The sequence below is a fragment of the Bos indicus genome, chromosome 16, assembly GCF_029378745.1.
Source record: "Bos indicus isolate NIAB-ARS_2022 breed Sahiwal x Tharparkar chromosome 16, NIAB-ARS_B.indTharparkar_mat_pri_1.0, whole genome shotgun sequence".
In the NCBI taxonomy this organism is placed as follows: domain Eukaryota; kingdom Metazoa; phylum Chordata; class Mammalia; order Artiodactyla; family Bovidae; genus Bos; species Bos indicus.
Genome location: NC_091775.1, coordinates 3,621,491 through 3,745,710, shown reverse-complemented (window position 1 = coordinate 3,745,710; position 124,220 = coordinate 3,621,491). Strand labels below are relative to the sequence as shown.

At 48.1% G+C, this 124,220-nt stretch overlaps 2 protein-coding genes and 1 long non-coding RNA gene across 4 annotated transcripts; 2 read left to right on the top strand and 1 right to left on the bottom strand.

Annotated features, from left to right (window-relative positions):
* Positions 1-19,216: 19,216 nt before the first annotated feature.
* LOC109570667 (uncharacterized) lies at positions 19,217-70,766 on the bottom strand. 2 transcript variants are annotated; one of them, XR_002182516.2, is made up of 6 exons: positions 70,583-70,766; positions 41,244-41,833; positions 37,990-38,093; positions 36,636-37,888; positions 36,380-36,451; positions 19,217-24,008 (listed from the first exon to the last, which is right to left on the bottom strand). It is a non-coding gene; the product is annotated as an uncharacterized lncRNA (long non-coding RNA). The 2 variants fall into 2 exon arrangements; XR_011560703.1 differs by having other exon boundaries at positions 19,221-24,008; positions 37,990-41,833.
* On the top strand, positions 35,776-57,432 carry SLC26A9 (solute carrier family 26 member 9). Its single transcript, XM_019976779.2, has 20 exons — positions 35,776-35,900; positions 38,486-38,625; positions 38,731-38,841; positions 39,489-39,664; positions 41,202-41,366; positions 42,157-42,309; positions 42,638-42,720; positions 43,697-43,844; positions 44,088-44,201; positions 44,397-44,474; positions 45,018-45,113; positions 47,102-47,208; positions 47,954-48,023; positions 48,142-48,234; positions 48,334-48,447; positions 49,099-49,368; positions 50,392-50,446; positions 52,441-52,586; positions 53,972-54,043; positions 55,205-57,432. The coding sequence occupies exons 1-20, from the start codon at positions 35,776-35,778 to the stop codon at positions 55,250-55,252; spliced, it is 2,364 nt and encodes a 787-aa protein (XP_019832338.2). The 3' UTR covers positions 55,253-57,432.
* PM20D1 (peptidase M20 domain containing 1) lies at positions 56,967-95,958 on the top strand. The gene is made up of 14 exons (XM_070767825.1): positions 56,967-57,116; positions 70,901-71,114; positions 73,797-73,883; positions 75,399-75,631; positions 76,300-76,386; positions 77,505-77,638; positions 78,032-78,151; positions 78,941-79,016; positions 79,374-79,435; positions 79,646-79,724; positions 81,666-81,737; positions 90,844-91,012; positions 93,934-94,033; positions 95,241-95,958. Exons 2-14 carry the CDS (start codon positions 70,946-70,948, stop codon positions 95,362-95,364), a joined length of 1,512 nt encoding a protein of 503 aa, XP_070623926.1. The 5' UTR covers positions 56,967-57,116; positions 70,901-70,945; the 3' UTR covers positions 95,365-95,958.
* The last annotated feature ends 28,262 nt before the right edge of the window (positions 95,959-124,220 follow it).

The window sequence follows — 124,220 nt, the reverse complement described above, 5'->3', positions numbered from 1 at the left end:
AGTAATGCTAAAAATTCTGCAAGCTAGGCTTCAATAGTACGTGAACTGTGAACTTCCAGATGTTCAAGCTGGATTTAGAAAAGGCAGAGAAACCAGAGATCAAATTGCCAACATCCACTGGATCATGGAAAATGCAAGAAAGTTTCAGAAAATCATCTACTTCTGCTTTATTGACTGTGTGGATCACCACAAACTGTGGAAAATTCTGAAAGAGATGGGAATACCAGACCACCTTACCTGCCTCCTGAGAAATGTGCATGCAGTTCAAGAAGCAACATTTAGAACTGGACATGAAACAATGGACTGATTCCAAATTAGGAAAGGAGTACGTCAAGGCTGTATATTGTCACCCTGCTTATTTAGCTTATATGCAGAGTACATCATGAGAAATGCCATACCGGATGAAGCACAGGCTGGAATCAAGATTGCCAGAAGAAATATCAATAACCTCAGATATGCAGATGACACCACCCTTTTGGTAGAAAGTGAAGTAAAGAGCCTCTTGATGAAAGTGAAAGAGGAGAATGAAAAAGCTGGCTTAAAACTCAACATTACAAAAACTAAGATCATGGCATCCGGTCCCATCACTTCATGGCAAATAGATGGGGAAACAATGGAAACAGTGACAGACTTTATTTTCTTGGTCTTCAAAATCACTGAAAATGGTGACTGCAGCCATGTAATTCAAAGACGTTTGCTTCTTGGAAGAAAAGCTATGACCAACCTAGACAGCATATTAAAAAGCAGAGATGTTACTTTGCTGACAAAAGTCCATCTAGTCAAAGCTATGGTTTTTTCAGTAGTCATGTATGGATGTGAGAGTTGAACTATAAAGAAAGCTGAGTGCTGAAGAATTGATGTTTTTGAACTGTGGTGTTGGAGAAGACATTTGAGAGTCCCTTAGACTGCAAGGAGATCAAACAAGTCAATCCTAAAGGAAAGCAGTCCTGAATCTTCATTGGAAGGCCTGAGGCTGGAGCTGAAACTCCAATACTTTGGCCACCTGATGTGAAGAACTGACTCCTTGGAAAAGACCCTGATGCTGGGAAAGATTGAAGGTAGAAGAAGTGGATGACAGAGGATGAGATGGTTGGATGGCATCACCAACTCGATGGACATGAGTTTGAGCAAGCTCTGCAAGTTGGTGATGGACAGGTAAGCCTGTTGTTCATGGGGTCACAAAGAGTCGGACATGACTGAGCAACTGAACTGAACTGAGCTTATGGGTCAATAATGTTATCTCTTTGAGCCTCAAAGCTCTTATTGTAAAATGGAGCTACTGAGTCCTTGCCTACTCCAAACGTGTAGGGGTCAGTCCAATAAAGCACAGAAGTGTCCATGGTACACAAACTGTAAAATGCTATTCTAGTGCAGGCATTTTAGACTTTTTTGTTCATACCTGTTCCTGTGGTATTTGGTTCATATCTCTGAATGTTCACCATTGTTTCATGGTTGGCCATGCAGGTCTCTGTTTCTCTCAATAAACTGAATTTTTGATGGCAGCAACAGATTTACGTTCAGAGTAAGTGTGAAATAAAGGTGTAATTATCCACATGAATAATCTCTATTCAGTGAACCCCTACTAGTGCCACACACTTCACCTTCATATTATCTCTATTACCAGAAGAGACTCAGAGAGGTGAGTGCCCTGCCCACAGCCATTCACCAGCGAGTGACCAAACCAGGATGGGAGCTTTCATCTCCCTGCCTCCAAAACCCGGGATCTGTCACCAACCCCAAGCTATCACCTGATTATCCATCACACAACAAAATATTTCACGAGCACCTGCTATGTTCTAAGTGCTTTATTAGGTGCTGGAGGCATGGAGATGGATAAGGCAGGTGTGCGCTTGTCCACAAAGAAGACAGAACCGATACATTAACAAAGAACTAAGAGAGGCCCACTTGGACATGCTGGGGGTCCTACCCAGGTTGAGAGAGGGAAGGCCTACCTGAGGCAGGGGCTGCAGAGCTGAGCCCTGAGAAATGAAAAGAAGCTGACTTTCAGAAGATCTTGGAGGAAGGGCCAACAAAGAAAACAAGCTGAGGTGTGAATGAGCGGGGAACGTTCTCCAAGCAGCAGGGCAATGAGTTGGTCTGAAGAGTCATGAGAAAGTAAGAGGTGAGGTAGGAAAGGAAGTCTGGATCTGCACCGGAGCAGGACCTCAGAGACTGTGGAGAGGAGCGTGGGGACCTTCAGAGGTTTCCCAGTGGAAGAGTGATGTGATCTGATGTATGTTTCAGAAAAGACATTGTTAGTAGTAGTAGTTTAAATGCAATTGGGGTTTGCCGATACTAATTATAACAATATTTAAAAAACATGTTTAGAAGACAAGCGACAAGGGCAAAAAGAGTAGGGAGTAGGGACGATAGTTCAGCAAATGATTTTCGCAAGTGTTTCCCTGCATCTGAACTTCAGCATAATTAAGCCTCATTTATTTTATATATAACAATCATGGGCTGTAAATGGAAAAAACTAAATAGATTTCCAGAGCTCTGCTGTGAGAGGGATCAGATTTCTTCCCCTTTCTCTTCCCACTCCCAAGGAGAGAGGTGGCCCAGCGCCCCAGGGCTGAGGGGATCTGTCTGCTGCTGTCTGGAGCAGGGTTATCTGTTTAGCAGCTTCCCTGGTGGCTCAGATGATAAAGAATCTGCCTGTAAGGCAGGAGACCCAGATCCAGTTTTCTTGCCTGCAGAATCCCATGGACGGAGAAGCCTGGCAGGCTGCAGTCACAGCCTGCAGTCACAAAGTGTCAGACACAACTGAGCAATGGCTTCCCTGGTGGCTCAGACGGTAAAGAATCTGCCTGCCATGCAGGAGACTGCGGGGAGCGAGCTCCGCCCCTGGCAAAGGTCATGAGGAAGGAGGCTTGGCATACGCAAAGGCGGGATCGAGCCTCAGGAGTCTCCCTGGAAATTCTCGAGCAATCTACCCCCAAAACCAGAGTCTGCCTACTTTCTGCTTTGTGCTTTCACCTACACCTCTGACTTTACGGGTGGCTGTCCCCCACTACCTCTCTGAAAAAAGAGTTAGCTTACAGCTCCAGTTAATAATTCCTGGGTGTGACAGTGTTTCAACCTACAAACTCCTTTGGAAGTCCTCTAGCCTGCCTGAATAGGTTTTTCCGGCCACATGTGATTGCTCAGAGCCTCCCAACTGTGAGAGGCATGAGATGTTCTAAACTGTCTAAATACAGATTCCTTTGAGCAGTTAAAAGATTGATTAGAAATTGTATTCGTGAAGGGATTTTCACTTGTTGGGCCAATGTTTGCTGCTAAGTCTCCATATCCCTTACCTGCTGTGTCCCTGGCAGTGTGTTGATTAATATAATTGGTGTAAGTAGTAGCTTTAATGTTTGTAACCTGGGACCCTTGAGTTAATTCTTTTTCTTGTTATAGCCCACCACACCTTTGCTCTGTAGGAATGCAACTTTATCTAATGCTTTTGGAGGGTGGCGCCTGACCAATCACCTTTAGAGAAAAATAAGTTTTCTGAAGAAAGGGTCTTAAAATATTAACAGGCCTCTGGGCCAGAAGATGATGCAAATCACCTAAGCTTTTGCATATGATAAGTTTGCAGGAAGAAAGCCTGGCTTGCTGCATAACTCTACCCCTTCCCCCGTTATCCTCTATGCATAACTTAAGGTATAAAAACTACTTTGGAAAATAAAGTGCGGGCCTTGTTCACCGAAACTTGGTCTCACCATGTCGTTCTTTCTCTTACCTTCTGGCTGAATTATTCAGCCTCTTTTCTCCACTGAATTTCCTCACTGAGCTATCCTCATTCTATTACTCTTTATATCCTTAATTAACATTTAATTAAGCAGTTGTTTCCTGATCTTCGCCTACACTGTCTCTCCTTTGAATACCCTGGATCAGCCGGGGCTGGACCCCAGCAGGAGACCCGGGTAGCAGTCTGGAGAATGCTTCTTAGGACCATTCCCTTCTCCTCAGGAGCAAAACTCTTAAGTTCTAGATACAGTTCAGTCTTGGCCAGATTGTGGTCTGGGAGTCGCGGTTCTTATTGTACAGCCTTGGTTGTCCTCTGGGAAATAGGCAGACAGCCCAGCCTCATCGCTGCTCTATAGCCATGAATTTGTGAGTAGAAAGACAATCCCACAGAGTAGGAACAACAGAAAGGGGAGACAGAAAGCAGAGGCCTCAGATGTCTACACCACCCCTTCTCCAGTTCAGATGTCTACACTGCCTGTCTTCTGCTCCCCATCCCCTTTACCATGTTCCTAGCCAGTCCTCTCCAAGAAGCAAAAGAAAATTCACGCTGAGGTTTGACAGAAAGCAGCAAAGTTCTGTAAAGCAATTATCCTTCTATTAAAACGTAAATAAATTTAAATTAAAAAAGAAAAAAGAAGAAGCAAAAGAAAGAAAACTCCAAGAAAGAAAAACTGTAAGAAGCAAAAAAGATCGAATTTGAACATTTCTGGACAACAGAGTAATCTCACCCATGCAAATTACATCGGATTATGCTAATTGTAGTGTAGCTCAGTACACTGTCACATTTCCTCTTCTATTTCCAACTTCAGCTTTTTGTACCCTAGAGGTGTTTGGGGTGAGGGGATCCTGGCAGAACCCCCTGTGCTGGTGCAAAGCTGGCAGAGCTGAGTTTTCCACTCCCAGAACTGCAGATTTCTTCCTTCAGTTCTGCTTCCCTCCACTCTGGCCACAAGGCATCTCCCAAAGGGACCTGGGGAAAGCCTTTGCCCATGCCTACCTCCCCAAAACACCCTTTGTCCTAGTGCCTGGACAGAATATTTATGTACCATATTTAGAGACGATGGGGCAAGTTTGAAGGAGGGAAGGGCTTAAAATAGATTCATGCAAATAGAACTCCTTTATGCTAATGATATGTAAATACAATTGGTTTTCTTTTCTTGGCCCCCTGGAGCCAAGAAAAGTCTTGTCTATGTGCACTGGACCAAAAAGAGGCACAGAGAGTGAGCTAGAGAGCAGGAAAGTAAGAAAGAGTGGCCTGAGAACCCTGGCTGACACACCACCCACCCATCCAATCACCCACCGCCGCCCCCCCACACACACATATCCTACCCACCACCACCACCTCCCTGCCCAGCCTAGACTCTTCTAAGCCCTGGACAAAGGATGCAGACAAGGCTGCCCAGGCCTCCAGAAGGAAGCAGAGCGCTCAGACGGTGGGGGTGGGGGAGTATCACCTGGGCTCTGAGCTTGCAGGACAGGTGCTTCCCCTTCCTCCCTGCGGGGAGTGCCTCTCACTGCCTCCCTCCACCTGTGGAGAGTCTCTCTCTGCTATTGTCTCCTACATTTGCTCGTAAATGACAACACCCCCCCAGCGGCCGCCCAGCACTTGAACCCCTCCTGGCCAGGCAGCTTGCCTGAGGATTAGCTCCTCTTTGGAGAGTCCACAATAGCCCTCCACATCCTTTGTGCCTCTGTTTGCTGCAAATATTGAAGCTCTCTCCTGAAACTCATTACAGGCCGTCAGGACAAAGGCTTTCCACGGGTCTCCAGGACAGAGCCGACACCAGGATGCTCCTCAATACCGTACCTGCTGCCTCACCTGCCACTTCTTCTCCAGTTACCCCTGAAGGGAAATGACCCACGTTCACACCAGCCGTCTCTGCTCCGAGGCGGTGGGCGGGCGGAGGCCGTGATGCCCACTTCCAGGCTTGCCCATCCGAGGGGAAGAGCAGGGCTGGGCATTCTTGGGGTGAACAGGGGTCCCAGGCAGTTGGGAGATGGGAGGATCTAGGGCAAGGGAAACGGATGGAGCCAAGGACACAGCAGCAGGGGCACTAAGCGCTCACTTGCCATCAGGCCTCCTTCAGCTCGGCCTGGAACGTTCCTCCCTCCCTCTCCTCAGCCTCACTTTCAGGGGCTGGTTTTACTTATTCCTCTGGTCTCACCCTAGACTTTGCTTCATCACCTCCTCCAGGAAGCCTTCCCTGCTTCCCAAATTTAGGTGTCCTTCCTCAGTGCTCACACTGGGTATTATAGATGCCTGCTCACCCTCTGCTTCCCTCGTCCCTCCGACACCCAGGCCTCTGAGGTCCCCAAGGCAGCTCATCATTGCACCTCACGTAACATAGCCCTTAGAGCGTGGCGAGTGAATACGGCTGAGCAAATGAACGACTGAATGAATTCAATCAGGTGTGGGCTATGCCTGGTCCTGAGTCCTCAGAATTCTGCTTTAGCACCACGAAGGGCCCTGAGGAGGAAAGGACCAAGAATCTCTTGCTGCCTTCTATGGAGACTCCTCTGTTTACTGAAGAGCACGGGACTGAGTCTACCTACCAGGAGACGCTGGGTGAGTCTCTGATCTCAGAGCCTCCGTCCCCTCGTCTGGCAAATGGGAAAAATAACATTGGGAAGGTGAAGCAGGCTGCTAAGTCGATTAAGTCGTGTCTGACTCTGTGCGACCTCATAGACAGCAGCCCACCAGGCTCTGCCATCCCTGGGATTCTCCAGGCAAGCACACTGGAGTGGGTTGCCATTTCCTTCTCCATTGCGTGACAGTGAAAAGTGAAAGTGAAGTCGCTCAGTCCTGTCCAACTTGTAGCGACCCCATGGACTGCAGCCTACCAGGCTCCTCCGTCCATGGGATTTTCTAGGCAAGAGTACTGGAGTGGCTTGCCATTGCCTTCTCCGAGGTGAAGCAGGAGAAGGCACCAAACACAGCAACGGAGCTGAGGTGTGAGCATTACGTGGGGGGAGGGAGGGGAATGTGAGACCCTGGCTTGGGGCCGGGGAGGGGCCTGGTGGGGACGCCTCACGAGCGGAAACAAGGGCTCTTCGGGTCGGTGCCCAGAGGTCACTCAGGACTAGGGGCCGGGCTGGAGACGAGGAGCCTGCCCGCAGGTCAGGGGGCAGCACGTGCGTCTCTGGGCCTGGGACTGTCAGGAGGCAACCCTAGAGCCTGAAAGCCAGCCGGCTCTGCGCGTGCGCCAGCCCCTTTGCTCACCCGCTTCCTGTGAGTGAGGGGCCTGGTCAGACAGCAGGGGCTGAGTACCGCCCCTTAGTGGGCAAGTTATTCGTTGCTCTTTGTGAAACAGAGAGGAAACGGTGCCCCCGCACAGGCCTGCTGAGGAGCCTGGATGAGATGACTGTGCAAACACTGAGCCCTGCTCTCAGCACCTCACAAGCACCCCGTAAACACAGTCGCTGTTCCTGCCTGTCCCTGTCTCACCCTCACCTTGTTTCGGGGAGCCCAGAGGTCATCCTCCCGTTTCACAGAAGGCGATCCCAGAGCGGTTCCGGAACTTACGAGAAGTTACCAGTGACTCAGGGAAGGCTGCACGAAGACCTGGGCTGTCCCAGTTTCTACTCCCATTTCCTCATGGTTTGGAACTTGACTCATCTCGCATTACTTCGTGTGTATAAATCCAGCCACCCCGTGGGGCAACAACAGACGTTTCTCCTGTATCTCTTACCCCCTTGGTAGTGCTGAGCTATATAGAAACCTTCGAAAATTAGTGCAATGGCTCACATACTGAGAGATGCACAGCAAAGCAGAAACGATTCCCTAATCCCCTCGGGCTCCTCAGAGAAGCTGACCAAGGGTATCTGGGAGCCCAGACATCCAGAGGTGGACAGCAATGCCCAGGTGACTCTGGCAGCTGCAGGAAGGTTCCTGACAGGCCTGGCAAGCAGGGCCAGGGGCACTGGTTCTGACACAGGACTGCCAGGCGCAGAGGCAGCCTGGGCTGTTCACTTGCCAACAGGCCTTTAGTCATATGGAAGGAGGCTTCTGTGGAATTGTGACGACATGCTGGAGAGCTGGCGGCCAGTCAGCTCTCTGGCTGTTTCCCTACAGGAGCAGGGGGCAGCTGTCAGGAGACAGGGCCTGCCACCCAGGAGTCTGCCCTCGATGCAGTTGCTTCATGAGGAGAAAGGCTTTCCAGACAGAAGGGACTCTCCCCACAGCCTTCAGCTTGGGAGGGCTGCCTGGTTCACGCCTTTTCCCCTCTGTGGAGCAAGGGCCAGGCCCACAGCAAACACCAAAACATACCGGAGGGACGACTGCATGAACTGTCCTCAAAAAACAGCAGGATGGAGCCTTTCACAGCCTCTTCCTGGACCATGTCAGGCCCTCAGGAGTCCGGTCCTCTCATCTCACTCCAGACCTTGAAGCTGCCACTGAATCTCCGATTGTCGGGTCAAGAGTCTAATAAGTAAGCCTCTCCAAGCTCTTGGATGGTGATAAGGTGCCCCCTCAGCCTTTTCTGGAATAAGTAATCCTAAAAATATCTTTCATCACTTCCTTGGCTCTCCGCTTGGCCCATCTCCAAGCCCTTCCTCAGATTTCCTGCTTGGACCCAAAGCCGCGCATTCCTCTGCAGGGGAGAGAGCTCTTGTGTGAAGAAGCCTGAGGCAGGGGGTGGCCACCCGGAGGTGAGAGCAATCTTCCGCTTCAAGGGCCCGCAGCCAGGGCGCTGCCTCCCTGCCTGGTGTCTGAAACTCTGTTCATTCAACCAGTCTTATCTTAGCGCCATCAACCCAGCCTCTTTCCCGGAACCCCGGGAGATGACCCCTTCCTGGCAGGGTACAGTGTGATGAGCTCAGGCCCTGGATCTTTCCCTTTACCATCCCTCAGAACTCCTTGAGGGAGCCTATTCAGAACGCAGATTCCCGAGCCCCGTCCTCAGCAGCTTTGATTCCAAGGATCTGGGGTGAGACCCAACCAGCTTCTTTTTAGCAAGCCCCCCAGATGCTGATGGCCCAGGAATGCTGCCCATGGACCGTCTCTCCAGGGGACCAAAGGGCTGACTGAGAGATGGGTGGCTCCTACAAGGAGCGCAGACCTGGTCTTGGTGCCCATGCCAGGCATGAGGCAAATGGTGAGGTGGGGGCTGGATAGCAACCAGGACCTTGGAGCTGGTCCTGGTGGTGGAAAGGGAAGCCCTCTTCCAGGTTTCCCCCCACCGGGGCCCAGAGCGTCAGGAAGCCAGTGGAGGCAGGAGCAGGAAGGCTGCAAGAGAAGAATGCTGTGCAGCCTCCACACTGACAGAGGCTTTCCTCCACCCAGGGCAACTAGCGGGCAGAGGCTGGGTGCCTAGCTGATGAAGGGTGCTGGGTGCTGGGTGGGGGATATGGAGCAATGGTCTACCTCCCCCCTCCGAGTGAGTGGCCCCTTAGTGACCTGTGAGCTTGTCCGGTTGTCCCTCCAGTCTCTGCCTCCCTGCCCTTTGCAGTCATTCTGGCCCCTGAAACTGACAGTCCAGCTCAAGGTTCCTGAGCTTCCTGACACCACCCGTCAGGTCCCACCCGCAGAGGAGCAGCAAACACCACGCCCCATCACCCCTTGACCCATCAAACTCAGGACCTCCACCGCAGTCCCAATCCACCCTTGATTCTGTGCAGCTCTGTGCAATCCCATTGCACCCCAGGGGAGCTGCCTGCCTCCCGGGCATCCTGGTTGATTTAGAGTCGAGCTAGGGCAGCCTCCAGGCATTTCTGAGCCCCAATTTCTTCATCTGTAAAGTGGGGCTAATGATCCCCACCTCCAGAGTGCCCTTGAGAAGGCTATGAGTGCTTGATCAGTCAAGCGCAGGTACAGTTGACTCAATATCCCTGTCTCAGCTGGCTTGTCCTCTGCACCACGCCCACGTGCTCCCTCTACATACCCAAACCCTGATCATCTCTCTAAGCCCGCAGACTCCAGCCTGCTCCCTGCATCAGGGTCACTTGTCAGTCTTCTCTCATCACCTAGACCCCATGTACCCCAAAAGCAACTCTACAACTTACCTGTTTGATCCTAGCCTTAAATAATCAGGTTCCAAAGAAGCCAATATCAATAGCTTCAGATATGCAGATGACACCACCCTTATGGCAGAAAGTGAAGAGGAACTAAAAAGCCTCTTGATGAAAGTGAAAGAAGAGAGTGAAAAAGTTGGCTTAAAGCTCAACATTCAGAAAACGAAGATCATGGCATCTGGTCCCATCACCTCATGGCAAATAGACGGGGAAACAGTGGAAAGAGTGACTGACTTTATTTTTTTGGGCTCCAGAATCACTGCAGATGGTGACTGCAGCCATGAAATTAGAAGACGCTTACTCCTTGGAAAAAAAGTTATGACCAACCTAGACAGCATATTAAAAAGCACAGACATTACTTTGCTGACAAAGGTCCATCTAGTCAAGGCTATGGTTTTTCCAGTGAGATTTGGACTATAAAGAAAGCAGAGCACCAAAGAATTGATGATTTTGAATTGTGGTATTGGAGAAGACTCTTGAGAGTCCCTTGGACTACAAGGATGTGAGATTTGGACTATAAAGAAAGCAGAGCACCAAAGAATTGATGATTTTGAATTGTGGTATTGGAGAAGACTCTTGAGAGTCCCTTGGACTACAAGGAGATGCAACCAGTCCATTCTAAAGGAGATCAGTCCTGGGTGTTCATTGGAGGGTCTGATGTTGAAGCTGAAACTCCAATACTTTGGCCACCTGATGTGAAGAGCTGACTTATTTGAAAAGACTCTGATGCTGGGAGGGATTGGGGGCAGGCTGAGAAGGGGATGACAGAGGATGAGATAGCTGGATGGCATCACCGACTCAATGGACATGGGTTTAGGTGGACTCCGGGAGTTGGTGTTGGATACGGAGGCCTGGCGTGCTGCGGTTCATGGGGTTGCAAAGAGTCAGACATGACTGAGCAACTGAACTGAACTGAAAGAAGCCAAAAATATCATAAAAGACACATCACACACACCATTCCCAAATCCATCCCTCTCTAGGAACTTGGAAACTAGCTGAGGATTTTCTAGTACCAGCTGGTATGATGGTGGCCCACCATAGAAATTCAGGATTGGGGGCATGCCAGTGATGGCCTGCCAATCAGTGTTCGCCAGATCGAACCGGAGTCTCCTGCATTGCAGGCAGATTGTTTCCCAGCTGAGCTACCAGGGAAGCCCTTCAAAATTCCTATTCAAGGGCTTTGGTGAAAGAAAGAGACCCTCCCTGGTCATGCTGGCCACCAGCAGAGACCTTTGTGCTCACATCCAAATGGTGGTATGAGGATCCAGGGCATTTGACTCTTCAGAGCATATAGAATTCTAGAGTTGGAAGCGGTCTTAGGGACCATGTGTTCCCATGTCCCTTCCCACCTCCACTTCACAGAAAGTCCCAAGGTCACCTCAGGGGACAAGGACAGAGCTAAAGAGTCCCGATTTCCTAGCACTCTGATCTGACTGTGAACTCCACGGGGAGGAATATAGGCTAAAGAGCTACAAAAGGTCAAAGCACTCTCACATTTGTATCTCATTTAGTCTCCTCTAGCCTGTGAGGTCGGAGAAGGCAATGGCACCCACTACAGTGCTCTTGCCTGGCAAATCCCATGGATGGAGGAGCCTGGTGGGCTACAGTCCATGGGGTCGCTAAGAGTCGGGCACGACTCAGCGACTTCACTTTCACTTTTCACTTTCATGCACTGGAGAAGGAAATGGCAACCCATTCCAGTGTTCTTGCTTGGAGAACCCCAGGGACGGGAGAGCCTGGTGGGCTGACGTCTATGGGGTCGCACAGAGTCGGACACGACTGACGTGACTTAGCAGCAGCAGCAGCAGCAGTAGCAACCTTTGAGGTAGAGCTTCCCAGGTGGTGCTAGTGGTAAAGAACCCACCTGCCAGTGCAGGAGACATGAGAGATACCGATTCAATCCCAGAGTGGGGAAGACCCCCTGGAGGAGGGCATGGTAACACACCCCAGTATTCTTGGCCTGGAGAATCCCATGGACAGGGGAGCCTGGTGGGCTACAGTACATGCGGTTCCAAAGAGTCAGACACATCTGAAGTGACTTAGTACGCAGGCATGCAACCTGTGAGGTAGGTATAATTAGTAGCATTCTAATTTTAATATTGGGGAGTGAGGCTCAGAGGGGTTAGGGTACCTGCCTGAGGTCACACAGCTGACACGTCTGGAGCTCTGGCCTCGGAGCCTGTCACACCAAGCTCTGTTAGAGACCCGAGCTCTCTGTGTCTCACTGGGCTTAAGGGAAAAGGGCCCTTGGCCTCCTAAGTGGGAGTGGGAGAGTGGCCACTGTAGGCAGTGGGAGGAAACCTCACTCCTTGAATTTTTAACCTTCACAATATCTCGAGAAGACTGTTCCCAAAGTTATACAACCACTGTAAACCAGTGGTAGCTCTTGGAACCAGGCAACGTGGAGATCTGCTGTTCTTGGCTGGTTTCTGTAGCCTTCCACCTGTGCATAAAAGTCCCACGGTGGGGACAGCTTCTGTGACCCAGAACCACTGACTCACTCACTTACTTACTCAACAAACAACTACTGAGCACCAACCACAGACCAGGCAGGGTGCTAGGCACTGAGGCTGCTCGAGCGACAAGGACAGTCAGCAGAGCCAGAGGGACCGGGCTGCAAGTGGGGCTAGGGTCCTCCCTGGCCTTCACCTCTTAGCCACTAACCTGCATGACCTGTATTCTAGTTGGGGGGTGGGGGCGGGCAGGGAATAGACACATCAACTAGGACTTGAACATTCACCCTGGTAGGTGCTCTGATAAGGCTCACAGGGGCTCAGGCAGCCCAGGGAGGGGCACCTGGTCCAGGCTAGGGGACGACAGGTGGAGCAAGTGGGCTGAGTTCAGAAGTATGTACAGAGGTAAGTCTAGCAAGAGAGAAGAAATGCCGCTCCAGGAAGCAGGTGTAGACAGCATGAGCAAAGGTGTGTACGCTGTTTGTGCATGCTTAGAGAAAGATCTGGAAGGGTGTACCCTCAGGTGCTAGGCTGGCTATCTCAGAAAATTAGATTACGGAAGCTTTTGCTTTCTTATTTGCACATTATTTCACTTGAAATTTTTACAACGAGCTGGAATTATTTTCATTAGCAGAAAAAAGAACACACAAGGCGAGAATGTTTTGTGTATGATAGAAGTGAAAAAGCACAACCTTTGACGAGTGTAAAACTGAAGGAGAAAATGCAAGGAGCTGTCAAAAGTCCCCAGGGCCTGGAGCAGTAGAGGGTTGACTCTAGCCTGCAGGCAGCAGCTGGAGCGCTCAGTCGTTGGGCGAGTCCTTTCCTGGGGAGGCTCAGGGCAGCTGGAGCCAATGTCTTCCAGCTAGAGCTCCTTGTGGCTCCGGTGCCCCCCAGTTAAAGCTCCCACTTTCCTTTAGGCGGGGAACCGTGCTGAGGTCAGGCAGAGAAGTGATTCCACTGGCAGCATCAGGGGGTTCTAGGCTCCTATTGGGTATTTCTCTTGGCCTCTGTCTCTGTTCCACTACCTCACTCCCAGGCCTGCAACTGGGCTAGACCAGTGAAGGACAAAATGCCTGAAGCTCTTTAAACAAGGTCGCTTACAAAAAAAATATTTTGATCTTATTGACCTTTCGAAGAGATTTTCTATAGACGTCATTTTTTTTTTTTTTTAACAACCTCAGTATTAGTAGGCTCTTTCCCTATTTGTCCTTAGCCAGAGAAGGAGGAAGTAACTTGCAAGCTATAACTCAGGTGTATCAAACACACACACGCTTACAGTTTGTTCATCCATTCAGCAGAATCTATACGAAGAGACTGCAATGAGTCCAATCCAATCCAATCTCCTTCACTCGTATTTGGAATTGTACTTTAGAGTTAGACACTGCTCATCCTCTTCCTAAAGCTTCTATCTTCCCCCCACCCCACTACAAATGCCAGGATCAGGTTAGAGCCCAAAAATGTAATGCAGGTTTGTTGGTGGTGCATATTTTTCTCAGCAGAGATTTCAGATCAATTTGGTATTATTGGTTCCACTGTTTAAAAAGCTCAGAAAGTGGAGAGTGCCTGGGAACAAACCAGGGGTATGAGTTTGGTATGCCTTATCCACGCCCTCCTTCCACTGAGAACTGTGAAGAGTCTCCCAAGAAAAGAACGGGAGAAGTCAGCTTTCAGAGGAGGAGCTTGGTTCAGAGCCAATCCCCAGTCTGATCACTTCTCTTTTGGTTAGAACTAGGTGGATCCGCTCTCTCTCCCCTCAGGGAGGTGTGCATTCAGAGCCTCAGCAGATAAGGAACCCTCCAGAAGACAGGGACATGTCTCATTCAGTGATACCGCTGGTGACAGAGATGACAGGTGTCAGTATCAGGGTGGAAACGACACAGGAGACAGAGGGACATTTCAGAGAATTTTTCATTTTAAAAGTGATGATGTGAAAGATCATCAGTTACCAACCAAAATCGCATCGTTTGTGCCAGGAGACAAAACACATATTTGGGAGTCTAGGGAGGGAAGAAGGTGGGGTTAGGGCTATGGTTGGGCCTCCCTTACCTAGCTGAGTATTTAAATAGTCTACAGAATACTCATGACCAGGTCCCCGGAAACACAGTGAGTCGGAATATCTAGGGACAAAGCCTAAGAATTTTTTGAACCCTCCAGGTGTTTAAAGTATAGACCAGTTGGGGAAACCTAACTGTGCTTAAGATGAGGATGGAGGCTGGGGCAAAGAACCACTGTGCTAGGGCGGGAGAGGGCAGGGAGCCCAGCTCTGAGAAGGGAAGACCTGGAGAGAAGGAGTCCTGTGCCCATTCTGAGGTGGCCTCCTGATGCTGAGAGCTTGTCCGGAACTAACCCGGACTCGTTGTTCCAGAAAGAAGCGTCCCCAGCTCATTCGCTCTGCCCAGAAGCAGAGGCTCTGGCGGGGAGAGGTGGGGATGGGAGCGGGGTTTGCAGATCGGGCTCCAGCCCACTCAGCGCCCTCTCCCATAACCAATGTCCTGCTGAAAGAGACAACTTGGTTTCCCTTCGGGGGCCAGCAGAATGCACTCAGAGTGATTTTCCGGGTCCCTCAGATCCCGTTTCCCAGCAGTGCCTAAAATGCCTTTGCACAAGTCTCATCTCCAGGGCCTGCTGGTGGGCTGGGGGAGTCAGAGAACCCCCCAGGTGAGGAGGAAATCTGCCAGATCCTAGAGCCTTGCAGAGACCCCGCAGGGGGTTAGCGGGGGATGGGAAGGGTGGGACCCAGACCCGGTGGGTAGTGGGATGCCTCACGCACATGCACTTGTGAGGAGATGCTCCTTGAGCGACACTTCTGAAACTGTTTGGGTCCTCACAGTCCGCTTGCCTAGTTTGTTTTTTTTTCCTGAGTCTTCCGGCAGCCACCTTTGGATCTCAGTATGTTTCAACCTTTATTTATGATGATTGTTTTTGTGCGTCATCTCTGGATGGTGACCCGTCTCCCCCCAGGGGAGGACGCGGAACTGGCCCCCCAGACAGAGCATTCCGCCCCTCCTCCGTCTCCTGCACAGCATTGCCTGCGTGTCATCACAGAGTTGAGCCTCCTGTGCTGTACCTGTGACTGATTCCAGGAATGACTAAAAATCCATGACGTCAGAGCACAGCAGCTCAGTGGGGGCCGCGGGGCTGCCTGTCCTTAGGGAGCCTCGGTGGGAGTCAGAGAGGCCCAGAACCGGGAGCCTGTCGGCCACGTTGGGAGATAAAAGAGGGGACAAGTCAATATCGGTAGAGGCAGCACCTCGGTGGAAGGTGGTCCAGTTACAGTGTAACCAGACTATCAGCTATCTAGTGTAAATGACTGGTTATCAGATCCTCCTGGTGGGGGTTAGGGAGGAGGGGAGGGTGAGAAGGCAGGATCCTCAGTGCCAGAGTGGGGAAAGGATATAAGGGTTGGGGGACCCCGAAAGGCCAGCTCAGTTCACAGCAGCAGGAGTAGGCTGGGGGTTCAGAAGTCTTGCCAGCCTCCCCGCACCCACTCACAGCTCTCTGGAGCCAGTGGGAGCAGCCCTGTTTACCTTTAGCTGGTCAAGGACACCCAGAATGGGCACTGAGATGTCGCGCATGCCTTCGTAAACACAGTGTCCCGGCTTGTAACGAAGATTAGATTTGGGGACGTGTTTCCTGCTGGTTTAAAAAAAGTCTGACTTTATATAAAACAGACTCTTTTCCAAAGAATGCAGGATCCACTATGTGAAGGGAAAGAAGCCCTCCCAAGAAATCCAATTGTATGGTTTCATTTGTGTGAATAAAGTTACAGAAAGGCCAAACTAATCTACGGGAGAAAGAAATCAGAAGAGGTTTTTTTGGGGGGGGGGGGTGGGACTTCTTAGGAAGGAGTCTGAGGGGACTTTCTGAAGTCATCACCGTGTTCTGTAGCTTGATGGGGGTTGAGTTGCACAGGTGTATGCGCTTGTCAGAACTCATCCCTGGCACACGAGATCTGTGTGTTTCATTGTGTGTAAACCTTATCACACACACACAAAAAATAACTGCAACAAATATTGACCTCTTGTTCATGATATGATGCTGACGTACTGGCCTAAATGGGTACTGATGTCCGCACCTCACTTTTTAAAATTCTGTGTTATATTAACCTATAGTGGATTTCCAATATTGTGTTAGTTTCAAGTGTGCAGCTTCAGATTCTTTTCTGTTATAGGTTATTACAAGATTTATAATATAGCTCCCTGTGCTATACAGGGTGCATCTATTAATCCCAAACTCCTAATTTATCCCTCCCCCTCCCCTTCCCCCTTCACTAATCATATATTTGTTTTCTCTGTTTGTGAGTCTGTTTTGTAATAGAGTTGTATTATGTTTTTTAAGATTCTACATACAGTGTTTGTCTTTCTATGTGTGACTTATTTCTCTTAGTATGTTAATCTCTAGGTCCATCCGTGTTACTGCAAGTGTCAATATTTCATTCTTTTTAATGACTGAGTGATACTTCATTATATATATCATATGTATGATGCATATACATATATCACACCTTCTCTACTCTTTGTCTGTCGATGGACACTTAGGTTGCTTCCATGTCTTGGTTATTATGAACGGTGCTGCTGTGAACATTGGGGTGAATGTATCTTTTCGAATTTGAATTTTTATCTTTTTCAGATATTTGCTCAGGAGTGGGATTGCTGTCTCGTATGGTAACTCTATTTTTCGTTTTTAAAGGAAACTTCAGACTGTTTTCCATAGCTGTTGTACCAATTTCTATTCCTACCCACAGTGTAGGAGTGTTCCCTTTTCTGCACACTATCTCCAGCATCTATTATTTGTAGATTTTTTGATGGTGGTAGCTCTGACCGGTGTGAGCTGATTGTAGTTTCAATTTGCATGTATCTAATAATTAGCATTTTTTTCAGGGCCTGCTCCTCACTTTAAAATGCATCCAGAAATTAGATGGATAGAGGGATGGATAATGGGACATGTGATAAAGCACATACAGCAAATGTTAACGGTAGAATCTAGGTGGTGGGTATAAGGTGTTCAATGGAGAATTGTTTCGGCCTTTCTGTATGTTTAAAATATTTCTTAATAAAATGTGGAAATAAAAATAATTAGAGTATCCAGGAATCATCCTACCTCCTTAGGACTTTCTGAGCCCCTCTCACAGGTCTCGGTCGGTTTGGCTCGGTAGAGCCTGGCTAAGTGAGCGGAGAGCCCAGCACCCCTTCTCTAGCCTGCCTCACCCCTTTCCCACTTGTTCTGCCTGCTGAATTCACATGCCCAGGCCGATCTGATGACGACTCCCAATGTCCCTGGCCTCCTGAATACAGGGAAATGTTCCTTCTCACAGACTCCTCACCATTTCCCTGTTCTAAGGACCAAAGAGTCTTCTTTTTTGAAAACTTTCTGTCCAGCAGTCAAGCAGTGCCCCACTGCAGTATTCCAAGCCCCAGATTTCCTCCCTCTCCCATTTCCAGGTACAGAAATAAGCAAGGGGGAGAGTCCTGTGCACCTCTTTACTTTGTTCCTTTATTGCTTCTCCTTCTGCCTGGGCTCAAGGTGTTCGCCAGTAGGGACTGCACATCTTATTCATCTGGTTGCCTCTGGGCAAGTCCAACTGAAGTGTCTCCCTCGCCCCAACAATCAGAGAGATAAACATTTCTTCCACATTTACAGAGACTCTCAAGCTTCCTTCAGAAGATTCCACACTGCCCAGTCTCTGATCTAATACCCTCACTCCAGGAAGTTCTCCTTTGTGTCTAACTTAAATCCTGTGTGCTGCTTTACTAAAGAAGCCAGCGGGGCCTGAACCTGGGGTCTGTGGTTCTAGACATGTGGGTGTGCTCATGTTGGGTGCTCAGGACTGTTTGTGTAATTGGTGGGGCAGCAAAATCAGGAGCACCTGGGGTCAAGCCAACCTTCCTTCTCCACTGGCCTTTATCCTGCACTCCGCCCAAGTACCTGGTGTGGCTGAGCCACTGGAGGTGAAAGAGCAATCTCTGCCCCCTCCCCCCAAGTCTCCCTAGGCTGAGGACTCTCTCAGTTAACACTTTCCAGGAGCAGCCTAGTGGGGTTCACCCCATTGGGACATCTCTCCCCGCTGCCCAGGCCCTACCTTCCCCATATAAGCCTGCAGACCTGTTTGCCTTGCAGTCTTGGAGTAAGGGCAGGAATTGGATGGCGACAGGATGTGAGGGAAAAACAACAAGCCCTTTATTTGGTCTGGGAACTTCAGGGAAGTCCTGGGGCTTCACAGTGTTCACCAGTAGGGACTGTACATCCCATTCAACTGTTTGTCTCTAGACAAGTCCGGTTTAAGTGTCTCCCTTGCCCCTACCCTCACATCAAGGAAGTCCTTCCCTTTTCAGAAGAAATGCAGGCCTGGTACTTCCTTAGCATAAATCAAAACATACCATTTTTTTCAGCCTGGCAGGGTGGAGACATAAGAGCACAAAGCTAGAAAGTCGGGAACCCTTTCTAGCTGGTCTAGAGGTCTGATGCAAGCTTGGGCATTTCCCAGGCGTGGGTAACTCATCCTTGGTTTCCACATATGCAAAACAGTGATGAATAGCCCCTGTCCCCGCCACAGGGCTGTGGCCAACAATTAGATGAGATGGTGCGTGTGGAAAGCACCCTATAAATTGTAAGCGCTCTATAAATATAAAGCACCATTTTTCCTTAACCTTAGTTAGTAACACAACTCCGTTTTTCATCTACTTGCTAATCCCAGGGAGACCCTAGCAGACTAGAAACTACCAATCCATGGGGTTCTTTCCCAACCCTAAGACCCCCAGCCCTTCCCATATCTTCTCATTCTAAGCAGAAGACAGAGGTGAACTAAGCAGGAGGGTAGAGCCCTCATCCAGGAAGGCTCACCTTAACTGGGGGCATCAACTATAAAGATTCTGCTGTTGGAGATGGAGAACAGACTTCCGGTTGCCAAGGAGTCAGGGTCAGGGAAGGAAGGATTGGGAGTTTGAGATTAGCAAATACAAGCTACTTTATATAAAATTGATAAACAACAAGTTCTTACTGTATAGCACAGAGAATTACATTCAGTATCTTGCAATAAACCATAATGGAAAAAAAAAATGAAAAATGTATATATATATACAGAGAGAGAGAGATAGAACTGAATCACTTTGCTGTACAGCAGAAATTAACACAACATTATAAATCAATAATTCAATAAAATCTTTTTTAAAAAAGAGAGAAAGGGAAAGGAGGAAAAAAATGATTCTGCTGTTGGGAAGCACAGGGCTGGGAGTCCCAGCTGACCAAATTGGGATCCAGAGACTGGGTGTATCCGATAAGCCAGTGAATCAGAGGTCCTCCAGACCTCTATTTACAGGAGAGGAAGAGTTCCTGTGGTCAAGTCTCCGGGGCAGAGGAGGAGAACCCAGGAAATGGGCGTCTACGTTCTCTCTCCTGAGCCAAGCCGTGGTGACTACAAGCAAAAGCTGAAGGGCAGTGTTTTCATCATACTCGGGGCCCACGTGTGGGTTAAAGACCAAACTACAATGAATGGAGAGGACCCCACACAGTGGACTGCAGAATAAAGTCGCTCTTTCTTCCTACAGCAGTCTCAAGACTACTGGAGCCCTCGGCTTCATAAGGTCATTCATGAGCTCAGAGCCTTTCCATCTGTTGTTTCCCGTTTGCCAGGCCACTGTCGTTGTGCACGGTTGATGCTGGGTCACCAGCATGGCTGGAGGAGGAAAGAGCGTGGAGACTTCCCCAGCATCTCAAGGCCCAGACCTGGAAGGAGCTCCTCTGGCTCTGCGTTGCATTAGTGCGCACTCAGTCACACAGTCAGGGAGGGTGGAAAATGGACTCTAGCGTGCCATCACGTGCCCACAGCAATGCTGTTGCTGGTGGTAGAGAGCTAGCAGTCTGTGCCATGGCTTCGCCGGGGTTGGGCCACCACAGTGTCAGACAGCCTGGAGGGAAGCACCCACCGTGCTCCTGTGGGACGCACAGAGTGCTGCTGGTCACAGGGCACAGTGAGACACTGGACCTCGAGGGCGGGAGCCCCAGGAGGCAGCAGAGCAGAACTCTCCAGAGAGGCCCTCTCTCCACGGCCAGTGTGCAATGCAGAGTAAGAATGAGCTAAGAGCAGAAAAACCTACCCAGGGATGCCCAGGGACTCCCAAGCCTGCCCACAGGAACCTCAGCCCTGGAGGGGAAGTGGGTCTTCAGTCAGAGGGATGGGGCACAAGCTGGCAAAATGGGGGTCAGTCGTGACCCTCGACTGGGTCTCGTCAGCTGCTGGGACGTGGCTGCAAATGACACACCTTCTGGAAAGCTTGGACCCTCACAGAGCAAGGCTGAAACCACAATGAACGATGGTCCTCCTATAATCGTCCTGAGGCAGGACCCAGGATGGGCTCTCAGTCCGTAGGTAAGCACTGGTATTAATAAGCTCAGGACATTTTGGTCTGTGAAGGACACAATAGAAGCAAAACACCCAAATCCTATGATCCAGGAAGGGAGTCCCTTGTAAACCATTAAAGCCAAATCCCTAAGAGCACATGATCCAGTGTCTGGTTGCAGTTATCACCTGAGAGAGCTGCAGGAGTCTGAACGCGGTCGGAGCAAACAGGCTGGCTGCACGGGAGACAGGTGGCTTGAGCTGAAGGACGTGGAGAGCTGAGAAGGAAGGAGAGCATTTCAAGGTGGGCGGGGACAGGCGAGAAGAGAAAGGACCAGTGGGTGGGGTGGGCCCTCTGGAAATCGCCAGATCTTGTGATAAATGTTTTTCCTGAATTGTTGCTGTTGTTCAGTTGCTTAGGCATATCTGAGCTGACTCTACAACCTCATAAATGGCAGCACGCCAGGCTTCTCTGTCCTTCACTATCTCCCTGAGTTTGCTCAAACTCACGTCCATTGAGTTGGTGATGCCATCCAACCATCTCATCCTCTGTTGTCCCCTGCTTCTCCCGCCATCAATCTTTCCCAGCATCAGGGTCTTTTTCAATGAGTCGGCTCTTCACATCAGGTGGCCAAAGTATTGGAGTTTCAGCTTCAGCATCAGTCCTTCCAGTGAATATTCAGGGCTGATTTCCTTGAGGATGGACTGGTTGGACCTCCTTGCTGCCCAAGGGCTTCATGAGTTACCTTGTTCAATCTTTCCGGTATCACTCTGCGGTAGGTGCTGCTATCGCTCTCACCTTGGAGATGAGGAAGCCGGGAGATCAGAGAGGCTCAGCAGCTTGCCCCAGTCACACAGCTTGCTCCCCGGGACATGCTGGCAGCAGGGTCTGCTCTCAGCCTCCTGGCAGGGCCAGCAGCGGCATCAGAACTTCCCAGGCAGACTTGCCACTGCCCTTGGCAAACAGCCCCAGGGTCACACTGAAGGCTGGCGAGCGCCCCTTCTCCCAGCTCCCTGCTCGACGGAGCAGTCCGGGGCCTGCCCGCAAGCCTGGCGCCCTGCCTGCCTCTGAAGATGTCCTCAGTGGGAATCACAGCCAACGAATGTACCAGCAGGATGAGACGAGCTAAACGCTCAAGCAGTTCCCAGGGAACAATGCGGCTCTGTGAGCAGCCCGGGCCGGAGCTCAGCCCTGGACAGCTGACAGGAACTAGCCCCAGCGACCAACTTGTCCTGGGGACTCCTCCAAAGCCGTCCGTGCTGTGGCCTGCTCCCTGCACTCTGGAGTTAGGACATGTGCTTCTTGAGCCTTGGACCTCAGAGCCTCATGGCCAGCCTCCGTCATTCCCGCCTCTGCCTGCTGTGCTGGGAGACCCAGAGAAACAGCCCCAGCCGAGGTCCCAGCACACTAGCCTAGGCCCCCTCCTGCACCATCCGTCCCTCTGGGACCACATTCTCCCACATTCTCAGGGAATTCCATGCATATCTTACGCCCCAACCCCCAGACTCCCAGAGGGATGGTGTTCAGGCTGCTCAGGACTGAGGAGCTCTGAGCATGTCCCGGGCTGAAGCCTTGAGCCGGCCCAGCCCCCTACCAAGAGTGGACAACCTCTTCTCTGGGGCTGAAAACCTACCCCAGCATGCTCCCTCCTCTGCCTGAGCCTGTGATGGCTGGTTCTGGGCAAGGAGAGGGCAGAATCAGGATGCTAGGTGACCTGACCTTGGAGGGCTGAGAAAACACAGCAAGGAAGGCTTATTTGGGGAATAACTTTCTGGACTTATCGCCCAAACACAGCCCCTGGGGGAAAACTCGGGGAGACACCTTCCCCTCCACCATCCCTCTCTCCAACATGAACTGAGGGGAGTCCCAGCTGCAAGGCTCTGTTCTTGCAAGGGCTGCCCACACCTTGTGCAGGTTCAGCTCTCGAGAGTCAGGCATATTCCTCAGGTAGGAGGGCACCAGGACCCAGAGGGTGAGGGGACCCACCCTAGCCCACCAGCCCACAGGCTGCAGGGTGAGGCAAAGACCACAGGCAGAAAGTAACTGGGGAGTTTGTGAGGTGGGGGGGCGGGCAAAAGTAGGGGTGTATACATGCCCTGAGCCCCACTCTGTTTTAGAAAAGCAACTTGTTCAGCGCCCACATCGTGCACACGCACACCGACATTCACGCTCACACCCTCTCTGCTTGGCACCTCCCAGAGGTAGGAGGGGAAGGGGGTAGGGGCTCCAAGGCCCAGGTGTGACTAATGCCCTGATGTTTTGTTGCAGCAACTCGGGAGGAGAGCCTTCTTGAACCTAGTCTGCCACTTGGCTGCATCCCTGGGAGGCCAGGAGGGCAAGGCCTGCAAGTGGGAGCCCAACACTCCTGACTCCTGAGACGAGGGAGCAGGGTCATTGAGGTGCAGGGTGGCAAAGGGTGTCACTGGCTGGGGTGGGGCCAAAGGGCTGAGGGTAGCAGGTATTGGAGAGGTAATGGGTATGCGCGAAAGGCGAGGGGTCATGCCCCAAGGGAAGGAACTTGCCTTACAAGAGCATTTCCTTTTTGTCACGTATCCCCTTTTACAGGTGAACAAACTGAGCCTCAAAAATGAACAAACTGGCCCAAGATCACATGACCAGCAAACCCAGAGCCAGAATCTCAGCCTGAAGTCTTTGTTCTTCCCAGTACATCCTGATGCCTCTCATGTACCTGTGACATAGTCACTGACTTCAAAGAGCTACTGGGGAGACAGTAACTAGAAGACCTAGACCACCTCACCTTTGGCCAGTTGGGGTTCAGAGAGCACAGCTGTCAGCACTCAGAGAGAGGCCTGTGTGGTCAGCGGTGATGGGAAGGAAGAGCTGGGAGGACGGGACTGGCTGGTGAGTGATAGGTACCTTCTGGTTTTATTCTTTCCTGGAAAATGTGGGATAAGAAAGGGGAGATGTGGAGACCTCATTTTCAATTTCTTTGCAATGTCAAGCCCCTCTTGTGATCAAATTGTCTCGCTGCCCAAGCTAGACCCTGGAGGTAGGGCGAGACCCTGGAGCCAAGTTTGCCAGTGCCTTGTTTCTCCAGCTATCTCAGTTCTCCTAGAATTGGGAGGGGGTCTGGGTCCTCTTATACCCCAGCCTCTATACTCCTCTTGGAGGCAACCCCTATACCAGGCTAATACACGCTTGGCTTAAGGCCCCAAAGCCAGAATTGTGGTCAATGTGACTAGACTTGGAACTCACCCTCGCCTCACCTCCAGCCTCATTTGCTGGGTTCCCAGGGCAGTGGGAAGTGCCTTGAACACCCTCACCCAGCCCGCCAAGGTCTGGCCCTGAGCAGAATCTTCTCTGTCTGGCAGCTGCAGGACTAGCACACCAGGGCTCCCAGGCCCGACGCTGTGGACCTGCTTGTCCCAAACCTCACGGCCAAGTGTCCAGGCCCCACGAGCAGGGAAGTCCTCTGCAGGCAGCACTCTGGATACCCGGTGTCTCTGGAGAGCCCCTGGGTGACACGGACAAGGGAGAGAGGGTCACAAAGCCACCTCCCACCCCCTTTGTGGAGAGAGGTCAGGCTGGAGGGCCAGGTTGGGGTCCTGGGTCGCGCTCAGCCTGGGCTCTGAAACGGCCTCACTGGGTGACCTTGGGCAGGTCCCTCCCATCTCTCTCTCACCTGTAAACTGAGACTTCTTCTTCCGCTCCTCATCTGAGGGTTCAGCAACATTCCCCTTCCTCTGGTCCCAGATGCTAGGGGGTCTTGGCCAGCGCTGATCTGACTCTCTCCAGACAGATCCTGTCCTCACTCTACAGCCTTCAGAGCCCCCCTTAGCTTCCTTCCGACATACTGCCTGCCAGCCCTGTGGCCGTGTGTGCTCTCGGAAGCCTCCCTCTGCCTGCTCTTCAGGATCGCGGCCTCACGGGGCCTGGCAGTCTTCAGTCTTGGTCGCCAGCACATAGCACAGTGCCAGGCACACGGCAGAAGCTCCGGTTCCCTGAGTTAAGACTGGACACAGCTTGGCGTCCCCGGCTCTCGCCTTGCCTCCCCTGTCCCCTGACCCGTCTCAGATCCTCACCGCTCTGTGCTCTGGCTTCCCTGAGGAGAGAGGTGCAAGCTGGCTTCTCTGTGGGTACCCCTGCAGCCCTGCCAGCTCCCGGGAACTCTGGAAACTGGTACCTGCAGGGCCAGGTCAGATCCTGCCACCGCAGGGCAAGGTGCTGAAGATTTTTCTGACTCCAGCCTTGAGGTGTTTGCTTAAGTTGCTGGGCTGCTCTGCCCAAAACATGATCCTGCCTGCACGCTTGGCCCAGGCCCCACGCAGGGCACAGGTACAAGAAGCCAGCAGGTGCTGATAAGGCTAGAGGTGGCAGGATTCGTCTCCTTCTTGAGGAGTTTACTAGCGTGGAAACTAGCTGCTCCTTAGCTGGACCAGCTCCAAGGTGACATCGTTAGAAGGGTACTTTGTGACTACTTTGGCTTTACCTGCATAACTCAGTAAATCCCCCAAATCTGTTTGGTATGAGCATATGTGTGTCTATACACACACCACTCTAAGATCTGCTGAAGAATAGGGTGGAGCTCTGGTCAGATGGAAACTCAGGGATAGGCTTTAAAGGGAGAACCTGGGATGGAGTCGGGGGTCAGAGGCTTGGAGACACGCTGGGACCCCTCCTCTATAAAAACAGTGCTTCCAGGACAGTCCCTGTCCCCCTTCCTCCTGGGAGTGGCCACCTGGGGTTTAAACCTCAAGTCCCAGGTTCTGGCCACGATAGGCCCTTCTGTGTCCTCTCCTGGGGAAAGCCTTTCCCAACCACCCCCCACCATCGCCACAGCCTCTCCTCCGCATGGCTATGCTCCTGTGATTGCATGTGATGAGGGTCTCTTCACCTCGCTGTCTTCCCCCCAGAGTGAGATCTTCTCAGGGCAGGGGGTGGGCCTCGTGGATCTCCGTACCCCCAGTGCAGCATCCTGGCACTGGGCAATGGTTAAGTTAAGTGAATGAATGGATGGATGGATGGATGAATACAGTTTTCAACTCTAAGGGTAAGGTTGTTACCAAAGGAGAATCTGTATGCTCCAAGAAAGTACAGGGTTGATGCTGAAATGTTTTTACCATAAAAAATGGACAATGATTTAACAACAATCAGGACTGTGAGCTGCTGGGATGTTGATGTGCTTGCTCTTTGCCTCTTGCTCTTGGTTTCTGAGTCTGCCTCTTCTCTGTGTTGTCATTTCTGCCATCTGTCTCTCCCCACCTTTGTTTTCTCCCCACCTACCCTCTGTCTCATAATTTAACTCCATCCAAGATACCCCTAAGATGTCCTTTTGAGCCATCTGCCTCTCCCTCCTGTCCTCTGCTTCTCTAGCCTCTGATCTGGCTTTCCCCAGATTCTGAGGGCTCCGTCTATCTCCCTTGGTGACTTCAGAGAACCCTCTAGGCTCTATGCTTCCTGTCACTATTATAAAAGATCAACCTTCCCAGAATTTTGCTAAGACGGTTGGAGAAGGATTAGGGAGGAGCGTTAACAAGTTGCCAGCCCCATTCTGTAGGCCTCAGCCATGTTTATCCAAGTTATCTTGGAAGATATACCTGATGGGGAGGCTGAAAGTGTATAAAAGGTGGAGTCTTAAAAGGTGAATGTCATCCTTTGCTTTGTAGGTCAAAGTTAAAATGATAAAATGGACTAAGCATAGAATTTGAAGCCATAATATCCAGTTTGGATTTCTGCCTCTTGAATCCAAGCCTTTGTGACTTTGAGCAAGTTATTTCACTTTAGTTTCAACTTCAGTTTACTCCTCCTAAAAATGACAGTAACATGACTACATCACATGGTTGCTATGAGAATTAAACCAGATAACCTGTCTGAAAGCCCAGTGTCACTATCGAAAGTCAATCAGATTCAGGAGAGACTGACTCACATTAACAAAACTCACACTAGATCAATCGATAGACCAAAATGTCCGTGGGTCATTTAAAAGAGAGAAATGTACCTGCAGGCAGGCAGTCCTAGATGCTTCAGACAGTTGGACAGTACATTCTCTGCACTAAAAGAACCAAAGTACAACCGAAAGACTTCCCTCGCAGGCATGGTATCCCAGCAAGGGAACTTACCTGTTTATTCTTGGTACTCATGGTTACCTGGCTATAGGGAGAGTCTGATAAGGTAGCTCAGACTGTAAAGAATCTGCCTGCAGTGCAGGAGACCTGAGTTCAATCTCTGGGCTGGGAAGATCCCAAGGGAATGGCTACCCACTTCAGTATTCTTGCCTGGAGAATCCCATGGACAGAGAAGCCTGGTGGGTTATAGTCCATGGGGTCTCAGTTGCACACAGCTGAGCGACTAACACTGATAACTCATCTGTGCAAAGTTTAGACCAGGTCATGCTACCCATGCCCCTGGGCAATACGAGATGGATGTGCCAGTTCTGGACCTCTGACTCTGCTTTGTTTGAAGATTTCATCACACAGTCATTCACCCACTGCACAAATCTATACTGAACTTTTACTAAGTGGTAGGCACTGCATTACATGATAGGGATGCAGGAGTGAATGGAACAGGCACTGCCCTACCCTCCTCGTGGAGTTCACAGTCCTTGGAGAAAGACAGTAACTGAACACATAATTTCCATCCATTGTGACCAGTGCTTCATTACTATGATGAAGCAGAGGGAACCGTGGAACACAACAGCTAAGCCTGTGCGGGGGCCTGGGGAAGGGCTGCTGGAGGAAGCGTCCACACACATACCCTGCCTTCGGCAAGTGGCAGGGCATTCTCAGGCCAGCTTCGTTCAGGCCCCTGGCTACACCCTGACAACTCTGAGTGACCTTGGGTGTTACCCTCATCCCCAAGAGCAATGCATCTGCAAACTCTCCCTTGGGCTGGGCTTGCAGACAATTCATTCTTTCATTCATTCAACAAATATTTATCGTGGGACTTCCCTGGCGGTCCAGTGGTTAAGACTCTGCTTCCAATGCAGGGGGCATGGGTTCGATCCCCAGTTAAGGAACTAAGATCTCACATGCTATGCAGCAAAAAGAACCCTACATTTTTTATTGAATTCTTTTTATGTGCTGCAGCTAGCTCATTTCATCTTCTCAGTGGGACTTTCTCCTTAGCTTCCAGGGGGACTTACTGAAACCCCCTGTACTGATTCCAACCCATCTCAGAGCCTCTGTTGTCTTCTGGAGAGATGAGAGGACAATTCAGACTAACACAGTACCGCCCCAGATATGAGAAGGAAGGGGCTTCTGGCACCAGCTGGGGACTCCCTCTCTCAGGAAATACGTCAAGAAACTCCCCTAACCCACCTCTCTGCCCTCTCTGAGGTTCTCAACAATGCTCAGTGGGCATGGAGTGGGTGGGCAGCTCTAACCCAGAAGGCACATGGCAACATGAGCCGAGCCACAACCGATGGGCATTAACTCATTGATTGAAGTGACAGAGGCCTGTGACAGAAATGTGCAAGTCTTCAGGCCACCATATAACTGCTGGCACTCCAGTTTCTTGAGGGTCTTTACCATATCCCAAACCCCCATGCACCCCGCACACCCTACCTGGGAAGTTAGGAGGGCATCAATCCAGACACAGAACTTACAAGTGACTTAAGGTTGGGGATGGACCTGCGAGCCAGGTCTCCACAACTGCCCCAAACCTCTCAAAGGCCCTCAGGCCTCCCCAAAAGTGGCCTGCAGCCTTCCTCAGGGGTTTTCAGAGCTCTACTGTCCCCCTGTAACACCCCAAGTCTCCAACCTTCAAAGCAAGAAGCCCCAGGCCCCCTCCCCTTGGGTGGCCTCAATGCGTCCCCTTGTCCAAGAGGCCATGTGGCTTGACCCCAGAAGCAGCAGGACAGCAAGCTCGGAGAGGGGTCTGCTTTGACCCCTCCTCAGCCACGGCTGGCTGGCCCAGGGGAGCCAGTGGGGCCGGGGCCGCTGAATGTGACCTATTGTCTCCAGGGTGGATTTAGGAAGTGCCAAGCTCCCATCAAACAGCCCTGCTCCTTGGGCAAAACAAAAAAAGGGCTGTTCATTTGGGACCTTTCTTCCCTTATCTCCTTTTCCTATCTCCCCAGGCTTAGCTATGGTGTAGTGTTCAAAACCACTTCCCCTCCGAGCCAATCGGAAGCCGGGGCTCACCCCGCGGCCCTGAGGTAAAGTTATTTATAAACGCCTCCCTGGATTATTTGAGCAGAGCCCTTTCGCACACCTCTCACACACCTTTCGGCTGCCCGCTCCCCAGACACGCCTGCAGCCCTGCCCAGACGGCCCTGCTCACCCACCGGTAAGCACCAGCCAGGCGCCCCTTGGACTGGGGTCATCCCTGGAGGGGGGCGGGGGTGAGGGTCCGTGAGGGGAGGGATGACAGGGACCAGCTGGCCACGGCGGCAGCTGTTTGCCAACCTGAGCACCTGTGGGGAGCAGGCTCCGGCCCCCCAGGGTCTGAGAACAGCGCCCAGCCCTTTAGCCCTGAGAAGCCCCTGGGGCCCTCACTTCCATGTGAAGGTCTCAGCTGCAGGGCCAGGGGCCAAGGGAGTGTGCAGGACAGAAGCTCCAGCGGAGAGACCCGCCAGACCCCCAGATGGGGTGAGGAGAAACAGCTGGCTGCTTTGCACGGGCTTCTTCCCTTTGCAGACGAAAGACCAAAAATATTGGACCTTCCCTGGGGCGCTGGCCTTCGAGGCTGCTGGCTGCACCTCTCCTTCTTTGCAAGTCTTGGAAGCAGCAGGTTCTTAATGCTTGGCTCTCCAGTCTCTGTGCGACTGTCTCCCTGTCCTTCTGCCCCAAGGCGTTCTCTCTCACTTGTTTGCTTCTCCACCTGCTCAAGGCACCTGCCCCCTGTCCCCTGTGCCCCCTGAGTCCTGAGAGGTTGGAGGAGGTTGGAGGGCAAAGTGAGGCTTAGAGACAGCAAGCAGGGCTCCATCAGGCAGGCAGGCAGCAGCAGGAAGCGGCAACCTGACTCCCTGGTGAATGCTTCACTCGGGTTGGGCCAGCTCCTAACTCCTCATCCGACAGCTCGGAGGGGGCCCAAATCACCCTCAGGCAGGACCCCCACTCCTTCCAATGAGCTCACAGGGTCCCCAGGCTCGGCCAAGCCAATCTGTCATTTGAGCACAAGCTCCCCCACTTACACTTGACCGCACTGAGCCTGAGGACCAGAGAAAGACCAGCTTTAAGGTCATGCCCCTTGGGGAGGCACAGCATGCCAAGTAGGGCAAGCCAAGAGAGGCCTTCCTCCCAACGGCATCACTCCCACTGACACCCCTCTGGCACGGCCCTCCCGGCCTCTCTCGGCCCTGGCATTCGGGATCCGGCAAGACCCTCCCTGGGCAACACCAAGACTGGCACACGCAGCTCCTTCAGCACCAGGATGGTCTCTGTGGGCGCCTCCCAGAGCCTGGGCGACCAACCTGAAGACTCATTTGTATGAAAGCCTGGGGGACAGAGGAGGATTCATTTTTATCTCCTGGTGTCCAGAGTCTTTCAAGGGATGGTCACAAAGCAGGTATTTAGTGAATGTGTGTTGAGCTAAATCAACCAACCCACATCTGATCCCAGGGAAGTCCCCGAGGGAATGAGTGACCAGGTCAGCACTGAGGAAGCTCCAGATTTCTTAAACCAGAACAGCGGGCCCCTCACTGGAGTCCTTGGACACCCAGCTGCTTCCAAGAGGTGCACAAGACTAACCCTAATCTCCATACAGACCTTCAGGAGCCTGACCTGAAGGGTTTCTTGCACCCATGACCTTGGTCAGGTCTCACTGCTGGGAAGTGCCTTCCTGCTGGAGCTGATTCCTCAGCCCAGCAGCTGTCTGGGGCCGAGAAAGCAGAGAGGGGGTTCGCGAGCTTAGAGATGAACAGTGGGATGGGGTGGGTGGCAGGGATTCCCCCCGGGGGGGATGCCAGGTCCTAGAACAGCCGGAAAGCAAGAAGGCAACACAGGGAGATTTCACGCTCTCCCCTAGCACTACTGGTGAAAGAATTGGCCTAGGGTAAAGAAGGGGTGGGAAATTTGCCTAAGAAACATGGAGGCAGTAGAGATAAAAGGAATGTTGATAAAAGGTCTTGGAAACTCACAGGCCTCTCCACCCACACTCCTTCATGCCAGAGACGCAGTCACCAGCTGAGACCCCAGCCCTCCTCTCCCATCCCCAGCTCCCACCACACACACCCCAGCACCCAGCCTTTCCCTCTGGCTCCCACCCTGGGTGAGACGGGGAGGAACCAGCAGCTAGAGCAAAGGGGAAGCCTGAAAGTGACCTTTCCTCTGCCCAGGACACAGTGATCGCCCAAGTAGGGACCAGTGATAAGACCAAGGTGGGTTGGCCGAGCTGGGGTTGTTCCCGTGCCTGGCACGTGTGCACATCAAAGGACTCCCCTCCAGTCACACACACACACACCCGCAGGGCTGAGGAGGAAGTCAGCCTGGGCCACAATGACGGGATCACCCCCAGGCCACTGACACCCCACAGACGGGCTCTGCAGCTCTCTGCTCCCCAGGTGTCCTGCCCTTCTGAAATGACTTTCATTTCATTTCATTCTGCCTCTCACCAGTCCTGGAAACTTTCGGAGGAATAAGGGCATGGGGAAGGGCGGGTGGGAGGCAAGTAAGAGCAGAGTGGAAAAAGAAGCCCAAGAAAGGCAGAATGACCTGCCTGAGGTTACAGAGGCGTAATGAAGAGACCCCTCCAGGGTAATCGGAGTGATTATAAGCACAGTGCAAATTTGTTGCTCACATACCATGGCCGGGCACCGTTCCAAGCCCACAGTATTCCCATGGGCACTGTAGACAGACCTTGTCAGAAATACAACTGGGAGGAGATTACAGTGGGCTTTCTTTCGAATGAGCTCACTGCAGGGGGATTAAGATTCTGAGGAAGAACCCAAGAGGAGTGTCTGCTCCGTCTGTGCACTCCTGATGGAGTCCAGTTCCCCCTGTCCCCACCCCCAGCTCCTTAGCTCTGCAAAACCCCCAATCCCCCTTGCCCCAGATGTGACCCCAGTCCCCTGCCAAGCCTTGGGGACTGTCCAGACACCCACCTCTCCTGCCCTCTCTCTTCTCTTCTCACCTTCTGCTGCCCTTAAGCCCCACGCCCCCCTCTAGGTCCCTCCGGTGACTCAGGACCTGCCTTCCGTGCCTCCACACTGGGGAGGGGCGGGGCACCCTTTTGTTCCTCCATACTGTCACATGGCACCTGCTGTTTGTCCCTGATCCAGTGGGGGATGGGGGGCTCTGGAGGGGCCCACACCGTTTGATGGGAGGCAGGCTGGGTGATACATGCCTATGGCAATAGAGCACTTGACTTTTTTCAGCCATGCTGACATCATTTGGCAGGGCTGTGTGTTTGTTTAACCAGGGATCAAGTCTTCGGGTTCCCTACACCCCCTCCCTTTCTTGCTCCCTCTTTCACCTTCGTACCCCAACCAGGCATTGTAGGAGCCCTTTCTGGGGGTCCCTGGGAGGCCCTGGACTCTCTGAGAACCCCGGGAGCTATCTAGGAGGGGTGGCTCCCACCACGCTGCCAGCTCACCGTTTTCCGTCTCTCCCTCCCATCCCCCTCTCCTCCAGGCCTGAAGGACTGGCTGGGGATGAAGTAACCTCCCCTCTGAAGCCCCACCCAGCTTCAACCCCTAGTCTTGGAATTAGGAAGTATGACTGGGGCACCTCCTCACCAGGAGCTGGGGCAGCTCAGGGGGTTGCAGGTTTCTGCTCTGTCTGTCCCTGTCCTGGGAAAGTCCAGGCCCGGGGAGGAGCCAGAACCTCCCACAGAGCCCTCAGGAGGAAAAGCAGAACCTGGACATCCTGTATCACTGGCTGGGATGGAAGGTCACGGGGTGTCCGATACCACTCAGGGATGCCACAGAGAAGAATCAGGGTCATCTCTGAAAAGTCTGGGACCTTTTCAACAGGAGCACTTGAGTTGGAGTCAAAGGCCTAGCTCAAAGTCCCACCTCTGAGACTCAGTTTCCTCGTCCACAAAATGAGAGATTTGGACCTGCCTGGTCCTCAGGTCCCCTTCTGAACAAAGCTTTCTGAGGCTGACAGGCTGCTGGGCTCTCATTTTTATACATAGACACTCAGGATTGGGAAAGCTCCCAGGGCCTTCTTCCCTTCAGCACCCATGTCTAGATGAAGACAAGCAACATATGGGGAGAGAGACAGATCTTACATTCCAGTAAAGGGAGGGATCTTTTCTCCTCTGTCAATGGGAACTCCCCTAACATCTAAGCCCCATCTGTATAAAGCCTGCCCACAAGGGCGGAAACAGTCCCATGTCATCCAAATTCATCTGTGCTTTCGAAAGGATTTCCAGCACCAATGCCCCCTTTCCTGCTTCCCTTTGCCAGAAGCCAACAGTGGTGTGCAGGCTGGAGGGGTCCAAAGAAAGGGGTTTTGAGGAGAAAGAGATCCCAGGCCAGGGTGTTCAGGAAGGCATCAGAGAAAAGGAGGAGGAGGGCAGGGAGAAGGAAGAGAGGGAGGAGGAGGAACCTAGCAGGTCTTAAGACTGGGCAGGGCTGAGTGAGGGCAGAATGAGTCAGGGCATCTCAGGTAAGGTGGAAAGTATGGACGGAGCCCCAGAGGGAAAACTGAGGAAGCTTGCTCAGGCGGGGTGAGTGGACAGCCCAGATACAGAGGGCAGATGCAACCTACAGATCTACTGAGTCCACCAAAACAGAGTCAGGCGACGCACAGACAAACATGCCAAAATAAGGAGTCTGGACTCGATCCCCTCCTAGACGCGAGGAAGCTGAGAGTTTCTGAGCTGGGGGTGTGGGCTGGGGAATTGGTCAGAAGGCTAATGCAACAGTCCAGGTGTGAGATAAGACCTGGGAGTGACACCGGAAGGAAATAGCAATGGGATTTGATGGGCTGCTGCCCATCAAATGTGGAGGCTGCAGGAGGGAGAGGGCAGGGACAAGTATGCCGGGTAGCGAAAGGTGCGACTGAGGACATGAGGGAGCCAAGCAGGCAGGGGAGCCGGGTGAGTGGGTTCTGTAGGATCAGATACTGACCATCCTCTCCCCACCCCACAGGCATACCCCTAGAATGCAGAGCCTCTGGTATCGCTGCATGCTGCTTGGCATGGAAACAAGATCTTCCATTGCCTCCTCTTCCCTCTCCTGGTGCAGCCCCCTTGAAAATCCCGGCTATTCCTTTATAAGTGGTACGTTTGGTGGCCAGGCATAGACTCCCCAAGTCTCTGAGTCTTCCTCTGAAGCCAGGCTGGAGCTTGGGGTCCCTCCAGAGGGTCATGATCCCCACTCATTTCTCCCACAGAGCCCACCAGGCAAAGCACTGGGAAGGTTGGACCCTTCCAGACCCAGTGAGAGGGTGGGGTGGGGAGGGGGGAGCGAGGCCACACTGCCTCGTTGGAGGTGAAGGGCTGGAAGCCTCTGAACAGTCTCTCCCAAGAGGAAGGAAGCACCCTCCCATCTTAATCATAGTAATCATCGCCGTTACCATTCACTGGGTGCCCTTGGAAGACCAGACTCTACACTCATGATCTCATTTAGTCCTCATGGCAAATGCCTGGGACTGTTATTATCCCCATTTACAGATGAAGAAACCGACTCTCTGAACCCAGGTCATCCTGGCTCCAAAACCTGTGATGTTTTCCCTATGCCACTCAGTCTCTCTGCTTGTCCCACTGAAATGTCTTACAGGCCTTTACTCTTATTCAATTCAACCCCTGTGTTCTCCAAAAAGAACATTTATTGATCACTCAACAAGCAATTGTTGGCTGCACACTAAGCACCAGGCAAAGGGCTGGGCAGGCTCACGCACAACTGCCCTGCCAGCCGAGTAGCATCTGGGGGGTTCTGCAGGGCACCGTGCTTACAGGCCCTGGTGGAACTGAGGGTCCTGTGACCCAGGGAATGGGACGCACCAGCCTGACCTTCGTCTTCCTGGACACAGTCTTATCCACAATAGCAACTTACGTTTATATCACTCTTACATTTTACACAAGCCTTTCTGGTCCATTTACTCATCTCTTCCTCAAACAACCTTGTGAGGTTATGGCCCCCGGTTTTGCTGATGAGGAATCTGAGGTTCAGAAAGGAATGCTGCCCCTTCCACTTCACCCGTAAAGCCAGCACTAGAACCCGTCTCTGGGCCCTTAGTTAATGCATCTCCCTCCTCTCCCCCAGGGTGGTCTTCCACAAAAAGCATCAACCAGCCTGCTCCCCTCTGACAACCTGTCACTCACCCAGCTTCTCCCCTGGGAAGCGTGCGGAGGAGCATCTTGAGTCCCCCGTGTGGTTTCTCACTTTTAACTCTCTCTCAAATCTTTTGCCAAACTGGCTACAGCTATCCCACACTCTCCCCCTGGGAGACATCATCTCCCTCTAAGCGTATGCTGTCTCTTTCCTCTCCCTCCTTCTTCCTCTGAGGTCGTCCAGGCAGGCTTCTCCCAGCGCTGGGGGGCAGGGGACAGGAGAGGGGACCAGCAATTGGAGGATGGAGGAGGAACGATCTCTACCGGGAGCTCCTCTGGGCCTCGGGGGCCTGGCACTTAGCTCTGCCCTGCTCAGCTCCTGGAACGTCAGCAAGGTTGCGCAAAAAGCAAGGAGAGAGACATCAGTATACAGGGTGGGGGAAAGGTTAGACACAGGAAGCCGTGGGAGGGCCAGCCAGCGCAAACCATCTTGATTTTCCCAAACACCGCTGTCCCCCTGGGAAAACCTGTTGGTGAAGTCCTAGGCGGCTCCTTTAAGAAGGGTCCTCCCAAGGTCACCCTGGCCATCCCCCTGCCTCCAGGCAGCCTGCTTTCTTTCTTCCAAGCTGGCTGACAGGATGGTATGAGCCTTTCCGCCCGGGAAACTGAGGTGGGAGGGCAGGGCGAAGGGGCTTGTGAGGATACCAGGGGCCAGCGTGGGTTGCGGGGAGGATGCAAGGGAAGGAGGGAGAGGATCAACCCGCTGAATCCCAGCCATGACTCCTGCCCTTGCACTCCTGCCTCCTTGTTGCCTGGTGTTCAGTGGGGGTGACAGTGATATCATAGATGTGGAGTGCCAACCACGTGCTGGGTGCCAAGCAAAACAGCCAGGGCAAGTGTATGCATCACCTGTGCCTGGGAAGGAAGGCCACCAGAAGAAGTGAGTCTGGTGGAAAGACTTGAAAGAGGGAAGGGTGGCACCTTGCTGGCTGGGGGCGGGGAAGACAGCATAAAACCCTGCTGAGCTAGGACCAGAGAGAGATGGCCCAGGCCGGCGCTGAGAAGGGATGCCCCTCATCCTCCCTACTCTGTTTCTCCCAAAGCTTGTAAATGCCCCAGACATGAGCCAGCCCAGGCCCCGCTACGTGGTAGACAGAGCCGCATACTCTCTCACCCTCTTTGATGATGAGTTTGAGAAGAAGGACCGGACGTACCCACTGGGAGAGAAACTTTGCAGCACTTTCAGGTAACATGGCTTGAAGCCCAGACTCCTCTCCCTTCTGCTCCCCACCAAACCCTCCCTGCACCAGGGCACGGCTCCTATACCGCTGTCCCTCAGATGGGACTTGGGAACCCTGAATTTGAGATCCTACACCTCATCTTTACTGAGACCCTCAAGGAAATGGGGAACGGGGATGAGGACCATTCACAGGTCCAGAGGGGCTGGCAGGTGTCCCGACCCCTGCATGGGGTCTCACCATGCAGCCCACTCAAGTCCCTCCTGGGTTCTCAAGGGCACTGGGGAATGGTGCGTCACCACAGCAGGTCAGAGCTCCCTCTTCTGCTGTCCCTTCTCCTGTCCTTTCCTCATCAAGGAAAATCTGAAGCCTCTCCCACCCCAAGGACTTTGTCCTCTTTCTCTCCTGGATCCTCTTTCCCTTCCCAGGTCCAGACAATGCTCAAAGGTAGCCCCTAAATTCCTGGGCCCCCCTAAATGATACTTACCAGGATGTGGTCTCACCAGCTTGTTGCACCCTCAGATCCCTGGAACTGTGCTGGTGGGTAGTGAAACCACACCTATAAGGAGGGGACTCCATGACGTGACCTATACCTGCACTCGAGGAACCTGAGGCTATGAACTTTACCTACCCCCCCACCCCCCACCCTTCGCAGACAGCTGGTAGACCTCCCTCAGGCCTCACTGTGGTCCCGGGCAAAAGTCACTTCCCCACTCCCCTGGGGAAACAGCTGATTCAGTTACCTGAATTGAGGTCACTGGCAATGGCTGAAGTGGAGATGCAGGTGGAACTGGTTCAGGCTGGGGGATCACCCACTTGAGTCTTCACTAAAAGCATCAGCCCAGCCCTATCTCTCCTGGGAGGCTCCGTCTCTGCCTGGTTATATAAAGACCTTGTCAGCATTTGTGCCAAGGAGTTTAAGTCTGTGTTGTTTCTGCACTGGAGGGATGAGGGTATCTGCTGCTGTCCTAAAAGATGAGAATGATGGAAACCATAATAAGATGTAGGGAGCTAACAATTCCCATGTGGCGGGAAGGAGAGCCTTGAACGGTACCTGGCACACAGAAGGTACTCCAATAAATTTTCGTTTAATGAATGAATGAATGTTTAGAAAACTAATCCACTTCCCACTATCCTCTTCCCACTTGGCTTCTGGAACCTCTCTATAGGTGTTTAGCATCTGTTTCCAGATCTTCTCTCAGACTTCAGAGAAGTCAGACTGCTTTGCTCAACTATGGCAGGCTTGCAAGTAAGGCTGGACATGTGCAAGCCCTTGAGAGGGTTGTTTTTCTCCCCCAGCCAGCTCTCCATTCATGAGTCCAGTTTTCCCTGCCATGAACAAACCTGAGAGAGTTCCTGGGGGGCTGGTTCTCTCTCAGGACAAGCCTTTAGAAATGCTTTAAGCTATTTACTACCAGTCCAACTCCCAGGGATGGGAGAGGCACTACCCACTGCAGAGGGGACTGGGGAGTTCAAAGGCGATGGCGATGCTGTTCCATGAAGTGCTGGTTGGGACAGAAAATCTACCCAGATTTTAAAGGGTACAAAGCATTGTCTGTGTTGATTTCAGTTTTGGGTGACATCCAGGGGACCCAGTGTCAGGGAAACTATTGTTGGGCAACAGTAAAGAACAGGAATCGGTGCTGGGCAGGAAAGGAGGCCTAATCACAGCAAGCCAGTGAGTCACCAGATGGGCCCTGAATATTTGAATTCCCTTAGCTGGGAGAAGAAAAGCAAAGGCCTCCCCACCTCTTCTGGTCATCAATCCACCAGCTGTCATCCTTGAGATTGAAGTCCCTTGTTTTTACCGCTTCTGAGTTTCTGATGAAAGGACCTCAAGGTGTTCAGCAAACAGTGGAGGGATCAATGCTCCCCACCCTGCGCTGACCGACAAATAGTTTCCCCATTCTTCCCTCTTTTGATGAATTAACAGGGGAAAGAACTCCAGCATTGGAATCATCACACACAAAGGATGGTGGGTCAGCAGAGGCGAACCCTGTGGGGAAAAAGGAGCCTTCCTTTAGGGAGAGTTCCAAAAAATACAGCAGCCGCCCCCATTCAGACTGAGTTCTGATTCAGGCCCATTCTTTCACTTACTCATTCACTCATTTTTCCAACAGATATTCACTAAGCATCCCAGGGTGATACAGGAGGTACACAAAGCTGGACCAGAGACCAGACTTCTTTCCATGCTGGTTTTACTGTGTAGTGGGGGAGAGAGATGAAAAGCAAGAATTACAACCCGAGGTATTGCTATAGGAGCCCAGGCGAGGGTGACTGGGCCTGTTTTCAGGCAGATCAGAGGACGGTCGTCTGAGCTGGACTTGACGCCTCGGAATGCTAGGCACCCACAAAATCCATGCCTTTGAGAGAAGTCCTGCAGACTTCCCAGGTTAGCAGTGGGCAATCAGAAGACCTCCAACCAGTGTCCAGAGCAAGGTGAAGGCTCTCAAGAGAAAAGTCTCTGCCATATCGTGTGCGTGCTCACTGAATTTTGCACGAATGCATGAACGAATGACCAAGAACAGGATATTATAACAATTCCCAACTCTGAATGCAGTGCTGACTGAAAACCTGCCCTCTTCCCCTCCAGATGTTCCTCAGCCAAAATCAAAACCACAGTGTTCGGGCTGCTCCCCATTCTCTCTTGGCTCCCCAAGTACAAGATCAAAGACTACATTGTCCCCGACATTCTCGGCGGCCTCAGCGGTGGATGCATCCAGGTCCCACAAGGTCAGGGGTCCCCTCAGCCACGCCCATTCCCCTTCCCACTCCATCTTCTGTGACCTGCGTCACCCAACTGTGCCCCCGGGCCTTGACTCTCTGTGTCCTGTGCAGGCATGGCATTCGCTCTGCTGGCCAACCTTCCTGCAGTCAACGGCCTCTACTCCTCTTTCTTCCCCCTCCTGACCTACTTCTTCCTGGGGGGTATCCACCAGATGGTGCCAGGTAAGGCCCCTCCCCTCTTAGCAGGCAGGTGACCTGGACCGCGAGGATGGGTGGTGGGTGGCAAAGTGGATTCGGGTGCTTTCCCATCTGCATTCTCCTCCTGCTGGCGCTGCTTGGTCCCGGAGGGACCGTCACCATGAGTGTCAACCCCAGGTCTTCTGTGACCTTGGAGAAGCCATAGAGCTTCCGTGAGCTCAGTTAGCATGAGCCGCTGAGTCTCCCTCCCTGGAACGTGGAGAAGACTTGGCAGGACAAGAAAGGCCGTAAAGGACTGAACAGATGGGAGAAATGGCCGTCCGACAGCCATCATCCAGCAGGCCACTTCAGGGACATTCGGAGTTCTCTGGTGCGAAGTGAGACAGAGGAAAAAGGCCTGGTCACAAAGCCTGTTTCTGACGCAGGCTCTACTTATATTTCCAAGCCTGTTTCCTCTCGTGTCCAGTAAAGTCATATTAACAGTTGGGGCGAAAGTATCTGGAAGAGTGTGGATCATGATCAGATACGAATGGTTACTGTGATGCCAGAGAGGACCCTGGAGGCCCGGAGCGCCATCCCTGTGGGGGCTGGGGAGCATTCCGGGCCCCCTGCTGGTTCCCATGGGTGCCGTCCAAACCTCTGACTTTTGCTGGCTGGGTGGGGCACCGCAGGTACCTTTGCCGTTATCAGCATCCTGGTGGGTAACATCTGTCTGCAGCTGGCCCCAGAGTCGAAATTCCGGGTCTTCAACACCACCACCAATGAAAGCTATGTGGACACGGGGGCCATGGAGGCCGACAGGCTACACGTGTCGGCAACGCTAGCCTGCCTGACGGCTGTCATCCAGGTGAGGAGCTCGGCTTCCGTCTCTGCCAGGGCCCCCCCCTTAGTACAGCATCAGCTCGGATGGCCCCTCCCACAGAGGCCCAGCCTTGACCTTAAAGCCAATTTAGGCCTCTCCATCCTCCCTCTTCCCCATTTGGAGGCCACAAATGACCTTAAAAATGCAGAGTATCTCACCTGCCCTCAGCAGATGCCTAAGACCAGCATCCACACTTGATAAAACTGTCCTGAGCTAATGACTGTCTAAAGGACTCATGGCCTCTCTCCGATACCCTTTCCCGTGCCCAGCTCTCTGCCAGCAGTTTTCCATTTCTGTAACATTCCTTATCCCCCTCCAGCCGCCTCTGCTCCAAGCCACAGCACCTCCTGCATGAGATAAATTGCATTTCCGCCACATGCAAAGGACTCTGCTAGATTTCATGCAGGCAAATGCAGCAGGACAGAATGTAAGAGCAGGAAGGGGCCTCAGAAGTTTCATTCATTGATTCATTCAGTTAAGGTTTTTTGGTTGTTTCACCAGGCCAGGAACTGGGCTAGGCTCTGGGGATAAAAGATAAGTAAGAAAGAGGCCCAGATCTCCAGAAGCTCACAGCCCAGCAGAGGAAGTAGCCATATCAACAAATAAATGTGTAGGCAGTAAGATAAGCAGCAGAATAGAGCTATATACGAGTAGCTTTGGGAACATCAAAGAGAAAGTCAGGGAAGGCCTCTCCTCAAAGAGAGGAAGTGACATTTGACCTCAGTCTAAAAGGATGAGTAGAAGTTGACCGGTAACCATAGGAAAGAGGCACAGAAGGACAGTCCAGTCAGAGGGAACAGCATCCCACAGCACCGAGGCCTGAAAGAGCATGAACTGACCAGGGCATGGAAAAACAAGGCATTTGCTGTGGCTGGAGGGCAGGAGGCATTGAGAGAACGAGCCAGAGAAGAGGCCAGAGAAGTAGGCAGGGCCAGTCAGTGAAGTCTGAGGTCTGTCCCCTAAGCAGCAAATTTGGTTCCTATTTGGCAGTCAGATTGGATCAGTCAGACTCTGGAGAAGACGATGGATGGAAAGTAGATTAGAATCAAAGCACAGGGCCAGCTGGGAGACTATGAAGAGGCCCATGCAAGACTGATGAGGGCCTAGACCAGAGTGACGGGCAAGGAGACGGTGGGTAGACTGGAAGAACGCTTTGCCAGGAACAAAATAAACAGGGCTTGGGATATTAGAAATGAAGGGCGAGGGGGGACGACTTCCAAGTTCTGGGTTGGCCAGCTGGGCGGACGGGGGTGTCAATCACTGGGAGGGCAAACGCTGTTGAGTGCTAGGTTCACTGCACAGTGGAGGAGACTGGAGCCAGTGAGGTCAAGTGTCAGAGGCCTGTGCCCCGAGGGACTGACTTTCTCTGTCAGTACAAGGCAGGACAAGGTCACAAGGGACTCATTTTCCTAGAGCTACTACTATTTCAGGGCTGCATGAACTCCAGGCCTGGGTTTGGGCCAGGCAGGTGTGGGAGTGGCTGGCCCGTCATGGTCTGACCCCACCACTCCTCTGCTCTCAGATGGGCCTGGGCTTCATGCAGTTTGGCTTTGTGGCCATCTACCTCTCTGAGTCCTTCATCCGGGGCTTCATGACGGCCGCTGGCCTGCAGATCCTGATCTCCGTGCTCAAGTATATCTTCGGACTGACCATCCCCTCCTACGCAGGCCCAGGGTCCATCGTCTTTGTGAGTCTATGAGTGCGCCCCTGGGAGAGGGTCTTGAGCAGACACGTGAGCCGAGTTCACTGTCTTAAGAAGTTGTGAGCACCTCGTTATGAGATGTTCTCAAGCAAAGGCTGTCTGACCCATTGTTCAGAATGGATTTCAAGAGGTTTCCATTTGGGGAGGGAGGGTCAAACACATGACCTTGACAGCTGGCTGAGGTTCTCTGTGATTGTGGTTCAGTCGCTCAGTCGTGTCTGACTCTTTGCAACCTCATGGACTGCAGCACACCAGGCCTCCCTGTGCATCACCCACTCCCGGAGCTTGCTCAAACTCATGTCCACTGAGTCAGTGATGTTATCCAATCATCTCATCCTCTGTCACCCCTTTCTCCTCCTGCCTTCAATCTTCCCTTGCATCAGGGTCTTTTTCAATGAGTCAGCGCTTCGTATCAGGTAGCTGAAGTATGGTTAAATCTCTGTGGTTAATTCCTGCAGAAAAGGAGAGGTACACTCTCCATCAGTACCCCATCCCAGTGCCTCAAACCCTCCCTACCTGGAAAGTCTTTCCTTACGTCTAATCTCCATCCCGCCTCCATTAGCTTGAACTCTTCCTAGAGGAAAAGGAAGGGAATCAGCCTTCCCATCCCAGCATGGAGACAGGGGTGGGAAGTGGGACCATGAGTAGGGTCTGGATTCTGCTTTGCTGTGCCTCTCAGAGCACTGATGACATCCCTCCACTGGCTCAGATGCTAGGTGGTGATGGTACAGGAGGAAGGGGTGGGAGCCCATGAGCATGATGCTCTCTCCCCCAGACCTTCATTGACATTTGCAAAAACCTCGCTCACACCAACATCGCCTCGCTCATCTTCGCTCTTATCAGCGGTGTGGTCCTGGTGCTGGTAAAGGAGCTCAATGCCCGCTACATGCACAAGATCCGCTTCCCCATCCCAACAGAGATGATTGTGGTAAGGACCTTGCCCAGGGCTGGGGTGTTGGGGCCCAGGCAAGAGGCTGTTGAAAAGGAATCTAGCTCCAGCCAGAAGCAGGAGAGCCCCTCTACCCATCCCTCCCCACCCACTTGCCCTCTGTGAGCTGGTAGGACAGAAGGTCTGGGGTGAACCCACTCCATCCCCCTGTGTGTGGTTCCCACTCTTCCTTATCCTCAGGTTGTTCCCTCTCAAAGAGTCAGAGGAGTGGGATTTGGGGTCCCCAGACAAAAGGGAGACTTGAGAGGGACCCCTACCCTGGCCCCAATTTAGAGCTAATCCCTGTTCTCCTATCTGGGATTCGCAGGTAGTGGTGGCAACAGCTATCTCCGGGAGCTACAAGATGCCCAAAAAGTACCACATGCAGATCGTGGGAGAGATCCAACCTGGGTGAGTCCAGGGGGCTGGGAAGCCTGGCCCACTCCCACTGTCCTCCCCACCTAGGTTCAGAGTCAGAGATGAGATGAACTCTAAAGTATGTTATAAATTCTATGACACTGACCAGCTATGAATTATTACTATCACTTATTATGGAGAAGAGCCACACAGCACTGGCTGTTTCATGAACAGTGAGCCGTGTGTGTGCATGCTAAGTCGCTTCAGTCGTGTCCAACTCTCCACGACCCCATGGACTGTAGCCCACCAGGCTCCTCTGTCCATGGGATTCTACAGGCAAGAATACTAGGCTGGGTTGCCATGGCCTCCTCCAGGGGATCTTCCTAACCCAAGGATCAAACCCTCGTCTCTTACATCTTCTGCATCGGCATCGGCAGGCTGGTTCTTTGCCACTAGCACCACCCGGGAAGCCCCCTTAACTGCCACACTCCCCTCAAAAGTTTCATCTGATGGGTGAAGCCTCTCTGATCAGCCCTTCTCTGGTTCTTTGTCTTGCTTTAATGCATTGGCTCTTCTACCCACATGGGAAAAAGCTGTTAGGATCAACAGAATTCACCGGCTATCTACTCTGTGCCAGGGACTGTGCGGGGCCCTAGGAGGAGAGGACCAGTGTTTACACGGCAGAGCTGGAGCAGACAATGGAGAAAAGGCCTCAGAGCACTGGGGCTGTGGCTCTGGGACCAGGGAGAGTGAGGAGTCCGAATTCTGGACGTGAACGAATGAGGCCCTACCAGTTGCTAGTGTGGTGACCTCAGACAAGCTGTGTTCTCTACGCCTCGAATCTTTGCGGTGTCAAGGGGAGTGGTGGTAGCTGCCCTGCAGCGTGACACTGAGCATCCAGTTTGGAAGTGGTGGTTCATGCAGAGGCCCTGGCACTGCATGGGGCCCTACTGCCCCCTGTGGGCGCTGAAGGACTCAAGGTGCCCTCCTCACACCCTTGGGCCCTGCTTCCTTTCTGGCTCCTTGGCAGTTTCCCCACTCCTGTGTCGCCTGTGGTTTCGCAGTGGAAGGACATGCTTGGCACGGCCTTCTCCCTGGCCATCGTGGGCTATGTCATCAACCTGGCTATGGGCCGGACCCTGGCCAACAAGCACGGCTACGACGTGGATGCTAACCAGGTAGGTCCAGCCACTCCCAGCAGGGCCGAGCAGGACGGGCCAGGGCCCACAGAGGCCTGACGAGGGATGTCAGGGGCTCTTTGGCTGACTTCTACTTGGTTGGGAGTGTATGGCTTTATAGCAGCTGGGTCATTCTCAAGTTCAAGATCCAGCTAGCTTGAATGACTATGTTTGGTCTGTACTGTGTGCCCCCCACACACACCGCCCCCACCCCAGCTTCCAATCCTGCCCCTGTGCCCACAGGAGATGATCGCCCTGGGCTGCAGCAACTTCTTCGGCTCCTTCTTTAAGATCCATGTCATTTGCTGTGCTCTCTCTGTCACTCTGGCCGTGGATGGAGCTGGAGGAAAATCCCAGGTGAGCATTGGACCAGGGCAGTGGGAAAGGGATTGGGCGTAGCAGAACAGTTGCCCTAGAGAATCCAGGTCAGCTGGTCTCCAGCCTGCCTCTCCTCTCCTCAATCTCCACTCCGCCAAAGGCATTTATTGGGGAAAAAAATCAAGAGCAAGAATTTCACACCTACGCCGTGTTTCCATCTCTTTCTCTGGATAGGTGTCAAGCCTGTGTGTGTCCCTGGTGGTGATGATCACCATGCTGGTCCTGGGGTCCTATCTCTACGCTCTCCCCAAGGTAAGAGCACAGCATGAGAGCAGAAGCCAGCGAGAGCCTCCAGGAAGAGCAGGCCTTAGGAGCTGTGTGATGCCTCACAGGCTACAGACTGCCGTCACTGTTACCCTTTGTCCTAGCCACAGCCTGCGAAGTAGTTAACGTAGGTTTTACTCTCGCCATTTTACAGGTGAGGGAAACTGAGGCTGAGAAGCGGTGACAAGGCTCACAAGCACAGGGCTGGTCTCAAGCTCCGGCCTTCTGACCTCAGGGTCCCCACCCGAGTCAGCGTTTACAGCGTCTGTGGGCCCCTGGCTCAGAGGGCCCTAGGCACAGGCTGTCCGGGGATGAAGGAAGAGGAGGGGATGGCAAAATTCAGGCCTGAGGGCCCTCTGGCTCCAGCACCTGCACTTTCCAACCCTAAGGTTGAGTGCAAAGATTTGGGGGCTCTGCCAGTTCTGGAACTGCAACTCTGTCCTGCCAGGCTCCAGCATCCGGTGTCTGTAGGAAGGGCAGGGAGAAGGGGCCACACCGCAGGTGACGGGGAACAGTGTTCTGCTTCCCCAGTCTGTGCTAGGAGCCCTGATTGCTGTCAACCTCAAGAATTCTCTCAAGCAACTCGCCGACCCCTACTACCTGTGGAAGAAGAGCAAGCTGGACTGTGTGAGTAGCAGGCGGCCCCGGGTGCCTGTCATGCCTGGTACCCCAGGCACTGCCTCCTCCAGCCCCACAAGCCTGGCACTTCTGTCAGTGGTGCCTCTGGTCAGTTGCTCTCTAATTAGCACGCACTCAGTCGCTAAGCTGTATCAGACTCTTTGTGACCCTATGGACAGTAGCTTAACAGGCTCCTCTGTCCATGGGATTTTCCAGGCAAGAATACTGGAGTAGGTTGCCATTTCCTCCTCCAGGGGATCTTCCCGACCCAGGGATTGAACCAGCATCTCCTGTGTCTCCTGGATTGCCAGGCAGATTCTTTACCACTGAGCCACCTTGGAAGCCCTAATTAGCATAACCGAGTGTTAACAGCTGAGGTTTTGGATTGAGACAGCTTATGTTCAAATCCTAATTCAACTGTTCACTGGCTCTGTGACCAATGGCAAGTCCCTTAACCTCTCTGAGTCTCGGCTTCCTCATCTGTGGTCACAGGTATTTTATACTCTCCAACCCTGCACCCCCACCCGCAAGGATGCTTATGAAACGAGATAAAACAAGTAAGGAACACATTGTCTGAATTGTATCTTGAGTTCAATAAAACTTAGCTGTTATTATTTTTATAGTTCCAAAAAGCAAAATGAAGTCATTTAAAAAAACAAAAAACCTAGGACATAAAGCCAGTGGACCAGGATCTTGGGCAGGTTAAGACTTCTGTGGAATTCCATCTCCCCATCTGTGATGGGGTGATATTCATGGCTGCACCATACACTGGTTCTGAGGATTAAACAAGATCAGAATTGGAAAGCAGCATGTAGCCGTGAACACTTAGCAAACATGACTTACTGCTTTGATAGTCACATTCCGAACACATCTCCCACTGGGCAGTAGAAATGAGGCTACTGTGTACCGAGCACACTGCTTACCCCTCTGGAGCCCGACGTAAGCTGTGAGAGAGGATTTCCTAGCCTCCTTTCAAGATGAGGACAGCAAGCCTCAGAGAGGTTAAGTAATTCATCAAAGGCCACAGAACTGGTTAGTGGCAGAGGCAGGGCTGGAGCCCCAAGTCTTAGCCTCCAAATCTCTGAGCTGTACTGTCTTCTGGGGGAGGAAGCACACTTACATGGTAAGGAAGGAAATCCTTAAAGTCTGAAAATGAGTGGTCCATCTGGGGTCCCCCTTGAGTGAAGGACAAGGACGGGGAGAAAAATGAGGCCCCAGTATCCACCCCAAAGGTCTGCTTTGCCGCATCCCAACCATCACTCCACAACAGCAATAGTCCTGGTATTCACATCGTGCTTTGGGTTCCCATCTTACCCTCCCGCTCTCCATCCCCCACCCTCCCGGCTTACACACACAACTCAGCCCCAGGCCATCAGGTCAGGAAGCTGAGTGCCGGTCAAGTGCACACTTTCTATCAGATGGAGGAATGGAACTCACGTTACTGTACCCATCACTAGGCTTGGCAGGACTTTATCTTCATTAATTCTTCAGTCCTTTCATGAAGCTGGTATTATTATTCACATAGCTGTGTGTGCATGCTAACTTGCTTCAGTCGTGTCTGACTCTTTGCAACACCATGGACTGTAGTCCACCAGGCTCCTCTGTCCATGGGATTCCCAGGCAAGAATCCTGGAGTGGGCTGCCATGACCTTCTCCAGGATTCACATAGCTAGTAAGTGAATATTCACAAGTAGGACAACAAAACTTGGAGCCCAGGTGTATCTGTCCCAAGACTCACAGTCTTCGTGCCATGCCAGCTCCCATTGGGTGCGGGGGTTGACTGCTAACATCCAGACAAGACCAGGAAGCCACCCTCAGTCCACTGGAAATGGGCGGGTGTCTCCGAAGCTCGCCTACGTGAAATACTGGGAAATTGCCATGAAGAGGGAAGGGTGGTGTAAGGTTGGGCTAGCAGAGAAGGGCCTTGGCTGACCCCGGAAGACTTCCCCAGTGGGGCAGGCCCCCCAAGGCCTGCTCTGACGTCTCTCTCCTCATAGTGCGTCTGGGTAGTGAGCTTCCTCTCCGCCTTCTTCCTGAGCCTGCCCTACGGTGTGGCAGTGGGGGTCACCTTCTCCGCCCTGGTTGTGGTCTTCCAGACCCAGTTGTAAGTAATGGCCCCTCCCCCAGGGCATGGCCATCAGGCCCCAGCTGGTCTGCAGGGGCTGCCATGGGGGGCCTGGCGCAGCTCCTGGGCCCCGCTGCCCGCTGGGTCTGGCTCTGGAGGGGCTGCCAGGCCCGAGGAGAGCCCGGCCCAGCTGGGACTGCTGGCACAGGCTGGGCCGTCTAACTCCCATGTCCTGAAAACCCAGGGGAACCCATCATGGTCATAGAGGGCTGGGGGCCCAGAGGAAGTGGGGTTGGGCCGGCGGGTGAGACTCAGTGTCCTTCCAAAAGTGTGCCAGACCCCAGATTAGATGGGATCCCACCCTGAGGGAGCCGTGGGCCAGAGGACAGCTAAGTCTCTCCCATAAAAACATTAAGTGAAGCAGACAGGGAATCCAGTCCGGGGCAGGAAGGATCCTGAATGTCAGGGACCTGTTTTCTCCTCTTGAGAACTCAGAACCAAGAACCGGTGGCTTTGGGGCCACTTACGCTGTGTTCTCCACCTTCCTGCCCAGTGAGCCCCCGCCTGGGAGCTATGTCAGGGAGCTGCCTGCCATCTCTCTGATTATAGCCCAGCCACAGGCCACCAGGCGTGTGTCTCCAGCGCAGAAAGACAAACAGGAAAAGCCCAGGATCAGGACAGGACCCTCTCCTGCCCTACCTCTGCCCAGACCCCAGCCCAAGCGTCCCTCCAGGCCCGTCTGCTAATAGCATCCTCTTGTGTTTGTCTTTTCTTCTTCATCCAGTCGTAATGGCTGTGCTTTGGCCCAAGTCATGGACACTGACATTTACGTGAATCCCAAGACCTACAATAGGGTGGGTAATCTAAGCTCATGACCGCCCTCTTCCGCCCTACATCACCCCACATAAAAGGGTTTTGTGAAAAACCGATAAAAGATATTGCTGCTGACTGAGCTGACTCTCCCTGCCACAGGTCCAAGAAATCCAAGGTATAAAGATCATCACCTACTGCTCTCCTCTCTACTTTGCCAACTCAGAGATCTTCAGGCAAAAAGTCATTGCCAAGGTAAGGCTCAGTCCCCTGGTGACCAGAGGGAATGGACAGAGTGTGCCTGGCAGAGGCAAGAAAGGGTGCTGGGAGCCAAGATCTGGCCTCTTCCTCCAGACAGGTGTGGACCCCCAGAAAGTGTTGCTGGCCAAGCAAAAAAGCCTCAAGAAGCAGGAGAAGGGGAGAACAATGCCCAAGCAACAGAGGAAGTCTCTGTTCATGAAAACCAAGGTGAACTGAGGCTAGAAACAGCCCACGCCCTCTCCCTTGCCCTCTCTGACCTTGCCACCTGGTGCCCCACCTCCCAGCACCCTCAGAGGCAAGGACAGCAAGCCTCTGTGGCCACTGCCTGGTGGATGTTGTCTGTGGGCATCTTCTCCTTGGATGAGGAGCCGTCAGCTCCCAGGGTAACCACTTAACTCCACGGCCCCCTCCTCATTTTCTGGCTAAGATGAGATACACCCATGGACTTAAGTTGCAAGAGTTGCAGTGAATTTCCTGGGGTCCCCAGCCAACCTAGAACTAGGAAGGTGGGTGTGGATGTGGGAATTCTGCAGAGAAAAAGGTAAACACGGGTAAATGCAAAAAGGGTCTCAGTTGTTTCCAAAAGGGCTTCCTCCCAGAGCAGAGTAGACTGAAGCTTCAGTGGCTCTCTTAGAAGGGTCCTCTAACTTTGCCTGCGTTACGGAGACCAAACGTGCAGACCTGCTCAAAGAGGAGGCTTTAGGAGGCGCCAGTCCTCAGGGATTACAGGGGCTTGGATTCCCCACCACGAAGTCCTGTTATTCACCTCCACCTGCACGCACCTTGCCCCAGCTTCAGCCACAGCAAAGTCTGATTGAGCCTGATGACCCTGACTGCGCCCTCCCACCCCCCCTCCAGACTGTCTCCCTGCAGGAGCTGCAGCAGGACTTTGAGAACGGCTCCCCGACCGACCCCAACAACAACCAGACGCCTGCTAACGGCGCCAGCGTATCCTACATCACCTTCAGCCCTGACCGCTCCACCGCTGCCCACTGCGAGCCCCCAGCCTCTGCTAAGCCCAGTGACACACTGGCCGGCGTCCCACCCTTTGTCACCTTCCACACTCTCATCCTCGACATGAGTGGGGTCAGCTTTGTGGATCTGATGGGCATCAAAACCCTGGCCAAGGTGAGGGAGCCCAAGGCAGAGGGAGCCCCAGCCCACCCCCACCCCGACTCCCTCACCCCTACCCTCCCACACTCCCTTTCCCCGGAGCCTTCATTTCAAATGACTAAGTGAGGAAGCTCACCAGGGAGCCTACCATCTCCTAAAATCCCTTTTCCCAGATGCCACCAGGACAGGATGCTGCCTGCAGAGCAGGCCCAGACAGCACAGAACAATGCGTGCCCAGGCCCCGCGGGTCTACCCCATCCTAGCACCCCTCTCTAGCAGACGCGGGAACCTGGCCCAGGGTCCTCTGAGTAGAGCTCGTTTGGCCCAGGTTCACGGTCTAGTGCTCCTTCCCACACTCACCCAGCATCAGCCGGGTCTGGCCAACCGAGGGAAGAAGAAGAAATAATATCAGCGGCCCTCACCTTTAGGCCAGACGGCTCACAGGGCTGCTTGAATAAATGCATCCGTGTGATAGCTTTCAGCAGCCACTTCTGATGGCAGAGTCATCTCAGACTGGCCCAGAGAGAGGCAGCACAGTAGAACCGAGCACGAGAACACACAGGGTGATGGCCTCGTCAACCAGCGCACAGCCGGCTCCATCCCCAGACAAGGGCTCAGCCTGCTCCCGCAGCCTGGGTCTACTAGGATCCAGGTGGCTGAGGCATTAGCCATTCCAGGCCATGGTCCTCCCCCGCGGCTTCAGCCTAAGCCTCAAAGGCAGGCAGGAGGTGGGGTCTGGGATTCTAAGCTATCGAAAGAAAAGATCTGGCCCCATAAGAAGGGGCCACGGGAACACTAAGTGGCTGCCTTGCTGGCAAAGCCCCATGTCTGCCTCACTTTCCAGAGGAGCGGTCAGCCAACACTCCAGGGAGGAGTGGTGTGCTTTGCTGCTATTTTTATCTCAGGCTGCCAGGGCTCTCCTGGTTGCTTATTTGTTTGGCTTCCCTCTCAAGTGCGTTTTGTGAATCACTTTGGAGGCCCACTCAGAACATTCCTTTCCTTCTGTCTCCCTACCCAACTCGCTCCCGACTCCTCCAGCTGAGCTCCACCTATGAGAAGATCGGAGTGAAGGTCTTCTTGGTGAACATTCATGGTAAGAGAAGAAGGATGTTTCGGGGACTGGAAGGCTGACGAGGGCCTAGGATGGGACTAGGTGGGTGGGAGGCCGAATAGTGAGGGGGTAGAAACTAGAACAGCACCTGTTCCCCTAAACTACTGCCTGCTCACAAGAACTCAGGCACAAGTCAGAAGAGACTGGCAGCATAACATCCTATATGCTGTGCTATGCTGAGTCCCTTCAGCCATGTCTGACTCTGTGTGACCCTATGGACTGTAGTCTGCCAGACTCCTCTGACCATGGGATTCTCCATGGGATTCTCTCTAGCCAAGAATACTGGAGGGGGTTGCCATGGCCTCCTCCAAGGTATCTTCCCAACCCAGGGATCAAACCCGCGTCTACTGCACTGGCAAGCAGGTTCTTTACCACTGCTGCTGCTGCTGCTGCTAAGTCGCTTCGGTCGTGTCCGACTCTGTGTGACCCCATAGATGGCAGCCCACCAGGCTCCCCCGTCCCTGGGATTCTCCAGGCAAGAACACTGGAGTGGGTTGCCATTTCCTTTCTCCAATGCATGAAAGTGAAAAGTGAAAGTGAAGTCGCTGAGTCTTGTCCGACTCCTAGCGACCCCATGGACTGCGGCCCACCAGGCTCCTCCGTCCATAGGATTTTCCAGGCAAGAGTACTGGAGTGGGGTGCCATTGCCTTCTCCGTCTTTACCACTAGCGGCCCCAATAAAAGAGTTGGGGGGTGGGGATTGTGAAGTTAAGGAGCAGCAACTAGGATTCTGATTTGCCCACCACTAATTTGCCATGTTCAGCTCAGTTGGTGAAGAATCTGCCTGCAATGCAGGAGACCCCAGTTCGATTCCTGGGCCCGGCAGATCTCCTGGAGAACAGCTAGGCTACCCACTCCAGTATTCTTGGGCTTCCCTTGTGGCTCAGCTGGTGAAGAATCTGCCTGCAGTGCGGGAGACCTGCGTTCGATCCCTGGGTTGGGAAGATCTGCTGGGGAAGGAAAAGACCACCCACTCCAGTATTCTGGCCTGGAGAATTCCATGGACTGTATAGTCCATGGGGTTGCAAAGAGTCAGACATGACTGAGCGACTTTCACTTTCAATTTGCCATGTATCCTTGGCCAAGTCACTTCATCTGCCTGGGGATCGATTGCCACCTACATAACATGAAGAGGTTGACTAGATGAACCAGGGAATCTTCTCCAAATCCAAAAGTCCATAAATAGGCAGAACGCACAGATATACCATAACTCTTCAGGGAAGATACACATGCAGTTTTACAAGATACACATGCAATCTCCACAGGGCCCACAAACACAGCCCCCAGTCCCTGTCCACACAGCAGTGGACTTCTCATCAGCATGTGTGTGGAGTACAGGGATGTGGACACAGCGAGAACACACAGACGCACAGGAGAAAGGGAAAGGCACACGTTTGCACACCCCACTGCCCTCGGGGGGCCAGCGCCTTTCAGCAGGACCAGCCAGCCCCTGCACCGGCCTGCGCGTGGCACGGACTCTGCAAGCTCCACCCGCGTAGAGTCTGCACAGGTTCTGCTCTGAGCGTGTGTGCATGCGCACCTGCTCTGTGTGTGCGCCAGAGCTGGAATCAGAGGCTCCCTGCCCACCCTCACTGGACACACCTCAGGAAATCATCCCCAGGGCTGAGGCGGAGTAAGGGCTCTGCCACACACCGGGCTCTGCAGGAAAGGTCTGGGTGAACAGGAGGAAGAATGGACCCTCAAGGGACAGAACTGGCCCATGATTTCGGCTTTCCCTCACCACCAAGTAGGGGAACCCTGAATCAAGCTATTTCCTTCTGCCCGGGGTTGAAGGTTCAGCATCCTCAAGCTCACGTTGCCCTCTGCTGTCCAGAACTGATACTGCAAGGCCAAGGCCCAGGCCCTGTGAGGCAGCAAGGGCACGACCCCCAGGCCTCTCTCTCTCCGTCTCCCCCACCCCCAGCTCCAGGCCACAGTGGCGTCAGCTTTTGAAGGTGACCTTTCCCTCCTTGCAGCCCAGGTGTACAATGACATCAGCCACGGAGGCCTCTTTGAAGACGGGTGTCTAGAGCGCAGTCACGTCTTTCCCAGCATACACGATGCGGTCCTCTTTGCCCAGGCGCAGGCCGCGGAAGTGGCCCCGGGACACGACTTCCAAGGGGTAAGGCCTCTGCACCTGGGGAATCCTAGGCCCCAGGGCATTGAAACAACAGACCGGTTTGCGTTCCAACACCTGTTCTATCAATTAACTTTCCTTAATCCCTGTTTTCTTAGCTGTGGAACGGGTGCCTTAAAGATCTCACAGGATCTTTCTTTTGTTTTGGTTTTAGGATTAACTGGTAATTATATCTTTTGTGTCACTTGAAAGAGCTTTGTATATTACAAAATATTTATTATTATCAGTTTTGAGGTCAAACACCCGAAGCACAGTAGGTTATGCCTGGTATTCTGACATGGCTCAACCATCCTATTCCTTCCCTCTTTCTACAAGACGTTTTGGAGAAGGGAGGGGAGTAAGCCTGCCTGTTTTAATTTAACCGAGATTAGAGATTTCAGGCTGGTGACGGATGAAGAGTGTGGATCAGGGTTTTGTCTCAGTGTCTTGACATTTAATTTAGTAGCTCAGTAAGTGGTATGCCAATGAGCTACAAATAACAGTGTCTACAAATAACACTCCAGAAAGCTGGGGAGGCAGAAAAAGCCCATCCCATCGGCATTCCTGCCCAGGCCTCCCCAGACAGCTCCATCTTCCAGGCTGCCCTGCCAGCTCATCTTCGGCCCTCGGCCTGCCAAGCTTCTGTGCCCTAGTCCAGGATGCAAACCCCTTCTACCCTCAGGGATCATAAGAAAGGCTTTTCTGGCCCTAGAGCAACCATTTGCTCTTTGCTTTTTGAGACTGATGAAGCTGGAGCCATCTGTTCTGGGTGCAGAAAGCCTGTCCAGGGAAACACGGGGCCGGGCACCCACCCGCCACACACAGAGGCAAACTGTGTGAGAGCAGTGGCCTTCCTGGCCTCGTGCCCTTTGCCAGCAGAGCAAAGAGAGGGAGATTCTGGGGAAACCCTCATCATCATAACTGCACAAATAATGCCCAGTTTTTACAGTTTAAATTCTTAAAGATGTATATTATACCAATTGTATATTTACATATTACATATTACAGAATATGTTCATATCTGTAAATTATATACACACACACACTGTTTCAACAGCGTGGTAAGGCAGAGAGCCAGCAAAGTGAGTGTGATCATCCTACTTTTACAGAGAAGGGAGATGGATTCCCCAGGTCAGGCAGCTAGGTGAGCTAGGTAAACCTTTCCTGCTTCTAAAGTGCCCGCCAAGGGAGCCGACCCCGATGCACACCTGTCTACAGGGAAGAGGGAAACCGCGGCTGTGCTATATTTTGAGAGGCAAATGAGGGAGGGGAGGGAAAGGACAAGAGGCCGAGTTACATCAGAACACATGATGCCCTCCCCGAGCCCGCCATTTGTGCCAGACCATCATTCAGTCGCTGCAGCTCACTCTGCACTGGTTTCCCCCACCCAGGCGCCCGTGGATCCTGAGCTTTCTCTGTATGAGCCGGAGGAGGACAGCCCCAGCTACTGGGATTTAGAGCAGGTAAGCTGACTAGCGGGGGTCAGGGGAAGGAAGGAGACCCTCTCCCATCCAAAGTGTTGGCTGGGCTCTCCCACCAGAAGCCAGAGCAGTCACCTTGAAGGCAATAATGTTTCTTTCTCACCTTTCTTTTAATAGCAGATCTTAATTCTTCTCACTCCCTGAAAGGCATCATGGGGGACAGGAGAGCCACTGGATCAAGTCCTAGAGAAATAACATCTATTCTTACCTCTCCCACGCACTGGCCACATGATCTTGGGCAAGCCACGTGACACCACCAGGCCCCCAGTGTTTATCTTTGTAAAATAAGGGAAATACGAGGAATACCTGTCCCATCTACCTAACAAGATTAGTGAGGGATGCTTTTGTTCTTTTGTCAATTCAACTGGTATCAATGGTGTGCCTACTACTTGCCTGACACTGTCCCAGGGTGGGCACATATCCGAACAGATGAATTCCAGGGGTACAAATACTACTGCAGGTGGGCAGCCCTTCCGAGCCATGCAGATGTGGCGTGTACTTCATATAGAACTCTATGATCCCGACATGAAAAGTAGCCCCACCCCAATGCCCTGAATCAAAGAAACCAAAGCTTTAGAGAAATCCAGCTCTGGGTCTATTAGAAAGAACAGCTCACTCTGTGCCTCTTCCCATTCTTTTTGAGCGTGAGTTCCGATGGTCCTCTGAGCCCATCGCTGGGAGTGCTGGTGGCATGCAGCAGGCATCAGGGAATAGAGCCAGGCCGCAAAGACTTGGCACACTGATTTCTGGGCCCCCACAGAATCTCCAGCACATTCCAAACACCTGGCTAGGACAAAACAGCTTGTCGGAGCAAGAAACGACTTTAGAGCTTTTCTGATCTCAATCCTCACCTGACCTAATGAAGAAAGGAGAGCAAAAAAGGAGGGAGGGACCTGTGACGGTCACACAGCACAGCAGGGGTGATTCAAAACTAGATTTCAAGCTCCTTCTCCCATCACCAGTTCACCTCTTGGGCTGACCCTGCCCCTCCACTGTTCACACACACACATCCACACACCCACCCTCACTTCCTCATAACGCCTTCCTCGAAACGCCGGCCAGGGCCTCGTAGGGTCACCTGGCAATTGTGACCACTCAGATCTAATGCTCTCTCCCCCACGCCCCTTCCTGTGGCCGCTGCAGGAGATGTTCGGAAGCATGTTTCACGCAGAGACCCTGACTGCCCTGTGAGGGCCCAGGCTGCCTCCAGAGCACCTCGGACGCCTGTGAAGGATGAGCCTGGGACTGCAGGGAGTGGAGGGTCGAGGAGAACACCTCCACCGGAACCCCGGTGCCTCTCCATCCTCCTCGTCTCTCACTCTTACGTCCCCCCAGGCACCTCTAGAGCTAGCCGATCTCACCAGCAGGAAGAGACACCTCTTCGCCCTCCTACTGACCCGCGGGGCCCCAACCCGCAATGAGCATGCCTCCTGCTGGCTGCTCTGCACCTGCCCACACCCTGCCTGTGGCCGCTGAGGGGACCCTTCACTGCCAGGCTCCAAGAGTGACTCGGGAATGGAGAGAAAGCTCGTGCTGACGTAGCACGCAAGCACTGAGAGTGCCCTGAGACCCGCACGCCTCGGCGTCAGGTCATGTCACGCTGTCACAGGACACAGGGAGAAGCCGGCCCACGACTCTGTGGCTCATCCCCTCCCACCACCCCAAGTCAGTCCCCGGCAGCTCTGTACGCCTGGGCCATGGGCTCCAACCACCCAGGAATCTCCGTCTTGGCGACTGTGCCCCCTTCCTCCTCCTCTCAAGGCTGCTGAGACCCCCACTGCTATTTGGCACATCAGACTCTAGTCTGGGGAGCGGCCACCAAAAGTACCTTCCCAGGGGTAGCCTCCTGAAACGTTATCACTCCCCCTACCCTTGAGGGCTGCTCCCCTCTACTTGAGACCAGGTAGAAAGCCAGGAGGAACAGGGGGTAGCTGGCAGAACCCTCTGGCAGCCTAGCAACAGATACCAGTTATTCTACACAAAAGCTTTGGGCAGTCCCTGTACTGGAGACATGGAGGTGAAGGGACGCTCCATCAGTCCAGGGCCAACTGGTGGGGCCCAAGCCCTGACAGCCCCCCTGACCTTAGAAACACCTCCCCCACTGGAGAAGTCTGCCTTGTCCTCTTCTTTGGGAAAGAGCCAATGGTTTTAACTCTCCCTTATCAACTCGGGGCCTGAGTGGTTCAGTCAGGTGAGGGAAGATGCCTCCAAGGGCATATCCCACCTGCGTGCCCAGTGTGGAGAAGGGCTGATGCAGATTGAGTCTTCCGCCACAGGGATCCCATAACAAATTCAGGATCTGAGGCCATCTCCTTCTAGGAAAGATGAGAAGAGGGGTTAAGCTCTCCATATTTATAGAAAAACGTAGAAGAAACCCACTATTGACTTGAAAATAAATAGGTTCCATGGTCAGGTGTTTTGGGAAATTTTCCACGGAAGTGCACAGAAAACGCTCTGGCCTCACCGCACTGCATCTCCCAAGCTCCTTCGGTGAGTGATCCCTGCCCAAAGGCTGGGCTGGCCCAACCTGGGAAAACGCTGGAGTTCCTAATCTCTGCCTGACCTGCATTGTGTGTCTGTTGACCGTGAGCTGGTCAGCTAGCAAGTCTTCACAGAGTTAAAGGAGGGGGTGCTGGTGAAGAGCCAACAGATTCTTGGCCTACAAGCATTGCTTCTCTGTGAATTCATTATGCCATCTGGCTGCCAGTGGAACTCAAAACTTGGAAGGCAGAGGACAGTGTTATCTGGGATTCACCGTGCCTAGCACCCGAAGTGCCAAGTTTCGGGAGGACAAGAACCGTAGCCAATGAAAACTCAACCTCCCCTGCTCCACCTCCTGCAAAGTCCAGCTCAGGCCCAAGAGGTGGGGGAAAGATCACAGACTCTCAGGACATCCCAAGTCACAAGTGCTTTGGGAACCAAGTGTCTAGAACCCTCGAGGACTTGCTGAAGTGACTGCAAACCCCCAGGCCAGCCCCAGACATAAAGGGGATTGCTGGCACACAGGGGCCTCGAGTGGGGGCTCACGGAGGGATCCAGCACCACGTCTAAGAGTGTAAGTGCCACCAGAGTCCACGGCGGAGGTGAGGTGGGAAACACCTGGGGTGGAGAGAGACAACCGGAAGAGAACTCACTGCTGGAACGCCTTAGCGAGAACACAAACTCACACAGACCACTTACCGAACGTGACTGAGGCAGGGAAGGTGGGAAGGTAGAGAAAGCATCCACGGTTTCAAAACTTCTGAATGTTCTTAGTGATACTGATGTGGTTCCCTGGAACCAGGACTCTTGAGATATTTGTGTAATTTATTTAATTTAAACGCCATTCTCCTTTTGTTCATTTTGCTAATAAAGTGGTTTTGAAATGTGAACGAATGCATGTGTTCAGGTGGTTTTACAGAGAGACAAACAAGTCACCTCCAGGAAGAGGTGGCCTTTCTTTGCCCAGTCCCTGGGGGGAAAGAAACAGAAAGCTAAGACTTCTCCTTGAGTCTCCCAGCTCCTCTCTGGGGTCTGGTTTTCCACTCCTGGGAATGAATAAACTCCCATGATACAGCTGAAGAACAGAGACAGGGTAAAACACCTGGTCCAAGGGATCCTCCAACTCAAGACCCGTTCCCAGAGCCAACTTTGTGATTTCTGTGGCTATCAGGGAAGTTGAACTTCCACTGTTTCATGTGCTAGTACTTCAGCTTTCATGAGAAGTCTCTCCAACGGGCCAATCCTATCAATACTCAGCAGAGCTTTCAGAATCCCCAGTTCGGGGGAGCACACAGCCTAATCCCACATTTCCTTCCCCTGTTTGTGAGACAATGCAGGGAGCAAAAGGCCAAAGGACTCAAGTGTCCAACAAGCTTGGCTGATCAGGAACTTTGTTTGCTAACTGTAGGAAATAAGAGGAATCACAGAAAAAGAGCAAAGACTCCTTCTATCTGAAGGAGGCAGAAATAGGATGAAGTAGCAAGAGAGGGAGAACTAGAGATAAGACAAAGCAAAGAAGGAAGGACGATCAGCAGGATAGATGTATGGAAACAAAGACATCAAGAGCACTAGAAAAGGGAGAAACAGGTGAAGGAGGAAGAGGATAGGTTGCAGAGGCAGAGAAGCCATTGAGTTCCAAAACAACAATGTATCTAAAATAAATTAATCTTGCCTCACCGTGCTATATAAATGCCCTTCAAGATCTGAGTAAGCTGGCAATGGGCATCCCTCCCTTTTGAATTGTATATGTATTTTTAATGATACTATCTTAGCCTGACCACTAAAAGTAGAACATGAGACAAAAGCTCCCACACAGGTATTTGAGAAGCGACACCAGGGAGCAGGAGTGAAAGGCTGAAGGAGTGAAACAGGCAGGGAGGGAAAACCAACAGAAGAATGAGTTACTGTGGTAGCCCCTACGGAGGGCAACTGGGGCTCCAAGCTCCCGGAGGCTGCGAAGCGCACCTCCAAACTGACCTGGAGAAACGTTTAACCATCTTTCCCAGCTTATCTTGGTCAAGGGTGACCTATATGGGTTGCAAGGACGTGAGCACAGAGTAGTTCCCGAGGGGCCCTTTGCTATGGCATCAGGAAAGCCCCCCAGGGCAGGAAGGAAGAGATGTGCTTGGCTCCAGGAGAGGCCAGTAGGTAAGACTGCTCAGAATATTACCTCTCAAGAGGGTTCAGAGGAGAGTTTTGAGTGGCATATAAGCAGCATCTAAATCAGATGCGTTTCTTTAACCTATCTTTAAAACCCATTTTTACCATTAGTTGTAAAACTACAACATGGCTTTAGCAGTCTTTAGGGAAGAAGTGTCAAAACTTCTGTGTTAGCTAGACTTACTGTGGTTATTTCACAATATAAAAAAATATCAAATCATTATATTGTATACCTTAAACTAATAAATTATTATATATCAATTATATCTCAATCTTTTAATTCTATAAGATGATCTCCCCATTCTACCATGGAATGGAGTATTTTAAGACTATGCATTCCTAAACATGGTCTCTAATACAATTCGTTATTAAGAGGTACCAGGGCCCCTCAGAGCAATGACTGGTTACAGGGCCAGGGCAGGGTAGGGACGAAATGAATCTGAAACAACTTTTTATGCCAGGAGGCAAGAAATTGCTCCCCAGAAATGATGGAGGCATATCACAAGGTCACAGAAATCAGATTCAAACACCTTCTACTAACCAAATGTATGGTAATTGGGGCACCAAAATAAACACAATGATGGATTTTAAACCACTAAAAACAATAATTGAGACTATACCAATACTAGATAGATAGATCTCAGGTGCTCTTGCTAGTGATTCAGTCACATCCAGCTCTTTGTGGTCCTGTGGACTGTAGCCTGCCAGGCTCCTTTGTTTAAGGGATTTTCCAGGAAAGAATCCTGGAGTGGGTTGCCATTTCCTCTAGATAGATAGAAGATAGAGAATTTGTAGTATTTTTTTAACATCTGGAAAGGTTAGTCCCCACCTACAACATTTTTATGATATAGTTTTCTTATTGAAGGATGTAATATTCTTTCCTATTTAGATCTCCTTTTGATAATTTAAGTAGTGTTTTCTCATATAGATCTTATACATTTCTCGTTTATTCCTAGTTTGTTTTTTTTTTTTTTACCTTTTTCTTATATAATGTAATCTTGTATTTTCTAACTGGTTGCTGTTTGCTATTGATTTCTGTATATTAACTTTGTATCCAGAGTACCTGCTGAATTCTTACAATATTAACAGTTCTATGATAGTTTGGCTATTGAATATTTCAAGTTTGTCAGCAATACATACTATGTCTACAAATAATTATAATTTTGTCTCCTTTCCAAATCTTTATACCTCTAATCTCTTTCTCTTATTTATTTGTCTTGACTAGTTCCTGCAAAAATGATATTAAATAATACCAGTGAAAGTAGACATCCTTCTCTTATTCTCTGACTTTAATGCTAAAGTTTCTATTTTTTATCATTAAACATAATTCTGACTTTAGTATTGGAAAATATACTTTATAATTTTTTTCACATTTTTGTCACAAAAGGATTGAGAAAAATCAGTCTTTCATGACAGTGTGAGACACTACATTGACCAGCTCCCCAGTGAAACTGGTAACATTTTTTTTTTAATTTAAGCCTCTATAAATGGTCCTAAAAGGGAAAACAGCAAATTAAGAAATATCTATTCAAGAAATAGCTATTAAAAGAATATAGATATAAGATATTATAAAAAAAAAAAAAGAGGTAAATTTTCATGACCTAGAATTTGGCAAAATATTCTTAGATATGACACCAAATGCACTATAAAAGAACAATAAAAGAAGAAAATAGGTACACTGAATTCATCACAATTTAAAACTTCTGTGCTTCAAAAGATACAGTCAAGAAAGTAAAAATACAACCCACAGAACGGGATAAAATATTTGCAAATCATACATCTGATAGCAGGGACTTGTATCTAGAACATTAGAAAACACTTACAACTCAAAACATTCTAATAGACATTTCTCCAGGGAAGATTTACAAATGGCCAATAAGCACATGTCAACATCATCATTTGTCACCTGGGAAATGCAAATCAAACCCACAATGAATTATCCATATTATACATTCTTAATATTCTTTTCCATTATGCTTTATCACAAGATACTGACTATAGTTCCCTGTGCTATACATTAGGATCTTATTGTTTATACATGTATAACTAAGTCACTTCACTGAACAGCAGAGATTGGCACAACATTGTAAATCAACTATTCTTTAATATACACGAAGGTTTATACTAACATTATTCATAATAGTCAAACAGTGAAAATCCAAATGTCCACCAATATATGAAAAGATTAATAAATGAAATGTGGTATACTCATATAATGTAACATTATTTGGACAGAAAAAGGAATGAAGTACTAATACAGGTGAACCTTGAAAAATATGTTGAATGAAAGAAACCAGACACAAAAGATCACATATTATATTGTTCCATTTACATGAGATGTCCAGAGTAGGCATGTATATAGAGATAGAAAGTAGATTAGTGATTGCTTAGGTCTAGGGAGAAATATCAATAACCTCAGATATGCAGATGACACCACCCTTATGGCAGAAAGTGAAGAGGAACTCAAAAGCCTCTTGATGAAAGTGAAAGTGGAGAGTGAAAAAGTTGGCTTAAAGCTCAACATTCAGAAAATGAAGATCATGGCATCTGGTCCCATCACTTCATGGGAAATAGATGGGAAACAGTGGAAACAGTGTCAGACTTTATTTTTCTGGGCTCCAAAATCACTGCAGATGGTGACTGCAACCATGAAATTAAAAGACGCTAACTCCTTGGAAGGAAAGTTATGACCAACCTAGATAGCATATTGAAAAGCAGAGACATTACTTTGCCAACAAAGGTCCATGTAGTCAAGGCTATGGTTTTTCCAGTGGTCATGTATGCATGTGAGAGTTGGACTGTGAAGAAAGTTGAGTGCCGAAGAATTGATGCTTTTGAACTGTGGTGTTGGAGAAGACTCTTGAGAGTCCCTTGGACTGCAAGGAGATCCAACCAGTCCATTCTGAATGAGATCAGCCCTGGGATTTCTTTGGAAGGAATGATGCTGAAGCTGAAACTCCAGTACTTTGGCCACCTCATGTGAAGAGTTGACTCATTGGAAAAGACTCTGATGCTGGGAGGGATTGGGGGCAGGAGGAGAAGGGGACGACAGAGGATGAGACGGCTGGATGGCATCACTGACTCAATGGACGTGAGTCTGAGTGAACTCCAGGAGTTGGTGATGGACAGGGAGGCCTGGCGTGCTGTGAGAGCATTTGAACTGAACTGAACTGAGGAAGAAAGGTGAATGGAATTAAGGGATGATGGTTAAAAGGTACAAGTTTTCTTTAGGGGGTGATGAAAATATTCTAAAATTGACTGTGGTGATGGTTGCACAATTCTGTGAACATATTGAATTGTATACTTAAAAAAAAAAGAAATTTGACATCTAGACACCTTGTAATGAAACTTAAGAACACTAAAAACAAAGAGAAGTCCTTAAAAGGAGCCAGAGAGAACAGTTCACTACAAAACATCAATAATTACATTATCAGCCAACTTCTCAACAGAAAAAAATGGAAGCCAGAAAACAGTAAATTAATGTCTTCAAAGTGCTAAAACAACCATCAACTTAAAATTGTATACTCAAGAAAATTATCTTGCAAGAATGAGTATAAAATAAAGATATTTTCAAATAGACAACAATTGAGAGAGTTGACTGTCATGACTTTCAGTAAAGTAGCTTCAAAAGAATGAATTTTGGGAAGAATAAAAATTATTCTGGAAGTAAGGTTTGAGATTCAAGAAGAAAGATTAAACAAGAAAACTGGTAAACATATTGGTAAATATAAAGAAATATCTATATAATAATAATAGCAATAACTATATTATTTTTTAAAATAAATTTAAAAATTAAAATAACAAACTACAAGAGCATATAAAGAGAAGGCAACCAGAGTTAAAGTGTTCAAATGTCTTCTTATTTTTCAAAGGAAAAGAATTACAGTATTAAATTCAAATTTATTAAGTATGAATATAAAATTTCAATAGTAAATCATAAGATAGCAAAGAATATAATTTCCAAACCAGTGAGGCAGAGGAGAATAGGATAATAAAAAAATGCACATGATGAAAATTTAATAAGCTGTTTAAAAAGCCAGTACATGGGGGGAAAGAAGCATAGAAAATGTAGTGCTAATAAAAAGAAGATAGAAATAAGCCCAAATACACAAGAAATCACAAAAAATATAACTAATCTCACTAGTAAAAGAAATTGTCTGATTAGATTAAAAATTAAATTCAGAGACCCTGTAAAACATAGGGTCACAAAAATGGAAGAAAACATATACAAGACAAATATTAACCAAAAGAATGAGGTAGCTATATTAATTGCAAAAAATTGGCTTTAAGACCAGGAGGCCATTGAAGCATAAAGAAGGCCACTATGTCATGATAAAATTTTCAACAGTTCTAAATTTGAATGAACCCAATAGAAGTCTCAAAATAAATAGAGCAAAATTGATACTTTAAAAACTGGAAAAAATGGCAAATCCAGCAACATAATGGAAGATTTCAATATACTGTTGGGAACTCATACAGATTTTTTAAAAGTTAGGTATGAAAGAGTTAAGTAATAAAATAAACAATCTTGAGGGAGTGAATATACAGAGAATTATGCACACAACAACTAAAATGCACACTTCTTAAGTACACATGAAATATTTACAAAAAGTGTTCATATACTAGGCCCCACAGCAATTCTCAACAAATTTCAAACAGAGGTATCAGTCCACATTTTGTGACACTGCATTGTAGTTAAAAATCAGTTACAAAAAGGGAATAAAAAGGTATGCATTTTAAAAAATTTTAAAAACACTTCTGAAAAACTCACAAAGAAGAAATTATATGGAAGCTTTAAAACACTTAGACCTAAACAATAATGAAAATATCAAAACCCATGGTACACAGGGAAGAGTGCATCAAAATAAATTTATAGCTCTAAATGCTTTTATCAAAAAAGAAAAAAAGACAAAAATTAATGAACCAAATATTCAACTATGGCAGTTGGAAAACAAGCAAATGTAAAGAAAACAAAAGACAGGAGACAGTAAGAACTGCTAACATCCATTCAACAATTACTATATGCCATGTGATCTTCTAAGTCCTTCATGTACATAAACTAATTTAATCTTCCTAACAACTCTAAGAGGTACATACTGTTAGTATCTCCATTTTACAGATGAGGAAACTGAGGCTCAGAAAGGTTAAGTGAATTTCCCAAGATCATTCAGCACAACTCAATGAATGTGGAAGGCCTAGGAATTTAGCTCAGAAAATCTGGCTCCAGAGTTTAAACTCTTAGCTAATATAAAGTTGAAAACTTAAGTGATGAATAAATTGCTAGTAAATATAATGTACCAAAAATGGAATCAAGAAAACAGTAGAAAGCTGAAAAGTCCTGTAACTATTAAGTGAAATCATCAGTTTAAAATCTTCCCACAGAGACAACATCAGGTCCAAATTATTCTATTTTTTAGAATTATGAGAAAATATCTTAGATATTTGATTCTACTTTATATACACTCTTCCAGAAAATACAAAAAACAAACAACAAAACAAGTGGGAGGAAAGTCAAGCCTAGATTTCCCTTTCTTTTCCCTCCCCTCCCCTTCTTCTTCTCCTCCTTCTTCTCTCTCCACCACCTCCACCCACAACCAACTCTCTCCCTCTCTCTCTCTACCTCCTTCCCTCCCCATAAAAGCAGATCCTCATGGTCCAGCGTGCCTGCTAGAGCTGCCAGCCATCACATGTGAAACTGGAGAAAGTGATTTAAGCAGAGAGTATCTACTTATCCTTCATTCTCCAAATTTAGTCACATGGCAAACCTAGCTACAAGGGTGGGTCTGGGAAATTTGTTTTTTTATCTGGGTGTCAATGTGTTGAGTTCATCAGGGTTCTTATTACTTAGAAAGAAGGAGAAACGATTATAGGGGCAGCTAGAAATCACTACAATATTCTCTAACTAGATTTCTACTATACACTTGATACCAAAGCCAAAAAAGAAAAATTACAGACCAATCACACTTAAAAAGAGAATTGCAAAAACCCTAAAAGAAGACCCAGCAATGGGTTTATCTAAGTTGAGTTTATCCTAGGAATGTCAGGGTGATTTACATTTTTTCAACTTATTGATAGAATTCATTACATTAACAGGCTAAAGGAGAAACATGCTCCACCAGATGTTGAGATATATTTTAAAGTTATAGTAGTTAAGACAGTCATATTAGCATAGGAATAAACAAAGCCAATGGAACAATATAGAAAGCCCAGGAATGGGCTCATTCAACTGAAAACTTAGTAAATAGGAAAGTTGTCCTTGTAGATCACTGATGAAAGGATAGACTGTCTCATGAACAGTCCTGGGAAAACTGCTATCTAGTTGGAGAAAAATAAAATTCGACCTGGCCTCACACCATTTATAGAAAAGCAATTTCAGATGGATTAAGATCTTTGATGTAAAAGGCAAAAGTTTAAAATGATAGCATATCAAAATATATTTATAACCTTAAATAGGAAATGACATTAAACAAGAAAACAAAAGATTGATAAATTCACCTACATTAAAATTAGACTTCAGTTCATCAAAAGAACATAAAGAAAGTGAAAATATAAGACACAAATGAACATAAATATGTGCAACATAAATATAACCAACAGAATATTACTATCCACAATATTTAGATACTCTAAAGAGTCAATAAGAAGGAAAACAACTCAAAGCAAAAATGGGCAGAAGAAGTGAACAGCCATTTTGTTGGGAAAACACAAATAGCAAATAAACATATGAACAGATACTTAAACTCCTTAATAAACTGGGAAGTACAAATTAACACCACAATGAGATATCATTTTCCAGCCACAAAATAAGCCAAATTATTCATCTGAAGTGTCTAGTGCTGGCGAGAAAGTGAAGCAACAGGAACTTACATGCTATGCACAGCCCAATGATGGGAATACAAACCGATTCAGCAGCCTTGGAAAATGATTCAGAATTTCAAGTTGAATACTCTCATACAGAACAACCCAGCTTTTCCACTCTGGGATATACACCAGAGAATCTCTCTCACCTGTAGCCCAAGAGACAAGTACAATGTATGTTTATATATTCACAGAATGCAATATCATGCGTAGTGGAATGTGAATAGACCACAGCTAGATATAACAGTATAAATAAATGCCACAAACAAACTTGTGAGTGAAAAAACTTTTCATAGGACTTTGGATTGCATGCTCTCATTTTTATGAAAGCAAGCAAAAACAAACTCTCCTCTCATACATATACATATATGTCAGGGCTCACACATATGTGGTAGAACTATTTAAAGCACACACATAGACACACACGATTTCAGATAGTGGTTACTTGGGCAGGAATTGAGGGATAGAGGCAATGGGTCACATACACATCTTCAGTGTTATTGACCATTGTGGGGAGGTCACAGTTGTTTGCATTATTATTTGCTTTACATAGTCATTGCATATACTCATTAACTTTTAAATATTACATGATAAGAGAATTTAAAGAATATTTAAGGACAGGGTAATATTCGTGATAATGCCGAAAGAAAGAAGCAGAATATAGAACTCTGCGTATAGTATGCATCTGTTTCATTTTAAACATACTTCATGTGTGAATATTTGTGAACGTAGGAAAAAACTGGGCAACATCAAAATATTATGAGTGGATATCTTTGGATATCGGGATGGCACCTGATTTTTTTTTTCTTTCTCTTTCCTGTGTTTTCCAAATAGTTCACAGGAGCATAAATGTATATTAAGTTGACAATTAAAATTTTTAAGTTTGGGGGGTAGTTCCCTGATGGCCTGGTGGTTAGGATTCCGAGCTTTCATTGCCATGGCCCAGGGTTCAATCCTTGGTTGGGGACCTGAGTTCCCACAAGCCCAGCAGCTTGGTCAAAAAAAAAAAAAAATTAAGTTTGGTAAGAATTAAACTACTTTTAATAAAAATTCTGTCAATGTCCCCTTTTAAAAAATCATTTCAACTCTATTTTTTTTTCACATTCAGAAATCTCATCTAATTTGTGGTGCAAAAAATAGACATATCCATTAGGACCTTGTACTTCCACAGAGTAGTTTTGCTTGAGGGATGACAGGGGAGGTGATAATGGCCCCATGGTGAAAGGACAGATGCTAACATGGCGTGACGGGGGCGCCGCTGGGACTATGACCCAGATTGGGGCACAGGTATACCTACAGCTCTGCTGCACCCCTGCCCCAACCCTCTGCCTAACTTCAGGGCAGACTCTGGCCAACAAGCAACTTCAGTTCAGTTCAGTCGCTCACTTGTGTCCGACTCTTTGCAACCCCATGGACTGCAGCATGTCAGGCCTCCCTGTCCATCACCAACTCCCGGAGTTTACCCAAACTCATGTCCATTGAGTAAGTGATGCCATCCAACCATCTCATCCTCTGTTGTCCCCTTCTTCTGCCTTCAATCTTTCCCAGCATCAGGGTCTTTTCAAATGAGTCATTTCTTCTCATCAGGTGGCCAAAGTATTGGAGCTTCAGCATGAGTCCTTCCAATGAATATTCTGGACTGATTTCCTTTAGGATTGACTGGTTGGATCTCCTTGCAGTCCAAGGGGTCAAGAGTCTTCTCCAACACCACAGTTCAAAAGCATTACTTCTTCAGTGCTCAGCTTTCTTTATAGTCCAACTCTCACATCTATACATGACTACTGAAAAAAAAACCATAGCTTTGACTAGATATACCTTTGTTGGCAAATTAATTTCTCTTCTTTTTAATATGCTGTCTAGGTTGGTCATAGCTCTTCTTCCAAGGAGCAAGCGTCTTTTGATTTCATGACTGCAGTCACTACCTGCAGTGATTTTGGAGCCCGAAAAAATAAAGTCTGACACTGTTTCTACTGTTTCCCATCTATTTGCCATGAAGTGATGGGACCAGATGCCATGATCTTCGTTTTCTGAATGTTGAGCTTTAAGCCAACTTTTTCACTCTCCTCTTTCACTTTCATCAAGAGTCTCTTTAGTTCTTCTTCACTTTCTGCCAAAAGGGTGGTGTCATCTGCATATCTGAGGTTATTTATATTTCTCCTGGCAATCTTGATTCCAGCTTGTGCTTCTTCCAGTCCAGCGTTTCTCATGATGTACTCTGCGTAGAAGTTAAATAAGCAGGGTGACAATATTCAGCCTTGACGAACTCCTTTTCCTATTTGGAACCAATCTGTTGTTCCATGTCCAGTTCTAACTGTTGCTTCCTGACCTGCATACAAATTTCTCAAGAGGCAGGTCAGGTGGTCTGGTATTCCCATCTCTTGAAGAAATTTCCACAGTTTATTGTGATCCACACAGTCAAAGGCTTTAGCATAGTCAATAAAGCAGAAATAGATGTTTTTCTGGAACTCTCTTCTTTTTTCCATGATCCAGCGGATGTTGACAATTTGATCTCTGGTTCCTCTGCCTTTTCTAAAACCAGCTTGAACATCTGGAAGTTCATGGTCCATTGTTGAAGCCTGGCTTGGAGAATTTTGAGATTACTTTGCTAGTATGTGAGATGAGTGCAATTGTGTGGTAGTTTGAGCATTCTTTGGCATTGCCTTTCTTAGGGATTGGAATGAAAGCTGACCTTTTCCAGTCCTGTGGCCACTGCTGTGTTTTCCAAATTTGCTGGCATATTGAGTGCAACACTTTCAAAGCATCATCTTTTAGGCTTTGAAGTAGCTCCATTGGAATTCCATCACCTCCACTAGCTTTGTTTGTAGTGATGCTTTTAGTTCTTTTTGGTGAGAAATGGCAACACAAGTCTGTGGCACGAGTATAGTATGTGGTGAAGGTCCACTTTACAGACCACGGAGAGCCGGAGCTGGGGAGGCTGGGGAGAGAGCCTCCCCTCTCCCCAGGTCAACCTTGTGGGAACCTGCAGGGAGGCAGTATAGAGCTGGGAGCAGTGGGCCAAGGTAGCCAGAAAGCCACACATCTAGGGTCTGTGCTGATCTGGGCAGTGGTGTTCAGATTAGCTGGAACTTCCTCACTTGTGTTTTGTTATCATCTTCAGAGTAGCACAGACTTGGGTCTTGATGTGCTTGAGCCTTAAGAATGGAGGGGCGGGGGACCCTACAAACAGGACCACACACCCTACCGGGAGTGTGGACAGAGGGCCAACGCCATTAGCTGCCCATAGCACAAAGGGCAGGTTCGGGGCAGGAGGCGGAATGCATTCCCTGGCCCCATCCCAGCAGGGAGACGGGAGGACTATGGTTCCCCTTGAGCCCACTCCCAGCAGCAGGCAAGACAGGGAAGGGGTGACAAGGGACCTCCTAGAGCAGCTGAGTCTCCCCAGCCCACCAGCCAGGGCCCGGCCCTACTGCCAAACTTAAGTGTGGCCATGTTAGACCATCCAGACTCAAGCCTGCTGTCAGCTGACAATGGTCACAGTGTGATCTCAGGCCAGACTGGCAGAACTGCCCCCAGCTGAGCCCAGCCCAAATGAGTGCCCCACAGATCATGAGACACAAAGTTGTTTAAGCCTCTAAGATCTGGGTATCTTGTTCTGACATGCATGGTTGGTTCCCTGAAATCAGAGCCAGGGGCAAATATTTCACAGGAGAGACACAATCCCAAAGGGTAGTGAGTGTGGGTGGAGGCTGGGCCCTGGTTCACCAGAAGTCACACAGTTGGCCCTGCAGCAGATGTGACCACACCCCCAGGACAGCTGAGGAAAGAGGAAAGAGGGGAAATGACCACTTTCCATCTAGTCTCCCTCTTCCCATTTGCCAAGTTTTTCCCCTTGGGGAGTGAGCTTCCACACCGTCAAAGGGCACCCCAGCCCCTTGGACAGCCATTCAGAAACCCAGGGGCCCTTCAGTCCACCCACAGCCAGAAGTGGCAGAAGAAGCAGCTGAAGGAGACTGCGCTCTCCCCAAGCGCCAGGCGGGAGGCTAGAGGGTCTAAGCTGGACCCCAGGTCAATTCCATCTTTAATATTCTAGGGATTAAGCTGCGTAGTGAATACAGAAATGTTCATTTTATTATATTTACATCTTTCTACATGTGTGAAGTTTTCATAATATTGTTTCAAAATTCTATTGAAAAGCAAGTATATGATTGCAGAGTTTTTTTTATTTTGGTTTTTCAAGTAGGATAAGTTAAAGAGTTGGAGCAAAATACTTCCTTTCTGAGCTTTTGCAAACACCAGGAGTGTGAATTTGCAAGTTTGGTCATGACTAGTTACTGACCGTAGGGCACTTATGAGTTTTTTTTAGAGAATTGTAAAATGTGAAAGTGATATCATATTAAATTGCATCAAGGGATCTGAAAGGAAAAGTTTTTTTGGTTCCAAGAAATCTAATTTTAAGTGTATTTTACAAGACTTTTTTTTTTTCCAGAATGACCCTCTACTCTGAAAGCTATCACATTTCAGTTTGTTGGACACACTGAAGTTAGTAATACATGAAAGTGAAAGTTTAGTCGCTCAGTCGTGTCCGACTCTTTGTGACCCCATGGACTGTAGCCCACCAGGCTCCTCCGTCCATGGGATTTTCCAGGCAAGAGTACTGGAGTGGGGTGCCATTTCCTCCTCCAGAGGATCTTCCCGACCCAGGGACCGAACCCGGGTCTCCTACATTGTAGGCTAGATGCTTTACCGCCCGAGCCACCAGGGAAGTCTAATAACACATAATCTTTCTAAAAATCCTTCAGGCAAAATGCATTTGCCTAGAATTGCAAAAATGGAATTTAACATTGATATCAAAAACACTTCCAGCGAATTCCTAAGCAGAAGCAATCCTTCTGTTCCAAAATACTTTAGAATAATGTCCATGGACAGAACAATATTGTCCTGATTCAAATGAAACCGAGCCGAGTGTTGGAGAGCTCCCTCAAGGTACCTAGGAGAATGGTCAAACCCTAAGCTTCAGAGGAAGCGAGATCAAGGTCTGATAAGCTTGGTTCATTTACTTACCTCTTCCCCCTTTTATCTGATTTGTTGTCACGAAGAAAGGGATTGACTAGCATCTCAAAGCAGAGGGTGAGACGCACGCAAGACCTGCTGGGTAACTAACCTGGTGCCCCACTACACCTCAGCTCCACCGCGACCCGCTACCCGCTGGAGGCCACAACCCCCGAAAGGCCTTGCGGGCCTGGGGCAGGGCAGTCCATGGATTGGTGGGCCAGCGTCTCCAGGAGAGCGGCGATTGGCCAGCTCTGGGAATGGGCGGGGCTAAGGCAGTTGCGGGAATTGGAGCCGTGAAAGGGGGAAGAACTCGGTCTGCGCGTTTAGGTCCAAACTCCAGCCGCCGACTGGCAGCGAGGACGTGAGAGGAGCATGGCTCGGCCGTCCGTCTGCCTGCTGGCCTCGCTGTCTGCGCTGCTCCTAGGTATCGCCGCCGTCTCCAGATCGAAGGGCCTGCGGGGCACGGAGAGTCAAAGGGAGCCGCGAATCCCTTCTCAGTTCAGCCAAGAGCAGCGCATCGCCATGAAGGAAGCGCTCAAAGGTGAACCCTGGTCCCCTTCACCGCTTATTCTCAGATAAAGGTCCCCGTCTCCTCGGGCCAACCCGTGACTCCCTTCCCCTGCCGCAGAGGTCCGCCCCTCGAGCTTGAGCTCCGCAACACCCCACCACCAAGCCCCGGACCCATTTCCGGCCCCTGGAGACCGCACTCTGCTCCTAGACCTGCCTTCTGGGGACTCCAGGGCGTTCCTTGCCTACCCTGGAAGCTTCAACTTCGCCCGGGTTGACCAGGCTGTCATCCACCCCACCCCACCCCACCCCCACACCAACCTCCGCTTGCCTGGAACATTACAGCCTTTAACCTTTGGCAGTCTTCACTTGTTAAGTTTCTTAGGACTAAACGATCTGAACCTTATGTACCCATGAGGAAACTGAAGTTTAGGTCAGCTGAACCATCTTCCCCAGGACCCTACATCTTGGAGTAAGCACTGGGTGACAGCCTCTGTTGCCTGTAGGATCCTGCGGGTTCTAGATGGCTCCATAAAGAAGTATGGGGCTGTTGCTGAGGTGTGAGATGTTCCTAATTTCCTCTACCAATTAAAGGACATCTTTCCCCTAGACATCAAACCAAGCTAAAAACTTACTTACCTTCTCAGTCTGCATTATCCAGGAGAAAAGAGGTGGTGGCTCAATATTGAAAGGATGGGAAGGACACGGGTTCAATCCCTAGGTCGGGAAGATCCCCTGGAGAAGGAAATGACAACCCACTCCAGTATTCTTGCCTGGGAAATCGCATGGACAGAGGAGCCTGACAGGCTGCAGGCGTCAGTCCATGGGGTCGCAAAAGAGTCAGGACATGACTTAGGGAATAAACAACAATGAAAACAATGAGATCCTTCCTCACCGTTGGGCTTACCTTCAGTCTTTTCCCTTCCATTAAGTAATGGATTGAAAGAAACTGCCTAAATAAACCTGCAGGTAAATGCAAAAGCTAGCCCTTGTTGTTAAATATAAACTGTGTTTGTGCTGGAGTGATAGGCCTGGGAGGCAGAGCAGGGCTTTCCCAAAGCATCCTAGTGTAAAGAGTTCTCTGAAAGGCATTGGGCAGCCATTCACCAGAGTCTCTTTGCACAAAAGAAAGCAAAAGCTAAATAAGAAACTAAAATACAGACCTCATAGCACCATGACTTAGAACCCCAAATATATGGAATATTGAAGTCACTCAGTCATGTCCTACTCTCTGTGACCCCATGGACTATACATATAGCCCACCAGGCCCCTGCGTCCATGGGATTCTCCAGGCAGGAATACTGGAGTGGGGTTGCCATGTCCTTCTCCAGGGGATCTTACCGACCCAGGGATCGAACCTGGGTCTCCAGCATTGTGGGCCGAGGGCAAAACATCTGAGTTCAGATCTTGAGTCTGCCTCTCAATCTCACATAGGCAGTTCCTTTAGTCTTTTTGAACCTTGGCTTCCCCACCTATTGGTAGGCTATGGTGCAGGGTTGATTCTTCACAAAACTGAGTACAGAAGTCAGAGGCCTCCCTTGACATCAAGCTGCTCTGGGTATTTTTCTTCCTACTGTTTTTGGATAGCCATCTAATCAGATTGACTTCCCTGGTGGCTCAGACGGTAAAGCGTCTGTCTACAATGCGGGAGACCCAGGTTCGATCCCTGGGTTGGGAAGATCCCCTGGAGAAGGAAATGGCAATCCACTCCAGTACTATTGCCTGGAAAATCCCATGGACAGAGGAGCCGGACACGACTGAGTGACTTCACTTTCTTTCACTTTCTAATCAAATTATCTTATGACCCCACCCCCACCCCCTACTGTTTGCATTTAACAGTGGAACTCTAAGAATATAAAACCTTCCCCAAGGAATGAACCTAGTGACAACTCAAGAACTGGACTTCTGGGTAGAATGGATTAGATCGTTTATGACAAAGGAGCTTGTTTGGGAGCTTCTAAATCCCCGCCCCCTTCCCAGGCATCATGTGCCCCCAAAGCTGACTTGGGCTGAGATCAATGACACTCTGGATTAACCAGTCTGTGAGGAATAAGCCTACTCTCTGTACACAAAGAGTACTCCCCTTGTGGCTCAGATGGTCAAGAATCTGCCTGCAATGCGGGAGACCTGGGTTCAATCCCTGGGTTAGGAAGATCCCCTGGAGAAGGAAAAGGCTACCCACTCCAGTATTCTGGACTGGAGAATTCCATGCACTGTATAGTCCATGGGATCACAGAGAGTCAGACACGACTGAGGGACTTTCACATACTCACTGTACACAAAAAGATACAAAGCTTTGTTCGCAAAGGGACCCAGGACAGTGGGCTCCTTGGATTCATCAAAGGGTTGGTGGTTTCAGAGGCAGAGTGAGGCCTTAGCAGCAATTTATAGCGGCTTCCCACTTAGGATCAAAATTTACTCCTGTCTGACCTCCCCCACCCCATGCCAGTTTGGACTTTATGTTCCTTTAAGAACCATATTAGCCTAAACAAAGGACTTGAGTTTAAATCCCAGTTCTACTGGACAATGTTGAGCAGCTCACCTAATGCTTCTAAGCTTGTTTCCTCACCTTTGAATTAGGGAAAACAACAATGCCTACCTGGAATGATTGTTTTGCCCTCCACAATAGGATAATGAGTGCAAGAGAACTTTTTATGTACACAGGGCTGTGGAAAAATCAGTGGTTGTTATCATCTTCCATCTCTGACTCCAACAGGTGCCATCCAGATTCCAACAGTGTCTTTCAGCCCCAAGGAGCTCAACACAACAGCCCTGGCTGAGTTTGGAGAATACATTCGTAAAGGTCAGCCACAAACCATGGGAAAGGGTTAGGAGAGGTAGCACTGGAGACACAGTGATTTTACAAGGTGATAAAGAAGTTTATCTTGTGACTGACCAGAGGGCAACCTAGTGTGCTTGGGCCTCTTTGGATGTGTTTGTATACAAGGGGGAGGGATAGAAGGGAGAGTTCAGGAGTTAGAGTAGACACAGAGTAGAGACTAGATTCACCCTTTGAAGAACCAAGGCAATTTAGCCATTGGGTTGGCTGTCAATTTTTGCCCTTTAATGTCAGTCAATAAAATAAAAAGATAGGACTTGGAATTCCTTCTTCATTTGCAAGTTTCCAGAACTGCACCACGGGCTCCTCCCCTCCCTACCTCCATACACACACCTACAGCCTACACACAGGCACACTCCACCTACCCAGGCCCTGCTCCAGATTCATTACTAACACTGAGCTGCTAGGCAGTCAAAAACTTTAAACTGTCACATAGTTGCTCTCTTCTCACCCCACTGTCCATGAGCTAAAGAAGGATGGGTCAAGGGGAAAAAGGAGACTTGGAGCTCTCCCTCCCCATAGAGAAAACTCATGCAGAGTAGTGAGCCCACTTTACTAAATCAAATAAAAAACAGCCCCCTCTCAAGTCATCAGGAGTGGGAGAGGCTGGCACAGCACAGCAAGTAGTCCCTTCTCTAACACTCTGGGATGGGCAATTGGGGTGGGGTGGGAATCTGGGATCAATCCCCAGTGGCCAGGCTGAAAGTCTTCACTAAATATGAAATAAAATTGGGAAAGAAATGTTCAGCAATAGTAGACTAGATAAGCAGGCTGACAAGAAAAAATGTTTATTCTTCTTTAGTTTTTTGTTTGTTTGCCTGCTTGCTTGTTTTCAGTTATCCACAGAGGCGTGTATGGATTCTTCCAACACAGCACAAAGGGAGATCAAAGTTCTTTCTCCCATGCTTCTAAAGCCACCTGTGTTATTACCTATCTGTAACTAGCATAGTTGACCCTGAGAACACTTGAACACGGAAGTATGGCCATGTGCTCGACAGGATCATCTTTTATCTCCATATAACACAAACATTAGGAGTATTGTTTTGCAAAGGAAAAATATTTCTGATTTTTTAATATATATAGATAAGAGTCATGTTTGGTTCCAAATAATTTGGATACTGGGGCCTATTATATTTAAAATTTAATGTAATCCTAGTCTGCATCACTCTATAACTTGTATTTGTGACAACATTAGAGGTCGGGTCAGTCCAGATCTTGAGCTCTTATCTGTCATAAATGATGTGGTCTTGATATGCATGTGATTACACAGTAATAGCACATTGTAATATGAGGAAGAGATATTTCAGAGATTGTCTGGGCGAATCAGGAATCAGACTAGCTTTGGCCCAGAGGGCTTCCTAAAGGAGGCTGCCTGTTTTAAAGGGGAGGAAAAAGGCAGGGAGAATCAGTTAGGAGGAAAACCAAAGGCAACTGTTGAATCTGGCTTTCTCTCATTGCTTTGCATCTCTTTGCTTCTAGTCTTTCCTACTGTGTTCCATACCAGCTTTATCCGGCATGAGGTCGTAGGAAATTACAGCCACCTGTTCACTATCAAAGGCTCAGACCCCAGCATGCAGCCCTACATGCTCCTCGCTCACATTGACGTGGTGCCTGCCCCGGACAAAGGCTGGGACGTGCCCCCCTTCTCTGGGTTGGAGCGTGATGGCTTCATCTATGGTCGAGGCACACTGGACAACAAGAACTCTCTTATGGTCTGAAATGCTGTGTTCCCTCTGCCTTAGAGTCCTAAAGATCGATCCAGGGTGGGAGTGCTCTGCTAACCCCTGGGAGGTGGGAGGTTCTGGTAGAGAAAACCTTGGTGCCAGGAGATCTGAGTTCCAGTCATCAGTTGGTCACTTCTCTGGGTCCTGATTTCTCAACTGTGAAATATAGATCAGAGTAGATGATCCCAGGTACCCTTTCAGCTCTGACATTGATAAATTTATGCTTTTCTCCAGGCGGGGATGGTTTTATGTGAGCTCTGTTTCCCTACAGGGATTCCCAGGTGGTTCAGTGATAAAGAATCCACCTATCAATGCAGGAGATGCAGGAGTTGTGGGTTCAATCCCTGGGTGGGGAAGATCCCCTGAAAGAGGAAATGGCAACCCACTTCAGTATTCTTGCTGGGAAAATCCCACTGACAGAGGAGCCTGGTGGGCTACAGTCTGTGGGGCCACAAAGAGCCAGACACAACTGAGTGACTGACCATGCATACACCCGCTGCTTCCCTCCATTCCATCCCTGGGGCCATTTTAATGTGTTCTCTCTAAAAGGAATCACATCCTAGCCCTGTTCCCAGCTGCTGAATATCTCTGATGCCTTGGTACCACCACTTAGATAATAAGCCTTTCTCTTCTCCCATTGTCCTTCTGTCCCCCAGGCAATCCTGCAGGCCTTGGAGCTTCTGCTGATCAGAAACTACATCCCCCGAAGATCTTTCTTCATTGCTCTGGGCCATGATGAGGAGGTAGAATGCCTTCATCCTAAGCCTATCTCTGGGTCCCCTCCTTGGGGAGGGAGTAAGCTTCACTTTGGTCCGGTTTGCTCCCTGGCTGCACAGTTTGCCAACTTCTCTGTGGATATGTCTTCTTGCCTGGAAAATTCCATGGGCAGAGGAGCCTGGTGGGTCACAGTCCCAGGAGTTGCAAAGAGCTGGACACAACTGAGTACACACACACTGTGCATGTGTCACCAGAAATTTCTAAGGACTTTGACCAAAATGTAGATGCCTGGGCTCTGTGCCACAGACTTGATGTTTTTTTTCTATTTCTTTTTAAGAGCAGTTTTAGGTTCACGGCAAAAATTAGAAGATACAGAAATTTCCTTTCTTCTCCAACCCACACACATGCACAGCCTTACCCAATATCAACGTCCCCCACCAGAGTCATACATTTGTGACAACTGATGCACCTGCCTGGACACATCATAGTTACCCAAAGCTATTGTTTACATTAGGGTTCACTTTTGGTGTTGTACACTATAATGGTGTGTCATTATGGTATCGTACAGAGTATTTTCACTGCCTTAAGAAACCTCTGTGTTCTGCCATTCATCCCTCTCTCCTTCCCCAAACCCTGGCAACTGTTGATCTTTTGACCACCTCCATAATTTTGTCTTGTCTAGAATGTTATATAGTTGGAACTATACAGAGTGTAGTCTTTTCAGATTGGCTTCTTTCGCGCAGTGTTATGCACAGATCTGAATGTTTAACAAACTCCCTGGTGACATCTGCAGTAGGCACATAGTCCATCAACTACACCTTGAGAAACACCAGTGTAATGGGAAGAGAGAGAACAGGCAGATCAATGAATGTGTTTTATTTCTAATGATGCCACTTATTTTGACCCTGGGCAAATCACTTCATACTCTGGGTCCTGGTTTCTTAGTTTGGGAAATGAGGGGGTTGGGCCCTTCCGGCTCTGACATTCCAGATTCTTTGAGGCAGGATTGTTGAGGGCCCTGTCCCTCATGAAGGAGCCTGGATGGGGAGGCTCTGGAGCACCCAGCTATGCTGAATGGGTCTCTGTGAGCTATCTCTGGAGATCTGACTGAGGAGAACTGTGGCTCTGGGTTTAATATCTGCAGATATCAGGGATAAACGGGGCTCAGAAGATCTCAGCCCTGCTACAGGCAAGGGGTGTCCAGCTAGCCTTCGTGGTGGATGAGGGGAGCTTCATCTTGGACGGTTTCATTCCCTACCTCAAGAAGCCCTTTGCCATGTGAGTATAGCACCCCAGCCCTACCTCAGAAGAGGTTCTCACATGGGAGTTGACCTCAGTCTGGTTATCGATAAGCCTACTCCTCTTGCTTTAATCAACCTGCTCCAGGATTCTTGCCTGGAAAATCCCATGGACAGAGGAGCCTAGTGAGCCACAGTAGATGCGGTCACAAAGCATCAGACACGACTGAGCCATATACACAGGCACGCACTTGCTTTAATCACCCCAAGCTTTGACCAAGTCTGAGCTCTCCTTTCCCTATCTCTTCTAAAGTAAAACTCTTTAAGCAGCATGAAACAGACCTCTTGGCTTACCAGACCCCTGTACAGATGGGCCTGGGGGTCATTCAGGGTGGGAGGAAGTCAGGAGGGCCTTCTCTGATCCTTCTTACAGGGTTTCCGTTTCTGAGAAGGGTGCGATTAACCTCATGCTGCAAGTCAACACGACTACAGGCCACTCTTCAGCTCCTCCAAAAGAAACAAGCATAGGCATTCTCGCAGCCGCGGTCAGCCGGTAAGCGATTCCCGGCCTTGCTACCCACACCAGACTCCCGCTAGAAGACCTGGCACTTCCCCACTTTGAGTTGAGGAGGTTAAGCTTCCTGTCCTGATGGTGGGCTGAGAAGCCACGATGGAGGTTATAGGGAGGACAGAGCTAGCAGTACCCTGGCAAGGGTTATAGGTCAGAAAAGGACCTATCCATATGGCAAGCAAGGGCCAGCAGACAAAAGCTAGGTTAGGTAGCTGGAATAGTCCAGGCCAGAAATGATAGATCACAAGCTGGAAAAGAACCATCTAATTTCTCCCCTTGCCCCAGCAAGATGACTTCAAGATAAGCAAAGGCTGCTGTCTGTGGATGAGGACAGCAGGGTTTGTAACAGCAGAGCTTACCTCTGGCTGGTTTTCTTGGAGAGTAGGAAGAAAAGCTATATTCTTTCAGCTAAATATTTAACTATCTACCATGTTCGAGACTTTGTGTCCAGTAATGGGCACGCGGTGGTGGAAGAAACGGACAGTCCCTTTCCTCCAGGAACTCAACAGCTAGTGGGAGAGGCTGACAGCTTTGCTACAGTGTGGTAGGTGTGATGAGACGGGGGTGCCCTCTCTCAGACTTGGTATTCGGGGACAGCTCCTGTGAGTGCAGTAGAAGTAGCCCCACTTGTGCTTGGAGATCTGGAATGGTGGAGGTGATGGAGCGGTGAGCAGGAGACCTCCTGGCCAGGCCTGTGGAAATGTCCTGTCTCTCGTCTTCTCCTTGGACTGCTGAGTTGGGTGAGTCTTGAAAGCTCCCTTTCTCTTCCAGACTGGAGCAGACACCAATGCCGAACATGTTTGGAAGTGGGCCATTGATGACGGCAGTGGAGCAACTGGCAAATGAGGTGTGAGGAGTCTCACAGACTCTGGTCAGCTGTGGAAGGGGAAGAAAGGGTGGTGGAGAAGCCGCCTTCAGAGTAATAAAGGGGCCCTACTGATAACCAGTGCTATGCCCATTCTCCCCTATTTCCAGCTGCTGGCTGGGCCAAAACACAGCTTGTTCATTGGGGCTGTTGGTGCTCAGGCTGAGAACCTGAGCCCCAACACCAGCCACTCTGAGGGAGGTGGCTCCCACTCACCCTTGAGGCTACTGCCCCAGGCCCTCGAGGCGGGTCTAAAGCAAGGACAGGCCCAGGTCCCGAACAGTGAGCCTGTTATGCTGACCCCTTTGAAACCCTCTGACCTGGTGCTTTCCTTTTCAGTTTCCCTTCCCTACCAATATAGTCTTGAACAACCTGTGGCTCTTTCGACCCCTTGTAAGCAGGTAAGGTTTTATCTTTCCGTTCCTCACATCCCCACCCCAAACCTACCCACTTCCCCATCTCCTCTCTTTGGCTTAACCAGGCCTGACTAACCATCCCTCAGCCACCAGACACTACATCTAACTGGTACGCAGGACATCCCTCCTAGTCTTAAAGATCTCCAAGGTTCAGGAAAGGGGGTATCCTACAACCCTCTCTTCCTTTTGCCTTAGGTTGATGGAGAGGAATTACATAACCAATTCGCTGGTCAGGACCACCACGGCGCTCACCATGTTCAATGCCGGGGTCAAGGTAACGCCACCTGACTCCTCCCACACACCCCTCCATCCCTTGGCTTTATCTTCTTGGCTTCTCCTTCCTTCTCTGGCTACAGTTTGGATAGTAGGAAGGCTCAGTGCTGAACTGTCCTATGTCATCAGATGGGTAAACCTCAGGAGCAAGGGTTCTAACTGACATCTGCAAACTCCATGAAGTTCCTGGCCAAGTTTCATGTATGTGTGTTTCAGAGGCCTCCCTCAGGTTCTTTGGGACTGTACCCGTTGAAAAACATAACCATTACACTGATGTGAAGAGACATTATTTGGGAGTTAATTTTTGTGACCTGTACTCATTTAACATGTAATATATTCATCTGGCATTTTGGTCATGTAGGCTAAAGATTCCCAACCTCTTTACCACCTTTTTATTATTCTTTGTCATGTTTTGAAAGCTTTATTCACCTCACAAATTTAATGAATGATTAATATCCTTTCCCTGAGTTGAATTAGAGAAACTCACCTACTATTTTAAAAATCTGTAACATTTGTGATGTATACAGCCTTAAAATACATACATTGTCATTCTCCAAAATAAGGTAAATTTTGGGTGGCCTTCAAATATATAAATTCTATATGAGATTTACTTTTTTGGCTTGTGGGATCCTACTTCCCTGAGCAGGGATTGAACCCTGGCCCTTGGCAGTGAGAGTGTAGACTCCTAACCACTGGACCACCAGGGAACCCCTAAGGTTTACTTTTATAGAAATAAGTCTCAGGTGAACCAATACTTTGATAAAGTTTTTTTCTGAGAACTATTTTTCAGCAAATCGGTCTACTTTCAGCTAGACCAAGCCGCTAAGGAGCTTTTCTGTTTGAACTAGCCACACTAGCTCACCAGGGCTGAGACTTTTCTGAAATCTTGAAAGGAGTTAGACCGTTCCAGTTTCTACCAGTACCACCAGTGCAACGTCAAGGAGGATCATTCACCCAATGCAGCCTTGCGGAGCTCTGCTAACGTGCAGCCCAGGTTGAGAATAAGTGAATGGTGCCTCAGAATTCATCTCTGCTCTGGCTGGTCGGTGTGTTTGGCATGTCAGCCAGACCTGAGCTGTTTTCACCAGCTGCCTAGAGAATTCACCAAAATAATAGTACTGTGTACTATGTCCTTGCATTTGAATGGTGTTTTTATCTGTCCAGAATACTTTCACATCTGTTTTTCCATTTGGTCCTCCTAACAGAGGAGGAGCCAGCTGAGAGACAGAGACACAAAGAGGTTGTCATATCTGAAAATCACACAGCCAGTTTGTATCAGCCCAGTTCTCCTGGCCCTAGCCTCGTGCTTTTTTGCACCATAGCAGTTCAAAGAAAGATACACAATTGGGGAATCTCCTCTCTCATGGGCTCTGAGGAGAAATTCCCTCCATAGCTCAACCCTCTTTTCTAATTAGTCCTGAGTTTTTTCCTCATCAGACAGAGAACAAAGTTCACAGTAGGATATGGAAAATCACTACCACCCTCGGTTATAGTGATCATCCCCCTCAGGGCTTAATGGGGCCTCAGAGGCTCTGGGGTGCCCCTCCTGAGTGAGAACTGACTCTGACCACTGCAGAACTGCCCTAGGCACCCTGGGAAAGAGCGCACATGGAAGACCGCCTGCAGCACTGTACAGGCCAAAACAGAGGCGTCCTGGCAGCCCCAGGAAAGCGGTCTTGCTCTGAGCAGCTCTCTGTGAGCCCTCCAGGACCAAGAAACATGAAGGTCTGGCCTGAAGCAGAGACAGGCCACTAGCATTGAACATAACCACATGTCAAGGGCCCAGAGAAGACAGTGGCTGGCTAAAAATATTAAGCCTTGAGTTCTTCAGTCAAATCAGCTTCCTCTCCCTCTACTGGTGGTAATTGGCTTTTCCTGGGCAGGGGTCAGGTGTGAGGGACTAGAGGTCAGCTCAGGCCAAGGTTTGTGGTTCTCTCTCCAGGTGAATGTCATCCCCCCTGTGGCCGAGGCCATCATCAACTTCCGACTTCACCCTGCACAGACTGTTCAGGAGGTACGTACCATGTGCTCCCGAGGACTGGCTCAGCCCCACTGAAGTGTGTCCGTTGGGACTGGGCGGACCTGGCCCAGGGCCTTATTTGTTCAGTGATTTTTCAAAGGCTTCCTATGTGCCGGGTGCTTGGCTGGGATAGGAGATCTCTGGCTTTAGGGAACGTGGAGTTTAGGAGTGGGAGATGAATGATGATAATTAATGATAAATAGGAAATGATAATAGTAGCAACACAGATAGTGGGTTTGCTGTGCTCTTGGCACTGTTCTCAGGTATACATATACTATACTATATACATAGGATATATATACACACACACACACATACTATATACATGTACAGTAAACATATACTATACATATACATTTAACCCCTGCAGCCGTTCTGTGAAGTGGGGAATGTATTATCCTCATTTAACAGGGAAAATGGAGGCACAGATCCCCACAGCAGGTAAGTAACATGCCCAGTATTATACATCCAGGACCAGTTCCAGAGTCTGTGCTCTCAGCCTCACACTATACTAGGATTATAACAATTAGGGATAAACAAATTACCATAGAACCTGAGCCAAAAAAGGGGGCTGATGCTACCTCGAAGAACAAAGGAAGTCTTTTCCAACCACTAGAAAGGACTTAAAGGACAAATAGGATTTGCTAGAAGTTGGCCATTCACAGAGTGGGACACGACTGAAGCGACTTAGCAGCAGCAGCAGCAGCAGGACATTCAGGGTACAGGGAAAATGAAATCTAAAGAGTAGTATAATTTGGGGAAAAGTGATGGAAGATGAAAATGGAGTTGTATTGATAGTTTGGGGCTCAAGGCTTTGTGTGCATGCCAACGAGTTTGGGCTCTAATCTGTGGACAAATGTCAGAGGTCTTCAAACAGGGCTGTGAGAGACTCAGGTTCTCTTAGAGAAACACTGCTGATGGCGATCCTGAGGAAGCCTTGAAGTAAGAAGAAACAATTCAATTGTTGCAGCATCTCAGGCAGTGCGTATGGAGGTCTTAACTGAGGCTATGATCATGGGGTAGAGTAGGTGCCCGCAGAGGAGTGAGAGAGAGGTGGCTTCATCAAAATGCAGTGTTTCATGATTGGTCGTTGGGTAGAGTAGGTGCCCGCTGAGGAGTGAGAGGTGGGCTCCTCAGGACGCAGTGTTTGATGTTAGTTGGTCATTGCGTAGAGTAGGTGCCCGCAGAGGAGTGAGACATGGGCTCATCAGGACGCAGTGTGTGATGGTAGCTGGTCGTGGGGTAGAGTAGGTGCCCACAGAGGAGTGAGAGGTGGGCTCATCAGGACGCAGTGTGTGATGTTAGTAGGTCGTAGGGTAGAGTAGATGCCCGCAGAGGAGTGAGAGGTGGGCTCATCAGGACGCAGTGTGTGATGTTAGTAGGTCGTAGGGTAGAGTAGATGCCCACAGAGGAGTGAGAGGTGGGCTCATCAGGACGCAGTGTGTGATGGTAGCTGGTCATTGCATAGAGTAGGTGCCCGCAGAGGAGTGAGAGGTGGCTTCATCAGGATACAGTGTGTGATGTTAGTAGGTCGTTGGGTAGAGTAGGTGTCCGCAGAGGAGTGAGAGGTGGGCTCCTCAGGACGCAGTGTTTGATGTTAGATGGTCATTGCATAGAGTAGGTGCCCGCAGAGGAGTGAGAGGTGGCTTCATCAGAATGCAGTGTTTCATGATTGGTCGTTGGGTAGAGTAGGTGCCCGCTGAGGAGTGAGACGTGGGCTCATCAGGACGCAGTGTGTGATGGTAGCTGGTCGTGGGGTAGAGTAGGTGCCTGCAGAGGAGTGAGAGATGGGCTCATCAGGATACAGTGTGTGATGTTAGTAGGTCGTTGGGTAGAGTAGGTGTCCGCAGAGGAGTGAGAGGTGGGCTCCTCAGGACGCAGTGTTTGATGTTAGATGGTCATTGCATAGAGTAGGTGCCCACAGAGGAGTGAGAGGTGGCTTCATCAGAATGCAGTGTTTCATGATTGGCTGTTGGGTAGAGTAGGTGCCCGCAGAGGAGTGAGAGGTGGGCTCCTCAGGACACAGTGTTTGATGTTAGTTGGTCATTAAGTAGAGTAGGTGCCCGCAGAGGAGTGAGAGGTGGCTTCATCAGAATGCAGTGTTTCATGATTGGTCGTTGGGTAGAGTAGGTGCCCACAGAGGAGTGAGAGGTGGGCTCATCAGGATGCAGTGTGTGATGTTAGTAGGTCATAGGGTAGAGTAGGTGCCCGCAGAGGAGTGAGAGGTGGCTTCATCAGAATGCAGTGTTTCATGATTGGTTGTTGGGTAGAGTAGGTGCCCACAGAGGAGTGAGAGGTGGGCTCCTCAGGACACAGTGTTTGATGTTAGTTGGTCATTGTGTAGAGTAGGTGTCCGCAGAGGAGTGAGAGGTGGGCTCCTCAGGACGCAGTGTGTGATGGTAGCTGGTCGTGGGGTAGAGTAGGTGCCCACAGAGGAGTGAGAGGTGGGCTCATCAGGATGCAGTGTGTGATGTTAGTAGGTCATAGGATAGAGTAGATGCCCGCAGAGGAGTGAGAGGTGGGCTCATCAGGACGCAGTGTGTGATGTTAGTAGGTCATAGGGTAGAGTAGGTGTCCGCAGAGGAGTGAGAGGTGGGCTCATCAGGACGCAGTGTGTGATCGTAGCTGGTCGTGGGGTAGAGTAGGTGCCCACAGAGGAGTGAGAGGTGGGCTCATCAGGACGCAGTGTTGCCGGGGTCCTGCCCTGGCTGATCCAGGGTATTCGAAGGAGAGACGGCATAGGCGAGGATCAGGATACAATAGCTTCAATTAGATATTAATTAAAGATATAAAGAGTAATAGAATAAGGATAGCTCAGTAGGAAAATTCAGTGGAGAAAAGAGGCTGAGTAGCTTGGTTTACGCGGGAGACCAATAAAACTTCAAGACAAGAGGTTTGCACCACTTACGTAGGCCGCAGGCGTCCTTCCGTTCTCCCGAAGGAGAGGAGACACTGAGGCCTCCCCGGTCGGATCTTAGAAGCCCAGGCATAATTAGTAAGCATGGTGGGTTCCGCGCTCCAGATGGAGACTCAACCAGAGTGAGAGAGAGAGCGACATGGGGAGACCAGTATTTCGAGAAACTGATCCCAATTCTTTATTTTCCAGAGTCTGTTTTTATACACTGAGATGTTATACAAAAGTCACGTGGGGACAGCAGTCCTGACTTTTATTAAAGTCAGGTGCTTCACACAAATGTATACAGAGGTCTTAGGGGTGTTACATCATCTTCTGGCCAGGGGGGCCTGCTGACAATTTACAACCCTCTCCTTGTGACAGCGGTCAGTCAATCAGGACACTTATTTCTCCAGGGCTGATTATTCTCAAAACAGACGCCACCCAAATAAAGTTACATTCCTACAGGGTGAGGGTGTAGTGGGTTTTAGTTAAGGAAAGAATTTACTTAGCCTAAGGTCTAACGTGATTAATATCAAAGGTTAATACTTGTTCCTTCTATATATTCATTAATGTGTGTAAGGGCAGGGGATATGGAGACTTAGCAACAAACATTGGCTCAACAAATGAAAAACCCTTCACCAACACAATTTCTAATTAGCCCACTATACTTATACTTATAGTTTTCTAACTTCTCTAAAGAACCTGTTTTTAGAGGGTTTAAAGCATCTCATGCCTCTCACGGTTGGGAGGCTGTGAGCAATCACATGTGGCCGGACAAGCCTGTCAGGCAGGCTAGAGAACCTTCAGAGGAGTTTGTAGGTTAAAACAGTCTTATCACACCCAGGAATTATTATTAACTGGAGCTCTAGGTTAACTCCTTCTCCCAAAGAGGTCGTGGGGGACAGCCCCCCGTAAAGTCAGAGATGTAGGTGAGAGCACAAAGTAGTAAAGTAGGCAGGCTCTGGTTATGGGGGTAGATGCTTGAGGATTTCCAGGGGGACTCCTGAGGCTCGATCCCGCCTTTGCGTATGTCGAGCCTCCTTCCTCATGACCTTTGCCATGGGCGGAGTACCTCACTCTGGCCCCCAACACAGTGTGTGATGTTAGTAGGTCGTAGGGTAGAGTAGATGCCTGCAGAGGAGTGAGAGGTGGGCTCCTCAGGACGCAGTGTGTGATGTTAGTAGGTCGTAGGGTAGAGTAGATGCCCGCAGAGGAGTGAGAGGTGGGCTCATCAGGACGCAGTGTGTGATGGTAGCTCGTCGTGGGGTAGAGTAGGTGCCCGCCGAGGAGTGAGAGGCCAGCTCGTCAGGACGCAGTGTGTGATGGTGGTTGGTCGGGTGCTGGTGCCTGTAACCAAGATTGGGAATTCAAGAGGAAAGCAAGTTCTCAGAGAAATATAATGGTTTAGAAATTTGAGAGGCTTCTAATATATTAATAGACAGTTATAAATTCCTTAGATCCAAAGAGATAATAGAGACAGAGGCTGGAGTATTATTAATTGAAACCTGTAGAGCCAATAAAATACCATGGGAAGGGTGTGTAACTCCTTGGAGAGACGAGGTTGCAGACAGACTTGTGATGTTCTGCTATGAACATCAATTTAAAAGTTAGAAAAATGAATGTGTAACTGCAAACCAAGATGAGCGCTATGAGGAAATGGGGCTGCTGCTATCGAAGAATCTAAGAAGGAATGAGAATCTGTCCACAGGTCAGGCAAGACTTCCCTACGTGATATCTGAGCTGAAAGCTAAAGGGTGAGAAGAAATACACAGAACGTTTGACATATCTAGGAAAGACTAGCTTATTTAAACATCAGGTTGAGCTAAAAATAATTCAGAAGGTAAATCTGATCCTTCCAAAAATGATCAAAAAAGCCCACCTGACAGCTATGAGATGAGCATTATATTCCAGGGTTAAGCAAGGTGAGGGCCAGGTGGTGTTTCCTGATGATCCTCCTGGCGGATCCTCAGGGGTCTGCCACGCTTCAATTTCTATGGTCCTTTCTGCCTGGGGCCTTCCCTATGGAGGATGCTGTGTCCTTGCACAGGCTGGGGGGCGTGCCCGCGTTGCAGGGGCTGGGGCAGCCTGCCCAGAGTCACCCAGCATTGGCAGGGGGCTGGGACAGTGTAAGCCCTGGGCTCTGCTGCTTTTCATCCAGTGCCAGCCTTTGTCCTCTCCCTGGGGGCTCATGGGGCCAGGAAATCACTGAATTCCCCTCACTGAGCTTCTTTCCACCAGTTTTTTTCCAGCCTCATTCCAACTCCATGCCCTTTCCAAGGGCTGTTTTCCACCAGCTGGGGCTTTCATCTCCCCAGGTTCTGGCACGCTGCCCTCCTCTCCAGTCCCCTGCCGCAGTGGCTTTCCTTCCCTGCCAATCTGATGAGATCTCTGGGCTCCGTAGGCCCACCCTGCTCCCCTGCTCCCCTGCACCCATGGGGAATGGAAAGCCCCCATCACCCCAGGAGCACACAGTACCTCTTCGTCCTGGTCACGCCTCTTCCTCATGCCCTGATTCTAAATGGCTCCCTGAGCCCTCTTCGTCCATCTTTACCTGGTCTCACCCATAAGTTTTTCCAGGAAGGATCTGAATGAACTTTGTGGCCCCATCTGTGAGGAACAAGAGCCTTCAGAAACGTAACACACTGCCACGTGGGAAGGAAGGCTTGTCCTGTGGCCCTAGAAGGGGAGAGAGAAGGCCACTGGGAGATGTTTCTGGGAGCCCCCACTTAAAGCAGAGTTTTGGAGTATGGCACCGCGCATGATAGTGAGCTTCTCAGAGGCTGGATGTCCACCTAACTAGAGTGTTTTACAGAAAATTCCTGTCTTCCTTCATTTATTCATTCACTGTTTATTCAATGGCTACTGTGGGCTAGACATTCTTCCAAGCACTTGGGAAAATGGTGAACAGGCCAAGATTCCCATTCTAAAGATGTTTACATGCTAGTGGCTGTAAGTAATCAAATATATGAACAAGTGGGAGAAGTAGGCACCACAAAGAAAATCATAGGACAAGGTGTCACGAAATGGTTGTGAAGTGGGGTTGGGGCAGTAAGCAGCTTTGTATCCATGGTCAGTCCTCTCTTAGGGGCTTCCCCTATGGCTCAGCAGGTTAAGAATCTGCCTGCAATGCAGGAGTCACAGGAGAGGCAGGTTCAATCCCTGGGTCGGGAAGATCCCCTGGAGGAGGAAAATGGCAACCCACTCCAGTATTCTTGCCTCAAAAATTCCATGAACAGAGGAGCCTGGCAGGCTACAGTCCATGGGGTCGCAAAGAGTCGTACGTGACTAAATGACTGAGCACATACACAGTCCTCTCTCGTGAGGCATTTACACCAAAACCCAAAAAGGAGCAAAGACCTGGGAACAGCATTCAGGCATCAAGAGCACAGGCCTCTATTCTCAATAGAGGTGAAATCCTGCTGATGGCTCGAGTACTATTGATACTTTATCCTGTGGACTCTACAGAATATTTTTAAAATAAATAAAAGAGTATGAGCAGGTTAGATGCTACAGGAAGCCGTACCTCAGTTCATCATTAAGAAGATGCTCATCACAGAGTACAAAGATGAGATGGATTGAAACACATGATGGTGAGCTTTCTGCCGCTGGAGATACTGAAGCACAAGCCAGTGACAGCCTGTCGTGGTTGTTTTGATGACCAGCCTCACAGTAGGGTGGAAGCCGGTCTTGCTAACTCTAAGTACCCACTGTCCTTGCCCTCGAACTTATTCACTCAAGAAGAAAATACAGCTTAGCCTAAAATAGAAAACAACATAATGTGGGAATACGGACTGTAGGAGCTCAGAGAAATGAGGAATCAATGTGCTCTGCCTTTGAAGTCCCCGTTACCGTTGATGAATCCCTCCTCTTAGTCCCGTCCTTGTGCCTCTGATCGTTGCCCAGAGTGGTCCCTCCCTTCTAAACAGGCAAATAACAACTAACATACATTGAGTGCCAGGAACCAGCCTAAGCATATTACATGCATCCAGTCATGGTAACAAGCACCTTACCAGGTAGGTGCTGCTGTTATCCTTCTGTTAACAGATGAGCAAGCTGAGACGCAAAAAGCTAAGGAGCTCACGGAGTGTCACACAGCTGTGAGTGGCTCCACGAAGCACAGAGCTGAGTCTCTGTGCATGACCCCTCCATGCTCAGACTGTCTCTTGCCTCTTCTCCATCATTCTCATATCCTGCCTTCAAATTCTGGCTCAAAATTCATACCACTAAGAAATCTGTCTTAAATGAGCACCACCCTCTTTCTGGCTCTGCTGCTGCTGCTGCTGCTGTCACTTCAGTCGTGTCCGACTCTGTGCGACCCCATAGACAGCAGCCCACAAGGCTCCCCCGTCCCTGGGATTCTCCAGGCAAGAACACTGGAGTGGGTTGCCATTTCCTTCTCAAACGCATGAAAGTGAAAAGTGAAAGTGAAGTCGCTCAGTCGTGTCCGACCCTCAGTGACCCCATGGACCCCATGGCTCCCCCGTCCATGGGATTTTCCAGGCAAGAGTACTGGAGTGGGGTGCCATTGCCTTCTCCTCTACTCAATGCCATTTCAACCTGCAGGCACTTTGGAAACAGTAAACAACCATCCTTGTGAAGTCAGATGCCCAGCCCAGCGATGCCACCTCTATAAACCTTGGGCAAATTCCTTAATGAGACAACTCCTGTTGTTTTTATTATTATTATTGTTTCACATCTTGTAAAATGTATATATGCAACATTCATTGCGTACCTTTTATATTCTTGGTACTAGACATGAGGAAATGAGGCCTTTGAGTCCGGACCTAGCCTAGCAGCTGGTGGGAAACCTGAGCTCTGTAGTGCTCATTGCAGGTGTGTGGGCTCAGTCATGTCCCACTCTTTGCGACCCCATGGACTGTAGCCCGCCAGGCTCCTCTGTCCATGGGATTCTCCAGGCGAGAGTACTGGAGTGGGTTGCCATTTCCTCCTCCAGGGCATCTTCCCCACCCAGGAATCGAACGCGTGTCTCCTGCATCGCCAGGCAGACCCTTTGCTGCTGAGCCACTTGCTCACTGAGGTCCAGTCTGTGTGCCTTCTTCAGTTTCTGGAGGCAGGAATCTTTAAGTAATGTGGGGTAGGGCACAGAAGACACTTCTGGGGATGACTTTAGGAGCCTTCCAGAGGGTCAAGAACATATCCAGACTATATATTAATTCTTCTATCAGAGTATTTGAGACATCTGTGCTGGAGTGAAAATAAGCTCTGACAAGTGAGTTGCCCCTCCCCTCAGTCCAGCAGCACAGGATTTGCTTTGCCTCAAATGATGGTTTCTAAGTCAGAAGAAGGAACCCTCATTTCCTTTCCAGACCTGACACTGACCTAAAAGAGGTCCTCCCGAGATAATGCCCCCCAGTTATGAGACAGACACTCCCCTTTCTAGGGCAGAGACCATCCTAAAGCAAGTGTTTATCAGATAGCTTGAGACTGGTGCTGGAGCTTTCCCTAGATGGCTGGGTGGGTTTGTGGGGCTAGACTGTCAGCATCCTAATCCATTCCCACACAGCTTCATGTGATCTGATCCTCAGGGTCTGGTCTACATCCTGCCTGGGACCAGGACTTTTGCTGAGTTCAGCTTTAGTTACTTCAGACTGAAATTTCTAGAAGCTTCCTCATGTTCCTTCCTGAGGAAAGGAGGCTCAGAGAGAAAACTTGAATACTAGCCCCCCAACTTCTAACTTTTTGTCTGTTGAGCTCATCTTCCTGGCCCCAGTGCAGATGGTTACAAACAGGAAGCAGGGATGCCCAGAGAAGGAAGAAAGTGTATGACCTGTCACCACCTGTCTGAGACTCTCCCAGGCTGAAGTGAGGTCATCATATCTACCCCTCTGCCTCGAGATGGTTGAGATTTCCACTGTGCTGTCTCCTACATTTTCACCTAGCCCATGGTTCTCAGCCTAAGGGAAATTACCCAATATCCTGATTTTGTAGTTCCTGACCTGCCTCACGGCTATAAGGCAAGCCTTCCAAGCATCTAACCTAAATCTACTATGCTGTAGATTTCCAGGAAGAACAGCCATTCTATCTCCTACAACCAGTAGGCTGAAATTGAGGTCTCAGAGCTACAGCGAATCTCCTCTGTAAAGGCTCTGCCTTGCTGGAGAGAAATCAGGACCGTATAGATTCATAAAGTATTTGAATAGCAGATCAATAAGAAATCAGACTTTCTTTGTTTCCTCTCTCAAGGTTCTAAAACTAGCCAAGGACATTGTGGCTGATGACCGCGTCCAGTTCCATGTGTTGGATGCCTTTGACCCCCTGCCCATCAGCCCTTCTGATGATCAGGCCTTGGGTTACCAGCTGCTCCGCCAGACCATACACTCTGTCTTCCCGGAAGTCAACATTGTTGCCCCAGGTAATGACTTCATCAGCTGTGGCTGGGGGAGTTTGGCGGGGGCAGTGGGGGTGTGCTGGAACTGTATCCTATCTGATATCCACTGCCCCACCCCCATGCCAGCTGTTCAGCCTGGAAACAGCTGGCTGCTTCCTCTCCTGATGGGACTGGAGCTGTATTTTCCCCTCCAAGTGGAAGTGAGAAAGCAAACAGGAAAGCATCAGAAACAATAAATTAGGTCAGCCAAGCCTGGGTCCTGGCTTAACCTAGGCCGGCCACTCTGGCCTAGAGGGAAGGATCGGCTCAGATTCCCCTTCCTCTGGAGGAGCCACAGAGGGGGTTGGGTTCCACCTATGCAGTCTGGTTCTGATCTGTTCTAAGGTAAAAGCTCAGCAACAGAGCTCAGAATTTGCAGCCCAGGAACTTCTCCTGGCTGTACCATTGGAATTAGCCCCCTTCACCTCTCCCAGTAGCAGTGCGTCTATGCCCCTCCCCCAGTCTTCCAGCATGCCTTCCAAATCTATGCTGTATGGATGGTGGTTCTCAAACTCAAGAGGACAAGAGGATCACCTAGGGAACTTATTAAAATGCAGATTACCTGGACCCACTCCCAAAGATTCAGGTATATTAACTCTGGAGAGCACCCTGGAATCTGCCTTTTTAACAAATATCCCAGGGGATTCTGACAGCAGCTGATGGCTGACCACAGTTTGAGAATCTCTGGTCTGATGTGAGGAAAAGATGCTCTAATGTGAAGACTTGTGTTCACTTTGCTTTTATATACCTTCAATCATGGAGTCTCTCATTTTTCTAGTCTAATTCTTAGGACCTGTTAGGCGTGGACCTTAAAGATATTATAGTGAAATTCTACAACCATAAACTCCTTGGGTATTGGGGGGGGAAAAAAAAGCACTCTTAGTTTTTAATCAACTTAAATCTAACTCATTTCTCAGAAATTCAACCTCAGGCATTATTGAAGCCTCCAAGCAACCCCACCACCCTCACCTTGAATCAGGCCTCAGGGTCTCATGCAATAGCATAGCGTCAGGATCCCTTAGTCTGTGGTCATCAGTCCTTGTGTTTGCCTCTGAGACATCCATTATCCTGCCCACAAGGTCACTTCAGGTTGCAGATTTCCTCTGATTCCTTGACCTGTCTTGGGGGTGAGAGCTCTGGATCCAAGATCTCCCCTGAACATTACCTCTGAGATTCCCTGCCTCCTTGGACTCCTGCCACAAAGCAGGACCTGGGCCCCTGCCATCGAGGAACCCTGGCTTTCAGGCTCCCAGGTTCTCCTCTGTTGGCCTCAGAGGCTCTCTCCCTTTCCCTCTCCCTGTGGGGCACCTACGATAATCTCATCAACACAGTTAGGCTTGTACAGAATAAAGATAGGCAGACATCAACTGGCAGAAATCTCCAGGAATTGTGAAGGGACCCATTTGAAACCAGGAGTGGAAAGTAGAGCAGCGGACCTAGAGGTTATCATACTAAGTGAAGCAAATCAGACAGAGAACGGCAAATGCCGTATGGTGTCACTCGTGTGAAATCTAGGGCAGTGATACAGGTGAACTTACTGCAGAACAGAAACAGACTCAAAGACACGGAGCACAGACGTGTGGTTATCAAGTGGGAAAGGTGTTGGGCAGGACAGACTGGGGGCTTGGGAACAACAGATAGACACTACTGTGTATTAAGTAGATGAGCGGTGGGGACCCACTGTGTGGCACAGGGAACTACATTCAGTGTCTTGTATAACCTGTGATGGAAAAGAATCTGAGAAAGAACAGGTATATCTGAACATGGATGGCTGGGTCACTTCGCTGTCCACCTGAAACTGGCACTGTAAGTCAGCTATACTTGGATTTTAAAAAGGTGCTCAAACAGAATGCGCGTGCGGCACGTCATCCCAGGTTTGCTATAAAGCAACAGCCAGTTGTATTTTTGAAATTTTTCTGTCACTTTTAAACTATTAAAAATACCTATCCAACTACATGAATACAGAGCTATGACCCTGGATCTTTATGCATAAGCCTAATAGCTTCATGATAAATCTGTTCCGCCTGAAAGTACTTAAAAATGGGATACATTTCTAGAATAAAAGCGTTAACTCAATCAAAATAAAACACAAATTGCCATCTCAAATTCATCTCACCACACTTTAACTGATAAGCTAGGGAGTCTTTTTTCAAAGAACATTCATAATGGGGAGGAGTCCCAGCCCCGGCTGGGGAGGGGGACGACCTACTGCCTTCAGGAGAATGGGACACTAGAGAGTATCCCGGGACTATACGGACCTGAAGTTTGACTCTGGGAAGATACAGTCCTCCTTCAGAAGACAGGAATAACCAGAAATTATGTTCTGCTTTTCTTCTTGCCTGGAGAACCCCCATGGAGAGAGGAGCCTGGTGGGCTACAGTCCATGGGTCGCAAAGAGTCAGACACAACTGAGCGGCTAAGCACAGCAGCACAGCATGTTCTACTTTAAGAGGGTTGCCATCTACAGCAGTAAAACTCCCCCAGAGAGTGTTTGTTTCTGACCTGAGTGATACACAAGAAAGCTTGGGCAATAAAGAAATGGTGCTTAGATTTCTGGATATCTAGGTTTCTACTGATAGAATAACCTGGCCATGAGTATGAAATGAAGCCGCTGGCCTCTGTGTTCATCATGGAGAGAGGGCACTTAGCCTTGGACCATGTAAGGGATGTCTCTCTAATGCCCTTGGGAGTTGAGTCCATGTTCTTGGCTGAAATGGTATCTTAGAAAGGTTTTGAAAATGGGTAGGCTGAAGGACAAAAATCCTTGGCTGCAGTCTCCTAGGGAAGATCCAGACGTCTTCTGTGGTGACACAAGGGTCCCAATTTTCTAGGTAGCCTACTTGCCACCACTTCCTTGGCTTGGCTGCTTACATAAAGCTCTGTTTCTCTGGATTCTTCCTTTCTAGGTACTTGTATTGGCAACACAGACAGCAGACACTATCTGAATCTTACCACTGGCATCTACCGGTTCAACCCCATCTACCTACAACCTCAGGACTTCAGTAGGTGAGTGAGTGGAACAGGTTTGGACAGCTTGGAGGAGAGAGGAGATACATCTGACCTGTCCCTTTCCCACTCATTCTCCTGACAGTCCATAGAATGGGGGAAACCTGGAATTTGTACAAACTAAAAGAGACTGCGGAGCCCAACTGGCCAGCTTTTCTCAGTGCCAGAGTCTTGCCACTCCCCAGAATTTGGTGGAATCAGTGACTGTTTTTCAGGGATGGAGATAATCAGATGACTGGAAAGAACCTGGTAGAATTAGGGCCCTTGAGTCCCACCTCTTCCTTCCTTTGAGAGAAGCCCTCCCCTCTGGATCTCATTTCCCCCAAAAGTGGGTACTCCAGAATTCTCAACTTCCACTTAGTGAACTGCAGACACATTTGAGGTCAAAGATGAACTCATGCTTTGAATTCTCAAAACATACTTTGGGAATCTAAAACATATTCACCAGTTTCACCTCCTGTGTGTGAACTACTACTTTGTGGGTTCTTCAGCAAATTTTTAGTCCTGGGATATAGGGGCATGATTTCCATTTACCTCTCTGCTCCTTACCATACCCAGCTCTGATTTCCTCATCATAAGTCAAGTTGTTTGAATATATATTTGAATTTGAACTTAAGAACAGATTTCATGGGAAGGGGGTTCGTTGGTTTTTTTAAGGGGTGTAGGTGGGGTTAGCTATTCTTTATCTCCTTTCATCTTCAAGGTTACATGTATGCTTCGGTAGTATTGTTGTGTGGAGGCAGGCTGTGGGCATCGGATCTGGTAGTGAAATTTGAGGTGAAACAGAGAACCCCATAGGTAGCCTGGGTTCCTATCCACTTGTGCCCCTAATAATGTGGGGAGGGGCGGCTGGCATAGGGATAAGTCTAGCTGGGACTCCAGCCTTAGAGAGAGAATTAAAAGATAACTTTAGTAATTTCCCCTCAGAGGAGAAATTATTAAATGGATTCCAGAGCAGGTGATGATTTGTACCCCCCAGGACTATCATCTGCGCCCACTGCACTTTGCCGTGGATGTAGATCCTGGAGAGGTGACCAACCTGTCATCTGAAATCTCACTTCTTCCAAATGGCTGCTCCCACCTTGCCCACTTCCTACCCACTTTGACCCCTGGAGGGTCAAAGGCCAGTGGCTTCAGGGGTGTAGGTGCTCTGCAATAACATTTGTACTAAAGCAATGGCCTCTCCCTCAAAACTTCTCTCCCTCAGCATCCACGGAATCAATGAGAAAATCTCGGTCCAAGCCTACGAGACCCAGGTGAAATTCGTCTTCGAGTTTATCCAGAATGGTGACACAGACGAGGAGCCAGTTCCTCACCTGCATGAACTGTGAGGTTGGGGACCAGCGGGATTAGGGATGCCTGATGCTGGACCAGGACTAACCCAAGGGGGGAAGCCAGTGTTGATGAAACTTTTGGTCAAAAATCATGTTATAATGACCTCACCCCCCTGCCTTGGTCACTCCTAAACTCATGGCCAAGAAGGGGAGGACCAGCAGGAAGCTGGCTTCTCCCTCCCTCCCGACCTCCTTGGTTTGCCATCCGTTATTGCCTTCTTTTTCCTCTCTTATAATAGAAGGTATCTGGCTTGTCTGCCTTGCACTGGTCATGTCACTGCTCCTTGTTAAGGCCTAACTGAGCAAATACAGATTTGAAAAATATCAACCAGATTTTACCTTTTAAAAGTTTAATTTAAGGCACGCTTGTTGGGCTGCCTTCTCCTCGGCTTATAAATTTGTTCTTGTCGTTACTTCCTTTCCTTTTTTTCCCCCTCTCTTCTCGGATTGTTTATCTGGTTCTTCATCTCTCCCCTCCTCCCCCTGCTTCTCACCTCTTCCCCTCCCATTTATTCTACACCTGGAGCAGGACTGTAACTATGTCACTACCACAATTACCACAACAGCTGGTCAAATAAAGTGGTCTGTGCAGCACCGTCTGGTCACTGGGGGTAAACTGAGGCTGGAGGCTTTGGGGGAACCCCAGACTTCCTGGTTCTGGAGGTTGGAGCCTGGAGAAGACAACCTCCGTCCTTGGGCTCCTCCCAAGGGCACCCTGGGTTTCGCTCCCCTGCCCTGTCCTGCCACCTGCTGCTGCCACCCCACCCCAGGAGGCACTAATCTGCGGAAACATATCCCTGGCACATCCTGCGAGCTGAGCTCCCAAGAGAAAGGCAGCCTCTCTCTCGAGCCCAGGAGCAGCAGGGCCCTGGCCCTGCCATCATGTCCTGGATCAGACTTATCGAGGGAAAGTGGAGGGCAAGTGGGGAGGGGACTGCCTACAGAGACTCTGCTCCACGGGTGGGGCAAGGGCCAGCTGCCCTCCCTTAGGGGACCACAAAGCTCCAGTCTGTTTTCTGTGGGGTCCAAGCCGGAGCATATTGGAATCTGCTCAGTAGCTGTCAGGTGCAAGGCATTGAAAGGCAGCATTTCTTGGCTCGAGGCTGGGAGCTATGCTTTGTGGATCACAAGGGAGTCAAGGTCACAGAGGGAGACACAGATGGAGCTGGGACTTGAGACGACATTTCCTCTTTTTCTCCTGTCCAGACAGGACCTTCCTCGTCTTCCTGGGGTTTAACAGCAGTGGGACAGTAGCTTCTTTTCCCTTCTCGCAATCCCCTGTCCCTTCCCACCCACCTGTGGGTGTGAGCAGCTCCTCAGGAGCTGGAGCCTAATGGAAAGCGTTCAACATGGACAGCAGGGATTATTTCAGGTTCTCTGCTACTCCCCCTAAGAGTCACATCCCTTCCCTCGCCCTCCTTTTTTTGGCCAATTCTGTATTTAATTCAGCCTTTGTTAGAGTGTGAGCTGAAGAACAAAAAGGATTCTTCACATCTGTACAGAGCTGTACAAAGTACTTTCACACACCCGTATCACCCAATATGTGCTCTGTCGTGTCCGAGTCTTCAGGACCCCATGAACTGTAGCACACCAGGCTCCTTGGTCCATGGGATCGCCCAGGCAAGAACTGGTTGCTGTTTCCTCCTCCAGGGGATCTTCCTGACTCAGGAATCAAACCCGAGTCTCCTGCGGCTCCTGCATTGGCAGGTGGATTCTTTGCCACTGAGCCACCTGGGCAGCCCCACTTATCTCACTGGAGCCCCATGAGAGCTACGTGAAGAGGCATCATTCTTCTCACTGAGGAGAAATTGTTTCTCTGAGAGATTACACGTCTAGCTGGAGGCAGATTCAAATGCATGTCTCTGGCCCCAAGCTCAATGTTACTCCATGATCCAATGTGACAGATGAAATCTACTTTAACAAGATTAAATATTATTTAACACTGACAACAACTCCAAAGGTGCTATTGCCCCTGTTTTTAACAAATGAGGCAACTGAGGCTCAGAGGTTAACTAATTTGTCATGTAGGAGTTAGGGGCAGAGCCTATCTGAATCCAAAGCTTGTGTGCAGAAGAGTCATTTGCCCAAGAAGACACAGTTCTGAAGGGGCAGCCTCAGAATTCAAATGCAACTCAAAAATCCCCAAATCCACTGCTTTTTCAATCATCCTACACTGCCTGCCCCCAAGAACCTCTGGTGTGTGGCTCATTCATTCTGATTCAGGGAGATCTCAAGGACAAAGGCAGTTCTTCTATTGAATTTGGTTCTGAGCTCAAGTTCTCTGTTCCCCTGGCTGACCTCTTGCTATTCACACTTGTCCCACTGTCTGCCAACATTCCTTGCCACTCCCACCCTCAGCTTCTGTGTTCAGCTCTTCTCCCTTCTTGAGTTTGGGGACAGCCAGGCCTCTAATGATCTGTGGGATAACTGGGGGAAAAGTGAGAAGGGGTCCCTGTCCCTGTTGGGTCTCCCTTCTCTCTTCTAGCATCAGAACAATAGTCTTCCGAGCCCCCAGGGAGGGAAGTTGTCCAGAGGGAACTGCTCCAAATCCTGGGTCTGAGAACACAGACATTTCAGCCCTTTGGCCTCTGAAGTTTTCTGAAAAGAACAGTTGAACGTGCTGGCCAGAACAACATAACATGATGCTGGGCAGGATGGGACGATGAACCTGGGACTTTCCCCCACCCTTACTCCATGCACGTATCACTCCCCAAATCCATCTGAAAGAGATCCAGCAGATAATCACAGTTATACCGCACACTCCCATCAAGGACTTGGCTCAAGTATCTTATTCATACCTCACTCCCGAAGGTTGGAAGCAAGACACAGTATTCATAGGCAAAGAGAGTAGGGGAAAGGAGTAAATTTGGGCTGAAGACCCTTGATTTTTTTTTATTAATTTATTTTTTTTTATTGAAGGATAATTGCTTTACAGAATTTTGTTGTTTTCTGTCAAACAACACGAATCAGACATAGGTACACATATACCCCCTCCCTTTCCAACCTCCCTCCCATCTCCCACCCCATCCCACTCCTGTAGATTGATACAGAGCCCCTGTTTGAGTTTCCTGAGCCATACAGCAAATTCCCATTGGCTATCTATTTTACATATGGTCATGTAAGTTTCCATGTTACTCTCTCCATACATCTCAGCCTTTCCTCTCCACTCCCCGTGTCCATAAGTCTATTCTCTGTGTCTGTTTCTCCATTTCTGCCCTGTAAGTACTTGAGTACTGCCCTGTAAATACTTCAGTGCTGCTGCTGCTGCTAAGTTGCTTCAGTCGTGTCTGACTCTGTGCAACCACAGGGACTGCAGCCTACCAGGCTTCTCCGTCCATGGGATTCTCCAGGCAAGAACACTGGAGTGGGTTGCCATTTCCTTCTCCAATGCATGAAAGTGAAAAGTGAAAGTGAAGTCACTCAGTCATGTCCGACCCTCAGCGACCTTATGGACTGCAGCCTACCAGGCTCTTCCATCCATGGGATTTTCCAGGCAACAGTACTGGAGTGGGGTGCCATTGCCTTCTCCGAAATACTTTAGTCCTGCCCTGTAAATACTTCAGTACTGCCCTGTAAATACTTCAGTACCATTTTTCTAGATTCTGTATATATGCATTAGAATACAATATTTATCTTTCTCTTTCACTCTGTATAATAAGTTCTAGGTTCATCCACCTCATCAGAGCTGACTCAAATGCATTCCTTTTTATTGCTGAGTAATACTCCATTGTGTATATGTAACACAACTTCTTTATCCATTCATCTGTCATGGACATCTAGGTTGCTTCCATGTTCTAGCTATTGTAAATAGTGCTGCAGTGAACGATGGGATACCTGTGTCTTTTTCAGTTTTGGTTTCTTCAGGGTATATGCCTAGGAGTGGGATTGCTGGGTCATATGGTGGTTTTATTCCTAATTTTTTAAGGAATCTCCATACCATCTTCCATAGTGACTTTCCCACCAACATTTTACATTCCCACCAACAGTACAAAAGCATTGACTTTTCTCCACACCCTCTCCAGCATTTATTGTTTGTAGACTTTTAGGGGCTCCCCTGGTGGCTCAGATGGTAAAGCATCTGCCTGCAATGCAGGAGACCCAGGTTTGATCCCTGGGTTGGGAAGATTCCCTGGAGAAGGAAATGGCAACCCACTCCAGTACTCTTGTCTGGAAAATCCCATGGACAGAGGAGCCTGGTAGGTTACAGTCCATGGGGCTGCAAAGAGTCCAACAGGACTGAGTGACTCCACTTTATTCTGACTGGTGTGAGGTGATATCTCATTGTAGTTTTGATTTGTTTCTTTAATAATGAGCAATGTTGAGCATCTTTTCATGTATTTGTTAGCCATCTGTATGTCTTCTTTGGAGAAATGTCTGTATAGGTCTTTTTCCCACTTTTTGATTGGGTTGTTTTTTTTTTCTGGCATTGAGTTCTATGAACTGCTTATGTATTTGGGAAATCAATCCTTTGTCAGTTGTTTCATTTGCTATTATTTTCTCCCATTCTGAGGATTGTCTTTTCACCTTGCTTATAGTTTCCTTTGCTGTGCAAAAGCTTTTAAGTTTAATCAGGTCCCACTTGTTTACTTTTGTTTTCATTTTGGTTACTCTAGGAGGTGGGTCATAAAGGATCTTGCTTTGATTTATATCATTGAGTGTTCTGCCTATGTTTTCCTCAAAGAGTTTTATAGTTTCTGGTCTTACATTTGGGTCTTTAATCCATTTTGAGTTTATCTTTGTGTATGGTGTTAGGAAGTGTCCTAATTTCAGTATTTTACTTGTAGCTGTCCAGTTATCACAGCACCATTTATTGAAGAGGTTGTCTTTGCCCCATTGTATATTCTTGCCTCCTTTGTCAAAAATAAAGTACCCATCGGTGCATGGGTTTATTTCTGGGCTTTCTATCTGGTTCCATTGGGCAATATTTTCTGTTTTTGTGCCAGTACCATACTGTCTTGATGACTGTAGCTTTGTAGTATAATCTGAAGTCAGGAAGGTTGATTCCTCCAGCTCCATTCTTCTCTCTCAAGACTGCTTTGGCTATTCAGGGTCTTTTGTGCTTCCATATGAATTGTGAATTTTTTTGTTCTAGTTCTGTGAAAAATGCCATTGGTAATTTGATAGGGATCACATTGAATCTGTAGATTGCATTTGGTAGTAAAGTCATTTTCACAATATTATTCTTACTACCCAGGAATGTGGAATATCTCTCCGTCTGTTTATGTCATCTTTGATTTCTTTCATCAGTGTCTTATAATTTTCTGTGTACAGTTCTTTTGCCTCCTTAGGTAAGATTATTCCTAGATATTTAATTCTTTTTGTTGCAATGATGAATGGGATTTATTTCTTAATTTCTCTGATTTTTCATACTAGTATATAGAAAAGCAAGTGATTTCTGTGTATTGATTTTGTATCCTGCAACTTTGCTAAATTCACTGATTAGCTCTAGTAATGTTTTGGCTTCCCTGGTGGCTCAGAGGTTAAAGCGTCTGCCTGGAATGTGGTTCGATCCATGGCTCGGGGAGATCCCCTGGAGAAGGAAATGGCAACCCACTCCAGTACTCTTGCCTGGAGAATCCCATGGAGGGAGGAGCCTGGTAGGCTACATTCCATGGGGTCACAAACAGTCGGACACAACTGAGCGACTTCACTTAGGGCTTTCTATGTACGATATCATGTCATCTGCAAACTGAGAGTTTTACTACTTTTCCAATCTGGATTCCTTTTATTTCTTTTTCTTCTCTAAATGCTATAGGACTTCCCAAACTATGTTGAATAATAGTGGTGAAAGTGGACATACTTGTCTTGTTCTCTTGATCTCAGGTGGAATGTTTTCAGTTTTTCACCACTGAAAATAATGTTTGCTGTAGGATTATCAAGGTAAGGAACAGCGGCTGCGCTTTGCTGGAGCAGCCATGAAGAGATACCCCACACCCAAGGTAAGAGAAACCCAAGTAAGATGGTAGGTGTTGCAAGAGGGCATCAGAGGGCAGACACACTGAAACCATACTCACAGAAAACTAGTCAATCTAATCACACTAGGACCACAGCCTTGTCTAACTCAGTGAAACTAAGCCATGCCCATGGGGCAACCCAAGATGGGCAGGTCATGTTGGAGAGATCTGACAGAATGAGGTCTTTTGCTGGGAGTTACCACAGGAAACAGGGCCACCCACAATTTGTGGGTCTGTCTGGGAGGATTAGGTTGATGAACATCCCCCATGCTTCCGTGTGCAGGCTTCTCTTCTCATGTTGGAGAGAGAAGGGAATGGCAAACCACTTCAGTATTCTTGCCTTGAGAACCCCATGAACAGTATGAAAAGGCAAAATGATAGGATACTGAAAGAGGAACTCCCCAGGTCAGTAGGTGCCCGATATGCTACTGGAGATCAGTGGAGAAATAACTCCAGAAAGAATGAAGGGATGGAGCCAAAGCAAAAACAATACCCAGCTGTGGATGTGACTGATGATAGAAGCAAGGTCCGATGCTGTAAAGAGCAATATTGCATAGGAACCTGGAATGTCAGGTCCATGAATCAAGGCAAATTGGAAGTGGTCAAACAGGAGATGGCAAGAGTGCATGTCGACATTCTAGGAATCAGCGAACTGAAATGGACTGGAATGGGTGAATTTAAGTCAGATGACCATTATATCTACTATTGCGGGCAGGAATCCCTCAGAAGAAATGGAGTGGCCATCATGGTCAACAAAAGAGTCCAAAATGCAGTACTTGAATGCAATCTCAAAAACGACAGAATGATCTCTGTTCGTTTCCAAGGCAAACCATTCAATATCACAGTAATCCAAGTCTATGCCCCAACCAGTAATGCTGAAGAAGCTGAAGTTGAACGGTTCTATGAAGACCTACAAGACCTTTTAGAACTAACACCCAAAAAAGATGTCCTTTTCATTATAGGGGACTGGAATGCAAAAGTAGGAAGTCAAGAAACACCTGGAGTAACAGGCAAATTTGGCCTTGGAATACGGAATGAAGCAGGGAAAAGACTAATAGAGTTTTGCCAAGAAAATGCACTGGTCATAACAAACACCCTCTTCCAACAACACAAGAGAAGACTCTACACATGGACATCACCAGATGGTCAACACCGAAATCAGATTGATTATATTCTTTGCAGCCAAAGATGGAGAAGCTCTATATAATCAGCAAAAACAAGACCAGGAGCTGACTGTGGCTCAGATCATGAACTCCTTACTGCCAAATTCAGACTGAAATTGAAGCAAGTAGGGAAAACCACTAGACCATTCAGGTATGATCTAAATCAAATCCCTTATGATTATACAGTGGAAGTAAGAAATAGATTTAAGGGCCTAGATCTGATAGATAGAGTGCCTGATGAACTATGGAATGAGGTTCGTGACATCGTACAGGAGACAGGGATCAAGACCATCCCCATGGAAAAGAAATGCAAAAAAGCAAAATGGCTGTCTGGGGAGGCCTTACAAATAGCTGTGAAAAGAGAAGTGAAAAGCAAAGGAGAAAAGGAAAGATATAAGCATCTGAATGCAGAGTTCCAAAGAATAGCAAGGAGAGATAAGAAAGCCTTCTTCAGTGATCAATGCAAAGAAATAGAGGAAAACAACAGAATGGGAAAGACTAGGTCGCTTCAAGAAAATTAGAGATACCAAAGGAACATTTCATGCAAAGATGGGCTCAACAAAAGGAAAGCTACCTCACCAACAGGTTCAGAAATCTTAAGGTATTTTGGGGACCTTGTAAAGGGAGAAGTTCACCTAGATTTGTAAGGTGAAACATGTAATAAGCCCTTGGCATGATTTTCCTAGCCCTGAGAGGTTTTTTTATAAAGTTCAGTTTGAAGTTTTAAGTTTGGGGAAAAAAAAGTTATTTGAGACTCCCTATAACAATTTCAGTAAAGCAAAAAGCCTATATGATCAATTATAGTTATATAAATTATCAGGCCAGGATATATTTTTTGAGACCAGGCTTATTTTGCAAACAAATTAATCTTAATTTGGATATGTTTGGTAGAAATGAGAGTAATTTTAGAGATTAAAATGATTATGTTTCAATTAATGTTAAATCCCAGTTATGTAAATGAGGGTTTGTATTTACTCACTCACTTCCCAGATAGGTCCTCATTGTTATGTTATATTAATATGAAGTTAATCAAATTATTAAAAGGACACTCTAAGTTTTATTTCTGAAGCTTATCTCGGTAATCTCTGGATGAAGATCAGATGCTCCATGACCTGCAAACAGGGGATTACATATACTGGAAAAGACATAATTTAAAGGGCTGTCTCCAACCTGGATGGAAGGACTTTTAAATCAAGTATTCTTAACTAGTTCATGTACAGTGAAACTGAAGGGAAATTGACTCTTGGATTAATTCCCAACTTCTGCTGCTGCTGCTGCTGAATCACTTCAGTTGTGTCCGACTCTGTGTGACCCCATAGACGGCAGCCCACCAGGCTCCGCCTTCCCTGGGATTCTCCAGGCAAGAACACTGGAGTGGGTTGCCATTTCCTTCTCCAATGCATTAAAGTGAAAAGTGAAAGTGAAGTCGCTCAGTCGTGCCGACTCTTAGAGACCCCATGGACCGCAGCCTACCAGGCTCCTCCGTCCATGGGATTTTCCAGGTAAGAGTACTGGAGTGGGTTGCCATTGCCTTCTCTGAATTCCCACTTCTAAAGACCCTATACTGGACTGACCTAGAGAGAGTACTGCTGACCTCAAACTCATCTTAAAACGATGCTTAAATAGAGGAAACTACACCTACACCAGGAAGAGAAGAAAATGACATGAGAAGTAGACAGCTTACCAAGATCCTGGACCTGATTTGTGTGATCTTGACTTCTTAGACTTTTGCATATAAATAAAAAATTTTCTATCATGGATATGATCCTATGCTAGTTTTAAAAATCAACCCCAATTGTTGAGTTGTGGTCAGTAATCTGCATCTATTATTTCTAGATTACCTTGGTGGACTTCTCCACTCCAAGAGTCTAACTGGAAGAAAGTTCAGTCCTATTTAGGCTACTCTTGATATTACTAGGTGGAATTCTCTCACCTGGTGAATTAATAACACTTTATTTGACCCTGGCCATAATATGAATTTTCCTCTAAGCTATTCAAGCTCAATCAGAGCAGCAGCAAAAATTCAAGGAATAAAACCTCCCACAATTATGGGATGGGTTTATGACATTAACACTAGATTGTGGTCATTTCAGGTTTAAGCCCCCCTTCTTTATCTTGGGAACAATTAAATTATACTAAGGATAACCAGGCTTAGTCACACTAGGAAACTGGGCTAGGAGTCTTATGGACAGTGCCAACATAAAATTTCCCTGAAAGATAAAAATTGGTACAGAATAGTCTAAGTCAGATGACTTGAGAATATACTGGGATGCACCTAGTGTAAGTTCTGGCTTCATTCTTACTTAAGACTTTAATAATATGGCTAGCTATGTTTTTTGTACTTTGTTTGTTTTACAAGATAGTTGTTTTTGGCATTACCAAATGTGTGACTGAACCTCCAATGAAAATAATAACAACTAAGCAATTTGAAGCAGTTGATCAAATATATAGTTCTGTACATGATCAATGACTGTAATAGTGTAACTCTAGATATGGGAAGGTACCTTAAGAGGGAATTTTTCCTGGACCATAACAGATGAAGACAGGTTGGTCCAGAGTCCTTTGATTGCTACTGATAAGACCTAGTTCAGTAATAGCACACTGAGTGAGTAGCCTATCTTCAAAATCTTCACCAGACCTAGGATTGAGCCTTCCTTGCACCATGAAATAGTGAAATAGTCATGAAATGCCTCCCAAAGTCGAATTTATGGCTGTGATGGCACTCTGTCAACTACAAATTGGCACTTACCATCTACCTCTACAGTGATAAAATTGTGCTGCTGCTATTGCTGACCTTCAATACCCACTGAAAGGAGTTCAGGATAGAGAGCAGAAATGAGGCACTCTGTGCTTGGGGGGAAAACTGATAGGATAGGTCTTCTGTTTTCAGGAGCTGATTTTATGAGTCCAATTCTTGTATCCCCCCATATCTAGAAAAACACTAAAATCCTTCATGGTGACAACTGTTCCTTGTGATTAGCAAAAGTTTCATGAGACTAGTAGAAACCTTCTGGGAAAATATGTGCTTGGCTTCATGTATTCCCCCTTCACCAAAATCACGTATGTACTGATCTTTCTCTCTGCCTCTTTGGAGAAGTTTCTCAGAGCTATCTGAGGTGCTGTCTCCCAGGCTGAAGTCCTCACTTTGCTCCAAATAAAATTTAACTTGCAACTCCCATGCTGTGCATTTTTAAAAGTCAATAGTAGGTCTAGATGTCACATATGAAACATGATACTTATGCTTTTTATTAACAGCCACATGGACACTGAACACAGAAATTGCAGATAGCTTCATTTTTATTAAAATATTTAATTAGGTTTAAATATTTTAAAAATTAAAGAAGTGTCCAGCTCTTCAGAAAGAACTTTGTCTCTATTATTTCCTCTGGAAGAAAAGAATACTGGATTGAGAATAGCCAAGTTTACAGCAATCTACGATCAAAATCAAGGGACTTCAGGAGAGAACAAGATGGCCGAGGAGTAGGTGGACGTGGAGTGCATCTCTCCCCATGGATACATCAGGAATACACCTCCAGACACAGACGTGCAAGCAGAACACCAGCTGAGAGTGGACAGGAGTACCTGACCAGAGGAAAAGAATTTATAGACCCACGCAAAACTCGGTAGGATGAAGGAATCAGGGGAAAAACAGGAGTGTTAGAAGGACTGGACCTGCCCTCGGCAGGAGGGGAACTGAAGCAGGGGTCCCATCCCCACATCAGGGCAATTGTCTGGGTCAGAGGAGAAACATTTAAGGCTTGAGAGTGAAACACCTGATCTGGAATTGAAATGAGAATGGAATGGAATAGAGAATGGAATGAGAATAAATGAAATGAGAATCAGACAGTCCTTGTTGCAGCCATACATATGCTGGGCAGGAACGCAGGTCTCCTGGAAGGGGCAGTGGTTGGGAGCTGGAGTTTAGGGATTGAGGAGTAATCCTAGTTTGAGGGCTGCTGTTGACTGCGGAGAGACAGATGGAGGGGAGGTGAGGGAGGAGATTGTGGTGGGAAATGCCTGTGGAGGAAAGCCAGGCAGCCATGGAAGCAAGGCAATACTGCTGAGTCACACGTAGGGGGTGGAGCCATCACCATAGCCTCTCTTTCCCCACAGGCCAGCATCCACAGCTGAACAATACAGAGGCTGGCCCATCAAATGCCTGACTCACCGAACTACAGAGTAGGACCCCAGCCAGGGGCCCCTTCTGTGTGCCTGATGTGCTGAACAATAGAGAAGGACCCCAGGCAAGGGAGCCCTCTAAGGGCCTGAATGGCAGAGCAATGGAGAAAGACTGGCCAGAGGGGCCTTCTGATGGCCAGCTATAAGAGGCTCGAAAAAAGACTCTGATAGGGCCATAACTCCTGCGGCAGAAGCAGTCCGTGTCCCTGCATATTTGGTGCTGCCAGAGTCCCTGCGACCCAAGTAGCTGTGCCACCTTTACACTCAACTCTCACTGGGGCAGACCTGCCACAGGCAAAAAAAGTCTTGTGTCTATGTGTGCAGGATTTTGGTTGTGTCCGACCCTTTATGACCCTGTAGACTGCAGCCTGCCAGGCTTCTCTGTCAGGGAGGGGGGTTCTCTAGGCAAGAACACTGGAGCGTATTGGCCACTACTGGTTGCCATACCCTTCTAGAGCACTGTATTTCCTGCTGCCCTAGCCGCCAACTCCCCTGAGTACCTGGTGCTGCCAGAACCCCTGCGACCCAAGCAGCTGCACCACCTCCACACCTGGCCCTCACAGGGGCAAACCCAAGTCCTCCAGGGCACCCACAGGAGCAAACCCCAGTGGACGACCCACATGTATAGGTGGAAATAAAACCACAATTGAAACCCAGGGGCAGTGTGGCTAAGGAAGAAGACCTAAAACCTTACCACCAGCTGTACAAGCTGCAGATTAAATACACATAATCAACTAGCAGGCCTCTGTGTCTATGGAACATATAAAAGTCATTGAGAGCTCCCACAAAAGAAAATGCACTAGTTCTGATAGCTGTGGACATTGGAGGCAAGAACACACAGGAGTAGAACCAGATTAGAACCTGATCTGCCCCTATAGCAGGTCTAGAGATCAGCACAGTGTTGGAGGGCATCCTAGGGTGGTGAGGTGGACTGTGACTCCCAGCGAGGGAAAGGACTCTGAGAGCAGTGACTCAAGAAAAACATTTATTATTCTTAGGTTTTGACTTGTTCTGTGGATTCTTTTGTATTTTTTCTTTTTTTTCCTCCTCCCACTCCCCCCCCCCCATAGTAGTTGCTGATTTTATTGGCACTATGAAATCTAATTAAACATCTGAGTTTTTAAATTTTTTCTCAGTCACATTTTTTAATATTGTTATAAATCTCTGCCTCTACATTGGGCTTTTGTAGTTTTGTGGAGTTTTCCTTTTTTCCCCCCTCTTTTCTTTCTTCTTCTGTTTTTTTTTTTTTCTTTTCTCTTTATAATTTTAATTTTTAATACCTATTGTTCTACATTTATCCCTTTGTTTGCCTTCCTACTGTTCTTTTCCCCTTGCAGTTAATCTTCAATGTGTATAAATCTTCTTCATCTACCTCTATTTAACTTTGCATATCTATTCTTTCTTTCTTTTCTGTCCTCTCGGTATATTTGTTAGTTTTGTTTTCATTGCTCTATTGCCCACTTGGCACCTTGCTTTAGTTTTGTTTTCCAGTTTGTGCTCTAGTTAGTTTTGTTCTTAACTGGTAAATATACTTTTTGATTTTCTTTGTTCACTGGGTCAGTATATTGTACTTTATTTTTGTTGGACTGTTTTGACTTTGCTCATGGGTGTATATGTATATATTCCATTATTTTAATTATTATTTCCCTGATTTTGTAACTGCCATTTGCCTGGGGTTCATCTTTGGCATCTCATTTTCGGATATTTGCTTTAATCTCAATGTCATAACAAACCACTTGTGGAATCTTCGTTCCTGACCAGAGATCAAGCCCTGAGCCTTTGGAGTGGGAGCACTGACTCCAAAACCCTAAACTACTATAGAACTAACCCTAGGGAGTATCAAATATGAGAACTCACACAAAGGAAACCACTTGAATACAAGACCTGGCATCACCCAACCACCAGTAGCACCCTGTGCAGGGCGCCTCATCTAAACAACAAACGAAACAAAAATACAAACCCAGTCATCAGCAGACAGGATTACCACCTCACTCAGCCTTGCCCATCAGAGGAAAAACAAACAAACAAATCTCACCCTATACAGATGCTTACACAAACCACTGGACCAACCTTAAGAGGCCAGAAGCCAAAAGGAAGAAAGAATTCAGCCTTGAAGCCTGGGAAGAGGAGAACTCAAACACAATAAGTTAAAAAAAAAAAAAATGAAAAGGCAGAGAAATACTACACAAATGAAGGAACAAACTAGAAACACAAGTCCAAATAAATGAAGAGGAAATAGGCAAACTACCTGAAAAAGAATTCAGAATAATGATAGTAAAGATGATCAAAAACCTTAAAAACAAAATGGAGAAAATGCAAGACTCAATTAACAAAGACCTAGAAGAATTAAAGAACAAACATACAGAGACAAACAACACAAGTACTGAAATAAAAAATACTGTGGAAAGAATCAAGAGCAGAATATCTGAAGCAGAAGAACAGATCAGTGAGCTGGAAGATAAAATGGTGGAAATAACTTCTGAAGAGCAGAATAAAGTAAAAAGAATGGAAAGAACTGAGGATAATCTCAGAAACCTCTGAGACAATATCAAATACACCAAAATTTGAATTATAGGGGTCCCAGAAGACGAAGAGAAAAGAAAGGGTATGAGAAAAATTTTGAAGAGATTATAGTTCAAAATTTTCCCAATATGGAAAAGGAAATAGTCAATCAAGTCCAAGAGGTACAAACAGTCCTGTACAGGACACCAAGGAGAAACATGCCAAGACACATACTAATCAAACTAACAAAGACCAAACACAAAGAAAGAATATCAAAAGAGGCAAGGGAGAAGCAACAAGTAACATACAAAGGAAACCCCATATGCTTAACAGCTGGTCTTTCAGCAGAAACTCTGCAGGCCAGAAGGGAATGGCACGATATAGTTAAAGTACTGAAAGGGAAAAAAAACTACAGTACAAGATTACTGTACCTGGCAAGGATCTCATTCAAAATTGATGGAGAAATCAAAAGCTTTTCAGAAAAGCAAAAGTTAAGAGAATTCAGTACCACCAAACAACCTTTACAACAAATGTTAAAGGGGCTTATATAGTCAAGAAATACAAGAGAAGAAAAAGATCTACAAAATCAACCCCAAACAATTAAGAAAATGGCAATAGGAACACATATATCAATAACTACTTTAACTGTAAATGGATTAAATGCTCCAACCAAAAGACATAGACTGGCTGAATGGATACAAAAACAAGACACATATATATGCTGTCCACAAGAAACCCACTTCAGACCTCAAGACACACATAGACTGAAAGTGAGAGGATGGAAAAATATATTCCATGCAAAGGAGAAGCAAAGGAAAGCTGGAGTAGCAATCATCATATCAGACAAAATAGACCTTAAAATAAAGATTACAAGAGATAAGGAAGGACACTACATAATGATCAAGGGCTCAATCCAAGAGGAAAACATAACAATTGTAAATGTCTATGCACCCAACATAGGAGCACCTCAGTACATAAGACAAACACTAACAGACATAAAAGGAGAAATCGACAATAACACAATAGTAGTAGGAGACTTTAACACCCCACTCACACCAGTGGACAGACCATCAGAACAGAAAATTAATAAGGAAACACAGGTCTTAAAGGATACACTAGAGGAGAAGGATCTCATTGATTTCTTCAGGACATTCCATCCAAATGCAGAATACACCTTCTCAAGTGCACATGGAACATTCTCCAGGACAGACCACATCTTGGGTCACAAACCAAACCTCAGTAAATGTAAGGAAACTGAAACCATATCAAGCATATTCTCTGACCACAACACTATGAGACTAGATACCGATTACAAGAAAAAAACTATAAGAAACACAAACACGTGGAGATTAAACAATACGTTTCTAAATAACCAACAGGTTACTGAAGAAATCAAAAGAAAATCAAAATATTTCTAGAAACAAATGACAATGAAAACATGACAACTAAAACTTATGGGATTCAGCAAAAGCAGTTCTAAGAAGGAAGTTTACAGCAATACAACCCTACCTCAAGAAACAAGAAAAACATCAAATAGACAACCTAACTTTACACCTAAAACAACTGGAAAAAGAACAAAAAAAAACCCCAAAATTAGTAGAAGGAAAGAAATCATAAAGATCAGAGCAGAAATATGTGAAAAAGAAATGAAAGAAACAATAGTAAAGATTAATAAAACTAAAAGCTGGTTCTTTGAGAAGATAAACAAAATTGACAAACCTTTAGCCAGACTCATCAAGAAAAAAAGAGAGAAGAATCAAATCAACAAAATTAGAAATGAAAAAAGAGAGGTTACAACAGATAATGCAGAAATACAAAGGATTATAAGAGACTATTATGAACAACTATATGGCAATAAAATGGATAACCTGGAAGAAAAGGACAGATTTTTATTTTTATTTTATAATTTTTTTTAAGGACAGATTTTTAGAAAAGTTCAATCTTCCAAGACTGAACCAGGAAGAAATGGAAATTATGAACAACCCAACTACAACCTAATTGAAGCTGTGATAAAAAAAAAAAAAAAAAACTCCCCCAAATCAAAAGCCCAGGACCAGATGGCTTTACACAAGAATTCTATCACACATTTAGAAAAGAGCTAAGGCCTATCCTTCTAAACTCTTCCAAAAAATTGCGGAGGAAGGAGCACTTCCAAACCCATTCTACTAGGCCACCATCACCCTGATACCAAAGCCAGACATAGACAACATACACACACAAAACTACAGGCCAATATCACTAATGAAAACAGATGCACAAATCCTAAACAAAATTTTAGCAAACGGAATTCAGCAACACATCAGAAAGCTCACACACCATGATCAAGTTGGGTTTATTCCAGAATGCCAGGATTCTTCAATATAAGCAAATCAATCAATGTGACACACCATATTAACAAATTGAAAGATAAAAACCATATGATAATCTCAATAGATGCAGAAAAAGCCTTTGACAAAATTCAGCAGCCATTTATGATTAAAATTCTTCAAAAAATGGGCACAGAGGAACCTACCTCAACATCAGTTCAGTTCAGTCGCTCAGTCGTGTCCGACTCTTTGCGACCCCATGAATCACAGCACGCCAGGCCTCCCTGTCCATCACCAACTCCCGGAGTTCACTCAGACTCATGTCCATCGAGTCAGTGATGCCATCCAGCCATCTCATCCTCTGTCATCCCGTTTTCCTCCTGCCCCCAGTCCCTCCCAGCATCAGAGTCTTTTCCAATAGGTCAACTCTTCGCATGAGGTGGCCAAAATACTGGAGTTTCAGCTTTTAACATCATTCCTTCCAAAGAACACCCAGGGCTGATCTCCTTCAGAATGGACTGGCTGGATCTCCTTGTAGTCCAAGGGACTCTCAAGAGTCTTCTCCAACACCACAGTTCAAAAGCATTAATTCTTTGGCACTCAGCCTTCTTCACAGTCCAACTCTCACATCCATACATGACCACTGGAAAAACCATAGCCTTGACTAGACGGACCTTTGTTGGCAAAGTAATGTCTCTGCTTTTCAATATGCTATCTAGGTTGGTCATAACTTTTCTTCCAAGGAGTAAGCATCTTTTAATTTCATGGCTGCAGTCACCATCTGCAGTGATTTTGGAGCCCAAAAAAATAAAGTCTGACACTGTTTCCACTGTTTCCCCATATATTGGCCATGAAGTGATGGGACCAGATGCCATGATCTTCGTTTTCTGAATGTTGAGCTTTAAGCCAACTTTTTCACTCTCCTCTTTCACTTTCATCAAGGGGCTTTTTAGTTCCTCTTCACTTTCTGCCATAAGGGTGGTGTCATCTGCATATCTGAGGTTATTGATATTTCTCCCGGCAATCCTGATTCCAGCTTGTGTTTCTTCCAGCCCAGCGTTTCTCATGATGTACTCTGCATAGAAATTAAATAAACAGGGTGACAATATATAGCCTTGACGTACTCCTTTCCCTATTTGGTTTCTCCTTCAGTCAGTTCAGTTCAGTTCAGTTGCTCCTTAGGATTCTTTAATTTCTTACCCAGTTCAGCATTATGGTCTAAAAGTCAGAAACTTACATTTATCCAATTCTGTAATCTTCTTGAAGAGGAAGCTTTTTTGCAAAGGCATCAGCATAAAACCGTAACTGTCTATAATGACAAGGCTCATTTAAAATCTGATTACGATGCAACTGACAAAGTAACATGGTTACTGCTGTGACATAACACTTGCAAATAATAATTAGAATTATGACTGATAACATCTTACCAGGACATTTCAGAATTTTAGGAACGCCATATAAATTTCAGAATATCTATATTAGTAACATTTACCATACAATATAACCTGAGAAGATCTATTACTCATTTGACAATACTTCCAATGTAATTTAATGTATCAAATGAACCTATTTTACATCTCTCTTTGGTATGTTTCTGGGGCCCTTTGAAGCATACCAAAGTTAGCTAGAGGTCAAAGGACTTCATTAAATTTTGATATAGGAAGTTTTATCAAAAAGAATTTAGAACACTCAATCAGATAGGATCATAGGTCCCTGTGAAGCCATAGTTATTCACTTAGCCAAAGTAACAAATTTCAAAGACAAATACAGAGCAGATCACTTAAAAGTAAAGAGCTTAAAATCTGTTATCAAAGGCAGTTCAGCATCTTAAGAAAACTTGTGATGCACAAAATCTTTTCTCAGGGCCCACTTTTCACAAACCTCTTTGTAGCCATAACTTTCTATACCATCACTATTTTCCCACTCAGAAACAGACATCTGTAAGTCAGACCTACTTCTTTTTCCCTTAATAAAATGCAATTCTATTCTTCATGCCTTTTTTACTGAAAACACATCCTACTTTCCTTAAGCAACCATGAGCTGACCTTTGTATTAGCATTCTGTAGATTGGTGAGCATAAATACTAATGATAGTTTCTAAAAACACTTCCTTTCTTATAGAGAACATCTCAAGATGGCAGCACACATATTCATGAATAGCCTAAAATATCCTTAGTCTCTCTGTAAGAGGAAGCCAGTGATTATTAATTACTGTTTTAGTATCTCATTTTATTTGGGAGTGACTTAGGTATTCAATAAGCTTTCATCTCTTAACTTAGCACAACCCTAGTAATTCAATTTCTCAAAATCTGGAGAGACTAAAACATAATTACTCTTAATGGAGCTTATCTGAAAGCTCTTATCTCATTTACATTTTCTTTCCTTTAAAGTTTCTTCACATTAAGTTCCTTTCCTTGCTGACAAATTTGTAACAGATACAATGAGATCTTATTTAGTCTATATTAAACCTAAGCACAATGAAAGTATTATACTGATGACTCTAAGACATGTCGGTATTAATCAGATCAACAGACTTGAACATTAATGCCAGGTTGTCATTGCTCAGTCACTCAGTCATGTCCAACTCTTTGTGTCCCCATGGACTGCAGCATGCCAGACTTCCCTGTCTTTCACCATCCCTCAGAGCTTGCTCAAACTCATGTGCATTGACAGGTACTAATTTAATACTGAGTATTTCCCAGTTCACATGAATGTGAAATTCATTTAGTTTAATTTTTCTTATATTTAGAATTGTTTGATTTGTAAGCACTTACTTTTCTTCAGGCAAATTAAATTAGAGCTCATTAGCAAATTAACCTCAAAATTCTATCCAAAGACAGATACATGCTGAGACATACATATATTCAGACAGACACAATGAGAGATCTAGCTTCATTCCTTGTTTTTGGTGTTTGTTTTTTGGTTTCAGGAATTAGAGATGGCCTTGATAGATAAGTGATCCTGAGAGCTCTGGTCTCAAGGCACAGGGAGTGAAAACCAGGTTCTCCTAAGTCAGACTTCCTTCCTCAGGACATTTTCTTTTTCCTTCAGGCTAACTTTCTCCTGAACAATTCTTCAAGAGATAAGAATACCAGACCACTTGACCTGTCTCCTGAGAAATCTGTATGCAGATCAAGAAGCAACAGTTAGAACCAGACATTGGGAAAGGTTCCACATTGGGAAAGGAATACGTCAAGGCTGTATATTGTCCACCCTGCTTATTTAACTTACATGCAGAGTACATCATGCGAAATGCTGGGCTGAAGGAAGAACAAGTCAATGACAGACCGCTGCTGCTACTGCTGCTAAGTCACTTCGGTCGTGTCCGACTCTGTGCGACCCCATAGATGGCAGCTCACCAGGCTCCCCCGTCCCTGGGATTCTCCAGGCAAGAACACTGGAGTGGGTTGCCATTTCCTTCTCCAATGCATGAAAGTGAAAAGTGAAAGTAAATTCGCTCAGTCGTGTCCACTCTTCTCGACCCCATGGACTGCAGCCCACCAGGCTCCCCCGTCCATGGGATTTTCCAGGCAAGAGTACTGCTAGCAGCCTTTTTTCATTCTGATGAAGTTTCAAAAGAAGTTTCTAGATACCAATCAAAGTAAGAACCAATAGAACCAATCAAAGTTCTATTCAGTGTGTTTGATGTTGTGGCCAACATTTTCTTTGTGCACAAAACTATCAATTTTGGAATATCAAAAGAACCTCAATTTGGTCATTTTAGGTTGAGATCTCCTTTAGTATAATTTCCCCAAATTAAGTAGGTACTTGCAAGTTTAAGTTTTGTATGTACATAACCCTGGCTATGGTGTTAGTTAAAGGCTGGCTCTCTGATGCGCCTTATTTCTGTATTTCAGAGCCTCTATTTCCCGTTTTAAGTTGAGTTTGTCAGAGGTAAAATTCCCCAGTGAAATTGTGTGGTGGGCCCTTGTGCTGCTTGTGAGCTTAGCTCCTCTAGCCGTCACCCCAGACATTTCAGTTTGTCACATGACTGTATGTTCCTCGGTTCTTTGTCTCATCACAACAAAGATTTGGAGTGATGGACATTAAAGCCCTCAGCGCGTCACAGCTCTCGGGTCTTGGACAAACCGTGTTATAGCTCTTAGGCAAATCAGTGTTATAGCTCTATTTTATTTAGAAGATAGCAGGAGAATCCATCCTCGAAGCGTGAGGGCGTGCCAACCCAAAGACTCAAAGAGAAGAGAGTGGAGGAGCGTGCGGGGGAGGGAGAGAGAGTGAGAGAGGGAGAGAGAGAGAAAGAGCACACGCACGTGGGAGAGAAAGAGAGGGAGAAAGCGCTTTGGCTCCGCCTTTTATATGTTTTTTCCTCCACCTGGGCCTTCCCTATGCAAATTGGGCTTAGCCAGGAGTGCTGTTTGTTCTACCTGAAGTCTTCACTCCGATCCTCGGACCTTTCTTTGACCTTCCTTTGTTGTATTTTCGCGGGCTTTTCCCTTCCTTGTCTTTTAGCCACCGCCACTTTGGACTCCTTTTCCTTATTCTACCTACCTAACATTCCCCCCTCAAGAGATGGGAGGCCCAATTATTTGGGAATAGGGGTGTCAAGGTCTTTCTGGCTACTTCCTGCTGAACTGGGACGGCGAGGGATGTTGGGCCTCCCCCTCTTGCTAGTCTCAAGCCTCAGAGTCCTTATAGCGGTGTCCATCTAAGGGTGTGTGATATTTTCCGTGGTCGGCTGTGGTTTTATATCTTTCTTGAACTGGCACTGCATGTTGTAGCTGGTTGACCTGGGCAGAGACAAAACAGGTTAGACAATTGACAGTACATGGAATAATCATAAGCATCATCAATATAGCATAACAAGGACTAGTAGGGGCATTAGTCAATTTTAAATTCACATGGCCAGGATGGCTCAAGTCCCTCCTTGTTCAGGGATCAGAAGATCTATCTCGGGTCTGTTTAGGAGTACGGTCTCTGTCAAGCTGTGTTAGCTCTTTAGAGTTATTCTGAGAAATCTTATCCCCAGAAACCAGATTTTTGGTGTGTTCATTGGAATGGCACTCATTTGTAGTTCTGAATAGGTATCCGAGATCTTCCAGGGGCTCACAGGTGTATTGAGTGTCCTCTTCTGTTTTCTTCCACGGCTTGACTCGTGAGTAGTGAATCCAGGAGTCACGTCCTGGTACCTTGACTGCTGTGGGGGTAGAAAGTGCTACAGGGTAGGGGCCCGTCCATGTGGGCTGGAGTTGAGCCTTTGAGGACCCATCTTTCCAGACTTTAATTAGGACTTGAGTCCCTGGAGCATATAGTGGTGACTCTTTAGAATCTTTTGGGTCCTGGTTCATACCCAACAAGCATATATCCTGTTGGAATTGCCCAATGGCCATGGTATAAGACTGGAGGGTCTGAACCTCTGGATCTAGGAAGAGGTCATTGACATAAACAAGAGGTCTCCCATATAGCATCTCATAAGGACTAAGACCAACCTGTTCCTTAGGGGCAATGCAGGTGCAGAGGAGAGCTATTGGTAAAGCCTCCTTCCATCCCAGGGAGGTCTCCTGGGTTATCTTTTTTATCGCTGATTTTAGGAATTGATTGGCTCTTTCTACTTTTCCTGAAGATTGAGGCCTCCAGGCACAATGGAGATAATAAGTAATGCCCAATGCTTTTGAGACGCCTTGGGTGACCTTAGAAGTAAATGATATCCCATTGTCACTTCGTAATGACCTGGGCAGACCAAATCTTGGAATGATTTCAGGGAGCAGTTTTTTCACCACCTCCTCAGCCTTCTCTGTCTGGGTGGGAAAGCCTTCAATCCATCCTGTGAATGTATCTATCATGACTAATAGGTATTTATACCCTTGAGAAATTGGCATCTGGGTGAAGTCCATCTGCCAGTCCTCTCCTGGGTAGGCCCCACGTCGTTGGACGGGCTGGGCCAGCTGGGGTCTTTGAGCTCCTTGGGGGTTGTTTAATTGGCAAGTGGGACAAGAGGAGACCACCTGTCTTATAGTTGTTTGGAAGGCTGTTCCTCCGAAGGACAGAGGACAAACAAAGATTTCTAGTAATCTTTGGAGGGCCTTTTCTCCTAAATGAGTAGTGGCATGTAAGGAGTTAACCAACTTCCATTGGAGGTTCCCAGGCAGAAAAAGGAGTCCCTCCTTTTGGAACCACCCCATATGATCTTCTTGAAAGCCCTCGCTCTTAGCTTTAAGAGTCTCACCTTCAGTATATGAAGGAGTTTCTGGCAAATTAGCCTGTGGAACTAAGGTGGCAATCCCTATTAGGTCATGGTTCTGTAATGCTGCTCTCCTAGCTTCCTGATCAGCTGCTTGGTTCCCTCGTGCCACTTCTGTGCTCCCTTTTTGGTGTCCTTTACAGTAGGAGACTGAAACCTCAGTGGGCAGATGGACTGCCTCCAAGAGTTGAAGAATCTGATCACCATATTTGACTGGGGACCCTCGGGTGGTAAACTGGCCCCTTTCTTTCCAAATAGCCACATGTGCATGTAGCACCAGAAAGGCATACTTGGAGTCAGAGTAAATGGCTATTCTTTTTCCTTTTCCCAGCTCTAAAGCTCGAGTCAGGGCTATGAGCTCAGCTAAGTGGACTGAAGTACCTGGTGGCAGAGGCTTAGTCTCTATGGCCTCAAAATTGGAGACTACTGCATACCCGGCTCTTCTTTTTCCATCCAAGACAAAGCTGCTTCCATCAGTGTACCAGATTTCCTCAGGATTGGTCAGAGGATCTTCTGATAATCCCTCTCAGGGTTTTGTCCAGTGGTCCAAGGTTTCTAGGCAAGAGTGAAAGGGGAGAGAGCCCTCGGGGGTAGGCAGGAGGGTAGCTGTGTTAAGAACCTCACAAGGGGATATAGTGAGGCCTGGATTTTCCATCAGCATTACTTGATATCTGAGGATTCTTTGATCAGACATACATAAGTGGCTTCTCCCATTTAGGAGTTGTTTTACTTGGTGGCTGGTAAAAATAGTTTGTCCTCAAAGGAGAGTCTTAAAGCATCTTTTATCATGATTGCAATAGCTGCAAGATTTCGAAGGCAGGGGGGCCAGCCTCGGGTGGTTGGATCGAGCCTCTTGGATAAGTAAGGCTGGGGCTCAGATCCTAACTTTTGAGTTAACACTCCCAAGGCTATTCCCTCTCTTCCATGGGCATAAAGTTGGAATGCTTTTTCTGGGTCTGGCAACCTCAAGGCAGGTGCCTGAGTTAAGGCGTGTTTTAGTGTAGCCTCTGAGCCCATCTTTGCATGAAATGTTCCCTTGGTATCTCTAATTTTCTTGAAGAGATCTCTACTCTTTCCCATTCTGTTGTTTTCCTCTATTCTTTGCATTGATCGCTGAAGAAGGCTTTCTTATCTCTTCTTGCTATTCTTTGGAACTCCATATTCAGATGTTTATATCTTTCCTTTTCTCCTTTGCTTTTCACTTCTCTTCTTTTCACAGCTATTTGTAAGGCCTCCCCAGACAGCCATTTTGCTTTTTTGCATTTCTTTTCCATGGGGATGGTCTTGATCCCTGTCTCCTGTACGATGTCACGAACCTCATTCCATAGTTCATCAGGCACTCTATCTATCAGATCTAGGCCCTTAAATCTATTTCTCACTTCCACTGTATAATCATAAGGGATTTGATTTAGGTCATACCTGAATGGTCTAGTGGTTTTCCCTACTTTCTTCAATTTCAGTCTGAATTTGGCAATAAGAAGTTCATGATCTGAGCCACAGTCAGCTCCTGGTCTTGTTTTTGCTGACTGTATAGAGATTGTCCATCTTTGGCTGCAAAGAATGTTATCAATCTGATTTCGGTGTTGACCATCTGGTGATGTCCATGTGTAGAGTCTTCTCTTGTGTTGTTGGAAGAGGGTGTTTGTTATGACCAGTGCATTTTCTTGGCAAAACTCTATTAGTCTTTTCCCTGCTTCATTCCGTATTCCAAGGCCAAATTTGCCTGTTACTCCAGGTGTTTCTTGACTTCCTACTTTTGCATTCCAGTCCCCTATAATGAAAAGGACATCTTTTTTGGGTGTTAGTTCTAAAAGGTCTTGTAGGTCTTCATAGAACCATTCAACTTCAGCTTCTTCAGCATTACTGGTTGGGACATAGACTTGGATTACTGTGATATTGAATGGTTTGCCTTGGAAACGAACAGAGATCATTCTGTCGTTTTTGAGATTGCATCCAAGTACTGCATTTCGGACTCTTTTGTTGACCATGATGGCCACTCCATTTCTTCTGAGGGATTCCTGCCTGCAGTAGTAGATATAATGGTCATCTGAGTTAAATTCACCCATTCCAGTCCATTTTAGTTCGTTGATTCCTAGAATGCTGACGTTCACTCTTGCCATCTCTTGTTTGACCACTTCCAATTTGCCTTGATTCATGGACCTGACATTCCAGGTTCCTATGCAATATTGCTCTTTACAGCAACAGACCTTGCTTCTATCACCAGTCACATCCACAACTGGGTATTCTTTTTGCTTTGGCTCCATCCCTTCATTCTTTCTGGAGTTATTTCTCCACTGATCTCCAGTAGCATATCGGGCACCTACTGACCTGGGGAGTTCCTCTTTTGGTATCCTATCATTTTGCCTTTTCATACTGTTCATGGGGTTCTCAAGGCAAGAATACTGAAGTGGTTTGCCATTCCCTTCTCCAGTGGACCACATTCTGTCAGATCTCTCCACCATGACCTGCCCATCTTGGGTTGCCCCACGGGCATGGCTTAGTTTCATTGAGTTAGACAAGGCTGTGGTCCTAGTGTGATTAGATTGACTAGTTTTCTGTGAGTATGGTTTCAGTGTGTCTGCCCTGATGCCCTCTGATGCCCTCTTGCAACACCTACTGTCTTACTTGGGTTTCTCTTACCTTGGTCGTGCAGTATCTCTTCAAGGCTGCTCCAGCAAAGCGCAGCCGCTGCTCCTTACCTTGGATGAGGGGTATCTCCTCACTGCCGCCCTTCCTGACCTTCAACATGGGATAGCTCCTCTAGGCCCTCCTGCGCCCGGGCAGCCATGGCTCCTTGGACATGGGGTTGGTCCTCCCGGCCACCGCCCCTGGCTTCTGGCATGGGGTTTGCTCCTCCCGGCCGCTGCCCCTGGCCTCAGGCGTGGGGGCATGGGGTAGCTCCTCCCAGCCGTGGCCCCTGACCTCGGACGGGGGGTAACTCCTCTCAGCCACCCTCCCTGACCTTGGACGCGGGGTAGCTCCTCTCGGCCGTTCCTGCGCCATCGCAGCCTGGCACTCTTGGCCGCTCCCCATGACCTCGGACATGGGGGTAACTCCTCTTGGCTGCCGCCTTCGGGCATGGGGTCCTCCTGGCTTCTGCCCCTGAACTCGGACGTGGGGTAGCTCCTCACGGCCGAGCTTAGTGCGCCGGTCGATAAAGGACAGAAATGGTATGGACCTAACAGAAGCAGAAGATATTAAGAAGAGGTGGCAAGAATACACAGAAGAACTGTACAAAAAAGATCTTCACGACCCAGATAATCACAATGGTGTGATCACTGACCTAGAGCCAGACATTCTGGAATGTGAAGTCAAGTGGGCCTTAGAAAGCATCACTATGAACAAAGCTAGTGGAGGTGATGGAATTCCAGTTGAGCTATTTCAAATCCTAAAAGATAATGCTGTGAAAGTGCTGCACTCAATATGCCAGCAAATTTGGAAAACTCAGCAGTGGCCACAGGACTGGAAAAGGTCAGCTTTCATTCCAATCCCAAAGAAAGGCAATGCCAAAAAATGCTCAAACTACCGCACAATTGCACTCATCTCACATGCTAGTAAAGTAATGCTCAAAATTCTTCAAGCCAGGCTTCAACAATATGTGAACTGTGAACTTCCTGATGTTCAAGCTGGTTTTAGAAAAGGCAGAGGAACCAGAGATCAAATTGCCAATATCCGCTGGATCATGGAAAAAGCAAGAGAGTTCCAGAAAAACATCCATTTCTGCTTTATTGACTATGCTAAAGCCTTTGACTGTGTGGATCACAATATACTGTGGAAATTTCTGAAAGAGATGGGGATACCAGACCACCTGATCTGCCTCTTGAGAAATTTGTATGCAGGTCAGGAAGCAATAGTTAGAACTGGACATGGAACAACAGACTGGTTCCAAATAGGAAAAGGAGTTCGTCAAGGCTGTATATTGTCACCCTGCTTATTTAACTTCTATGCAAAGTACATCATGAGAAACGCTGGGCTGGAAGAAGCACAAGCTGGAATCAAGATTGCTGGGAGAAATATCAATAACCTCAGATATGCAGATGACACCACCCTTATGGTAGAAAGGGAAGAGGAACTAAAAAGCCTCTTAATGAAAGTGAAAGTGGAGAGTGAAAAAGTTGGCTTAAAGCTCAACATTCAAAAAACGAAGATCATGGCATCTGGTCCCATCACTTCATGGGAAATAGATGGGGAAACAGTGGAAACAGTGTCAGACTTTATTTTTTGGGGCTCCAAAATCACTGCAGATGGTGACTGCAGCCATAAAATTAGAAGACGCTTACTCCTTGGAATAAAAGTTATGACCAACCTAGATAGCATATTGAAAAGCAGAGACATTACTTTGCCAACAAAGGTCCGTCTAGTCAAGGCTATGGTTTTTCCAGTGGTCATGTATGGATGTGAGAGTTGGACTGTGAAGAAGGCTGAGTGCGAAGAACTGATGCTTTTGAACTGTGGTGTTGGAGAAGACTCTTGAGAGTCCCTTGGACTGCAAGGAGATCCAACCAGTCCATTCTGAAGGAGATCAGCCCTGGGTGTTCTTTGGAAGGAATGATGCTAAAGCTGAAACTCCAGTACTTTGGCCACCTCATGCGAAGAGTTGACTCATTGGGAAAGACTGATGCTGGGAGGGATTGGGGGCAGGAGGAGAAGGGGACGACAGAGAATGAGATGGCTGGATGGCGTCACTGACTCGATGGATGTGAGTCTGGGTGAACTCCGGGAGTTGGTGATGGACAGGGAGGCCTGGCGTGCTGCGATTCATGGGGTCGCAAAGAGTCGGACACGACTGAGCGACTGAACTGAACTGAACTGCCTTCTTTTGAGGAGTTCCCCACATCAGTGGGATTGAATCATCTCATCCCTTTAAGCTTTCATATAAGGGCTGGCAATTAGACCATAGTTGGGTATCCAGATTCTACAATATCCAGTTAGCCCCAGGAAAGCTCGAAATTGTTTTCAAGTCATGGGGGAGGGCAACTGGAGGATTCCTTGTACCCAATCAGAGGATAGCCTCCTGGACCCGTGTGTAATCTGAACTCCCAGGTAAGTGACCTTTGTCTCGACCATCTGTGCCTTAGCATGGGAGACTTTATATCCCCTTTCTGCCAAGAAGTTTAGAACGTGAATTGCATGTTGTTGGGCACTTTTCTCATCTGGAGAGCAGATTAGTAGGTCATCTACGTATTGTAATATTTTCCCATTAGGTCCCAGGTCCAGATCTAGGATATCCTGGCTATGGGCCTGTCCAAACAGGTGGGGGCTATCTCTGAACCCCTGAGGTAATACTGTCCAAGTCATCTGTTGGTGTTTTTCTCCTGGGGCCTCCCACTCAAAGGCAAAAAGATATTGGGATTCTTTAACCAGTGGTATGCAAAAAAATGCATCTTTGAGATCCAAGACTGTAAACCACTTGGCACTGGGTGGGATTTCTCCCAAGATTACATAGGGATTGGGTACTGTGGGATGGAGGGGGACTACAGCTTCGTTTATGATCCAGAGATCTTGAACCATTCACCAGGTTCTGCCTTTTTTTCTTTACTGAGAGGATTGGGGTGTTACATGGCGAACTGGTGGGGACCAATAGCCCACAAGCAAGGAATTTATTTATTAAAGGCTGTAGTCCCTCCCGAGCCTCTCTTTTGAGAGGGTATTGTTTCCAGTTAGGAAACCGAGTGGGATCTTGGAGGACAATGATGACCGGTTCAGCTTGGTGGGCTCGTCCAGGAATCCCCTGGTCCCACACCTGGGGGTTAATTTTGTCTTCCCATAGTTTTTGGTTCCTCTCTACTGAAGGTGTAATGGGTTCTTCAGTAGTAACCAGGAGCTGTAGAGCTCTAGAGGCTGAAAAACTTCCCATCACAAGGGTGGTCCCCGGTTTAGTGAGTATATCTCTTCCCAATAAGGGAGTAGGACTCTCAGGGACCACCAGAAACTGGTGGGAAAATATTTGTCCATCCCAGCAACAAAGAAGTGCTCGGGTGAATCTTTTAGTAGTTGCTTTTCCTGTAGCACCCAAAATGGTACAGGTTTGGGAGGAGAAGGCTCTGGAGTAGGAGATCAAGACAGAGTAGGTAGCCCCTGTGTCAACTAAGAAATTCTCGAACCTACCTGCCACATCCAGTCACACCCTTGGCTCCAGCCCCGTGATGATTCTCTGTGACAGGCGGGCTGGCTGGAGCGGGCCACTTCAGTCCTTTTGAACCATCGTGAGGGTAGGCTTGGCGCTTGACCTTGAGGCTCTTGGGTCCCGAGGGCAGAGTGCTGCCCAATGTCCCTGTTGATGGCATTTGTGGCAAGCCGTTCTAGGAGACTTGTCACGGTTTGGACACTCTTTGGCCCAATGCCCCGCCTGTCTACAGATCAGGCATTTGTCTCGTGCCTTGTCCTTCAAGGACTCGGGGTTTGCCATAGGGCTTCTCTGGAGGGCAGCCAGCATCTGGGCATGCCTTGTCTCTTTCTTTCTCTCCTTCTCCTGGGCCTTGGCCTCCTTCTCCTGTTCTCTGTTATAAAAGATATCGGTGGCTGTCTGGACCATCTCATCTAAAGAGGCA

Bases quoted from the DNA above. Each gene is read 5' to 3' on its own strand.
- SLC26A9 (XM_019976779.2), top strand. From the start codon at position 35,776: ATGAGCCAGCCCAGGCCCCGCTACGTGGTAGACAGAGCCGCATACTCT. The intron at 43,845-44,087 runs GTAGGTCCAGCC...CTGTGCCCACAG, and splicing joins ACGACGTGGATGCTAACCAG to GAGATGATCGCCCTGGGCTG. The intron at 48,235-48,333 runs GTAAGGCTCAGT...CTCTTCCTCCAG, and splicing joins GGCAAAAAGTCATTGCCAAG to ACAGGTGTGGACCCCCAGAA.
- PM20D1 (XM_070767825.1), top strand. From the start codon at position 70,946: ATGGCTCGGCCGTCCGTCTGCCTGCTGGCCTCGCTGTCTGCGCTGCTC. The intron at 71,115-73,796 runs GTGAACCCTGGT...TGACTCCAACAG, and splicing joins CATGAAGGAAGCGCTCAAAG to GTGCCATCCAGATTCCAACA. The intron at 77,639-78,031 runs GTGAGTATAGCA...TCCTTCTTACAG, and splicing joins CTCAAGAAGCCCTTTGCCAT to GGTTTCCGTTTCTGAGAAGG.